The sequence below is a fragment of the Lissotriton vulgaris genome, chromosome 3_1 (genome assembly GCF_964263255.1).
Source record: "Lissotriton vulgaris chromosome 3_1, aLisVul1.2, whole genome shotgun sequence".
In the NCBI taxonomy this organism is placed as follows: Eukaryota; Metazoa; Chordata; class Amphibia; order Caudata; family Salamandridae; genus Lissotriton; species Lissotriton vulgaris.
Window position 1 is genome coordinate 1,299,872,193 of NC_141689.1, and position 144,179 is coordinate 1,300,016,371.

Consider the following 144,179-nt stretch of genomic DNA (forward strand, 5'->3'; position numbering starts at 1 on the left):
CTGGGTCTGAACTGGGATGGTGAAGTGAGCAAAAGAATGATGATGGATTCATCCCAGATCTCCATCATCTCCTTGTGTTTCTTTGCTTTAATTACTGGTTGGCCTTAAACCCGTGTTGTGTTTTATTATTTAAAAAATGTACTTACAGCTTTACTGTTAAGTAAACTATAAGCAGAGATTAATGTATGCTTTGTACACATAACAATAGAACATGTATAATATTTTGTGGGAGTGCAAATTGCTTACTTGTAACACAGAACAGTAGATGCTGAGTGAATATTGGCAGTGTATTGAAGTAATAGTGCACAAGGTAACTAAGTTCATGGGACACCTTGTTCAATAGCACTAGAGGTGGGTGAGCCTCTAAAAGCTCGAGCCAGATGCTTACCTCTGGCTCAGCTCGAGGTTCTCTTGGATCCACAAGCCCAAAATGAGCTGAGCTTTAATGTGGGTTCAGATGTCCACCCACGCTCAGACCAAATGCGCAGAGAATTGAAGAAAAAAACATGAACCTTTGTTGTAAAAGAAGAGAGGAGAAATAGGTACCCATCTAATGGCTAAGGATATATGATGGTACGGCGTGGGCTATTACCAAACGTACCGTTACAACGCGTGTTTTACAACGCAAATCGTAACCACGACTTGCACTGTAGGGTGCGGAGTTAGGAATAGTTTAATTTACTATTCCAACACCAGTCCCCGTGGATAGTAGGGAAGGTGTTGGAATAGTAAATTAACTATTCCTTGTCCTTGAGCACCCTCCAGCGCAAGTCGTGGTTACGACTTGCGTTGTAAGAGAGGCGTCATAATGGTAGCGCGGGGTAACATCCGCGTCGTAAAGGATTTTCCCCAATGGCTAAATGGTACAATGTGAAATCAGAAAATATTGGACATTTTCAGAATGCCCTGCTTGAGCAAACAGTTTGATCCTAGGCAACTATGTAATTTCTTTTCTTTTCAATGTAGCTAAGAAAGGTCCATTCAGAAATAAAACAACTAGTATAATGCAAATGCAATAATACAAAATCCGAAATTCATCGTAAATCCAATATAAAAATAAAAAAGACCGTAGAGTTCAAAGTACATACAAACTGATATATTTCAGTTATGCGGATAAGAAAAAAGAGGAAAGGCATAGGGCATGTTTTCCATTGAATACATACGGGATTAAAGGTGCCTAGGGAAGGGATAAAAAAAAATGACATATTTGCATTTCTGATTCCCAATCATAAAGTGCTTGAGGTAGGTTTTCCGTTTTTTCTTCTAGAAAAAAAGGGCAAAGGATAGGTTTCCCCTAAAGTGCATAAAAGGTTCAGAAAATATAAAGCCGAAATCGTAGAGCCTAAAGCATGCATGCATATCTAATTTTAAAGTGCTTAGGATAGAATTATCCTCTTTTTCTCCAATAGAGCAAACCTTCCCAAGACTTCGAGGGGTTCTTGTGTCTCATAAAGAACCACATTTTCATCAAACTTAAATAGTATCATCAATATAACGCCAAGTTCATAATAAACATGGATAATCAGATATTAGCAGTACAGACAGAGTTTATTGCAGGTAGTGAAATACCGGAGTTAAACCAGACCGATTCATACATACATTATCACATGCCAATTGCTAAAATAGTTCATTTACAATTCTGCCATATTCTGGTTAGTTTAGCAACAGAGCTCACCCTCTTTGCATAGATGGTTTCCCGCATAAAAACACTACATTTTAGTAAACCATTAGGAGATTGTCGGGATCACCTTGGATATCAATTGGCTAAAAGAAGTAGTCTTGCTATTAATGTTGCAATGAAAATGAATAGGCGTTGACCCAGAATTAACTCTTTGCCTAATCTGCTCTGCCAAAGAGAGAGGCTAAATAACTGGGGGAAAGTTTAATTGCCAATTATTGACCAATTTCTAAAAAGACTTCTTGAAAAAGTCCATTAAGTGGCTACAAACTCTATATGAGGCCAATCCCCGGTCGCAAGTCCATATCTAAAGCATCGAGGATCGACCCTGGGGAACATTTTGTGGAGTCTATCGGGGGATTAATTGATCATCCATTTACTGAGCCATGCCATCCTTTTTAAATTAGCAGCTCTTACTGTCCTGAGGCTCATTTTGCTGTAATTCTGCTGTTGCTGAAGATTAAAACTGCAGCCCGTAGCAGGTCCCACTCTCTCAATATGATCAGAAATCACCTGTTTATTCTCCACGGATTTCAATAATCGATCCCAATTGACCACCCCTTTAATTCCTAATCGAAAATGTGCCTTCCCAATAAGTGTGCCATCACTGTCTTCTGTGCTGATTAAACCCAAGCAAAACTTTTTAATCTGTGCATAGCTAAACACCAGGAGGCTGTTTATGTTACTCTTACAATTTAAAGCTATCTGCCAGGATAAAAAGTTCTCAGTTTTAATAGAAGTCTGTAATACATGAAACTCCAACTTTCACCACTGGCCGCAGTTCTGAGGAGACCGTTGGAGCCCCAGAGGAATACATTTCTCTGATTTCATCCGGAAATGGAGCCACAGGCTTTCATATACTTCCCAGATTTAAAAAAAAATGCTAAGTGATAATTCTAGGGATCATATAGCGCAACTTTTTGGGTACTTTAGGTATGCATAGAAAAGGAGCAAGGACAATCACGGATCCCTGGAGCATTAGGTTAGGACAGAAATTGGCATCAAGTATGTCCCCCATAATTATTATAATTTAACCAATTAATAAGCGAGGTTTGATAGTATAACCGTAAGTCCGGTAGGGCAAGGCCTCCATTTTTCACTTCAAATTGTGGCACTTGTAATCTTATTCTCGTTTATTTTGCTTGCCAAATAAATTGTCTAAAATCTGAATAGACGCAGTCGATTAAGAATTTGGGAACTGTAATCATTATATTAGAAAATAGAAATTAAAATAGCAGGAGAATATTCATTTTAATGAGAGCAACTCATCCCATAATTGTTATAAGAAAGTGTTATATTAATTGTGGGAATAATATTTTGCAAATATAAATCCTCGAGTTGAGTGGTCACAAAAATCCCCAGGTATCTTATCAACTTAGCTGTTGAATAGTGTACCTGAGTTGCGGGGGCAGAATATCTATAGAGCAATTAAAATGTAGCGCCTCAGATTTAGAATGATTTATTTCATACCCCCCCCCCCGATATCTGTAAAATCCATTATTTTGGAAAGAGCTTTCCCTATATTATCTCTATCTGCTGCTAAATAGAGAGCCATATCGTCTGCAAATAGTTTGAGTTTAGTGGACCCAGGAACAGGGGCAGCAATTGCGTGATCCTGCCTAACAGCACATACCAAAGGCTCATAAATAGGGAAAATAGCACAGGAGACAGGGGACAGCCTTGTGCGTCCCCCGGTTAATGGGAATTAGGCCGGCCATGTTCCCATTGATAATTATAGATGCCTTAGCATTGTGGTATTCGTTTTGCACCTGATGGCAGAATTCAACTGGGATTGCAAATTTGTTCAAAATTGCAAAAAGAATATTCCATTGCACTTTGTTGAATGCTTTTTCAGCGTCTAGCAATTAATATTGCTGCTTCTTTTATTAGTGTGAATATAGCTAAGCCAAAACCCTATCTTTGTAAAAACCATTTTGGCCATGAGGGATAAGAGAGGGAGCCACTTGCATGACCTGATCTTCGAGAATATTTGTAAAATCTTTATCGTCGGCATTGAATAGACTAATAGGTCTATATGAAATAAACTCATCCTCTGATTTCCCCTTTTTAACAAAACTAATCTCTGCAGCTTGGTTAAATGTTTTGGGAACATAATCCCCTTCTAGGATCCCATTGAATAATGACACCAAAAAAAGTGAAAATCTGTTAGACCTCATTAGGAACTCCATCAGGCCCTCCTATTCGGGCACATGCATCATTGTCAATTGCATTCGCAAACAATGCGAATCGCAATTTTCGGCCGTTTGCGAATGCAATTGACAAAATTTGGATTCATCATGTTTTTCGCAAATTTAGGAATCGCAATCACGTTGCGATTTCTAAAATTGCGATTGCATTTAGGAAATCGCAATTTGAGATTTCTTAAATGCAATGCATGAACATTTTAAATTTGCGAATTCGCAAATAGGGAGAGGTAAATTACCATGAAGTTGACCTTCACGATAATTTACGAAAACTTTCAAAAATGCACAAAAGTGCATTTTTGAAAGTTTCATTTTACACACAAACATGCCCTTGGGGCATGTGTGTCTGAAAAATGCACTTAAAGTTCAATTTCAGGGGTGCCGGGGGGGGGGGTCCTTTGGACCCCCCCCGCACCCTTGAAATTGCATTTTCAATTTGTGATTCGCAAATTGCTAATCGCAAATTGAAAATGACTTCCCATTCATTCCTATGGGCCTCTAGGCCCATAGGAATCAATAGAAAGGAATTCCTTAATTGCGATTCGCAAATTGTGAATTGCAATTAAGTACATTTAAGAAATCACAAAAAAAAAGTGATTTCTTGGTACATAGGCATTTGCGATTCCTTAATTTTCGCAATTAAGAAATCGCAAACGGCAACAATGATGCATGTGGCCGATTGTTCCTTATTGCATGCGAGAGCCTTTTGAAATATTGGAGTTCAACATGCGTGCTATATAAGCACTTCTCTTGTGTATATTTAAACAGATAAGAATGTTGCTCCAAATAAGAATGTAGACCACAAACAGTGCACAAGATAACTGGCTTGCTTCTTAATTCACGAATAGCAGGGGGATAGGTGGAAGTGAATATTTTTAGGTTCATGTTTAAAAACTGTCACTTTTAATTCATGCCTCTAAATGCAGTGATACAAATGATGTTCTAAGTTGAAACGCTTCTGCATGAAATACATGTTCTTGAATTTTAAATAATCTTTATTATATTTTTAGATGATGCTTGTTGCACAAATTGGTGGGAAAACATTTTCAAGACTCAACTGGTGCAGGGGCTATTAGAGCCCAGGCAGACCCTCAACTCATCTCTAGCTAGGCATTCCCTGTTAAATTATTGGCTTGCTCACCTCTGTACTGCACTTCCCTCTTTCTAGTCACAGTAGCATAAGCGATGGCATAAGTGATGGATCTGCGCAGTGGATGGAAAGTGGCCCCACTTCCGATTTTAGTGCCTAGATGCATCAATGGTTTTTGCATTCGCAAACGGTGCGAATCGCAAAATTCGGCCGTTTGCGAATGCAAATCCCGTTTTTGGGATGCATGAAGCATTTTGCCATTTTCGCAAATTAAGAAATCACAATTTTATTGCGATTTCTTAAATTGCGATTGCATTTAAGAAATCGCAATTTTGCGATTTCCTAAATGCAAAGCATGATTACTTTACAATTGCGAATTCGCAATTTGGAAGAGGTAAATTAGCATGAAGTTGAACTTCATGCTAATTTACAGAAAACTTTCAAACATGCACTAGTTGCATATTTGAAAGTTTTAATTTACACACACACATGTCCTTGGGTCATGTGTGTGTGTGTAAATTGCACTTACAGTTTAATTTCAGGGATGCAGGGAGGGGTTCTTTGAACCCCCCTGCACCCTTGAAATTGCATTCACATTTGCGAATCGCAAATTGAAATTCGCAAAATGTGAATGCCTTCCCATTGATTGCTATGGGCCTTTTGGCCCATAGGAATCAATGGGAAGGGTGTTCCTTAATTGTGATTCGCAAATTGTGAATTGCAATTAAGGAAAATTACCGAATCGCAAAAAAAATGTGCGATTTTTTGCTGCATAGCATTTTGCGATTTCTTAACTGCGATTCCTTAATTTTCGCAATTAAGAAATTGCAAAATGTTACAATGATGCATCTAGGGGTAAGTGTTGATTCTTTAAAAAGACAGATCTGGTATGTGAGCATATGTAGGGCCATATTTATGTTGGTTTTGCATCACGGGCGACTTAAAACCTATGTTGGATTAACCCCTTTGCTGTGGCCGCGATTTTACCGCTGTGCGGTAAACAAAAGAACAGGGCGGGGCCGTGACGAACCCCAGCCGTCATCCGCACACGTCCACCACGGGGCGTGACGGCTGGGGTTCGTCACCAGCATGGGAGGGGTTAATCAAGCCATGCAAGGCTACCTTGCATGGCCCTGAGTGGCTTGATATATCCAGTGTAATGCAACACTGTGCAGATCGCTGTGTTGGGTTACTCTGCCCCAGGGAGGCTTTCCATGGGTGGAGCGTGGATGCATTTCATGGGTGGAGCATGGCTGGAGTGTGGGTGTTCCTACCCATCCACCCATTGATTTCGCCGCATTCCTAGATTTACCATTATTGGGAAAACTGGGAATGTATCAAAATGCTACGCATCCTCAGAGGAGGCGTAACGAGGAGAAATATATTTATTTGTCCCTGTTTTCCTTCTTTCTACGTGTGCTACATTCTGCAGCACACAGAGAAAGAGGAAAAAGGCTCAGAGGATTGTTTTTACAGGAAAGAGCCAATTTCTGCACAAAAACAATGCTATCTGCAACACAGGCACTCATGCTGCATGGTGCAAGGGTGCCAGCATTAATGTTGGGCATCCAAAAGTGTACCAGCGCAAGAAAAGGGCAGAGATAAATCATATTATGTTAAATATGGCGCATTCCAGTCCTTTTTCTTCCACACAGCACAGCAAAGTGGCTTGCTGTGCTTTGTGAAAGTTTAATAAATCTGCCCCTTAATGTTTGCAGTGGGATACAGGACCTAAATATCCCTATCTGTTGCCCATTCTTGGGACCCATATGTGGTGTATATGCATTAAAAGTAAATTGGTAAACATAACCACATTGTTCCTGAACCTCTAGCTACTGCTCACTAATATTTTCGCATCTAAATCATGCCCTGGATAAAAAGCTAGCAAGTATAATGCAAGTATTGAAAATTCTAAAATACAGGTTAAAAGGTTCGATATCGTTAGATGAATGAACTTCAGATCAAGCAAAAGCATGAAAACACTAATTTTTGCTCTGAGCTTGAGCAACTGTTCATGATACAGCCCCAAATGGTGAACAGTGAAGTACAGAACTGGGTCTGTGGCAGAGCATGTCTGCTGGCTCAGAACACAGTTTTTGTAAGATGACAGCATATTGAATATATATTGAACTCGGAGTGTTGTTGCATCAGGAGACTGCAGACATCACTGCTCTGAAACAATTAACAGCTCGCAGCTGTAGTTTGTGGGACACGTTACCGGATTCAGCCTTCCTCTGGCACTGAGAGCCATCGAGCCTTGCAGAGGGGAAACTCTTGACATTTGGATATCTACGGATTGCACTCAGGGGTCGGGACTGCGAGAACCAGGGTCCCTTGCGTACGCCTAACACAGCGCACCTGGCGACTCTTCCCGCCCCTGCTCCTCCCTCTCTCATCGGTATTTACAGCTCACGGCCCCTCGCAGCTGTAGTTTGTGGGACACGTTACCGGATTCAGCCTTCCTCTGGCACTGAGAGCCATCGAGCCTTGCAGAGGGGAAACTCTTGACATTTGGATATCTACGGATTGCACTAAGGGGTCGGGACTGCGAGAACCAGGGTCTCTTGCGCACTCCTAACACAGCGCACCTGGTGACTCTTCCCAACCCCTGCTCCTCCCTCTCTCATCGGTATTTACAGCTCGCGGCCCCCGCTCTGCGGGGGCTGCTCGCAGCTGTAGTTTGTGGGACACGTTACCGGATTCAGCCTTCCTCTGGCACTGAGAGCCATCGAGCCTTGCAGAGGGGAAACTCTTGACATTTGGATATCTACGGATTGCACTAAGGGGTCGGGACTGCGAGAACCAGGGTCTCTTGCGCACGCCTAACACAGCGCACCTGGTGACTCTTCCCGCCCCTGCTCCTCCTACTTAGGTCCGCCCTCCCACGCACAGCGGGACGCGTGTGCGGGACGCCGGACGAAGCCCGGACAAAGGGCGGGCCGTCTGTGGCCGTCAGGGGCCGCAGGAGGCTGGGCTGGGCCTCTCCTCTAACGTCTACTTTTTGGTATTTATTCGCCTGATATTTGTATGTGGTGGGAGTTAGGGAGGTGGGATAACGGCGTTCCTATTTTTGTCTAGATTATACTAGAAATGTGGCTGTGGCGCTCTCTTACTGATTGAGAACACTCTCAATTGTTTTGAACGTACGGTTTAGGGGGTTGCCTTTTGCTTACTTTAAACGGAGATTATGGCCACAGAGGTACCTAATTCACTACCCGCCGCTGTTGGGGTTTCCATCTTGGGTCCCTTGGACAAGTATTTTGCAAGGGCAACCAAAGAAATAGATAAAGAAATGCTGTAAGCAGAGAAACGTAAGGAGCGCCGCTTCTCAAATGATTTACTTAAAAAGACACCAGTACTTTCTCCACTGAAGGCATCTACACAGTCACTATCTGACAATTTAAGCAACTCGAATGTTGATGCTGAGCTATTTAGCACCGATAACATTCCCCTCATTTTTCAAGAGCACAACTCCTCACCTATATCTATCGATATTACTAATGATGGTATTGTAAATGGCCCCTCGACTACTCCTAGTGGTTTGATAGATTTAAACTCCCCGGTAGTCATGGACCTTGTTTCTCACCCACAGTTAGCCTCCCCTAATCCACTACCTGATGCTGACATTCCGACAGAGACACTTCCATCAGTTACTGTCAGCAGCAGTAAAGTCAACTCCAAGAAACCCACGAGGGTACACTTCTCCCCACCAAGGAAAAGAAGGAGAAAGGGTGGGGCAAAAAAAGGAGAAATTAGTTCACGTGTCACTCCCTCTCCGGTTGACCCAACTGATAAACCATCTGGTCAACCAGAGAGGGAGGTTTCAGAGGGATCACAAATGCCACCAATCGTAGGGGACAAACTTTGTTGACCAAAGAGACTATGGAGATGTTTGAACACCTCCTAAAATCTCTTTTGCTTCCACTTACGGAAAGAGTTAAAAGGTTAGGGGGAAAAATGGATCGCATCTTGGCAGCCTCCAACCTTATCGTTAATCCCAATACCAGTAACCCTAAGGTACCTTCTACAGTAAATAATCAGCTAACCTCTAATAAGGCGAATTCAAAGATCCCCAGAAAGAAAATTCTGTATTAAAAAATAAAACAAACCCATCCACCCCCACTTTTGCACAGGCGATACATAAAGAGAAGGTTATGCCGGCGGCTAAGAAACCACTCCCTCCCACAAAGATTCCAAGTACGAAGCCTGTGACAACAATAAAGCAGAGAGCAAACTTATATACTAAAAACTCTAGGAATATGGTGGACTTGCCACCAGAGTCAGCCAACTTTGTGATAGTCCTTACTGGCGTCCCAACCGTTCCTAACGGCAACATTGAATACAACGGCAATCTCAAAAACAAAGTTATTTTCTGGCTGGGAAAAAATAGGCCCCTTCCCCCTCACCTAAGCGGAGACATAATCTCCGTTAGACGATGTAAGTGGGTGGGCCCCAGACCTAAAGACATCGAGGGGGATGTCGTGATAGTAAACTTTAGGGATCACAGAGTGGTCACGCACATTAGTGATTGGTTTCCAGGAAGAACGGAGGGAGGTGTTTCTACCCGTAATCTTAGTTATTTTTACCATGAAGCTTTGTTAATACCCCCTATTCAACCATCAAATCGCCAACACTGTAAAACCGTTAATGCAGTACACCGTGCTCCTTATCCCTTAAATTTGGGACATCATCTTCCACATCCTTCTTCTTTTTGTGCTAATTATACATCTAATTTCTCTCCTTTTCTTGGATGTCAATTTCCCCCTAGATATTTTCCTGCGAACGCCAATTTAGGCCGCCCTGTTAACCCTAATGAGTTTTGGAACATCCCCTTACAGAATCTGTATGACCCACTCTCTGGGCTTGACTCCAACAAATGACTGGACAAGCCAACTCTTTATACAGAGGATATCCGAGATTGTCTGAGTGTTTCTCCTATATCAGTTGATGCCAACAAAACCGACCTTTATATTGCCACTTCTCCATTAATAAGTAGTCCCGCAGAGTTAAATATTAATATTAATATGTGGGAGAAAACCTGTGTTCCTTTAGCACTGAAAAGCGGTGTTAGCAATGATGTCAATCTTTGTTTGCTGAATTTGCATGACATGGTGGTCACTCCCACTTCCAGTGTTACATAGGTTGAGCTGGGTGGGGCGGAGAGTTCATTGCACGATGCCTCACCAGTGTTGTTGAATTGTATGCATTTGGATAGGGGAAAGTGTCTGATTTTTCCTACTAATTCTGTGATAAGTGACATGGAGGGTATTGGTGGGAATGAAGAACTTGTTGACACTGTATCCCTTCCTGAAAAATGTATCCCTGGTGGTCAGATTAATGTAGAGGCCCCTTCTAATATCTGCACTCCTTCCCCTGCTTACATTGTATACCCTATACTTAGTTGGAATGTGGCTGGCCTTGTGTCTAAAACTGCATCACAATCATGGTTGGATATGGTGAACACCCACTCAATCCTCTGTTTTCAAGAAACTTGGGCACTATAGCCAGTGTATTTATTGGGGTACCAGACTTTGCACGCTCCGGCGTTGGCGACAAACCATGGCAGAAACAAGGGCGGTTTGGCAACATATCTTAAGATCACTAGTGGACTAACTGTGCTGACACACATCCCAAAAGATTCCTACCAGATAATAATGATTGGATGGGGTAACTCCCTTAATCTCATCATAATAAATTTCTATAATAATTTAGCTCTTGAAGCTTTAAACCAAGCCTTAAATGATTTAACTCAGGAAGTTGTCACTTTGAAAGAACGTACCAATAAGGAATGTATGATCGCCTGGATAGGTGATTTTAACTGTAATCCCTGCCAGTATGGGCCAAAGGAACTCTGTGGCCTAGATTGTATTATGGATGAAACCCCGAATCATTTTAGTCATTCAAAATTAGGGGATAGTTTAAATAGTTTTCTTTTCTTTTTTAACCTAGATTTTGTAAATGAATTATGCTCACCATCATTACCTTTTCAAACCACCTTTCACGGAAGAGAATCTAACTCCGTGATTGACTTCACCCTTTTTTCTAGATCACATGCCATTTTGCTCTCCTCATGGAAAACATTGGACGAGGTGTATGGAGACCATTACGCTCTAATGTTAACATAAGAAAACAAATAGAGAGGTCAAAAACGAATGCTAAGACTATTAACTACCAACCCCATATTTCCATGGGACGGACAAATGGCCATACTATTAAATGGGATAAAGTGATCCCTGAAACACTTTTTAGAAATTTAGTATCTGAGAGAAGCATGGAGATTAATATATGCCTATCTCCATTAGAAGACCCGCAAAAAATATTAGACTTGTTTAACAAGATTCAGCAGACCCTTAAATCCCTATTGACACGGCAACCTAAATCTGCAATTAATAACAGGAGAGGTTGGTTTGATAAACATTTTACTGCTGCCTTAAAAAATCTGAAAAAGGCGCTACATACCACCCCGCGATCTACAGAGGCTTTTAGACAGGCAAGACGTAATTATTGCAAGGCTATAAAGAATAGAGAAAAAGCCTTGAAACAAAAAGGCCTGGGAATCTCTAATTTTTGCCTCAAAAAGTAAAGATGCTACGGCATTCTGGAAGGCAGTAAACGCCCCCTTCTGGCGAGGCAACCAACCGGAAATGATAGATCTTGCCATCGATGGGGAGACTTGGGTCGCTCATTTTAAAAATCTGTACGATGTACAGGAGCCACAATTGACTGCTCCTGAGGGTGGCATTCTCCTTCCTCCTATCTCCGAATCCCCCGTGAAAAATCTTCCGGTTGACCTTGTTTTTTCATGTGAAGAGGTGAGTCTGGCTATTAGAGAAAGCCCGGCCAGTAAGGCACCGGGTCCAGACTGCATACCTGTAGATGTTTTTAAAGCTAATCTAGACTTTTGGGCCCCACTGTTAGCTGTAGTGATGAACTGTGCTAATACACATGGTCTAATACAAACCTGGTCAGAAGCTATAGTGGTCCCCATTTTTAAAAAAGGGGACAGGCACGATCCGTCCTGCTACTGTCCAATTTCATTGATCGATACCCAAATGAAAGTAGCGGGGCGAATTTCACGGATCTCTGAAAAAATATCGAGGGTCAAAATATCGACTTGCAAAAATATCGTGGACAAAATATCGACAGTCAAAATATCGAGTTTGTATCTACAAACAGGTAAGTACAAAAATATCGAGTACAAAATATCGTTTACAATAATATAGTTATAAAAAATATCGACTTTGTTAAAAACAGTGTTTAATTAAATAATATTAAAATTTAATTACTAAAATATACTTAAAAATACTTAAATTAAATTATAATAATTAAATAATAAATTAACTTAATAAAAATTATTTTTTACAATCATATTTGTAAAAACATATATATATAATAACATACTATAATTAAATAGGATACTATTATATTAGCGTACAATACCAGAAGTGTAAAAAATACTATTCCCACTCCAAAGTGTAACGACGGTCACATTATCGACTTGCAAAAATATCGTTTAAAAACTGAAAACTGACCCTGAACCCTAAAAATACCCCTTTACCCAAAAACCCAAAACTGACCCTGAACCCTAAAAATACCCATTTACCCAAAAACTGAAAACTGACCCTGAACCCTAAAAATGCCCTTTACCCAATAACTGAAAACTGACCCTGAACCCTAAAAATACCCCTTTACCCAAGAACTGAAAACTGACCCTGAACCCTAAAAATACCCCTTTACCCATGAACTGAAAACTGACCCTGAACCCTAAAAATACCCCTTTACCCATGAACTGAAAACTGACCCTGAACCCTAAAAATACCCCTTTACCCTAAAACTGAAAACTGACCCTGAACCCTAAAAATGCCCCTTTACCCAAAAACTGAAAACTGACCCTGAACCCTAAAAATACCCCTTTACCCTAAAACTGAAAACTGACCCTGAACCCTAAAAATGCTCCTTTACCCAAAATTTATCAATATTATTTAATTACCAATTAATTATTAATTAACAATAACAATAAAGTAAATATATTAGCACATTAGCTGTAATTATTTTAATAATTAATATTATTTTTTCCCAATTAATTACTTAAAAATAAAACAAAATTATATATATTAAAAATTTACTCTAATTAATGTAATTAACTAATTACAATTAATTAATTACTAATTAATTACTAATACAAAATATGTTCAAAATTATATTAAATAATTAACTAATTAATATTAATTAATTATCAATTAATTATTAATTAAAAATATTAACAAACATATATTAATTAATTAATTATTATTAAATTACTTCCCACTCTATTCCCCTATAAACCCACAACCCGCTACAGAATTACATTACGCAATTATTATAAAAACAAAATTCATTTAATAAAATATTTTATAACATTAATACACACTTTTCACACATATTATTACATAAAAATACACTATAAAATATTATATATTATTAAAAATTCGATATTTTTGCTATCTATATTTTATACAGTCGATATTACTTCACTTACCTGAAAAACTATATTTTTGTAGTCAATATTATGTCCAGTCGATATTTTGTCCAGTCTATATTTAAAACTCGATATTATGTCCAGTCGATATTTTGGAGTCGATATTTTGTCTGTACACCGAATTTCACTCTATATTGATGGAATTGGTGATCATCTCAACAGCTTTCCTTACGACTACCCTGTTGTGCAGGGCTCCCCTGTCCCCATCCTCTTATATGCGGATGATGCCGCAATTTTATCGCAGACTAGACTGGGACTTCAGAGGGCAGTCTCTAAGTTCAATCTCTTTATGAGGGAGAAGGGACTGAAGGTTAACATTAGTAAAACTTACTCTATGTCTTGTCGACGGGGAACAAAGAAAATACCCTGCCTTGTCTTCATAGATAACAAAAAAACAGAGATTACAGATCAATTCCCGTGCTTGGGGATTTGTTTCCATCGTAAATCTACTTGGAAACAAGCTATTCTAGTGAGAAACTTAGCTTTCTCCAAGGCCATTGGTGCCTTGCAGAATTTTGCAAGTATAATTGGTGGTAGACCTGTTAAAGAGTTAATTGTCATTTATAAAGCCAAATGTGTGCCTACGGCGATTTATGGCTCAGGGGTGTGGGGAATCGATTCAGCAGTTTGTATACAACAGACCGAGAATAGTTTTCTCCGGTACCTCTTAGGGGTACCAAAATCCACCCCAAATTATTTTATACACATAGAACTTGGCCTTGCATCTATATCGGACATTGTTATGACGGAACCCATCCTTCTATGGCATAAACTCTGGCTGACCACTGAAACTGTCTTTAATCGCAACATTATATCCGACTGCTTACAACTGGACGGCGTTAAGCGTGTTAAGTGGCTATCGACAGTTGAAAATATGATGAATGACATTGGTCATCCAGAGTTTTTCAAGAATCCCTTGACCATGGAATCAATATCAAGGAAAGGGCTATGCAAAATGGTTATGGACCATCTAGAGAATAAAAGATGGAAGACGGAGAAACTAAAAAAGTCTGTCCTAGCCTATCAAAATATAACTCGTGAGCGGGGCCCACAATTATATCTTAATAGTGATATAAATAGCTACGCTAGAATGCTTTAATCCAGATTTAGAATGGGTTCCTTTTTTCGACTGATCACATTTCCATCTTGTAATGATTGGTTGAGACAAATTTTGCCTTGTCCCTGCAATGATGTGGCCCTCCAATCAAATTTGCACTGCACTTTATTCTGTAAATTTTATCATGTCCCTAGAAAAATTCTGTTAAGACCAATCCTTAAAGAGTGGGGGATCTGTTCTTGTAGAGAGGCGTTCTTTAAACTACAAAGAATGGAAACGCCGAAAATGATTTTCACTCTAATTGAATTTTTGAAACTATTGGTGAAATTTAGAAATTCAATGAATTGACTGTATATATCTTTTTATATAAAAAATGTTTTAATTCATAGGGCTCTTTGACCTGTATAATCTTAAATAATCTTCTAAAATATTTATTGTATTATTTTTTGTATGAATATGACCATTATTTCCCCTTTTTCCATCAAAAATTGCAATGATACTGGCTTTCTTGTGATATATAGTGAAATCTGTATGGTGAATTTGACGTATTTTAAATGTATGCTTTTATGATATGAAATTTTATATCAAAATAAAGCTTTATTTGAATTTGAATTTGAATTAACAGCTCAGTGCAGAGAACTGTTAGAGACTGGAAAAAAGAAGGTTAGCCTCCCCTTCCGCCTGCCTGCTCAAAGCTTGGAATTCTGTGATGCACACTAGAGATCAGCTTCACGTATCCACAGACCATGCAGCATTTTATTGTTGCTGCAGTAAAGTTCCTCCTTTTTTATCCTAGCATGAAAAGGCAGCCTAACGTCTCACAAAAGGTATTCGACAGTGCCAATGCTAGGCAACCACCACATCGCTAACTGTTCAAATCGTATACACAGTTGTGACTGCCCCAATATGCAGTGGCGGGGTGGCAGAGCAGTAGCGGTGGGGAGGGGGGCTTGGGGGGGGGTAAATAAAAAAAACATTTTTAAGACGTACCTGGTCCTGCGACTGCCTCGGGCTTCGGTGCCCCTCCACTCTAGGGCTGCTCCTGGCTGTCCCTGGGACAGACTCCCCACCCAATCCAGACACTGCTTTCATACTATGAGAGCAGCACTGGGATTGGCCTGAGAAGGCTGGTTTGATGCTCAGCTCAGGGGTTAGAGAAACCTAAATGTCTGTTTGCCTGGCCTAAGATGGACTGTCAAACAGAAATGCGCACTTAGAAGTGCACATAGCACTCCATTCCTCTTCCCTCTCATAGCCCAGCCCTGCCACTCCCTGCACACACTGACTCAGCCAGCAGCTTAAAAAGAAAACAATAATAAAATATAATTCATTTTTTTTTGCTTCTGGCTCTGAGCCAGCGGAGCGACACTCCTTTGCCATTGTGGAGCAGCCACCGGTGCTTATATCGATCATTAAACTGGTATTTCAAGTCTATTCCTAAGTTGTTTTCAACCAGGAATATTTGGTTAAAAATACATTGTTCAAAGAAGATGCCACAATAGGGTGTAAATAGTTCTTTCCATACCTGTCCATTTGTGCTGGGCCTGTCAGCGTCCGACTCATCTCTAAATTAAATTTAAAAAGATACAAAATATCATTATAATGAGTTGTAGACACCTAAAGATGTGCACATGCTGTTAATTTCACAATAGGGCAGTAACTGACACAGGAATGTCACTTCTGGTATAGATGTATATATCACTCGAACGCTGAACTGCATAAACAGACAAACAAGCATTGGCAAAGCCAATGGGTCGCGCCTATGCAGGGTCTTTTTTTGAGCTTTGTCAATTAGATGTTTTAGACATGTTGCATGACAATGTGAACTGCTGTGTAACATGGCTTAAAGTCAATAAAGAAAAGTGCTGTGACGGCACCATAATTATTTTTTTAAGCAATGTTGCACAGCAGGACACTTTGCTGTGCAATATGAAAAATTAAAAACAGGGCAGGGGAAACAACACATGGGAGGTGTGGGAGAGGTTGGTGGGAGCAGCAACAAGGGGAGAGGAGAAAAGCAACAAAATGGAGGCTCGAGGAGGAGGGAGGGAGGGAACACCAGATGGGTGCAGCAAAACGAAAAAGGGATGGGTCTGATGGGAAAGAGGAAATAGTACCTCAATCACAGTGCGAGCAGAATACAGGCAGTAATTAAGTTATTTTAAACAGTGCTTTGTGCATGCTCCACAGGAAGGAATGGAAATGATGTTTGGCCTGTGATGGCCAATTTACAGGCAGCAAAGAAGTGGGACACTGAAGCCAAGCAAAGCTGAGCAATGTGCAGGTTTCAAACCCTCTACTGTAAACAAACCATCTTGCATGGGAGAGCACCTGCAATGCATGTTCGGTCGCAGGTTCGACTTAAAAACACTCACATGACATGATAATTGGCTTTCAATTATAAACACCCATGCTGTATTTCTCTTCTGACTCCTGCTCAGGGTTAGGGACAAATTAGCATGATTTGTAGAGTTCAGGAATGGAAACATGGTCCGTAATGACAGGGAGAAGATCCCCCTCCCCCTGATGCCGTGCCTGTGCCCACCACACACCTTCGTACAGAGAGGCTGGAGAGAGACTGGACGGGGGATTGATGCAGAAGGGCAAGCTCCTTGCTTTAGCTTTTGTCTAACCCCGACCTCTTGTTGCTTCAAAGCTGTAGCTGTGAGTGCGGACCGCGATACAACAGCACTGCCCCCCAGCGTTATTGCTGCTGTTTTTTGCTCCCACCATCCGTCACTGTACCCAGCTGGCTGGTACAGGCGGGTAGGCACGGGTGCATGGCAGTGCAGTTCTGGTGCTGAAAGGCGGCAGTAGCGTGGTGTTGGCATGTATTGCGGTGTGGTGCCCTGTACTCTTGGGCTCTCCACTGCTTCTTGTGTGGTTATCGGAGGGGGAGCCCTGTCTGCTGTGATGCTGGGGCATCAGCTGACAGCTGACTGTAGAGCTGAGTAGGCAGCCCTTAGCCCTCAGTTTCAGTCACCAGCCCCACCCTCCAACTCCAAGTCCCGGCTCCTGAGTCTGAGCCTGAGTGGAGGTTGGTCGGTTGGTTTGTTCAATAGCCCACTAACCTGGGTGCATGGTGGAAGTGGCGGCCAACAAGACCAGGTGAGAAGAGGTAAGTAGATTTTTCAGGATTCTTCACGATTGCTGTTTGCTGCCTGTTGCACTACATGGGCTATATAGCTTAATTCCTTCCCAGCTCAGAGATTGTTGTTACTGCTGCTGCTGCTGTGTGACTACCCTGGCTTTTTTTTTTATCTTGAAGCACCATCATATTAGGTCCTTTGTGCATCAGCATAGGACAGGACAGGTACTGGAGAGACTACCTTTCCCCCAACATACACCACTACCTGTACTTCTTGTGCGTCCTGTACTTCGTATACGTGGGATGGGGTACCAATGGGAGCTGTATTAAAATTGGAATTGGATTCTGATGCAGCCGATTCATGGTTTTATGGTCCTATAGCACTCTCTAATTTGCCTCTCTAATGTTCTATTGAAACAAGAGCAATGGGGAAAAAGAAGTTACAGGCTGGTGTTCCTGCACCCCATACCAACATGACTATGGACGCATTCCTGCAACATGCCATGGGTGTCATTAATAAAGAGATTGAACTGGCTGAATATTTATTTTCCCTATCCTCCATGTTGCCACATCTGGGGACATTTTACGGCGGGGGTTGAGGGGTGTGTTTCCCTCTTTAATTGCAGAGGACATGGAGGGACACTAATCGTTTCAATATTTTGCATCTATGGAGGAAACTCTCTCGCTACCCAGACCCCAGAAGGCACCCATCCCTCTAGAGCAGCGGTCTTCGATCTGTGGGGCGCGACCCCCAAGGGGGTCGTGGAGTCCTGGGAAGGGGTCGCAGATTCTGCAGAGTGCAGTTCCTGGCATTGGGCTGAGGGTGCTCACGGCGGAGGACTAATTCACACCGAGGTGTGAAAAACATCAACGCCTCATTAACAAGTAAAAACTCTTTTAAAGACCTGTCAAGTACTTGGGTGTGACTGTGTGTGTGTGTGTCCCTGAAGCTGTTTCAGCCGGGCTCACATACACAAGCTGGGGGGGAGCTGGGGGGGGGGGAGGCTGGGGGAGTGGCTGTAGTTTAGCCCTTTGAGTTCAATGGATGTTGCGCACCTGGAGCTGTGGGTCCCATGACACGTCCCCCGCCCCCAGCAGGGAGGCAGAGAGATGCCCTCCCATGAGCGGGAAAGAAGAAGGACGACGACGCAGAGAGATACTGATCCCCCCCCCCCATGAGAGAGGCACAGAAAAGGTGGGTGGATGAATGATGGGTGGATGGATGGATGAAAGGCTGAAGGATGGATGGATGTGTGAAAAGGTGGGTGGATGAATGATGAGTGGATGGATGAATGAAAGGGTGAATGGATGAATGATGGATGTATGGATGGGAGGATGAAAGGGTGGATGGATGTATGGATGGATAAAAGGTTGCATGGATGAATGATGCATGGATGGATGTGTAAAAAGATGGGCGGATGAATGATGGGTGAATGGATGGATGAAAGGGTGGGTGGATGGATGTATGGATGAAAGGGTGGATGGATGAAGGATGGATGTATGGATGGGAGGAAGAAAGGGTGGATGGATGAAGGATGGATGTATGGATGGGAGGATGAAAGGGTGGATGGATGAAGGATGGATGTATGGATCGGAGGATGGAAGGGTGGATGGATGTATGAATGGATACAAGGTTGCATGGATGAAGGATGGATGGATGTGTGTAAAGGTGGGTGGATGAATGATGGGTGGATGGAAGGAAGGATGGATGGGTAAAGGATGGGTGGATGGATGGATGAAAGGGTGGATGGATGAATGATGGATGTGTGGATGGATGGATGTGTGAGAAGGTGGGTGGATGAATGATGAGTGAATGGATGAATGAAAGGGTGGATGGATGAATGATGGATGTATGGATGGAAGGATGAAAGGGTGGATGGATGAATGATATATTGGTGAAGGATAGATGTATGGATGGAAGAATGAAAGGGTGGATGGATGAAGGATGGATGTATGGATGGAAGGATGAAAGGGTGGATGGATGGATGTGTGAAAGTGTGGGTGGATGAATGATGGAGGGATGTGATGAGGTCTAACAGGCGCATTTATGGTTGTCAAAAGTTGATGAAGAGGAGTACCAGTTTCTAGAAACTTTTGTCCGAAGGGGGTCCTTACACCTAAAAAGGTTTTACAAGAGGGTCTCGGCATCAAAAAGTTTGAAGACCTCTGCTCTAGAGCCTAATGGTATGGTGGGTACAATCAAGAGCCATGGGATAGCAAGAAAAAAGAAGAGACTCGAGATGGGCAGCAAAACTAAACCCAAAGGTGCCAAGGCAAAAACCAGGGCAAACACCTCCCAACTCACAGCTCCCACAACACACAGAAATTTCATGCCTAGGGGAAAGTACAGATTAGAGAGTTTAATGGACTCACTGTATGATAGATTTTTTAGGGTTTTGAATGCTAAATTGGAACACATTTGTCCTTGTTTTGCTGCAATAGAACTAGCCATGACAAGCCATAACAAACTGGCTCCACCACAGGCATACAAGGGTCAACGCTAACCCACTACCTACCCAAAACACTGATACCTCACATGTTATTTGCAATCAGTTAGAGAGGAGAGCCATTGAGATACGAAGTGAACACGTTAATAATCCAAATATTATACCCCACACCCAACAAGCCCCTAATGAGAGGGTCATACAAGACTCAGGAGCAACTCCAGCCCCGGGCATCTTAAACATGGTAGGTGTAAACAGTGTGTGAGGGGGGACCAGCCACCCATCGCCCGAAATGGTCGAGCCGAACTGGCCCAAATCATCATGCCAGTTAGATGGGTGGCAAGTTTTCACTCGTCAAACACCATCACACCTGACCTGCCACCAGATGCTACCCCTTATGTTATAGTGATGGAAAATGTCCATACTCTCAAGGCCAATTCTGCTGTAAGCTTTATCTAACTGAAGAAGGCTATGCATTGGTTAGATTCTAATTCTACGATAGGGGTTTATGTTGGAGGTTGGGTTAATATTGTACAAAGTGTAAACTAGATAGATAAAGAAGCCACATCCCTCGATGGAGACTGTGTCATTATACATGTGAATAGGCCAATGGTGGTGGGGAGAATCCTGCATTCACTTAGGCACCCAGATATTAACCAATCTCTCCACTCCATTCGAGCTCTACTGCTAGGCTTCTTTTCTAGAGCTCCTCTCATGGTACAGATCCCTCAACTAAGTCAGTGGCCGTTACCTAGGCACACAGCCCCGGGCAAAGCTAGCCATCCAGGTTCGAGGGATTTGGATCTCTTTAATAGGTATTCCCTTCTGACTTTCCTTGATAACTGTGACGGACTAGATGGCCGTGATTAATATGAAAGCAAAAGGGACATAAAGACCTTAAATGCACACTATCAGGAGGTGTCCCTTGAACCCCTCGAGAAAGAGCCTAAACATCCTGAAGTCCAGATGGACACTGTGGGATTTTGGCTGAGCCAACTGATGTGGTCGGACCCCCAAACCTGCATAGTGTAGGTACCAAAGTAGAAATGAGAACTTGAAATATTGATGGCATTAAAAACAAATTAGAAAACTAGTATTGGATAGACTTAATTAAGTTATTCCAATTAATTTGCATACCGGAAACCCGGCATTTTTTAGATTTCCATCAAAAGTCCCTAAAGCAAGCTCTCCAGACTCACACCAGAAATAGGGATGAGATTTTAACCCTGAGACTCGCTTATTCGTAAGTAATAAGGAAAAGAAGGGCAAGCCTACAGGAGGAAGTTAGTTTAGAAGAGGTAACTACCTTCTTTGAAACGTTCACTGCTGCTGATGGGGTCCCAATTAAGCTACTGATGGTGTCCCAATTGATACATTTAAATCATGCATTAATTTATGGGCTCCTGCAGTGAAACAGGTATTTAACGCATTGCCAGAGAATATCTGCCCACATCTTGGACAGAAAGTATTATAGACCCAATTTTTAGAAAATGGGACAGGGAGAATGTAAGGAGTTATCCCCTAATATCCCTCCTGGATTCCTCTGTTAAACTAATGGTTAGAGCCCTACTAGAAAAGGTTGGAATCGTGGGTGATGGATGATTAGATCTTAACAGATGCCCACTTTCCAGGCAAGACTGCACTCGCTACCATTCTCGCTGTAAGGGCAACAGCTTTGCTTAATTTTGCCCACCTGCTCACCTGCACAGCGCTGTGAGGGCAACGGCCGGACCGACACCGCAGCTCTCCCCACACAGCGAAGGACTTCAGTTCCTAGGAGCCCCAGGGACTAGCGGCGCACCCGAGACGTCACTGGCTGCGCCCTGAGACGCTATTAAACACCGGAGTGCCGAGCGCTTTGTGGGGGGCACTTTCAAGGCAAGACTACACTCGCTACCATTCTCGCTGTGAGGGCAACAGCTTTGCTTAATTTTGCCCACTTGCTCACCTGCACAGCGCCGTGAGGGCAACGGCCAGACCGACACCACAGCTCTCCCCACACAGCGAAGGACTTCAGTTCCCAGGTGCCCCAGGGACTAGCGGCGCACCCGGGACATCACTGGCTGCACCTAGAGGCGCTATTAAACACCGGAGCGCCGAGCGCTCTGTGGGGGGCACTTTCCAGGCAAGACTGCACTCGCTACCATTCTCGCCATGAGGGCAACGGCTTTGCTTAATTTTGCCCACCTGCTCACCTGCACAGTGCCGTGAGGGCAACGGCTGGACCGACACCGCAGCTCTCCCCACACAGCAAAGGACTTCAGTTCCCAGGTTCCCCAGGGACTAGCGGCGCACCCGGGACGTCACTGGCGGCGCCCGGAGGCGCTATTAAACACCGGAACGCCTCCCGTCCCGCGGGACGCACACGGGCATTGCCGGGCTTAGCCCGGGCAAAGGGCGGGCCGTCTACGGCCATCCAAGGCCAAGTGGGGTCAGGGCAGGCCACCCCACCAACGCTTCGATATGGGTAAGTGAAAACAACTGTCTAATATTGAGGAGGAGGGCATGATGGCTACGGTCGCAAGGAAGTTGGAATAAATTATATCATACTTGTCCTCTGCAGTGGGGGTTCTGACTAAAGAGATTGCCAACGCTGAACAGGAACTTGGCCTTGTCCCCCCTTCCCCACCACTGGATGTGAACAATAGTGGGATTGTCCCCAGCATACCTCTGGAGCCTGTGGTGGTTGTAAAGAACGCTTCCACCATGTCCAAGCCTGTTAATTCTACACCGGAGGGCGCCAAACATGAGGGGTCTACTGTTCATACCAATTCAGGGAATGCAAGGGCTGTAAAGAGAAAAAATGCTAAAGGGGCAAAAAAGCACGAGATTTCTGCGAACATTGATGGCCAAACATCTAACAAATTGGGGGACATCATGAAAGAGCTCTTCACCTCACGGATAGAACCGATACTGGTCGGCATTGCCAAAGACATTGTTGAGACTCTAAATGCTTGTGTGGCGGACCTCCTAATGTACCCACATTGATCTCTCAATTAAGGAGTTTAGTGTACAGCAAAATGAGGGCAGACAGGCCAAACAGTGTACCCAAGGACCAGTGGGGGAGCAAGGAGGTTTAGCTGTCTCTAAAAGCCATATAAGTCACTGGTCCAATGATAATGCCATGGGTAGAATAATGAGTGTGGAACCACCTTCTAATATTGACCAGAAACCACCTTGTAGATCCACCCTTGGTAGTGCTCCCCGGGTGGCCGGTGGTCATTCATTCCTTCCCCCTGTCACGAACATGATGCAGGCAAGGGGTTGTCAGGTTGTCCTCGATCTTCCACCAGAAGCCGCACCTTTGATGGCTATCTTTATAGGGGTTCCCCCTCTTAGCGGTGGTGAGGCAGAATCAACTGATAATCTTATCAGGGAGGCCAGACTTTGGTGCTCAGATTTTAGCAGCGGAGGTGGGGTCATTTCCTCCAACATCATTATGGCAAGAAGGGTGGGGTGGATTGGGAGACGTCCAAAGCGGACTGTGGGTGATTGTGTGATTGTGAATTTTAACAGCCCTGACTTAGCCGATAGACTGTTTTGGGATGGGACAGAAGTGGCCCAAACAGGAACCAGACCAGTCCCCCTGGGTTATTTTTATCCGCCCCAGGTTATACATTATTCTGGTATACGTAGTCTCCCAGAAAGTGTGGCACATAAAACTCCTTCACCACCACCCAGACTACTCCCTAAACCCCCCCAGTCCATCTTAGTGGGGACCCAGAGTCTTAGGGAGGAACTAGTGCCTGTTGAGCGACAGTTACCCACCAAGAGTCTCTTTACCCACACACCCAGTATGACCTTGATCAATCGATATAGCCCATTGATCGACCTGGAGGGCAAATGATTGACTGGCAGCTTCGGATCAGCCAATCCTTCTCAGTACCCCCAATACTGAAACAGAGGCTAGATGTAAAGTCATCAGCTGGAACGTTGCCGGCATTAGAGCAAAGAGGGCATATCGGATCTGGCTTGACTTTATATCCAAACATGATATAGTTGCCATGCAGGAAACGTGGGACTCCTCAACTAATTTTTGTATGGATTGCTATAACAGCTTTTCGGCACCGGCTGTCGAGGGTTTGGTGGGGCGCGCAAAAGGCGGCCTAATATTTCTCTTCTCATTACACCTAAAGGGTAATGTAAAAATGTTGGTGTCTGGCTCGCACAATTCCCTCATTGTCGAATGGTCTGTCTCTCACTCGCTGAAAATTTTACTGGTAAATTTCTATAATTCCAGAGACTGTGTTGATTTTAATCAACATCTAGTTGCTCTGCAAAATTTCATTTCAGAGTATAGTTTAAAACAAAACACTGGTTTCGAGATTATTGTCATGGGCGATTTTAATGTTCATCTTTGCGGTTCTGATTGTCACATTAGGGACCAAGAGGCACATGATGGGCCATAGTGTGCGGTGTTTTCCCATTTCGAGCACACTAAGCTCGGGGAGGCCCTAGAGGAATTCCTGGCTAAGACCAATATTTTTGAGTCTAGTCTCATCGAGGTGGAGGGGAGGGTTGCCACATATAAAGGCACTAATCCAGGGACAGTGATAGATTACATCTTTTTGTCTACGGGAGCCTTAAACAGGGCCCGCGCTTACGACGTGGTCTTGTCTACATTTAGCGATCATAATCCGGTGTATCTGGCGTTGGGTTTAGGTGAAGTCTTGGCCTCCAAGCCTCACACCTATCAGAGTGGATCTTCACTGATCCCGAAAGATCAGGGGAGGAGGCTTAAGTGGGCAAAGGTGGTCCCTGCAACTTTTTTAGAGGAACTATGGGTCAAAACCGATGGCCCCCTGGCCACTTGCCTCAATAACAATTCGCCTACAGCTGAGGTGGTCAGTGCATTTGAAGCAATCTCTTTCCAGATCTCCGAGGACCTGACCACCACTAACACCCCTAGATTTAGGCAGCATGTTGGATGGTTTGATGCTAGTTGTTCTAGGGCCCATCGGGCCTTGTGGCATGCACTAAAAATTAGACCCAGGGACAAGAATGTAATTGCCGAGCTAAGGGGGGATTATAAACATGCTATTGCCAGGCGGAAAAGTGAAATAAAAAGGGACGCCTGGGATAATCTCCTTTCAATTGATGTCCTTCGAGACAGTGGGTAGTTCTGGGCTACCATCAATCACCCTTTTTTCTGCCACGGATGGTACAGACCTGGATTGTGTCATCCGTGACGAACAGTGGTTTCTCCATTTTACTAACATCTATGGCTCGGTTGGATCTTGTCCTTTAACGAGTACACCTCCTGAGCTGCAGACCCTGCCCCACTTATTTTTTGACACTGAGGAGGTGGAGATAGCAATTAAAGAATCATCTAAAAATAAGGCCCCAGGTTCCAATGGGCTGCCAGCGGATTTATACAGCTCCTCTCCAAAACTTTGGGCTAGGATTCTGACAAACGTCTTTAATGCCTCTAGTGGTAATATGTTCCCTGCCTCATGGGCATCTTCAGTCATTATTCCAATTTTTAAAAAGGGTCAGCGGGGGGATCCCTCCTGTTAGAGACCCATTTCCCTGATTGACTCTGCAGTCAAGATCTTGGGCAGGGTGTTACTTCACAAACTTAGGGAAGCTTTAGATGGTTGTGGGGTCCTATCTAATCTGCAATGTGGGTTCAGACAGAAGAGGTTTACTCTCGACCAGTGCTTAAATCTTCAGCTTGTAATTAGTAAATATACGGTGGCAAAGGACGGTCTCTTTTTATGACCTTCATGGACCTGTCCTCGGTCTTTGATTTGGTCAACCGGGCTAAGCTTTGGTCGATCCTGTTGGAAATGGGTATTGACCCTCCCTTAGTAAGCTTTTTAGCGGCTTTACACAAGGACCTGACAGCGTCCGTGAGGGTCACCCAGGACGGGAGATGCACAAACCATTTTAGGTCAGAGAGGGTGGTGAGGCAAGGTTGTATCCTTGCCCCCCTCCTCTTTACGATTTACATTAATGGCCTGGAAAAGTTCTTGGGCAACCGCAGGGTGGACGTGCCGCGTGTAGGTGAATCTTCTATCCCAGTTCTCCTATATGCGGACAATGCCGTCCTTCTAGCTCGAATGGGCGTGGGGCTCCAGAGATTACTGGACTCCTTTGGAGTCTTTATGGAATCATTGGATCTGAAAGTGAACATCAAGAAATCACATTATATGGTGGTGGGGAAACATCGTAAAAAACTTAAATCTAAGTCATTCTTTTGTAACGGCGATGAGGTTTTGAGGGTAAATACCTTTTGTTATTTAGGGGTCCTCTTCAACGACAAAGGTACTTGGGGCCCACAAATCAAGCACAAAAGCAATTCTGTTGCGAGGTCTACCGCAGCGCTTATGAGCTTTTCGAAACGGCTGGGGGCTCGACCAATGGAGGCCCTGTTGAGAGTTTATACCTCGAAATGCTTGGCGATTGCTATGTACGGTTCCGCATTGTGGGGTTTTGTCGCCCAGGACATGATCCAAGTGGTTGAAAATAGGTTTCTGAGACATTTGCTCTTAGTTCCTCAGTTCACCCCCACATTTTCAATCCACTCGGAGGTTGGCCTGGGCTACGTAACAGACAAATTGTTGATGGCCCCACTGATTTGCTGGGCAAAAACATGGTTAAACCTGGAAATCACATTAAACCATCTGATTCTTAAGGATATCGTAGCTATGGACTATGCAAAAAGAATACCCTGGCTGGAATACGTCAGATTGACGTTCTCAGGTCTATGGCGTCCCGAGCTTTATTCATCGCCAACTCACATTACTAAGGAGGATGTAACTTGGATTAAGTATAATTTCCTAGATATTGTAAAATTGGATCGTGAGGAGAGGGAATTAACAAAACCCTTGGTTAGAGCGAACTTCATGCTACTAACCTCCCCCTCGCTGGATTCATACTTACGAATTGTTTCCAACCCATATCATAGATTTTTACTGATAAGATTCAGATTTAATTTGATCCAGTATTCTTTGGGTTTTTTTTCTCGTCCTGGGGCAAACCTGAATACAGTCGCCCGTGCAACCGTGAGAACTTTTCTTATCAGGACACACTGCTTTTCTTTATGTTCTGCGGGTTTTATCATGATATTCGGAAAAAATATCTGCTCCCAATTCTAAAAGATGCTGGTTTTACACAAGTTAGACCCGCCCTGATATATTTACAGATGTTAAGCAGCACTCATATTATGTTTAGTGTGGCTAGTTTTTGGTGGCAGTCATGCAGGGTAGATCAAAGATACTTCTTACCGCAAGAAATCCTGACTGATTTTATATTGATCGTTTTTATGAGCTGTGTTTTTTAAATTGTGTTCTTAATTGAAGTTGATGTACTGTATGATCATACGATTGTATAATGTAGCCATGAATTTTGTGCCTTTTATTTTTACTAATCAAATAAAGTGTTTTGACTGACTGATGCCCAATATGGTTTTAGAAGGGATGTGGGCCCTTTGGAACAATGTATCAATCTTCATCTGCTCATGAGCAAAAACACACTGGCAAAAGAGGGCCACATCCATTTATGCTTTGCTGATTTGAGAATTGTGTTTTATCTGATTAGTCACACCAAGCTGTGGTGGTCACTGGTTAAGATGGTGGACCCCACTGAGATTGTGAACTGTCACAGCTATATGCACAGTTAACATAAAGGGTATGCCATGAGTCAAGGGGAGAACTCCCACCATGAGGAATTCAGCACAGCTGTGTTCTTACCCCCTTCTATTTTGTTATATATTAATAGGGTAGATACGGTTTTACAAAAGATTAATGCAGATGCCCCAAAAGTCATCCAACATTTAACACTGGTACTCCTATAGGCAGATGACACCGTCTTGAATTCTTGAACTGGTATTGACCTCCAGCTCTTGATTGACAATCTCACTACATATATGGGGGGCAAGGATATGAAAAGTAATTTTAAAAAAAACCTTTCCCATGAGGTGCGGTAAAGGGAGACTGAAGAAGAAAACTCATCATATCAAGGGAGAAGCACTTGCTGCAACAGAAAATTTTACATATTTAGGTGTGAATCTTTCTAGCAAAGGACAATGAGGGACACATGTGAAAGTAGCCCAAAAAAAATAATTACATCCTGAAAAGCCCTTTTTTAGGTTTGCATCAAAAATTGGGAATAGGCCCATTGGAGAGCTGTTGACCATATACAGAAGTAAATGTAATCCTAGTGTCAATTACAGTGCCTCCCTGTTGGGTCTGATGAATTGTAAATTGTTGCAGACACAGGAAAATCATTTCCCATGCAGATTAGCTGTGCCTTGTTCAATCTTCTTTTATATTGCTCACTGGGAATTAGTACACTGGTACTCCTATAGGCAGATGACACCGTCTTGAATTCTTGAACTGGTATTGACCTCCAGCTCTTAATTGACAATCTCACTACATATATGGGGGGCAAGAATATGAAAAGTAATTTAAAAAAAAACCTTTCCCATGAGGTGCGGTAAAGGGAGACTGAAGAAGAAAACTCATCATATCAAGGGAGAAGCACTTGCTGCAACAGAAAATTTTACATATTTAGGTGTGAATTTTTCTAGCAAAGGACAATGAGGGACACATGTGAAAGTAACCCAAAAAAAAATAATTACATCCTGAAAAGCCCTTTTTTAGGTTTGCATCAAAAATTGGGAATAGGCCCATTGGAGAGCTGTTGACCATATACAGAAGTAAATGTAATCCTAGTGTCAATTACAGTGCCTCCCTGTTGGGTCTGATGAATTGTAAATTGTTGCAGACACAGGAAAATCATTTCCCATGCAGATTAGCTGTGCCTTGTTCAATCTTCTTTTATATTGCTCACTGGGAATTAGCGGACCCCTATTTAGACAGACAAGTTCCATCACACTCCGATATAATATATGGAGAAAATATGGCACTAAATTCACCAAAGAGATGATAGCAGACTGACTTACTTTGGAATATAGAGCAAGAATACCATGGTTGCATATGTAAACAGTTTGCTAAAGCATGTGGATTGGAAATTGAACACTGAGGATCTGGAAGGAGTGTTACAATTTAGTCTTGTTTGGGCAAAGGATGGCTGATAGGGAAAATAGAGAGTGCGTTAAACCGACTGTGCCATTCAGGCCCGACACAACCAAGGGCCCAGAGCTAACTCACCCTGGTATCAAAAATTCAACAGAGTTTTTATCTAACAAGACTGCGAATAGGCACACTGCACTTTTTGGTTGTTCTTCCAGAGATGGGTGTTTGTTCACAAAAGTTACCCGAATGCCTATGTGTTGGTAAGCCCAATCAGTCACATTGAATTTTGTACTCTTTAGGCACCTTAAAAGGGATCTGAGGAAACAAATGTTGTGGCCATGGAAAAATAATTTAGTTTAAATATGTTTTTCATTTTGTTCGTAACCCTAATATTGTGTACCTAGGCTGTCAATTTTCTGTCTACGCTTCTCAAGCCATCTAAAGAAGAAAAGAGCTGCTATACCTGAAAATTTTAAGATATTAAAGTGATTAGCTAAGGATATTAAACCATTAACAGTATTAATATTTGTAAAATAATTATCACCATTTGATGCTTCTGATAATGTTTTCAACCCATTGGCTATTGAGTTGATGCCTAGCTCGGTATCTGGTGTTCTGTGTTTGTTCATTTAATTTGATCAAGTTACTAGACCATTTTCTATGAATTTTACATATGAATGTTTCAACTAATTATTTGTACATTTTATCTGTGTGACTTGTTTATTGATTTTTTTAATCAGAATAAATATTTATTTGATTTGAGAATGAAAAAATATAATAAACCTAAAATAAATATGCATGTATGATGCATAATTTATGGTTTACTAGTACAATTTTGGCTTTCTAGAGATTCAGGTGGAATAATAAATTACATGATCAGACCAATTCAGGCCCTTAAGGAGCTGGAGTTAAATAGAGATAATGCTGAGCTATGTTGGGAAAGAAGTTCTACTTTTATGGAGCACACTTGTCTTCAACATTTTCTGAAGGAGAGCTCACCAGGGAAGACGGCAGCATATTGAGAACAAAGTGATGTGGCAGTGTTAAGAAGGTCTGACCAGCCAAGAAACTGGACCTAAACCTGTATACAGCAAGAGCCTTCCAAAAGAATTTTTAGCATAGCAAGTGAAGGACTGCAAACAAAGTAAATGCAAAACAAAACAGCTTAACCCCTTGCATGCTCATGATGAGCTCAGCTCGTCATGAGCTACAGTGCTCCGGTGCTCATGACGAGCTGAGCTCGTCATGGCCATTAGAACGCTTGCACGCTGGGATAATTCTCCTGCTGTGCTGAACGTTCTATTGAAACGGGTGTGGCCGTGACGAGCTCAGCTCGTCATGAGCACAGGAGCACTGTAGCTCATGACGAGCTGAGCTCGTCATGAGCACCGGGGTGCTGTGTGCGCCCCCCGCCCCCCAGCACAGCAGGAAAATTACCCCAGCAGCCAAGGGGTTAAAGAGGAACAAGTTAAACTGATGAGAACCACTCAATGCTCCTTCTCAGCGTTACCTGGATCTTGGCTTGTGGGACTTGTCTACACTGTAGCACACCGGCAGTTAGTGTAGTGCTGGTCTCAAATGGTGGTTGAGGAGCAGAACCTGGACTGAGCTTCGTCCAAAGGTAACAAGGTTGAGGCATAAGAGCCTAACAGACCCACCGGCATACAGCTGACTCTGAGTTCATGTACATTCACTTCTGTTGCTGCTGCAGTCAGCCAAGTTGGCAGCACATCAAATTCCCATGGATCACTCCATGAACAGCCATGGCTCAAGAGGGGACAATGACAGATTTCTTTAAGGGAGAAAAAACTGCCACTTCCAGCAAAGTTGGCAGCCACAAAACCAATAGGGATAGTTTGTTGTAGATGGGGTCAAACAATCACAGCACTGAACCATCTTGTCCTCTGACAGAATATCTTTATACCGCTGTTCAGAAGGACCCTAAGCAAAGGCAAAGGTGAGTGAACAAGTGATTGCAGCCATTCAGTATGGGTAAATATTTACACCTGATAATAGGAATTGTTAGTTCCTGCTGGTAACAGTGCATCATATAAACTAGTTAGGGGGATCTTGGTAATGGCTGCTAGTAACAAAAATGCTAAAAAAACTAAAGTTAATACCAGCAAGGTAACATTAGGCAGAAAGAGGGATCTGCTTTTGTTTCTCATTTGCACCCAGCCCCCTCATGCCTCTACTGCCAACGCTCCCAACATTATCAATAGAGAATTGTTAGAAAATAATGGAATTAAAATTATTGGTCAGACTGGTGTAAATGCTCCTATTCAAAATCAAGGTTATATAGTTGGCCTTATAACACTAGTTATTGTGTATTATCACTATCCAACTCCCTCAGCTTTTAAAGTCGCTGAAAAGACTGAACTACAAAAATAGCATTGGTTATAATGTCAAAAATTGGAAATTGCAGAGCCATATTAAGCCTTGTTTTCAATATCAAATGTATGTGATGCACTGGATCAATCCAATATATCCACGGCAGACTCTGAGTCTAAGGTAGACGATCTTTACAATTTTGTTATGCAAAGGTTAACGTGGGGCAAACCTTTTGAGAGAACAAAGGAGTGAGAGCTTAATAGAGATTATGTATTAACTCCCAATGACATAGGTGGAATCAAGTAAGAAGCTGATGATATTAATGATTTGGACTGGGCTCACATGGTGCATCAGTTTACACCCTCAGCCGAGCCAACCATTTTACAATCGGATTAGGGCCAAGACTCGACTCAATCTCAAAAGTGCCACTTACAGCACAGACCAAAGCCACAGCACAGCAACAATCTGACATACCTTCCTTAGCCTCAGTATATGACCTGTTGAACAAGTTACTTACCTTCAGTAACGATATCTGTAAAAAACAAAGATACGTTATGGATTCTTAACCTTTGAATTACCCCCAGGCGTCAGACTGGATCCTGAGAATTTTTCATCAGCATTACCCGTGCATGTCGAAAGTGGCGTCGGTCGGCTCCATGTTCGTAGTTGGCATTGTGGTTGCTGGGGTGATGTCGCTGTAGCCACCTACATGCCCTTGCGAGCTGACGTCAGTTCTTTTACATGAAATTCCACACCAGAAGCGCAGAGCCACGCAAGACACTGATCACTGGTGCACATAACTATGGCCCTGAAACGAAGTCCTTAAAACTAGAAATCAGTTCGCAGAACAGGGAGGATGGGTGGGGCGGTAAGGAATCTATGACTAATCTATGTCTCTTACAGATATATTGTTACCGAAAGTAAGTAACTTGTTCACCTGAAAGAGACAATTAGTTAGAGATTCTTTACCTTAGAAAACAAACCCCAGCAATACCAACCCCTGAGGTGGGTCTGCAAACCAAGTTCACACCAGAAAGTCCTGGAGAACAGAACGGCCAAAGAAGCCATCTCCCTGGATTTGGCTGTCCAGGTAGTAGTGTTTACTTGTGCCGCGATGCACACGTAGCTGCCTGAATTATGCCATTGAAGGGAACTCCCCATCCCTAAGCAGTGGTAGCTGCCATCTCCCTGGTGGAATGGGCATTCAGTCCCACTGGAGGCTCCTTCTTTGCTAAAGAATAGCAAGCTTTAATGCACAAAACAACCCACCTAGAGATGGTCCATTTGTGCACGGCCATACCTTTCTTGGTGCCCATGTAACAAACGAAGAGCTGGTCGCCCACCCGGAATTGTTTGGTGAAATCCAAATAAAAGGAAGCACACATTTTGGATCCAGATGGTAGAGCCTCCCTTCCTCCTTGGAAGGATGCAGAGGCAGAAGAAGGTGGGCATAGTTATGGTTTGACCAATGCATAAAGAAGTAACCACCTTGGGAAGAAAGGAAGGTCTGGTTCTGAGGACGACCCTGCCTGGATGAACAGCCAAACCCGGAGGCTTGGAAGAAAGTGCATGGAGCTCACTCACAATGCGAGATGAGGGGATGGCAACCAGAAAGGCAGTCTTTAAAGTAAGAATTCTAAGAGGACAGTTATGAAGCGGCTCAAAGGGAGCACACATAAGGTAGATAAGAACCAAGTTCAAGTCCCATTGAGGCATTACAAAGGGAAGAGGATAAGAGGAGGAAAAAGATGAATAATGCCCTAAGGAAGCGATTTACAACAGGGGACTTGAAAAGAAAAGGCTGATCAGGAAGCCTGAGAAAGGCTGAAATGGCTGAGAGATAGCCCTTAAGAATGCCCAGAGCAGAGCCCTGCTGGGCTAAAGAAAGAGGAACAATAGAACCTCAGAAAGAGGGGCAGAAAGTGGATCTACAGCCTTTGCTGTGCACCATGCCTCAAATTTGCTCCGTCTGCAGGCATATACCGTCTTAGAGGAGGGACGCCTGGCAGCCAAGATAACATCAAAGACTTCGGGAGGAAGGACAAAGGCTGTCAACTGTCACCACTCAATCTCCACGCAAGGAGGTGGAGGCTGGACAGGCTCAGGTGGAGGACGTTTCCCTGCTGCTGCAACAGAAAATCCTCCTGAAGAGGCAGTTGGATGGAAGGATCAATGGCCATTTGTAACAGCTCGGGATACCAGACTCTTCGTGTCCAATCCAGAACCACAAGGATGACTTGGGCCCAGTAGCACTTGATCTTCTTCAGCACTCTGGACAGAAGTGTTATAGGCAGAAAGGCATATAGAAGACTGCAACCCCACTCGCAACGAAAAGCATTGCCTAGCCAGTGCCGCCTTGTAAATTCCAAAGCGCAGAATTGCTGATATTGCGTGTTCTCTTCGGTGGCAAATAGATATAACCAAGGCTCTCCACACTGCTGAAAGAGACCTTGCGCCACCTATGAGTGAAGACCCCATTTTTGATCCATTATGCACTTGCAGCTGAGTTTGTGTGCCCTTGCGTTCAGAGAACCTGCCAGGTGTTGAATCACTAAGGGTATGCTCTGATGTTCTAGCCATGGGCAGAGACGGAGAGCCTCTTGACATAGGGTCCACAACCCCACCGCGCCCTTTTTGTTGCAGTACCACATAGCTGTGGTGTTGTCTGTGAACACATGCACGGTTCCGTCATAAGCACAGGCCACCTTATGTTCATGACGGAACCGTTCCGTCATGGTTCCATAGGTCCAATGGAACGTTCAGCCCCGGGGGAAAATCCGCGCAGCACAGAAGGGGTTAAAGAAAACCTCACTGGCATCCTTATGCTGTCAATATCAATGCTGAAGTCGGGAAAAGCCCACGGGATTCGGGTGCAGCGCTTAAAGCAAACACATGCACGAATGCAAAGTCAAAGGTGCGTAAAAGTTATTGAGTTACTGTTTTAAGAGTCTTCCAACTGACCTAGAAGGACAAAACTTTAGACATAGACACTAGAGGTGTATACCAGTACAGGAGCACCGGCGTTCATGAGTTACCTCACCCACAGGAAGCGGGTGCACAGGGCAAAGAAGTGTCGGCTTTCGTCGTGTAGATATATGGAGCCTGGAGATGAAGATGCTGCAGGCGGCCAGAAGTGTCTGGTGCGATCCAAGGGTGGATCGAAGATGTAGATGACCTGAAATCAGAGAAGACAGAGTCTGGGTCACTCAGCAGTGACCAGGGTGGAACCAGGAAGGAACCTGGCAATGTCGGGGGCAATCAGGTCGATGCTGTGAAGCTTGTCTCCGCTGCCACGTGGACTCTGGGGCACCGAGGATGTCCAGGAGTGGATCACGAGCTGTCCCACAAAGGTTCTCGCTGTCGTCGGTGTCGGCTTCTGGATTAGAGCAAACAAACCTTGGCAAGCGCAACCGGGCCAGATGGGAAGAGGACTAGAGGTAGGGCCTTCAGGGACAAAGAATGGGAAAGGGTGCTAAAATATCCCAAAACAGTGGCACAGAACCCTAAGTTCAAATATATACAATTAATGATAGTACACAGAACCTACCTTACCCCCCACATGATACACGTGATATTCCTGGATGTGACAAACAATTGCCCCAGATGCGGAAAGGAAGAAGCGGGCCAAATACATATGTTCTGGGACTGCTAGCGGTGGTACCTGCTAGGCCGTACTCATCCATAATGTATGGGGTTCTGGGTCTGGGTCATACCGAAAAGAAAAAGAGTGTGGGTACGAGATTCACAGATCTGGCTATGTTACTGGCGAAAAAAGCAATAGCAATGAAGTGGAAATCAGCCAGGGCACCCGATATAGAGAATTGGCGTGGAGAAGTACTGAGATGGGGGAAAGCAGAAGGAGCAGAATTACAGAGGGAAGAACGTAGGGGTCTGAGGAAAACACACATTTCCCTAGACTGGCACGCGATCCTAGGAGAATTCGAAACGCACTCCAAAACATTTGATGACTGAGACCAATATATCCCTTGAAACGTCGGCACAATGAAAGGTGAACATACTACAAAAGGTTGATATTCAGTAAATAGAGTCTATGATACCCCAATACCTTGCAAGGACCGAGATGCAGATCACTTCGATGTATTCCGCACATCAATGTATTATGTCTACTGGGAGGATGACGGAGAAACATTTTATTTACTATACAGCGAAAGAGACTTTGCCCGATGGGCACCAACTGCATTTGTTTAATATTCCATGTATCATGAGTGCCGGGGGGGAGGGGGGATGTAAATGCGTTTCAACTCGTTGGGAATAGTTCAACCTATATTAGAAAAGAAAACACAGTCTTTTTTTGCATAGATGTGTTTAATATGTATAGATATGCCATGATGATGCTCTGCTAAATGTGTTGCATTACGTTGCATAATGTGTGAATAAAAGAAATTAAAAAACAAAAACAAAAAAAAAAACCCACGCAGGATTCGAAGATCGCTTCTTACTCGGACCAGGAGGGTCAGAGAGGGTGCTCCTTTTCAGGGGAGCGAGGGCAAGTCTGGAGCAACTAGACTCACAAGATAGATTCAAAGGTTCATCGGTACTGGGGACGCTAGTCAATGGGCAAGCGACCGGACCAACGCGTTGAGCCAAAAGATGCAGAAGGGCCCCATGCAGCACTCGGTGAGTGTAGAGGGTGAGCTTCGGTGCAAGAGAGGCTCAGGGCTGGGGCTTCTCAATCCCCAATGCACAGCTTCAAGGGTGCCACGGGAGCTGCACGGTCAGCGCCTAGTGGTCTTTCCAAGATGGCCGGCCCCACGCTTCAGGTCGCCTCCACGGGTCTCAGCTCTGCAGGGACTGTGGATCGGGCTGTTAGAAGGCAGGCACGCTGGGTCTTGTCGATCTCTGTCGCTCGAGTTCCGGCGGGAACTGCAGCAAAGCAAACATCGAGGTGCTGGATGGTGCCTGTTTGCACAGGGTGGTCACTCCTTGACCACAAGGGAGATTCTTCAGTCTTCTAGGTCAAGTAGGATGTCGAAGGGTCCATAGTTTCGTTTCATACGTTTCAGTCAGGATAATCTAAGTGCATTGGCACTGCTCCCATTCTTATACCAATCTAGGGGGCTGGATTACCTGCTAGGTCCCTCCTATGGGTGGGACCCAGGAAGGGGGTGGTTACACCCCTTTCCCTTTGTCCAGGGTCGTGCTGGGACTGGGGCTGGTATGCCCCAGAACCGGTTTGACCGGATTATGCAAGGGGAAGCCTTGTGTGCCCCGGCACTGTCTAGTTTCTTTCAGCCCTCCCTGCCCCAATACACTATCTCCTGTCTGGGGTGGTGTAGCACCTCCACGCAACAGGAAACCCTTTGTCCAGGCCTCCTCTGCCAAGTTTCGGTCAGCAGCAGGAGGTCAGACTTGTGTCGGTGGCAGCAGCATCTATTTTGTGATGCTGAGGCTCTGGTTAGGATTGACTGCGTTTAAGTAAAGTAACATGTCTTCTCCCTCTAGAAGGGTAGAATGCTATCCCCGTCGACATGACTGTCGAGGGGATAGTATTCCAAATCGTATGACACCTTACACAACATGTTTTGATAAAGCCAAACCAAAGTTAGCACGTAACCGTGATGGATTATAATGCACCTAAGAGTATTTGGTATGACATTATCCCGGAACTGCTAAGGGAGTTGTTCCCGACATCTGAAGACAGGCTCAGTTCATGCTCGAGCACCATCTCACGTAAAACCAAGCACTCTGCCTCCTGGATTGATAAGGCCTGCCATAGGAGTGACTTATAGGTTTATATGTGTCCAGATGTAGGTTTAGATATAGGTATACTATATCTAAGCAAGGGGTGATTACACCACCTTGCCCCAGCTGAGTGATCAGCCTGTTGTGTCAATTTAAGAACCAGCCAGGGGTGGCAAAAGCTATGCTGCAGCCCCTGGTAGGCCTTGGATGCACCTATGCCCTTGGCACCTATAGTGCACTATATAGGGGCTGACAAGGTGTCCAGTACCAAATTGGTAATGCACCTAGGGTGCATGGAGTCCATTTTAAGGAGAGAGCAGATAGCATGGGGCCCTGATTAGCAGGGAACCAGGCCAACTAAGTCGAAAACCAGCTAAACACAAGGCAAAAAATCTGGGGTAACCATAGTCAGGTATTCACCTTCCTACACACCCCTCCCCCCCCCCAAACGAAAGGAGATGAGGCTATCCTTGACCAGGTAAGCCTATATTGCCTGAGTGGCCATATAAGGAAGTACCTCCACTAGCATGGTTCTCCCTGTCTTATGGTCCACTAAGCAATCCCTCACCCTTGGGGTATTGGAGGGTCTCCACCATAGGGAATCACTACCTTGGGTGTGTTTTTGCAAAGTAAAAGGCTGGTGTTGATATGGAGTACTGAAGTGAGGCTCCACTAATTTAGGGCTCAGCTTCCTCCAATTATCTTCCACCATGTGTACCTTTCTTTCATCAACTGAGTTGCACTGTGCTCTCAGGGTCAACCTCTGGCTACCTAAAGCTGGAGGCTGGGTCCCTTTTGTTGGCTTACTGGAGGGACAGTTCAGGTTTGGGCACTTTGGGTCCTAGGGTTGGCTGTGCCCAACAGAATCCATCTGTGAGAGGTCCCTAACTAATTTTAAGGGGGATCCCTCAGGAGTTTTTAAAGTTTTCACCTGGCTAGGGCTGCTAGCTTCGGTGCCCCTAATCTGCTGATGGGGGTGCTTTATTTGACAGGGGGCCCTTTGGGGCTCACTGTCCTTCTTGTCCTCTGCAGCCCTGGGCTGACTAAGACAAGGCAGAGAGGGGCAGGTTACCTGCTCCAGACTGGGTCCCACCTGAGAAGGGTCCACTGCCATCATGGGCTCTATCTGGCCAGGCCCAACAACCTCTGTGACAGTTCCTTCATCAGGGGTAAGATCAGTTCCCTGAGGAGGCTGATCCTGTCCTAATGTCTGGTGAGGGGGAGATTTCTCTTCCTTCTCAATGCTCTCTGTTTGTGTGGAGTGATCCATCATTTCAGGCTTCACAACACAGGAATCAGTTTGAGTGTGTGGGCTGTGGCCATCACAGCCCCACCAACCTTTTCAGGAGGAGACTCAGTTTGAGTATGGGCTGTTATCATAACAGCTCTGCTAACTTGTTCAAAAAGGCCTTCTGCTAAAGATGGGGCTGAGCTTTATACAGCCCTGCCAACCTTCTCAGGAAGGACATCTTGGATTGGGGCTGTGGCTAACACCGCCCCTCTAACCTTTCCATGGACATTTACCATTCTAGAATGGATTTCCTGTTCAACCTCAGCCCAGGATGAGATTTCCAAATCATTTCCTAGTAGACAGTCCACAGGCAAGTTTGGTGACACTGCCATTCTCTTTGGGCCAATGACACCTCCCCAGCTGAGACTTACTACTGCCATGGGATGATTGGTTTCTATTCCATCAATGTTTGTCACCTGGTATGTGGCACCAGGTAAAAGTTGCCTTGAGGGGACTAGACATTCAGCCACCATGGTGATGCTATCCCCTGTGTCTCTAAAGGCCTCAACTTTCAAACCATTGATGAGGGGCTCCTGTCTGTACTTGCTCAAAGTGTTTGGGCAAGCAGTGAAATTGGCAAACCCCATGCCATTTTCATAGACAAGAGTATTTGTGGTAGGGGACCTGGATAGGCCAGAGTCCTCCTGGGCTCCAAAATTAAACCCACCCAAATTCTTGGGGGTGCTCCCGCCACCTGGGGGACGACTGCTGACAGTGACAGGAGGTTTTGGAGCTTTACTTGGAGGTATATTTTCCTTATTACTATTCTTTGGACAACAGCTGTCTGTTTTCCAATGGCCAACCTGTTTAGAGGCATGGCAATAAGGCTTCTTCTGAGTAGATGAAGTGTCTTGGGACCCACCCCCATCCTTGGAGTTTTGGGGCCCTGGGGAAGTCTTCTCTTTGGATTTATCCCCACCCTTATCTTGAGGTTTGGTAGACTCCTTCTTCTGGTCATTTCCCTGATTCTTAGGCCTAATCCTGGTTCGGACCCATTTGTCTGCCCTCTTACCCAATTCTTGTGGAGAGGTCAGATCTGAGTCCACCAGGTACTGGTGTAAAAGCTGGTTCTGACAATTACTTAGGATCTGCTCCCTCATAATCAACTTATACAATCCTGTAAAGTCATGTACTTTGCTGCCATGTAGCCAACCTTCCAGAGCCTTAGTAGCACAATCTACAAAATCAGTCCAGTCCTGTGTCTGTGTCTTCTGGTTATCTCTGAACTTTAACCTGTATTGTTCAGTGGTTAGGCCAAACCCATCTATCAGAGCACTCTTCAGGACAGTGTAATTTTTAGCATTCTCATGTCTAACTGTGAGGAGCTTATCTCTCCCTTTCTCAGAAAAGGAGTACCATAAAATTGCAGCCCACTGATCTTGGGGAACCTGCTGTACCACGCAGGCTCTCTCCAGAGCAGTCATCCATTTGTGGATGTCATCCCCTTCCTTGTAGGTGGGCACAATCTTTGTCAGGTTTCTAGTATCATAGGGCCTGTCTTTTTCTCTAGGAATTATGTTGCTGCCACCAGTGGAATCTAATCCACTCAATTTTTGTTCCCTTGCTAAAGCAAGTTTTGCTTGGGCCAAGCTACCTCTTCCCTCTCTATCTGGAGTTGGACAGCCCTCATTCTGGCCTTATGCTGTCTTCTCTGGGAGGAAGTCATTACCCTTTGAGATTCTCTTGAGGCACTAGAAATGTGAGAATCCCTTGAGGGAGATCCAATCTTCTATTGCCTGGAACAATTCTAGTTTGTACTCTGGGGAGGTGCTGGCCCTCTCCATTTCCAAGTAGGTCCAAGTTGGTTTGGCTAAGCCTCCCAACATGCACCGGGATATCACCTTGATCATGATCTCAATCAATCAACCAGGAGTTTGTTAAAGCGCAACTACTCACCTGTAAGGGTCTCAAGGCGCTAGGGGTGGGGGGGGGGGGTGCAGGTTCCATTCCATCAAGGAGAGGGTCTTTCGAAGAGCCAGGATTTGAAGTTTCTTGCGAAGATGGGGAACGATGTTGTCTGTCTGAGGTGGAGCGGAAGGGCGTTCCATGCTTTGGCCGAGAGGAAGGAGAAGGAGCGACCTCCCGATCTGGTCTTTCTGGTGCAGGGGACCTCGGCGTAGGAGAGCTGGGCTGATCGTAGGGTCCTTTGGGGTGCGTGGAATTTGAGCCGGCTGTTCAGGTATGCTGGTCCGGTCCCGTGGAGGGCATGGGTGCGTGGGTGAGCATCTTAAAGGTGATTCTCACCTCGACGGGGAGCCAGTGGAATGTGTGCAGGTGCTGGGAGATGTGGCAGTGTTTTGGCAGGTTGAGGACCAGTCTTGCTGCGGCCTTCTGGATGTTCTGTAACTTGAGGATGAGGTTTTTGTTTATTCCGGCGTAGATTGCGTTGCCGTAGTCGAGTCTGCTGGTGACCAGGGTGTGAGTGACTGTCTTTCGGTGTTTGAGGGGGATCCATTTGAAGGTCTTACGAAGGAGGAGGAGGGTGTGGAAGCAGGAAGATGAGACAGAGTTGATCTGGCGGTCCATTTTGAGTTTGGAGTCCAGGATGATTTCCAGGTTGCGTGCGTGGTCTGTGGGGGTTGGCGGGTTTCCGAGGGTGGGGGCCACCAGGTGTCGCTCCAGGCGTCGGGGTTTGGGCCCATGTTGGTGTTCAGTTGTAGGCAGCTTTTTTTCATCTATTTGGCGATGGCTTCAATGCCTTCTTGAAAGTTGCGTCTGGCGGTGTTGGTCTCGTTGGATAGGGAGAGGATGAGCTGGGTGTCGTCTGCGTATGACATGATGTTGAGTCCGTAGGTTCTGACGATGGGGGCAAGTGGAGCCATGTAGACGTTGAAGAGCGTCGGGCTGAGGGAGGAGCCCTGGGGGACCCCGCAGGTGATAGGTGTGGGGTCTGAGTGGAAAGGAGGGAGTCTGACCCGTTGCGTCCTGCCGGAGAGGAAGGAGCAGATCCAGTTGAGGGCCTTGTCCTGGATTCCTGCGTCGTATAGTCTGCGTATTAGAGTGCGGTGGGAGACTGTCGAACGCCGCTGATAGGTCTAGGAGGATGAGGGCTACTGTTTCTCCTTTGTCCAGTAGGGTGCAGATGTCGTCTGTTGCGGCGAGGAGGGCGGTTTCCATACTGTGGTTTTTTCTGAAGCCGGATTGGGAGGAGGCGAGGATGTTGTGTTCTTCAATGAATGTGGCGAGTTGGCTGTTGATGGCTTTCTCGATGACTCGCTGGGAAAGGGAGCAGGGAAATGGGTCTGTAGTTTTTGAGGTTGGTGGGGTATGCTGAGGGTTTCTTCAGGAGGGGGTTGACCTTGGCGTGTTTCCAGTCGTGGGGGAACGAGGCGGTCGCCAGGGAGCGGTTGATGGTGTGGCAGAGCATGGGTGCGATGGTGTCAGCCACTCTGTTGAAGATGTGGTGGGGGCAGGGGTCCGTGGGGGCCCCTGAGTGGGTTGACTTCATTGTCTTCAGTGTGTCTTTGGTGGTGAGGGCTGTCCAGTCAGCAATCGCTGGTTTCCGGGTGTCGGGGGTGGTTGGTGAGGGTTCAGTGTGTTGGTTGTCTTCGTCGAAGTTGTCGTAGATGCTCTTGATTTTGTGGTGGAAAAAGGTGCTGAGTTTGTCGCAGAGGTCTTGTGAGGGAGAGATGTCGGTAGACTCGCTGGTGGTTTGGGCGAACTCCTTGATGATGCTGAAGAGTTCCTTGCTGTTGTGTGCGTGTGTGGAGATTCTGTCTTCAATCGCTTTTTTCCTCATTTCTCTGATGAGTTGATGGTGAGCGTTGGTGGCGGCTCTGAAGTTGTTGTGGGCTTCTGTGGATTTGGTGATTCTCCAGGCCTTTTCAAGGCGGCGGCATGTGCGCCTGGACTATCGAAGTTCGGTGGTAAACCATCTGGCTTTCTTGGCACGGTATTGTTGTTTTTCTTGAGGGGGGCTATGGGGTTGGTGCTGTCCGAGATCCATCTATGCAGGGTTCGGGCTGCGGTGTTGGGGTCGTCGTTTTCTGCGATGGTTAGGGTGGAGTTGTTGAGTGAGGAGATGAGCTGGTCCAGTTTCTTTGTGGAAGCAGGTGCTGGTGTCTGTGGATGGTGGGTGTTCTGAAGGTGAAGTGGACGTAACGATGATCTGACTCATCACCATCTGACTCTGGGTCCACCTCATTCTCTGGGGTGATATTCTCATTCTCTGGGGGATTCACTCCATCTCCTGACCCTAGGGAAGCTATACTAGCTTTCTCAAGGTCATCCTTCTCCAGAATGGCTATCAGGATGGGAATGGTAGGGTTGTGACCCTTTTTCAGCCCCCTTGAAGTGCACAAGGCACTCAAGTCTCTGTGGCTGAGGTTTTCATAGCTGGAGGGTGCCTTGGTAAGGTCAACCCTCACAGGTAGAGAGCTGGAAGCTTCACCTGTGCCAGACATGACTGCTAGTGAGGTGTAAGTGGTGCACTTACCTACACTAAGTGTTTTCCTACTGTACCTTGCTAGTGAGTTGTAGGCAGGGTGTGCTAAGCCCTTTGATCTACAACTACTAAGTTCAGTAGAACTTAAATATGCTAAGCTTTGTTTATATGTAACTAAGGTACTTGATGTGATCTTTCAATTTGATAAAAAGATTGCAATGGTAAAACAACATCAAGCTCAAATCTGCACCGCTGCGCACCAATGTGAGAAGTTGGCCGGATATATGATGTCTCCAATTCTGGGGGCACCTTGTATCAGTCCAAACAATCCCTTATGGTGTCTGGTTGTAATTCAACCTTATAGACAAGCTATCCTAAGGGTAGCATGGACGAAGCAGCCTTAAAGGCTTAACTCAAGAGGTCGTGTTAAGCAAGCTGTTTTACCAATCACAATTCTGTAATATCAAATAAAAGAACATCACACAAGTTATATATTATAATAATATATGTATTAATTACTAGAATAATCCTCTATACTCTTTATGGGTCTAGAAGCACAAGCGTTTAAACAAAAGCACAGTTAAACATATAAAAGTTGCACAATTATGGATGAGGCTCAGGGGCCACTCAAACATATGCTAAAATAGTGGTATAAGTATCACTAATCGAACAGTGGTCAGGCCTAGGGCCTGGGGAATCGCTGGGAGCAGTCTTGACTAGCAATGCTGAAGTCGGGAAAAGCCCGCGGGATTCGGGTGCAGCGCTTAAAGCACACACATGCACCAATGCAAAGTCAATGGTACGTAAAAGTTATCGAGTTACTGTTTTAAGAGTCTTCCGACTGACCTAGAAGGACAAAACTTTAGACATAGACACTAGAGGTGTATACCAGTACAGGAGCACCGGCGTTCATGAGTTACCTCACCCACAGGAAGCGGGTGTACAGGGCAAAGTAGTGTCGGCTTTCGTTGTGTAGATCTATGGAGCCTGGAGATGAAGATGCTGCAGGTGGCCAGAAGAGAAGTGTCCGATGTGATCCAAGGGTGGATCGAACATGTAGATGACCTGAAAGCAGAGGGGACAGAGTCTGGGTCACTCAGCAGTGACCAGGGTGGAACCAGGAAGGAACCAGGCAATGTCGGGCGCAATCAGGTCGATGTTGTGAAGCTTGTCTCCGCTGCCACGTAGATTCTGGGGCACTGAGGATGTCCAGGAGTGGATCATGAGCTGTCCCACAGAGGCTCTCGCTGTTGCCGGTGTTGGCTTCCGGATTGGAGCAAACAAACCTTGGCAAGCGGAACCCACGCAGGATTCAAAGATCGCTTCTTACTCGGACCAGGAGGGTCAGAGCGGGTGCTCCTTTTCAGGGGAGCGAGGGCAGGTCTGGAGCAACCAGACTCACAAGTTAGATTCAAAGGTTCGTTGGTACTGGGGCCGCTAGTCAACAGGCAAGCAACCGGACCAACGCGTTGAGCCAAAAGATGCAGAAGGGCCCCACGCAGCACTCGGTGAGTGTAGAGGGTGAGCTTCGGTGCAAGAGAGGCTCAGGGCTGGGGCTTCCAAACCCCAATGCACAGCTTCGAGGGGGCCTCAGGAGCTGCACGGTCAGCGCCTCCTGGTCTTTCCGAGATGGCCAGCCCCACGCTTCAGGTCGCCTCCACGGGTCTCAGCTCTGCAGGGACTGTGGATCGGGCTGTTAGAAGGCAGGCACGCTGGGCCTTGTTGATCTCTGTTGCTCGAGTTCTGGCAGGAACTGCAACAAAGCAAATGTCGAGGTGCTGGATGGTGCCTGTTTGCACAGGGTGGTTACTCCTTGACGACACGGGAGATTCTTCAGTCTTCTACGTCGAGTAGGATGTCGAAGGGTCCAGAGTTTCATTTCATAAGTTTCAGTCAGGATAATCTGAGTGCGTTGGCACTGCTCCCATTCTTTTACCAATCTAGGGGGCTGGATTACCTGCTAGGTCCCTCCTATGGGTGGGACACAGGAAGGGGGAGGTTACACTCCTTTCCCTTTGTCCAGGGTCGCGCTGGGACTGGGGCTGGTGTGCCCCAGAACCGGTTTGACCGGATTATGCAAGGGGAAGCCTTGTGCGCCCCAGGCACTGTCTAGTTTCTTTCAGCCCTCCCTGCCCCAATACACTATATCCTGTCTGGGGTGGTGTAGCACCTCCCCGCGACAGGAAACCCTTTGTCCAGGCCTCCTCTGCCAAGTTTCCGTCAGCAGCAGGAGGTCAGACTTGTGTCGGTGGCAGCAGCATCCATTTTGTGATGCTGAGGCTCTGGTTAGGATTAACCTTGTTTTAGTAAAGTAACATGTCTTCTCCCTCTAGAAGGGTGGAATGCTATCCCCGTCAACAGGAATGTTGAGGGGATAGTATTCCAAATCGAATGACACCTTACCCGACATGTTTTGATAAAGCCAAACCAAAGTTAGCACATAACCGTGATGGATTATAATGCACTTAAGAGTATATGGTATGACATTATCCCTTAACAGCTAAGGAAGTTGTTCCCAACAGCTGCAGACAGGCTCAGCTCATGCTCGAGCACCATCTCACGTAAAACCAAGCACTCTGCCTCCAGGATTGATAAGGCCTGCCATAGGAGTGACTTATAGGTTTATATGTGTCCAGATATAGGTTTGGATATAGGTATACTATATCTAAGCAAGGGGTGATTACACCACCTTGCCCCAGCTGAGTGATCAGCCAGTTGTGTCAATTTAAGAACCAGCCAGGGGTGGCAAAAGCTATGCTGCAGCCCCTGGTAGGCCTTGGATGCACCTATGCCCTTGGCACCTGTAGTGCACTATATAGGGGCTGACAAGGTGTCCAGTACCAAATTGGTTATGCACCTAGGGTGCATGGAGTCCATTTTAAGGAGAGAGCAGATAGCCTGGGGCCCTGATTAGCAGGAAACCAGGCCAACTAAGTCGAAAACCAGATAAACACAAGGCAAAAAATCTGGGGTAACCATAGTCAGGTATCCACCTTCCTACAGGTCCGCTCTTGCAACGACTTCGGATTCATGGTCAGTCAGTCAGAGCATGGTTGGAGTCATGGTCGCACTTCAGGCAAAATAGGCACACATGATGCAGATCCCTCCCCGACATCAGCCGGCTGAAGGAGCCGCAAGTCTTGAAAATGGACATCCCCGACATGCACCAGGAGTCAAAGACTCAAAATCAATTTAGACAAAAGTCGGCAAAAAGTCAGTCAAAAAGTGACTGGAGGTACTTCTCTCTCCGGATCTGCGCAGGCTAGCCCGGAAATAGAAAGAACTCTCATCATCAAGTTAGGGAGGTGTCTAAGTAGCTACCTCGATGTCATTCTGGCGATCACAATGCAACGATAATTGCAGAGCAGACTGAAGCCACCTGTGGATGCATAGGGGTACCACTGACGAAAAATTCTCTGGATCCTGTCTGACGCCTGGGAGTTATTCTAAGGTAAGAAATCTATAACTAATTGTCTCTTTCAGATAAGCATACATCACGATGAGTAGCAAAAAGGCACAGCTGTCCTACGAACAGTCAACTTAAAAACACAAATCTCAGTGCCTAAAATTTCCAAGCAGATTTCACACATCAGCACTCACATTGTTGAGATCAACGAACATAGTAGCATACCAAGTAAGAAGACTCAGCAACATTAGCGCAGAAGCATGTTTTGACACAAGTGAAGCAAATCAGTGAGATATTGATTAAAATATAAGACATGGAAAATCAAATGCACTGCAGCACTCTGCGAGTATTAGACATTGAAGAAGTCGTAGAAGGTGACAATCCATGAGACTTCATTGTTTGAATATTTCAGAAACCATTTGCGAATCTAAAAGAGTTAGCTGGCTAGTACAACAGGGATTTCCAGATATTAAAAAATGCAAAAATGACACATCCCCAACAGCAGTCTTGTTTTGGATAAGTAGCTTAATTTTTTGACAATTGCTTTACCAAGATGCTTACCATTATCACCCAGACAAGGATGGCACACATATCATCTTGATCCCCTTAGACGTTTGTCTATGGACAGTTGAACGCCACTGGCGGATTTAAAAATGTATTTCACAATTTCAGTGAGTAGGAGCCCAGATGTTTTTCCAGAAAACATCATTTCTGAAAATCGTAAGAGTCTTCCATACTTACACGTGCACCTCAATGGAACCGACCCGAACAGTGCTGGACTTATGGAACAAAAGTGGTTCGTAAATCAATTAATGAGTCTCTCACAAACTGACCTTAATAATACCAAGTATTCCTCATTATATACCTTTAAAGCTTTTAGCCCTTCTTGCCATTTTATTATCTTTCTCAGTAGGGTTCAGGTTCACATCATTGATTTACCACCCCCTTAAGGACTCCTTGATACACTGCCACAACCCATGTATATCAATACTAAGGAATGGGGGCTGTGGGGAGGGAGGTTTTATCTGATCTTTCGGAGTCCTCCTTGGTGTAGGGATTGAGGGCAATCTAATCCTCAGACTGGCAGGAGGGATTACAGGATGGGGAAGGTGAGTTGTGAGTTCTAGATGTTCGGGCCATGCATAAAAAACAGACACATTCCTACAGAGGTGATATAATTGACATTAAGATGCCATGGTAGACTCCATGAAAAACTAAGGTAAAAAGCCCTCTTTTAATTTTCTATGTTCTAGCAGTAAACTCTGTATGATGCAAAAAGATTCTAGGTATTTAGCACCTGATGCTTTGTGCCTTCAGGAGAAACATCCATCCGGACATGAGCAGGGAAAGCTGTACCAAGTGGGATTTAGTCTGGTAGCTGCTGCACAACAAGAAACCCTTGCTAAGGAGATTGTGCTATTGGTTAAGGGGTTTACCTGGCAAGCCCAGAAACCTATATATAATGTTAGGGGGAGTTGTCTAATTACCAAGTTGTTAAAAAACTTAATGTCGAATGCAATCTGTAAGATATCTGCATCACATGCCCCCATCATACAATGTTTAAGCAATTATTAAATCACATAGCTACCTGGAATGGTCCATTTATACTGTGTAGCCATATCAATCTCAGTACTGATCCAAGCAGGGGCTCCTCAAACTCGGGCTTTCACCTACGACTGTCTTGCACTGCTCTTTTACATATCAAGTCTTCACTAAGACTAATAGATGATTGGTGGCATTATCATGATACACGCTCTGGATTCACCGTCTACTTGGTACAACACAAATCGTGTTCTATTAGAGATGTTTTCTTAGTGTCACAGAACCTCGCTCCATATACACCCACCTGTGGTATCTGATCCTAACCCCTTAATGTTTCAAGTATCTGGAAGATGTACTCTGTTGACTCCAAACTATTGACATTGGACATTTGATGGAAACCTGTTAATGGGTTCCACGTATCAAGTTTACATAACAAAAGTAATCTCAGAGTAAAAATGGGCTCTAGCATGGTGGAAACTTAAGGGTGTAAGGCACTATTGGGAGGAAATGCACATTCTGAAAAGTGACACGAATGAGTCTTCAGTTTTTGCTTGTTGCTTGCTGTATATGGGGGGCTTAGACAATACATATGACAAGCTTAACATCTACGAACTTGCAACTATCATTGTTACTATGTAAATATAAGCGATGGTCTCTTGAATCACCATCAGCCAAAACTTCCCCCATTAATTGGTTGTAAGCTGATTTTATTGTAAGATATGTTTTATGTACTTTTTTCTCCTCTATATCATCATTGTTTTTATGCTTTTTATTATCATGATGTATTTGCAATTGCACTTTAATGGTCACTTGACCAAAATAAAGTATTTACTACTTATCTCAGGGTAGGTGCAAAAAAACAAAAACATTGTTGTAATAATGGAGACAACTTTGTCCTTTACAACCATTAAGGAAAAGAGGGGGTAAACAGACAAAATATCGACTACAAAATATCGAATGGACATAATATCGAGTACAAAATATAGGCTGGACAGAATATAGAATGGACAGAATATAGACATCAAAAATAACTTTTTGAAGGTAAGTAATGTAATATCGAATTTTAAAATATAGATAGTCAAAATATCGAAGTACATAATATAGGTTAAGAAAAATATCGAACTTTTAATAATATCGATTTTTTTATAGTGTATTTTATGTGCTAAAAGTGTTTATTTATGTTATAATGTAAATAAATTAATGAATTTAATGTTATTTAAATTTTGCGTAATTTAATTCTGTAGCGGGTTGTGGGTTTATAGGGGAATAGGGTGGGAAGAAATGTAATTATAATTAATTAAATATGTAAATGTATTTATTGGTATTTGTTTATAATTAATTGTTAATTAATTTTTATTTTGTAATCAATTACATTTCAATTGTCAATTAATTTTATTTAATTGATTAATTGATAATTATGTTAATTTATCTAATTTAATTTCTGTAGCGGGTTGTCCGTTTATAGGGGAGTAGGGTGGGAAGTAATTTAATTATAAATAATTAAATATGTTAATTTATGTAGTGTAATTTAATTATAATTAATTAAATATGTAATTTTATTCATTGGTACTTGTTTATAATTAATTGTTAAATTAGTTTTAATTGGTAATTAATTACATTTTATTTGCCAAATAATTTTATTTATTTGATTAATTGATAATTATGTTAATTTAAGTAATTTAATTTCTGTAGCGGGTTGTGGGTTCATAGGGGAATAGGGTGGGAAGTAATTTAATTTTAACTAATTACATATGTTAATTATTTTTGTGTATTTATTAGATTTTAATTGTTAAGTAACTGTTTAATTACTAATTAATTGATTGTTAATGTGTAATTAATTAGTGTTAATAGATAATTAATTGTAATTAATAAATTAAATTAGTATTTGTAATTAATTAATTATTATATTATATTAAAGTGGTAATTACTTTTAATTAATTTTTTTAGCGATATTAAGATATATATCTTTTTAAATAATATATGAAGTATCTACTTTCCCTACTGTTGCACTCACTGGAGTGGGAATAGACATTTTTACCCTTACGCTATCCAACGCTTTCCCTACTGTTGCACTCTCTGGAGTGGGAATAGTAATTTTTACCCCTACGCTATCCAACGCTTTCCCTACTGTTGCACTCTCTGGAGTGGGAATAGTAATTTTTACCCCTACGCTATCCAACGGTTTCCCTACTGTTGCACTCTCTGGAGTGGGAATAGTAATTTTTACCCCTACGCTATCCAACCCTTTCCCTACTGTTGCACTCTCTGGAGTGGGAATAGTAATTTTTACCCCTACGCTATCCAACGCTTTCCCTACTGTTGCACTCTCTGGAGTGGGAATAGTAAGTTTTACCCCTATGCTATCCAACCCGTTCCCTACTGTTGCACTCTCTGGAGTCGGAATAGTAATTTTTACCCCTACGCTATCCAACGCTTTCCCTACTGTTGCACTCTCTGGAGTGGGAATAGTAATTTTTACCTCTACGCTATCCAATGCCTTATCTACTGTTGCACTCTCTGGAGTGGGAATAGTAATTTTACACTTCCGCTATCCTACGGTAATAATATTGAATATTTTTTAATTATATTATGTTACTATATATATATGTTTTAACAAATATGATTGTAAAAAAAATGTCATGACTTTAATTAATTATTATAAGGTAATTTAAGTATTTTTAAGTATATTTTAGTAAATAATTTTTAATATTAATTTAATTTAACATTGTTTTTAATAAAGTCGATATTTTTACAAACTATATTTTTGTAAACAATATTTTTTACTCGATATTTTTGTACTTACCTGTTTGTAGATACAATGTCGATATTCTGTCTGTCGATATTTTGTCGCCGATATTTTTGGTAGTCGATAATATGTCCCTCGATATTATGTCAGTGATCCCAAGAGGGATAGGTGCACTCATGAATAGGCAATTACATCGCAAATAATAATAGAAAGTGAACTTGAGTGTGCTTATGTCCCTATAATGAAAAAGTAAACCTAGAACCTTTCATGAACCAGTTTACTATTACTAAAATGTTGCTAAAAGCAGCTATGGGATAAATCAGGGTGCGCGGTCTAACAAACTTTTGAAATATAGAGAATAATCACAGTGTCAACTGATTGGAAACACCCATTATTTCTTAAGAAATAGAAAGAACCACTCAACTGTGGCCCTACTGCCTTATATCACTGAATTTTTTATAAGATTCTTGCAGATAAGCTTACGCCATGGTTTGGGCAGTGGATGGACTCTATTCACAATGGCTCTGTAACTCAAAAAGACACATATATCATTCCAATCTGGCATGTCATTACCCAATGTTTTCACAATCCAGGGTGAAGCTAAAGGGATGGTTCTCCTTGGTACCCAAAAGGCATTTGATTGTATATCATCATCACTCCTCATACATTTGTTTGGGTCATTTTGGTTCAGACCTTCATTGCTGTCTATGAGGGCAACAAAGTCAAAATAAATAAAGGAGTACGATCAGGGTAATTGTCAGGCATAAGGAGATTGTGCTGATTTGATCAATTGTAAATTATGATGCTCAGTGATAATGGTTACCATATATTGAGGCCCCAGTAATTAATGTCTCCACTCTTCCAAATCCACCTTAATACCCAATAGTTCCCTATCTGCACTTGAATAAATACTCTCAGCAGGAGCCAACTTCCTTGAAAAAAACACCACTATATATAATTTTCCCATCTCTACATCACGGTGGGACATTACACCTCCTATTGTAACCTGAGATGCATCTTTCTCCACTACAAAAGGTTTACTAACATCTACGTACGATTGGTCCCCAGTGTCACTGGGCCCTTAACAGTGGTTGCAAACAAAACACAGACTCTCTTTAAGTTACTGTTGGCACATGGCTAACTTCTTTCAAACGCTTTTATTTCCCTTATGCCAGAACACAGGGATAAACTAAAACCCACACGTTTCTCACATGGGTGAGAAACTCTAAAGCCACACTGCGGTGTGCAGCAAGGTGGTACGGTACATTCCTCCCCAACTTTAATTAGGTTTGACAACCATTTTCTTAAACACAATATCACTCATTGAATTAATAATATTGCCACACCCTGGATCACAGTCATCTACGTGGACATATAGCTCTCAGTATCCAAAGGTCACTTGGCTAGGAAGTTCTTCAGGCAGAATGGATGGCACTGGTTTGACTCTCCAGTGTTATCTCTATTGGCCATTCTGACCGGAGGGCTACAGAGTAGCTGGGATACAGCTTTTGGAGCCTTCTGCTGGATCAGTACTTGACCATGCCTACTCCAGACCTCGGGAGACCTCTCCCTAGATTGTGGCAATGAAAGCAGCGCTTCACCCATCTCTCAATGAATCAGTGTTCCTGCAGAAATCAGATGTTTCTTGAGGAGTCTCTCTGACTTCTAAAAGAAGGAGATGCTGCAGGTAAGCTCTTCTTCACCCCTGCTGGCTCTTATAATTGTACCCTGCCGTCTCACCACAGACCAGGATTGGTGTTAAAGGGCAACCAGAATTCGCTGCAAGGGTATCTGTCCTTGACAAACAGAGAGTCTCCATGCTGGATGTAAGAAGGCTCAGCCTTACGCTTGTCACTGGTTGGTCACGACCCAGGTGGTAATGGATTGCATCAATGACGACATGCCCCATGTTGGCAGGCCCATGGCTGGTCTGGTGGTTGAATGCAGTGTCTGCCGATATTCACTAAAGAATTAATAAATTGCTCTCTCCTTGGGTTGCTGATCAACATGAGCCATGTGGATCACTTTGTTTAAAGTGCGCATGAACCGTTCTACTTCTCTACCGGCCTAAGGCCAACACGGTGTTATCTTGTAATGTTAAATGCCCCAGGACCAGAGGTAGTCTGCGAATTTCTGGGTCTGAAAAGGTGGTCCACTGTCTGTCCGCACTTCACTTATGAGGCAATGGGTGTCAATAATCTTTTCTATTTTCTGGATGACTTACGAGGCCAGTTGTGACTTGACGAGTACAACTATGCGGTACTTGGTATAGTCGTCTATTATGACTAGAGTGTGTCTTCCATCCAGTAGGTGACCACAACCCACACTCCCAAGGTGAGCGGCAGGGCTTCTGGGGACCCTGATGCATTGCACCACTGGAGTGACCATACTGCAGCCTCCAACATTTCATCCATGCTGGGAAACCAGACATTTGTGTGGAGCCTGTTTTGGTCTTGACTATCCCTTGGTGGCCATGGACGACAAGATGTATGGCCTGACTGGTAAGGCTAGCATGAATCACCAAGAATGGTCCCATGGGCAGGCACCCACTCGCATCTATCAAGAGTTTCTGGTGAACATTGCACAGCAATTGTAGGACTCTTTTCGCCTTCAGGGTACTCTGCAACAGGTGTGCTTTCAGTGTTCTCCACTCGCCATTTGGACTGCTGCTATGACCAGCTGTGGAATTCATCCTCCTGTGTGGCCTGCAGGAGAGTGGTAAGTGTTAACAGGAGTGGTCAGGACCTCTCTAAAATATATCTGATGTGTTCTTCTGTCTATTCTGCCTCCTCTGCTCCCTTAGGGGTTGCAGCAAGGGGATGATAAGAGAGGTAGTCTTCTGGAATGGTTGTGCCCCGTCGGTATTCCACTCTGCAATCATATTCTTGAAGTTGAACCATCCACTTCTCAATATGAGGTGGTAGCTTGGATGCCTACCCTTAGAATGGGGGTACCAGGGGCTTTTGATCATCATGACAATGAAGTGCTGCCTATACTCATATAAGTGGAAAAATCTGCAGGTCCAGTGTATGGCAATGGCCTTCTGCACAATTTGGGAATATCATTGTTCTGTCTCTGTAAGGGACATCCTGGCATAGGCAACGGGAGCTCAACCTCTGTGTTGCTGTTGTTTAGTGAGAAATGACCCAAGTCCTTTTGGGATGGCATCTACAGCAATGTTTGGTGCTTTCAGCGGATGAAAGTAGGACAGGTTGGATCCGCAGATAATGGATCTTTGGTCTTTGGTCTTTGGTCTTCTTCCTCTGCGTTCCAGGCCCATGGGGCATTTTTCTTGGTGAGTTTATTAAGAGGATAGGTGAGACCCATGTGGCCTGGGATGAATCCCCCACAACAATTCAGTATTCCAAGTATGCTTTGTACTTTGGAGATTTAGGTGGGTGCCTGGACTTCCTACACATCTCAAACCTTATCTGGGTCTGGTGCAACCCCTTCTGCTGAGAAGGTATACCCAAAGAAACTGATTTGCTGTTTGAGAAACTCACATTTTCCTTATGGAGCGTTAGTCCTGAGTCTTTGATCCTCTGGAGTGCTCTGATTTGGCATTAATCAAAACGCCATCGCTGAAGTTGATGACTCCTGGTAGGCCACTGAGCATTTTGTGCACCGTGTTCTAGAAGATGTCCGAGGCACAAAAATTCCAAAATTGAGTCCACTGTGGGTTGCAGGTGGCGTTCCCGCTTGATGGTGATGTTAGGAAACCGCATGTCCACACAGATGTGGACTTCCCCTGGCTGCTTTTGTTTTTTCGTAACTATGATTGACTAGACTCATGGGGTAGGGCCAGTTACATTTTCTATGATGCCTGCATGTTCCAGCTTCTCCAACTTTTGGTCGGAGCTGAAACACGATTCGCTAGTGTTGCAAGGCTACCAGCTGATGAACCTATCAATGTGCAGTTTTACCTCTTTCCCTGGGAGACAGCCAATGCCTTTGAATAGTTCCACAAATTAGTTGACAATAGTGGATAGCTCTTCCTCTCGCACTCAAGGGTGAAGTCCCAGTGCCACTGCTGTCTGACCAGTGACCAGCATGCCATGTCCTCTGTCCACAACATAGATGGTGATGGCAGAACTGAATTCTTTGTGGGACACCAGTGATTTGAAACACCCAAGCAAGGGTATGCAGTGTTTTTATCCATGCACAAATACCCTCACTCTTGCTTTCTCCAGTTCTGGGGGTTTCGCTAGGGCACGGTAGGTGTCTGCCGACATCAGCCCACATGGATATCCCTTTGTTGATGGTGGCTTTGATCTTGTAAGGCCCTTACCAAAGCTGGCATTGTGGGAGTGGGCGACGAGCGGATCGAGCTGCTCCAACTGCGAAAACTGTATGGACAGTATACTCCTCCATGTCATCATTCATGTCCTCTGATTTGTCAGGGCACTCACGACTCCTCGTGTGGTTTCTTTATTGGACTTGTTCTTTGAGGAGCAGCAGACATTAGCCAAATGGTTTTATTTCCTGCAGGCAGAGCATCTTTTTCCTTTGGTGGGCATTCATTCATCTTGTGGGGAGGACCGCAACAGTGTCCATTCTTTTTGCTTTTCTTGTGAACGTTTCTAAGTTACTTAAGTGGGCGGGGTTGGAGTATGTTGATGTTGATGGCTTTGTAGAGGGCGGCTTCCATGTGAGTAGCTCAGGGCTTCGATAGTTCTTGTGACTGCCCTGAGGTTAGAATGCATTGGAGTGATTTTCCAGAATCCTAGAGAATGATCTACTTTAGTTTTGCCAAAAAACACCCTTGTATCTCGTGGGTCCTTATATTGTTTGTTCACATGAAAGCCGCAAGTGCTGTCAAGCTGTTTAAGCTGTCCATGGAATGTATAGAGTGATTCCTCTGGTTCTTGTAGGGCTTGTCGAAATATGAATCTTTCTTAATCCCATTTGCCATCAGTTCAAAATGGGCATTGAGAGCCCTGAGTGCACTTCGTATAACTTGGGCATTGCTTCAACCAAAGTCTTGTACATTTTATGAATGTGCTTCCAATCGATATGGAACAAGAGGGCTCTGCACCTTTCCACAGCGATGCCAACACCTTCAAAGTAGAATTGGAGGTGTTCCACCCCGTCTCTCCATTTGAATGGTAGCGCAGCTGGCGTGCTGTCAACCACAAAGGGCTCTATTGCAGAAACTGATGACAATGTGCTATGGGGTGCAGCTGGGGCAAGCTAACGCCTAAAAGGCCTCTGGCAGGAGGCCAGGTCACCTTGTGGCATGAGCACTGACACCACATGAAGAGGGTGGAGCAGCCACCAGGCCAAGGGACGCAATCCAAACTGCTTCTGTGACACAGTGGAACAGGTTGTCGCATGAGGGAAGGTATGTGTCTCCGCAATCAACGTCTCTGTGGCAATAGAACATGTATGACTTGTGTGCACTGGATGTTTATGTTTATGGTGGCTGAGCTGCTTCTGATCCACTCCTTCCTGTGGCCCTTGCAACAGTTCTGCAAGTGCGTGTACCAGGGTGTGCAGCCTTTGGCGAATCTCCCTGCACTGGGCTGTGAGCTTGGGAACTGGCCACCCTACACAGCTCAGCTGGGAACTCAGTGGGCAGGGCGTATACAGCTCATTTCGAGCAGGATGCCGCTCGGGCAGGTGTAGAGGTGCCACGTGGTGGGAGCAGCTTGGACTTAGCACTGTGATTCAAGTCCGAGGGGAGGAAGGAAAGAGCCACCTTGCGCTGAGCTAGATTCTAGCACACCACGCGTCCTGTTGCACATCACCATAGCCCGTCTGCCTCAAATGCTGTGAGGCAGCGAGGACGACGCAGACGGAGTCTGGCAGGCTGAATCTGGCCCGTAGGCATCCGACAGGCCAGAGACAGGCTGCGCACCGCAATCACGGTGCAGATGGATGCTGGCTGCACAATGTTCGCTTGGTGACCTTAGGCTGTAATGGGTGCATCATAAAATGAATGACGAGGAGTGGGTGATTACCCACCTCATTGCCAGTGTACAATCGGGCTAAAGTGCAGCGAGTCCCTTAACTAGGGTCGCAGTCTAAAAACAGAGACACTCTTTAAGTCAATATTGGCATATGTCTAACTTCTCTGAGCCACGCTCCAGATGCTTTTGTTTCCCTTATGCCGGAGCGCTGTGTTAAACCTAAACCCACACGTACGTAAGCGACAAACTCTAAGACGCAGGGGCAGATTTACAAGCCCCTTGCGCCACTTTTGCGTCATTTTTAACATGGGAAAAGTGACAGAAAATTGGGGCAAGGGGCAGGTAAATCTGCCCCGCAGTGTGCAGTGAGAAGGTACAATACATTCTGGGCGATGTAGACTGAGTGCAGTAGCAAAACTCTGCTTTAATAATTGAAAAACTTTCCAACCTCCTCAGTTCAAACAAACTGTGCTACTTTCTTTAGCAATTTGGTTATGGGCGGAACAATTACAGAGAAATAATTAATGAATCACCTATAGAAGTTTACGACCCTAAGAAGTAATGGGCTTCCTTGACAGAACTAGGTGCCTTTCACTCTATTATTCCTTTACCTTTTCCATGGTCATCTGCAAGTCCATTTGGTGTGAGCACCTAGCCTAACAAGCAATTTGCAAATGTAATAGGTCTCCCATTTTTTAGAGTTAGAGCTAATGGTGTTGTACATGACAATGTGTGTTGCCTATGTATTTTAGTTTGGAGTGTAGTGGATGTTTGAACAGAGACACAGCTGCAGCACTGTGTAGAGGATAAACAAGCATTGGCATAGCCAATAGGTCTCGCTTTTGGGACCTTTTAAGTATTTTGCCATGCAGCACATTATCCTGGGTGCTACACCAAATACTGTTACTTCATGTGCCAAAAACTCCCTTCTTGACACTAGCATGAGTGTCTAGCAAACAAAAATAATTGAAAATGCACATATTAAAAATCACCAACTGAAACTCAAGGACATAAGACACCTTCAACCAGCTAAATTATGGTAGTGAAAACACATTGACTTTCCTTTTTCCAGTTCATTATGTGTCCAAACACCCATCTGGTAGCAAGTAGCAGGTATACCCCAACTGCCTGGTATTGGTAAAATATCAAAGGAATTGCTAGTGGGCTGGGCTGCCTACAATCAGGGTCACACTGGGATAGAGAATCTGCACAGGGACCAAAATTAAAAATACCCCCCTATTGGTGAATTAAATAGCTAAAAATGTGGTACATGTCTGCATCAGTAAGATAATTATAATGCACATTATTATGCAAAAGGAAAATAACAATAGACTACTGCCTAGAATATCTGTGCATTGCAGTCACAAAAAGTACATATATATGTATGCCAGATTCGGAGAGGACTATTTGAATTCTAGATCATGCATTACAATATTTGAGCCTTGCCCTGCCCAAGAAAAGTTATTGTGAAAATGTACTCCCCCAAGTTTCATTAAAACTCTCCACATTGTTGTACCAAAATACATGTATGCCTTCCTTATTTATGCACATGAGGGCATTCACTGCTCATGTGCATTCTTATATTATGTGAATCTTGGTTCATTACCCCTAGAGAGGAATAATAGACATACAATGCCCCTCTCTGTGACATTAGTGCACACTGCCTATGCTAATTTGCAAACACTGCCCCTCCAAAACCTCTGTTTTGGTTTGGGCTCATGCCCCCTGTACTCTGCTATTTAGTACTTGCGGTTTTGCTGTTTTCAGTATGTGTATGGACTTGAATATACAAACGCTCTGTTACAAGCCTTAAAATAGCGAACGTGCCACAAATTGTAGCTTAAGTCAGGACGGAAGGGCAAAAGACTGACTAGGGAAGTGGTGAATTAATACAGCAGCCTTGTTGCACTCACACTTCCTTGAACGCTTGTTCAGGGTCCAGCACAGTCTTTCACACTTTCCATTTCTGAAGGAAACCAACGGTGGCAGTGATCAGAGCTGACTCAACTTTTTGTGTATTAACAAGTAAGTAAGTAAGTAAAAAAAAACTTTATTCGGTTTCAATACATAGAAAACTATAAAAGTGCAAGTATATTAAAAAAATGTGTACATTCATCAAAGAAAATTAGTACATATTCGCTATGAAACATCAATTGGTTAAAATATGCAGCAGAATAATTTAAAAAATCTAATTACAGTTATAAGTTTTTTCTCTGTCTCATACAAAATTTAAAAAAACTTGCAATATGTAGGGCAGATAATTCAGACTCTAAAAGTTGAAGAATTAGAAGTGCAGGGCGGCATTGACGTAAGCCAAGACTTTTTACAATTGGGACAATAAATCACTTTCTAGGTTCTAAGTAATATTTACAGAAGAAGGTCAAATGTAATGGGGTTTGGGAGGAGATGCCATCGCAGGGGCATTGACAAAGGAACTGCGTCCAATTTTTTACCTTGATAAATGTAGTTAGCCTGAAGATGGTATCTAACCTAAAGCGAGTCAACAAAAATCTATCGTAACTGCTTAGGTTCCAGGTTAGATAGGGCTGAAACAGCATCGAAGTTTGGATAGTTAAAGCGTGCTGGACTGAAGATTTACGGGCTTCAACGGACAAGCGGAGCTCTGCTAGGTGGGAAAGGCATTTAATTTTCAACACTTTCCTACTGATAAGGCTGTTGGGAAGCTAATTTAATTTAGGAACGATATTCTCTACTCCAGTTCGTGGTTTGCGAGGAGCCGAGGAGCTGCTGAGGATTCACAGAGACACGGAGTGAGGAGCGTGGAGCGAGGTGTGAGGAAGGCTGCGGGAAGGTTCCAGGGAAGGCTCCAGCGGCCGTGTCGTGTGCAGAGGGCTAAACGGAGTTGCTTGCACGCATCAACGTATCGACATCCTTGTGATATCTACTCCGGTTCCACTCCGAGCCGCCGAGCCACCGAACCCGCCAAGCGCGCTGCCGCCCACTTTCCATCATCCACCGTCCGCTGTCCCTCTGAAGGTGAGCGGGGGAGAGGAGGTGAGCACGGGGGATTGGGCTGCTTGTGCTCAGTTGCTCCGTTGCTCCGTTGCTCCGTTGCTCCGTTGCTCCACTGCCCCGTAGTTTCCGTGCTCCTGGCCCAGTGTGGACGGCGTTGAATGGCTGTGAGCCCCCTGGACCAGTGCATGAGTGAGGGAGCTGATAGCCTGCTTTCCACACGTCCTCCTCCGCATCCTAACCGCAAGAGCAAGAGTGGCAGAGGGTGCAGGGCACAGGAGAGGAGGAGGGCGAGGGGCGTGAGGGGCTACGTTCAGCCAACTGCCATCTGCGAGCAATCTATGAAAAGCCTCCTCCACAAAGAAATAGCAATAGGTGGAGGAGGATCACGCTTTTGGCCCTGTATTGCCCCTCCACTAGATTCTACTGTGTTGGACTGTGCTGGACCACGCCTAGTCCACCATCAAGGGGTACAGGGGAATAAGGAGGTGCAAGGAAGATGCATAAGGAGGCAACAGCAGCTTATCACCAACACCAGCGGTGGAAAGAAACCGCAAAGAGACCCCACTGTCTTACAGAGGGAACCAGTACTGCCATCGCTCCACCCCCTGCATGAGTAAAGGTACAAAGAGGAATAGTACCGAGCTGCAGTACCGGGCACTGAATTGGAAGGTTAAGCCCACTTAAAAATATTACTACTATAAAAGCTAACATTATAACTCAACAAACAAAAAACTGTACCTGCAAGTACTGGGACACTCCTGAAAAGTCACCGATAAATAAATAAATAAAATTGCACTTACGGCCACTCGCCACTCATCGTCATTGCCATCGCCATCGCCACGGAATCTCTGTCACGTTTCCTTCCTGACGGCAGCTGCACCAGTCTCGATGTGTGTTGTATTCCTGTAGGGAGTGGTACTACACGGCAGAGGAGGAGGGAGAAGACAGGCTTGGGAGTGCGTACGGATTGTGAGGATTGTGCTACAGGTGGAGGAGGGTGAATTCTAGAGTTGTCTCAGATTGACTGTGACAGTTTGATACTCACAAACTAAAAACCAGTGATATAACAGTTAACAATATGAGATCAGGAAAGGAAAGGACTGTAAGTACAGCAACAAAACGTACAAAAAGAATGCAGCAATCTTCAGTTTCAAAAAAACTAAAAACCAATGCACCGGGGCTAACCCAATCTCTTATTTCCCCGATTGCGGGGATGTTTGAGAAGGTTGGCAAAATTCCAGACAAGTTTCAATTTGCGAAGGATCCAACAGGAGCTTTTTTGTCAATGAAATTGGAAGTAATAAAAGACAACCTACAGTCACCCATGAAACCTATGTGCAGTGAAACACATAACATGCTACAAACTAGTAACCAATTGGAACAATCAGAGCAAATTTGTGATAAAAACCACCTTGCAAACTTAGACACACTAATTGGAGTCCACTGCCAATGGACAACACAGCAAGAATCCTCAATAGAGGTACAAAGCTGCAATATAAAGTTAGAGTCTGAAAGAATGGGAAATGTAAATCTAAACAAAACTCAATTACAAGTGTTGGAAACTAACCAATACGGGTATGAAGATGGAACGGACCAGAAGGCCCAAAGTTGCCCGATTGAAGTTAATGTTAAAATCAACAAACGTTCGTATGTGCCCCCCAAACAAGGGGAAACACACCTAAGTCAAAAAAAGAATCCAAAACTTTGGGGGAATACTTTGAAGGACCGCAGGAAAACATTGATTTGGCCTCATTTACTACCCCAATTCCTACTGATAAAAAAATGACAGAACAAAACAAAACTAAGGATAATAAACAAACTAAGTCGAAAATGGCTCACACTCCAGAAATTGGAAAAAAACATCAAGAAGTGGCAATAACCTGGGATATCTTTTACAAAACATCGTCCCTTTCCCAAGAGGCACTCCAGTACCAATCAAACAAAATGGACATTCAAATTGATCTTCTAAAAATGATGGCAAATAATGTAGCGGGAATCAACAACAAACTTGCCCAACTAAATGACTTGATAATCAGAGCTCAAAAAGAAAATGAAAAAACGACCTCTGATTGTATCTATGTACCCCTTATGGACAAACTAGCAGTACTACCGGCAGTTTTAACCAGCATAATAGAAGATACTAAAAGAAACATCAAAGTCAAACAGGAGGAAGTTATGACGAATATTACCCCTACGAAGCAAGTGGAATTAAGTAAAACGGGGAATGGTTTTTGTAACCCTAAAGGGACAGAATCAAAAGAATCAGTAAAACCTCCAGATAAAATAATGAGTTTACCGGTCCACCAAATCATGGAGCTATCGGAGAACGAAGCTAAATCTGTAGTTAACCATGAGGACCAAAGCGATAACCATACTGATTCAGACGGATTCACGACCATGACAAAACAACAAAAGAAAAAACTTCGTAAAGCAAGGAAAAAAGATAAACTGAAATTAAATCCTACATTAAAGACAGACAACAATCCGATACCGCCAACCACTGAAGATACACTGAAAGGTAGAAATAGCTACTTCCCAATCTTTGAAAAAAAATCAACAAAGGACCCAATACATCCAATATGCCAGCTACTAAATGAAACTCAAATGCTTAAGAGAAAAGACAACAGAGTAATAGAAGGACAAATGGGTAATGATTCTCTAGATAACCCGTGTCAGACTATAAAACTGGATACAACTCTAAAAAAAGAAGAGAGAGTGCCAAGTAAATGTAATCCTGACAAAACAAACAGAAGCAGTCCAACAAATATAATCCAAATAATAACTCCTCACCAAATACATGGTACTGCTGCGGAAAAAAAAGAGAAAGATTGGGCCCTTACAGTGTTGAAGGCAGCAAATGGTCCCACAAATACATCTGAATGGGACCATTTACAAATTAAAAGTAGGGAAGGAAAAAAGTCAATTATCTATATACCCAAGCAATCTGAGAGAAAAAATGCCCCTACTGTAGAAAGCCCTATAAATAGTGAAAAAATTATATTCACACCTTAATTCCTAATCGAGAGGTAGGCAAGATATTCTTAACAGGGGGAATTTACTTTGACTATTTAAATCAATACCGGCACTGACCAATATCGATAGTGAGAATATCATCTCCGTCGAATTTTTGGAGGGAAAACATAATAACCAAACCTCAACGCTAATAACATTAATGTCGCCAATAATAGCTGACCAGATTATAAATGAGCAAATAACATTTAAATCCTGGGGCATATTACTTACCAAAAACTACCAGAGGTTTACCCCACTCCATTCATTGGAGAGGAAACAACACCAAAACACAAAAAGGTAGACATACAGACTATTTCAGTTCTATAAAATGCTCTTGGTAGGTCCCCGACAAAAAATATATGTACCATACCACAAAACACCATAAATAGAAACATAGAAAAAAATGAAAAATTGGTAACTATGGCACTCCACAGTAACCAGAAACAATGATATGGTACCTTATCACAAACAGGAGACAAAAATAATGACAGTGAAATAGTAAGAGTATGCTCATGGAATATAAATGGACTAAGAGCTAAGATATTAAATGCTCAGATAGACTCCATAGCGGGAAACTCCCATATTATAGTATTACAAGAAACCTAGGAAATTAACCCATTTATGCTACATGGATATGCTGGCTATTATGAGCACGCAAAAAAAGAGCGAAGGTTCGGATGAGCAAGTGGTGGACAGGCAATATTTATTTCAAATACACTACAAGTGATAGCAGACAGCAATAACATCTTGATAGTCAAACTAATCTATAAAAAACCTACCCAAAACCTTAAAACACTATATCTGATTACAGTATACATTTTGCCTACAAATCAGAGCAGGGAGGAAACCTGTAGAACCCTGAACAATGCCCTTATTAAGATAATGATAGAGTATCCCCTAGCAGATTTCATGATTACCGGTGACTTTAATCTAAATCTTATGTCATCCCACACAAGAGTCGACCTACTACAATCCCAAAACCACCAATGGCTAATTCCTGAGCAAGATCTAGGGATACACAATAATCCCGATGAGAATAGAAGGGGAAAGAAACTAGTAATGGACATGGATGCAATGGGACTCCGAATACTTAACGGTAAAATAAAAACAGACATTCCACCATTAAATAGTTACTTTGGGCATAACGGATGCTCAAGGATCGATTACACCACGACCTCGTTGCATATGTTCCACAATATTATCTTGTACCAACTAAAGAAAGTTAACGTAAGTGATCATGCCCAACAAAAAATTATAATGAACATCGGACTAAATAGAAATAAGGAGTACCAAACCACTAAAGGGCACATTGGCACAACAAACTACAAAAAACTGTTTTGGAATGTGGATAACAAAGAAATAATGAATGATGAAGTGGAAAGGATTTTGGAAGTATGCTTTAAGGACACGGTAGCAAAAACAGTAATAGAGCAATGGGAATTATTCACGGGGAAGCTGACCACATCACAAACTAAAATAAATACTAAGAAGAAACAAAAATATAGACAGCCACCCAGGGATAATGAAAACCACTTAAATCTGCCTTATACTATTGAAGAAAGAACGAAACAGGATTGTCAGGCAACTAAAGAAACCAGGGTTAAAAGTGGAAAATCTGGGAAAATTAAAGTCATTGAATCAAAATCTGAAGAAACTAATATGGGGTGAGAAAAATCAGGGACAACAAGCAACCTGGGCAAAAGTATTCCACGCTAGCAAGCAAAAGAACTCTAAAGACTTCTGGAAGATTATCAATAACCTTGCCAGACCTAACAAGCAGGTAATATCATCACCACTAACTGAGCAGGAATGAGAGATCTTTCTGAGGAGACACTTAAATCAGGACACTTCACAGTTAAGACCCTTAGAAAAGGGACATGGGTGCAAAAAAGATAAATCTCCTCTTAAGGATAAGGATTTCGATACGCCAATAGTTATAGAAATAGAAGAGATAATCAAACTTATAAAAAAGCAGAAAAACGGCACTCCTGGACCAAATAGGATACCGTTTGCTCTCTTTAAAGAAAACCCAGAAATATGGGTGACCATATTAGAGAAACTAATCACAGAAGTCATTAGAACTGGAACTATCCCTAAATCATGGCAAGGATCTCTAATAACTCCAATTTTTAAAAAGGGAGACTGGGCTCTTGCAGAAAAATACAGACTGATTACTCTCCAAGATACGGATACCAAGCTATTTGCAAGAATTTTGCTAACAAAACTATCTGAATGGGTGAGGGAAACAAAGAAATTGCCCTTAAACCAAACAGGCTTTATTCAAGGCCTAGGAACAACAACAAACATAATGGTTCTTGCACTACTAATGGATAAATCAATCAGACTCATAGGACCCGTACCCTCCAGATCTTCCCCCGCCGCCCAACTACCCTAGACATGCAAGATCCCCACATTTGAAATCACCAGGAGATTCAGGTGGGGTAAAAAGGCTATGTTTATTCACAACATTGTATAAACATGACAAGCAATAAAATGCATATCTTTATTTACAAGTTACATTCCTAACTACTTATATGAGCATACCATGCTCCAACACCTTCCCAACCCTAAGGGAGGAACACCATCTGGTTCGCATCTCGCAACTGGGTACCCTACGCCAGCCGTGCACCTCCCCTTAGAGTGGTGGGTCCCGCCCTTTGATCCTTGTCCGCCATTACCGGGGCCCACCTCTCGACCACCAGGCTGCCCAGGGTCACCCAGGAGGCTCGAAATCTGTCACCCTAGCCTCCCCAGCCGGTGGTCACTTCCTCCCAGTGGAGAGCTTGCCATATCCCCCCTCAGTGCTGGCCTATGGAGCCCGGTAGGCGGGCTCCTATCCATTTTGTTTAGCCACTAGTTACTGATCGCAGGTCTCTTCTCCGCCACAAGGGTGGCCAAGGCCCACAGGTCTGACACCCTCCCCTCCTGCGTTCAGGATAAATGACCAAAGTTCTCGGATAAAAGTATCAGTTCCAAAATCCGACAAATGTACCCCATCCTGGTGGTACATCATTGCTCCGGAAATCATCCGGTGCTGGAGGTAGCGCAAGCGTCCCTTCACTGAGCACAACCTTGCTAGTTCGCCATTCAATCGCCTCACCGAGACGTTCAAGATCTAGGACGCACTCCTGGGCCCCATGCCTTGCGTGATATCATGCCAGACCAGACTATTTTCGTTGATGGGAACTCATGTCCCAGCCATGCAAACTCTGCTAGTTGGGCCTCCTTGACGGCCAAGCGCCCTCTGTCGACCATGTCGTTGCCTCCCAAATGCAAGATAATCCAATCCAGCGATTTGTGCTCTCGTGCCCTGAGCTCCTCGACGATCCGCCTCAAATGTCGGATACGCATCCCTCCAACTCCATGCCATACGAATTCGGTCTCGCCTAATTCGGCCGGTTTCACCACCTCTCTTTGCTGCAAGTGCACCGCCGCGCGACGCACGAAAGAGTGCCCGAGTACCCATACCACGGATGCGGGCATACTAATCAGAAAGGAGAGAGATGAAGCCGTTAGACACTGCACACAAATGTTTTACAACAATTCAGGCCGTACATATCGCTTATAGCAGTCAGAGGTCCAGCGACCTACGCTTTTCACCATGTTGGGGGCGAGACCGGCCCCTGCTGCCAAAGTTGCGGCACCAATCCTAAAGGAATGAGAAGAATAGCCCACTGCTCCCAGGCCCAGGTTCCCCAGAGCCAACCCAAATACTGCCTTAAACTGATATTGGGACAGGCAATCCCCATTCTCATGGACGAAAAGAGCCGACCCCCCCTCCTGGGCGTCGGGCCAGGTACGCCTGCATGTGGGATACTGGGCAAGCAGCGATCCTCGGGGCTGGCAGCAGATGGATGGCGACCCCCTTTCCTGTTTGGTCTGTCTTGGACCATCCCAACCGCACTACTAGGCCCCCCGGAGAAATGGAGATATCCTTGAACTGCAATCCTCCCCCATGGTCTACCCTGGAGGCCCCAACTATCTCACCCAGGCGAAAGGCCCCGTAGAAGGCCAAGCAGAAGGCCGCCCCCAGCATGGATCCCTCGAATGGTGACTGGCAAATAACAGGCAGTACCCCCAAAATATCAATCAAGGTCGGGAGATCCAAAGGCCTACGACAGTCCCGCCGTGGCCCGTTTAATCGGGCCCATCCTGCCAAGGCCTTCCTGATCAAGAATGAAGCCCGGGGTCCCGTTCCCCCGCCAGTTTAGCAAAGAAGCCTATCGCTGCCAGGGAGGCCCTGGATAAGACACTGTTTTGCCCTGATCCCGCAGAACCTGTAAAAAGGCATACATTGTTTCCGTAGAAAAAATCCGCGCATTACCCATCTGCTCCACAAATGATCTATACACATTAAACAATGACTGATAGGCACGTTTGGTGCAATCACTCAGAGCGGCACCTACCAGCCCCGCTAAAGCGGGGCTCCAATTTTCCACAGTGACGTAGGGAACGTCGTCATGCGCTCCTCTGCCTGCGGGTGGAACCTCCGGAAGTCCTGCAACTTGGAACGAGTCAAAGCGTCAGCAGCATGGTTATCAACACCAGGTATATGCGCAGCTTTAAAGGTCAAATTCAATTTCAAGCATGCCAACACCAACAGCTTCAGCAACCTCAGCACATGCGGGCAAGTTGCCCCTTGCCGAATGATAACCTGAACCACCGCCATGTTATCCGACCAGAAGGTCACTGCCCTGTCCCAGAAGCGTTCCGCCCAGACCGTAACTGCCACCCAAATGGGAAAAAGCTCTAAGAAAGCTAAATTCTTTGTCAAGCCTGCTAAGTGCCACTCTGCTGGACAGACCGCCCCGCACCAGGAAGGGCCCAAGATCGCCACAAAACCAACGCTCCCGGCTGAGTCGGTGTATAGGCCTAGTTCAACACTGGACACCGGCGGCACGGGCCAAACTACCCGCCCGTTGAAATCTGTCAGGAAGTCTCGCCACACCTTGAGGTCCTCCTTAACCCCTGCCTTTAATCGAACCCGATGGTGCTTCTGGGTAAGACCAACCATTGCTCTGGCTATAGACCTCGAGAAAGGGCGCCCCATGGGAATGATGCGCAAAGCAAAATTTAGCTGACCCACCAAAACTTGCAACTGATGCAACGTCACCTTCGGACACGCCAAGGCTATCTCAATGGCTAGGGAAAAGGCTCTTACTTTATCCATTGGCAATCTACATTCTCCCGCTACCGTGTCAATTTCGATGCCCAAGAAGGACATGCACGTGTCAGGGCCGACCGTCTTGCTCGGTGCCAGCGGCACTCCAAATTCCTTCAACATAGCCACCAGCTGACCCAGGGCCAAAGCGCAGGCCTCTGAAGACGTGGGGCCCATCACCATGAAGTCGTCCAAGTAATGCACCACATCTGTACATCCTGACTTTTGCGAAAACACCCATTGCAGCATGGAGCTAAAGGTCTCGAAGTACTTGCAGGAGACCGCACAACCCATGGGCATACATTTGTCATAGTAAAACTGCTGTTGGACCTGAAAGCCTAGCAAATGGTAATCCTCTGGGTGCACTGGTAACAAGCGGAATGCTGACTCAATATCTGTTTTTGCAAGCAACGCACCCCGGCCAAGCTCCCTCACTTTCTGAACCGCGGCATCAAAGGACGAGTACGTCACTGAGCATACTGCCGGGTCGATGGCATCATTCACTGATGCACCCTTCGGTGCAGATAGGTTATGAATCATCCTGAATTGTCCCGGCTCCTTCTTGGGCACTACTCCCAGAGGATAGCACACATAGTTCTCCCAGGGAGGAGCCGGGAAAGGGCCTGCTACTCGGCCTAAGGCCCGCTCTTTTTCTACCTTTGTGGCCATTGCTGAGGAATGGATTCTCGCTGACACTTGATTCCTACACTGATTAATAGGGGGGAGATGAGACGCTGGGATCCGAAATCCCCTGAAAAAACCCGCGGACAACATCCTAGCAGCTGCCTTGTCTGGGTACCTGTTCAACCAAAAAACCATCTTCTCAATATCCACTGGAGTAGGCAATTTAGACTTGGGGAGGCTTGATATCCTTAGGGGCTGTACCCCCCCGTTCTTTGGTTTTCTTGTTGCACTTGGGTTCGGGATGGGACGGGTGACCACAGTAGGCGCATTCATGCTTAAACTTGCACTGCCCGGGGGGCCATGTGCACCCTTTGCCATTGAATGCCCAGCATGTACCTTTCTTCTCGCCCGGCCCTCCCTGGGAAGTCCGAAAAGGCTGCCTAGCTGGGTGTTCCCTATTGCTCACGCTCTCTAACCAGGCATTGACCTCAACCTGATCCCAACAAATGGAGGGGTTTTCTTCCTTCGCCCAGCGAAACTCCCTATCATAAGTCAGCCAAGCTGAACCCCCATGAGTGGAGTGAGCATTCACGATCTTATTGGTATAAAACACCAGCGGAATCGCCAACTCTGGCCTCTTTTCCAACAACACTGTCACATACACGTGAAAGCCGAACAACCAATTTGTTATTGTCTCCTCAATCCTAGGTCTCCGGTTTCAGAAGGAGTGCTCTTTCCCCTCCCTGTCCTTGTAATCCTCCTCTCTTCTCTTCGGCCTGATAAGGGAGAATATATCTACGTAGGCACCCTTCCAAATCTTCTCTCGCATTTCCATACTCACATGCGTAGCTAACATCCCTGACTGAGACAACACGTTCCCCTGACTATCCCCCACCTCGCTGCTCCTTGCTGTAGCGTCACCAGGCTTACCTCCTGTAGATGTTACAGCTATCACTGTCGCGGGGGAATGGGCTCCAATCGCTACACTGGGCAACGCCTTGCGCGACTCGACTAAGTGCGCCAACTGCCTCTAAATGTCCTGCAATGCGCCCTGTTCTGTGGCCCGCAGGGGCACCCATGGTGCCGCTGCTCCAGCGCTCACTCTCTCTGATACTTTTCCCGGAGCTGACAATTGGCCCACTAATGTGGAAACTGACGCCAGCAAGCTATCTAATGGATCACCCGCGGCTGCCACTGCGGCCACCGGCTGCGGTGGGAGTGGGGCCGGAGGGACCGTAACCATTGGTACCGCGCCTCCCGGGGCCAACGCCTTCAGCGCCTCCCTAATCTCAGATAAAACTGAACCCACTGGGTCTACTGGCGCGGGTACATTCGGGATGGGATCAGAAGGGTAAACCTGCTCTGCATCTAACGGAGGCGTGGGTACGGGACCTACTGATCCCTCGTCCTGCTTCCCCCTGGCAGGGCTAGGCCTACTCTTCTCCTGCCTGGCTCCCCCTTTCCTTTTAGGCTGAGCCTTGGCTTTCTTCTTTAATGGCAGACAAGCGGCCTTCGGTGGCCCCCCCCTGCGCGGCCGCTCTACTACCCCGGGCTGCGCTCCCCGGGAGGAATCGCTCTCATCCCCGCTATCAGGAGCCTCCTTGCTCAACTTCTTCAGCAGTAATTTCATAATCTGTGCCAATTCAGGCTCAGAATCTTTTCGCTTTTGTCCTCCCTTTTTTGGCGCCATGCTATCTGTATCGCGCTTCGCACTGTCTTGCTATAGCACCTAACGCGCCCCGAGTTCCCTGCTCCCGCACACCTAAGCACCGTTCACGCTGCCCGGCAGGAGCCCGTACCACGAGGATCCCCCGCACACAGCCGTAAGCCCCGTAAGGCAGCGACACTCCTATCCCCTCCCAGCACCCACCGTGACTCACGGCTGCCCACGAGGCCCCCCGAGGCACTCAACCCCTTACCTGGCAACACAAACGATGCTCGATCCTTCTGCTTCTAGAGTTTCGGAGAGCCAGCCGGGATCACGAGAATGGCCAGGTGCCGGCGTGAGCAGTCAGGTATCCAGGAGTGATAGCGGGAACAGAGACCCCAGTCACAGGGAGTTGACCCTAAATAGGCCCAGAGTCTCCACCCCCTGACCCCCAGGTCACGCGATATCGCCGGCCTGGAAATGGGTCGGCCGGACGCCGATTGGGCCGTCCGCCCGACCAACCACCAGAGACCAGGGGCGGGCGGGGTCCGAAGCGGCCGGGTCCTAAATGCGAGCGGTGTGATTCTCCGCGCTTGTCAAACAACCCCTGTATCTATGTTTTATAGACTTTAAATCAGCATTTGATTGTGTCAAAAGAGACCTTCTGTGGAATAAACTGAAAAAAAATGAATATTCCACGCCCCCTCCTAAAGCTGATTTGCCTTTTATATACAGAGACATGGGTAAGTGTGAGGATGGGGGATGGACGAACGCTATCAAAGGAGATTCCAGCAAAAGAAGACCTGAAACAAGGCTGTGTTTTAGCCCCCCTATTTTTTAATTTGTTTCTTGCGGACCTAACGGGAATATTGGACGACGAGAATGCGCATCCCCCGAAATTAGCTGATAAGCGCCTTACGAATTTGATGTATGCAGATGACGTCATACTATTGAGCCATACTAAAGTGGGACTGCAGCGTCTAATCAGGAGGACTCAAACATACTCGAAAGAGAACGGGAGGGTCATAAACGAGACTAAAACAAAGATTATGGTAGTGACCAAAAACAGCAAGAGAAGTTACAAAAGTAAATGGATTATGGATACAACGGAGCTGGAGCAAGTAGAGGTTTATAAATACCTGGGTGTGCTATTTGATGCGAAGGGTAGCTATCAACTGCAAAAAAATGAGATTCAAAGAAAAGCGAACTCACTAACTGCAGCATTTAGAATTGTCCAAAAGTCACTTCCCAGCCTAACATATGGTCCCTTGCTGAATGTAATTGCTGCAAAACTCCTAACGACCATAACATATGACAGTGAAGTGATAATGGGCAAGGATAGCAAAACCCTGAACAAGATCATAACCAGAGCCTACTGAGCAATATTCCATTTACCAGCAAATGTGTCCCCCGCCCAAGTAAGGCTGGAGTTTGGACTGACCAGCCAGCAATATGCAAGGCAAGGCCACTATATAAACGTATGGAACCAAATAAAAAATGACCATCAAAACGAAATATCGCAACTCTTATGGAGAGAAAAAACATAAGGACACAAATTCTACTGCGTGGATCTACCTAAGGGAAGCAATAAAGGAATTTGCGATCACGCCAATATGGGAAAACAATATAATCAAGTCATTGTTCAAGAAAGTAATTAATACAACTGCAAACCATCTATCCATCTTAAATGTTAAAGCTATCCTCACCAAAAGAAAACACGCATGGACGATAATTAATGGATATAAAAAGAAGGAAATCCAACAATACCTGGTAACTCCGTGGACAGAAAAAAAAAACAGGTCCTCCTTAAAGCCAGATTTGGAACAATGCCAGGCCTATGTCACCTTCCCCCGTGGGAGAGACCGAAAACTCAAAAGAAATGCAGACTGTGAAATAACGGTGAGGAAGATATGCTTCATCTTCTCTGTATCTGCCCTACGCTTTTACAGGAGAGGAAATTGTTACTAAAGTTTCCCTTCAAAGTCCGTGGCATAAGGACATGTAGACAGGCCTTGATCAATTGCATGAACTCGAACGACATTATTTTAAATGCTGTCTTTGTAAAGTTTTTAATGTTAGTCAAAAGCAAATTAGATGTAATGCCTATTGTAGATATTTAACTACTTACAAATGCCACTTTTTAGTGCTTTTATATGAGAAAACAGTTTTTTAGTCTTTGTCTGAGATGTGTAATATTGTAAGATTTCAAATAATCATCACAATAAACTAAACTTGAACTGATAAGGCTAATTTCTAGAGGACTAAGATAAAGTTGCTCTAGGCCCATGTCATACAGGAAGCCTGAACGTATCCCACACCCCAGCCTTGTAGACGGCAGTACTGATACATTTAGCCTGCTATACTCGAATCAGTTCCTCGGGCGCTCTTTTTCCTAGTCTCTGTGTGAACTTAGCCAGAGCCATAGTGGATTTTAAGAACTGTAGTTTTCTAGCCTTAATGGCTTTTTTCCAGGTGCCTTTGTGATCTATTAATACTCCCAGGTATGGGTATGTGGGTATACTCTACGCTAGAATCATTGATATAATTTGTCCTCACTTTACCTCGTTTATAACCACAGTTCATAATAAATGTTTTTTTATGTTAATTTTTAGATCAGGATTTGACATAAATAAGTTGTAACAGGAAAGAGTTCGCTGAAGTTCGATGGGAGTGCGGGCTATAATCAGTGCATCGTCCACATAGAGGAGAGCAGGGATCGGATGATGCTGAATTAAGGGTAGGTCCTTTGCCCCTTCCAGCATAGCTAAGTCTAAGCCATTGATGTACAAAATAAAAAGGAAGGGGGCCAGAACACAACCCTGTCTGACACCCCGCTCCACTCTAAACGATTCAGTCAGTTCTCCCCCGATGCCAAATCTCACTCTAGCTGTGGCATTTGAGTACATTTTCTGAAGGAATTTTACTAACAGTTCATCCACTCCCAGTGCAATTAGGATGGTCCAAAACTTTGAATGGCCCACGCAATCGAACGCTGCTGTAAGATCTACGTAGGCCAATTGAAGACTCCCACCTTTTGCATCCACATATTTACCCTTAATTAGGGACAGATTTAGTACCTGCTCAACTGTGCCCATGCCTTCCCTGAAACCGTACTGGATATCGGATATGATCTTTTTTTCTTTGGACCAAGACTGAAGTTGTTCTAAGATAATGCGGCCCACCATTTTTCCGAATGAATCCAGTAGGGAAATTGGACGGTAGCGAGTTGGATTAGAACGATCTCCCTTCTTGAATACCGGAATAAGGATGGATTTGGACCATGAGTCTAAAAGGCCAATTTTGCAGGTTGCATTTAATACCCTTAACAAAATTGGGGCCCAGAGATCTAGATTGAATTTATAGATATCCACTGGGACCCCATCAGGGCCCGGGGCCTTTCCTCCTTTGCTGGCTGTTAATGCATTCTCGACTTCATTTAAGGTGAAGTCCAGTGCAAGTGAAGTGAATAAGGGGGTAACTCTAGCCAAATTCGACCCTCGAAAGCGCTGATCTATATTAGGGTTTTCTACTGTCCCAAATATGTTTGAAAAGTGGGCGATCCGAGACGATTCGTCTATTGTGAACTCTATCTTGTTTATGTCTCTAGATTCTGACAGAAAAGGAGAACTTTTCACTTGCCAAAAAGCAGCACTGTCATTTAGGCGGCAGCTTTTGTGTAGCTCTGCCAATAATTCCTCTTTTAGTTCTAATTTTCTTACCCTTATGGCTTTATTATAGATTTTTCTAAGATGAGCAATCTCTTTTCTGTCCCTGACTGGAACGTTTAATGCTTTTTATCAAATTTGAATAGGCTTTAGTGCAGGTGGAATTAAACCAGTCTACCTGATTGTTTTTTACTCCTTTAATATTAGAGGTTGAAGCTTTTTGGATGGAATTGGTTACTAGTAAAAAGTAGTCAATAACTTCCATTGAAGAAGAATTGTCTACTAGACAGATGTTTTTTTTTGTCAGGGAGTCCTTGACAACCCTTTCTGTGATCTTTACTGGGTCTACTTTTGCCCACTTCAAGGTGTAACCATTTGACCTAACCATTCTCATAGCTTCCACCCTGTGAAGATCACTCTGTTTATTCCTTTCTCTTGTCATGGGAAGGGAAAGGGAGACTGAAAATGGAAAATGATCACTAAATACAGAGTTATGTGTTTGAAAATTTACAATAAGAGAGGAAGCGGTACTTGTTAGGAGTATGAAGTCAATACAAGTAGATGCACGATTTCCATGAAAAGTTGGTTTCAAAGGGACTGCAGGAGAGACCAGTTCATTTGCTAAAGTTATTTGAAGGCTCAGAATTGACTCATTTAAACAGGCCCCACATTGAGAGTGGGTAAAATGAGTAATATTTAAATCATTTTCGTCTATAAGTCCACAAATATTATTTTCATTGTCGGGGCAAAGAGTCAAATTAAAATCGCCTCCCCAGATAAATATAGGGTTTTTTCCTTGGTGTCTAGTATTAAAGTCTAGGAGGAAAATATGGATTTCCTTGAAAATAGCAATCAGCTGCAATTGAGGTAAATGATTATAAAAGTATATTATCAAGATGGGGTCCATAATATTTAGATCAATTTAAATTATGTGATAATTGGGCTCGGTTTTTAGGGCATTAAGTTTCTGAAATTGAATTAAGTTGGTAACATAGACCACTAGGCCTCCTTTTGCGCGGCCCATAGAGGATGGTATTGCAGGGGAAAAATAGGTTTTATATCCATTTAAGTGGGCAGACAAAACTGCCCATGTTTCTTGCAAGCAAATGAGGTCATAATCCTGGACAAAGGTAAACCACTCACCCAAATAGATCTTTGTAAGAAGGCCAGCAATATTCCAAAACATAACTCTAAACAGGGTACAACAGGTGAGGGCACTGCTAAAAGACTAAAATCTTCATTACCCTATATTGAATCAGACTGGGGGACCAAGATGGACATGGAACAAGTATTGTGGGGGGGAGTCTGAGATGTAAAATCAATAGGTGAATTAGATAGTAGGACAATATGGTTCCGTTCTAATGAAATCATTGTAGAGTCTGGTGACATAGGTAAATCCATTCGCACCCTGTCTACAGTCAAAAAGGAGTTTTGAGAAGGAATGGGAGAGTGGGCCCTGCTATATCCTTCCTTTGGGCCCAGTGTGGCCCCTTGGTCAAAAGTTAATGGTCAGTGTATTTCCTCAAGAGAGGATAACTGGTTAAACCTATTTAAGGTTATAATTGAACCATTTCTTTCTCCCCGGGGAATTTCTGTTGGTTTGTAAAAGAATCCCAGCGGGACGGCCATGATAGTTGGATCAAATGAGGAGATAAGCTCTTTGTTGTTTAAAAGGAAACGAACCATACGTGGGGACCTAAAATTTACAACGATACAGTCACCCTGTATTGTTTTCGGCGAAGAACCTAGCCAGCCCACCCTATGGACAATGAGAATTTCGCCGATACTGCGAGGATTAAAAAACTTATATTTTGTCAGCCAGTCTACTACTTTATTTCGGAGCGATGACCAGGATTCAATTTGGGCTTGTTTCAAGGTCGAAACCCCCGTGAGAATAAGAACATAAGGACATGACGCTGGTGGAAGATCCAGAATTTCTGGATTTGATTGTATAAGATGGGTAGATTGCTTGTCCCTATTTGATGGTTCTTGTCTGTTATTGTGCTCTACTCTGGGGGTGGTCGTTGAGATATTGGACACATAATCCTGAGTTTTCAGGGATTCTAAGTGTTGGTCCCTTATTCAATCTGTCCTAGCCTCCTGAAGGCTCTGCCTAGGGCCCTCGATTTGCGAGGGGACAGCCACCCTGCCATCCTGAACTGAAATTTGCGTTCATTGAGGATAATGTAAATGACACTAGGTCCTCTTTTAATTGGTCCAACTTACGCTGTATTAAGCTAAATCTTTTGTTGATACGGGTGCACACCAATGTCGTCATGGCCTTGGTGTGCACTTCTAAGAGACCCTTGATGAGCGTTTCAATGGCTAAATTGGAATCATTTGTGCATATGGCGGGGGCCCTGTTAGGAAAATTAGTAATTCTGAATGGATGCTATCAACGACCTCTGTTTGTGATTCTGCTGAGTGCATTTCTATACCGGTTGGATCTTAAGGAGCCTTTTTTCTCACATCATTTTGCCTCTTTGTTCCCTTAATCTTTGGACATGTTTTGGACCGTTTCTTTATTTTTAATTGATTCCGGGTTTTTGGACCTACCCGTTCAAATGTAGAAAGAAAAGTTTCTCTAGTGGGGGTCCTAGCGGGAAGAGGTTGAGGTGACGATTTGGGGGTGATGATTCTTGGGTGGATTATAACCCTTGGAGTTAAATATTTAGGGTTTTCTTCCCCCCTGGTTAGTGGAAAGAGGGTGGGGTCGAGGGAGAGCCTTTGTTCCGTTAGCTGAATCTCATGACTAAGAAGAGATTCAGCTCTAATCAAAAAAGTGTCAAGAGTACCTACTGTGCTCTTACGTTTATCCATCTTACTTTGCTCATTTTAACAGGGTACTCAGTGTAAACACCTGGAAGTTAGCAAATGATAAAGAATTTCCCTGTGCCCCAGACGATCTTCAGGAATAGAGACTAAAAATCAATCACTGTTCTTATCTAAGCAAATGTGAATGTTAGTGGCGTCCTCAAAGCCAATAAGAGTTCGTAGAAAAGAAAAAACCAAGGGGGGTGGCCCTGCCCTGGCCCTTCCTGGCCCTAACGGGCACAGACAGGCCCGCCCTTGGCCCGGGCTTCGCCTGGCGTGCACCCGCGCGCGTACCGCATAGCGGGGGCCGTGTGCCGCTATGTAGCACAGGGAGGCGGGGCTGCTGGATGCGCAGGTGAGTGTGATATCAGGGCACCTGGTTAATGTAGTCCTTCTCCCTCCTTTTGGAACAAGCAGAATATCCCTACGAACAGCCTGAGGCTACAAGCGGCTCCCGGGAAGCGGAGGCCGCGAGCCGCTATGTAGCACAGGGAGGCGGGGCTGCTGGATGAGCAGGTGAGCGTGATTTCAGGGCGCCTGGTCAATGTAGTCCTTCTCCCTCCTTTTGGAATAAGCAGAATATCCCCACAAACAGTCTGCGGCTGCAAGCGGCTCCCGCGAAGCGGTGGCTGCGAGCCACTATGTAGCACAGGGAGGCGGGGCTGCTGGATATGGAGATGAGTGTGATTTCAGGGCGCCTGGTCAATGTAGTCCTTCTCCCTCCTTTAGGAACAAGCAGAATATCCCCACGAACAGTCTGTGGCTATGAGCGGCTCCCGCGAAGCGAGGGCCGCGAGCCGCTATATAGCACTGGGAGACGGGGCTGCTGGATGCGCAGGTGAGCGTGATTTCAGGGCACATGGTCAATGTAGTCCTTCTCCCTCCTTGTTGAACAAGCAGAATATCCCCACGAACTTTGTGCGGCTACGAGCGGCTCCCGCGAAGCAGGGGCCGCCAGCCGCTATGTAGCACAGGGAGGCGGGGCTGCTGGATGCGCAGGTGAGCGTGATTTCAGGGCGCCTGGTCAATGTAGTCCTTCTCCCTCCTTTTGGAAAAAGCAGAATATCCCCACGAACAGTCTGCGGCTGCAAGCGGCTCCTGCGAAGCGGTGGCCGCGAGCCGCTATGTAGCACAGGGAGGCGGGGCTGCTGGATACGGAGATGAGCGTGATTTCAGGGCGCCTAGTCAATGTAGTCCTTCTCCCTCCTTTAGGAACAAGCAGAATATCCCCACGAACAGTCTGTGGCTATGAGCGGCTCCCACAAAGCGAGGGCCGCGAGCCGCTATGTAGCACTGGGAGACGGGGCTGCTGGATGCGCAGGTGAGCGTGATTTCAGGGTACACCCCACGAACTGTGTGCGGCTACGAGCGGCTCCCACGAAGCAGGGGCCGCGCGCCGCTATGTAGCACAGGGAGGCGGGGCTGCTGGATGCGCAGGTGGGCGTGATTTCAGGGCGCCTGGTCAATGTAGTCCTTCTCCCTCCTTTTGGAACAAACAGAATATCCCCACGAACAGTCTGCGGCTACGAGCGGCACTAACAAGTTTATGTGCAGGAGAGTGGTATAACGAAACTTGAGCCCCCGCCTCCCCCTGCAAAAATCATGGACCTCCTTCCCCCAGACTCAGTCAGAACCTCTGAGGCAATAATAAATTAAATTGAGGGTGTAATGTATACATATTATAACATCGAATTGCATATAGATTTGCCTCGTGAAAAAACTTGCAACGGTCCAAATTGATGTTGGTTTTAGTGTTGGGAATTAATTTGGTATTGTTTCATTGTTGTTTTTCACCATGATGAATTAATTTCTGTTTTTGTGAAGTAAGTATGCCAATCAGGGCCGGCCCTAGGCATGTGCAAAGTGTGCACCTGCACAAGGCCGCCAAACCCCAGGGGCCGCCACGACGAGGATCGGATCGGAAGTATCGTGGCACTGGCGGCCCCCTGGCAGGATTTGGCGGCCTCTGCCCCGGCTCCGACCCTGGTGCCTCCTCGCCGGCCTAACTCGTTTTTTTTCATTTTTATTGTTGCCATTTGCAGGCTCCGACGGTCCGTTGTTGGTCCCCCCCCCACACCCCCCAGCCTCGCAGTCCTGTCCAGCCAGGGCCGTCAATCAGTTGTAGCGTGCGCTAGCGCCACCAATGACGGCCCTGCAATGGACATTTGCATTTGGCCAGCCCACCCCTCGCATCGCGATAGGTGACGCATTACGCGCTCACCACTATGCTCTCGTCGTCAGTGAGTGGGTCCATGCAGCAAGGGGAAAAGCAGGTGTTGGGGCAGCAGAAACGGGCACAAATGCTGGCATGCCATAAAAGACAAACCGGCACAAAAACCAGGAACTTAAAAACAAATGAGCACAAGAGCCAACAAGCCAGACAAACGAGCACAGAAGACAGGCAAGCACAAAAGACAAACGGGCACTAAGCCAAAAGACACAATAAGCACAAAGAGCACAATAGCCAGAGAAAGCAAACCGGCTGAAAAGACAAAACAGGCACAGATGCCGAACACAGAAGAGGACAGAAGGCAGAGTGCAAATCAAGGGTGTGAAGGAGAGAATGAGAGCAGAGAGCAGAATGAAAGCAGGAGGAGAGAGAGATGGAGCGCAGTGACGGGGGTCTTGCAGCTAATGGCTGGGTCCGAAATGGTGTCTGACTGGTCAGAGGACCATTCCAAGGTAAGTGGCAGCTGGGGCAAGGGCACCTTTATATGTTGTGGATGTGTGCATATTAGTGAGAGAGGTGTACATGAGATTGCTTTTGTTGGATGTGGGGTTATGTTATGTGTAGAAAGGGTATCTGTGCATATACATGCGGTACATGGGTAGTATGGTAGAAGGCACATGATGGAAACCTGGATTTGTATCAGGCCTTGGCCCTCCAAGACTTGATAGTAACTGCTCCCCTATCTTCTTCCATGCGTTGCTTAGTACTCTTTAGTGAGGACACTGTTGGGGGTGCAAAGATTCCACTTCATACGACAATTCAGGAGCTTTCACCAAATGATGAAAATGGGTAGTTTCCTTATTTTCCCAGTCTTTAAGGATGTGAAGTTTAGATTTTCCCAAGCACCACTTCCCTGCAGCCTAATGTCCCACCCGAGATCCGCAGGATGTCAGAATAAAGAAAACTGAGCTCTCACCCCTACTACATAAGGCTTCTTTTGTGGCAGCATTTTGGTTAATTGCGTTCTGCAGGCTTCAAACGCACATTAACTCAGAATGACGCCCACAATGGGAAGCTTTCTTTGTGTCCAGCAGGGCGCCTAAGGCCTCCATGGGGTTTCCTCCTTTCTTGTGCAGGGTCGGTGCTTTGGCGTTTTCTGCTCATTGGTGCCATGTTGCGTCTGCTACATGGTCCTAATCCGATGATGCCCAAAACTTCCAACCATAATCTTATCCCAGCTAAAGATGGGGGTAAATGGTTCCTGGGGTTACCTTCTACTTCCAGATTAAGGGTGTGTATTTAAGCAGGGCTAGCTCAGGTGGTAGAGTGTTGCAATGCAGTAATTATTATTATTATTATTTGATAATGCGCACAAATCACCTCAACTGGGGCATCTTGTCGCGCAGATAGGCTGATGCACTGCACATTGTCATGAGATAGTACACGAGCGATGGCATGGTTTGGATTGAAAGACAGTGATTTAGGACATCAATGTGTTATGGTTGTTTCAAATAAAAAACTATAGATGCTTCTTTGTATTTTGGCTGGTGATCAAAAGTTTCATTAAGTACATCTAGTATTTATTTATTTCTTACATATTCGCTTTTCAGAGTTGTGTTTGAATATGCTTGACAGAGTGGAATGAAGTGTTTAAGGTCAGATCCAGGGGTTTCGCTTGTGCATGCGCAGGGGGCCGCCTCTCTTCGCTCGCATACTGCCGTGGGCTCACGAGTAGCACTAAAGGAACATTCTGGAATGTCTATGGTGTGTGCTTGTCAGCTTGTGTGTGAGGCAGCACGGGGTAAAACAACTATCTTTGCATTCATGAATGGCCTGTGTAAGGGGAACAGGGGGCAGGAAGCCGCCCTTTATGAGGATTACTCAAAGTAATGTGCGTTACCTGTGGGTAGTCAAGACATTACTGTTGCATCCATCTCACTCTTCGAGGATGCAGATAGTAATTGAAAGATGTCATCTACGCCTTGCATGGCATGGTGTGCCCAATGGGGGTGATGCTCTGAAGACTGATTTTGTGCACTTGATCCTCTTCAGATTAATGCAGTGGGCGTGTGTGGACAAATCTACCTGGCTGGGTGGGAATATAATGATGCTCTCCAGTTGACAAAAAGGGCACCTTGGCAGATCTTTCGAGTGAGTGTTGCCGTGGACTGCGTGGTAATGGCATTTTTTTTGCTTTGATACTTGCACAAGTGCCACCATTGCCTTTGCCTACGAACGTAACGTTTGTTCTTGTGCTCGAGTGTCTACCATATATTGCTGTATTATACCTCCTCTAATTATACTTTGTTTTCTCTCGAGCAGGCTTCACTTTAAAATAGTTTATTGCAGGGGATTAGACTGTAGACACCTAGATCTTTGTTTACCCAACAAATTCCAAAGCATTGTAGCTGTAAGATAACTTTGGTGGTGAATACACTTGCTGGCGACTGGCGAGATCGGTGTGCAGTCTAGTTACAGGCCGGCCTCAGTCACTCATACAAAGTATAAAGAGACAGAGTTAAATGTGATGTCCCAGCTGCAAAGTGAAGCATGCACCATACAGGTCACAGATGCGCCCAGTCCCTCATGTCGTGTCACAATGCCCTCCTCCTCTTAAATTGTATCGTTCTGAGACGATTTCGGAAGGGTAGTAGGAGCAGCCGCAGGAACTGGTCAATCATCTAACGACTTTTCTGGACGTATTATTAAAACACCTTCCTGAGCTCCACCCCGTCCGGACCCCCTCTTCCGGGGCCCCCACCTACGCTCCCTGCACAGGGCCACCATGAACCTAGAGCCGGCCCTGATGCCAATAAACATACTTCCTTAATTGTAACTCTAACATTTTGGTATAAGTAGTTTTAAGGCCTATTAGGTATCTATTAAGCTCTTTGTTTTATTAGATTTTTTTTAAATGTGTGCTCAATCATGTCAGAGGATGGTAATGAAGTTACCCCCGGAAACATTTCTGCGGACGCCCATGTGAACAGGGCTCGTAGTCATTGGGAGTGTGGGCGCCAAGAAATGAGCAGCCAGCTGTCTTTCCCTTTCCATCTTCCCTGGTCCTCACACGAACATCCTGCCTAGGGTCAAAAACAGGAAGAGGCTGAGGAGATGCTGTGACAAACGCTCTCCTAGCAGCACACAATGCAAGCACTTGTCCTAACCAACAATTTTCTAGGGCTGACTGTGGAGGCTTGCCTGAACGCTACCCTTCGAAGCGAATAGTATTTCAGGACCGCTGTCTCCAAGGACAAGAAATAAAGCGTTACATAATACATGAAAATAAACAACAATTATTGCCAAAAGGCCTATTGGCTCTACCAATGCCTGTTCCTACTTGTATTAGGGACAATGTCACTGGATAAGGTGGGTTCCCGATTGATCGATCGGCAGTGTGTCATACAGTAGCAGACACACAGACAACACCATCAAGACTGCATTGACAGACGTGCAGCTATCTATTGGCTACAAGGTCAGAAAATTGGAGGCTCAGTGAAAATAACATTGATAGATGTGCTAATTAGATGCGATCCTGATTTAAATGTGGGCCTAAAAACTCACCAAAGCAAGAGATTTGTTTTGCAGTCTTGCTTATCCTAGTGTATCCTAGCAGTATGTGCGCTATCGGTACTTTAAGAGATGATGTAAGGGCCGAAAGATGCACCAATACTGATTGTTGACATTATCTAGACACTAAGTGAGCACCTTTTGCATAAGCAGGGTTGTAGTGGATTCAGCTTGCAAAGATAATGCATGCGACTGCTGAATAAAAATAATGTGTAGTGGAGACGTTAGTGGCTCCTTGGCAGAGGTAGTTATCGCTTTTGTTGCATAGTTAGTCTCCGATTTTATTTGCGGATACCAAAATGTTAGCACTGTCCGTGTTTTTAGATGTCATTTCCAATTCTGAACGAGGTAAAAATAAATCATTCAAACGTGTGTCGCTAACACGTGTCTGCCACCTAGTGGAAGCTAATTAGATTTCACTTTGGTGTGTTGGTGTTAAAACGATATTTAGGATCAATGCTGACACGATTATAAAGAACATTAGAATGAGAATGATCGAAAAATGTTTTATTTTAATTTTTGTTGTTGTATATTTCGTGGAATTGTAAGTTTATTTGTGAAAATACCGGGCCTTTAATATTTAATCCAACGCTTGGGACTTCACTGAGGGCTCGCAAACCATGCTTTCTTATTGGAAACGGTTCGCGTTTTAGATTCTGTAAAGGCTCGTCAATGACAACTAAATGACGTTATGGAAAATTTAACCTAAGCCCAGAGCTGGGAGAACAGGGCCCCTTCGTCTTCAGAGGCCCTGCACTCACCGGGTCTACAGTTGCAGCAGATCAGAAGTAGGAAAACAAGCAAAGCAAACTGTGTGTGGAGGTGGCTTAAAAAACAACACTGCTGACTTTGGAGCAGCAAAACAGGGTTCGATCCTTGGCGTGAGCTGTATTATTTAATTATGAATATATTAAAAGTAAAAAAAATAAACAGGGTGGAGTAAGTGCAGGAAGCTGCTAGATGTGGAAATGCCAGCAGCTAAGAAAAAAGGTAGTCCCTAAATAAAAAGATAACAGCCAGCAGCGTAAGTTGACTGAAGTTGTTCCATGCTGCTTCCTCCACAAACTGGAGAAAAAGGAAGTGATGTATCAGACCACAAGCCAACAATGAGCAAGATAAGAACAGCAATGCCAGTTTCCACCAATGGCAAGAGACGAAACAAACACAAATGTGATGGGTGGAGTTTCAGTATTAATACTGATTACTTTATGCCTCGCAGAGGGCTATACGAGACCTAGAAAAGGAAGAAGTGCCATAGGGACCAGAGAAGCAGCTGCAGGACTGTTTAGAGGACTAGCAATGAGGGTTTACCAACGGGACTAAAAAAAGCATGAAGCAGCACTGCCAAGAGGACAGCACTGCCAAGAGGACTAAGAATGAATAATTACCACTGTGACCAGAGACAAAGCTGCAGTACTAGTTAGAGGACTTACAATGAGGAATTACCGACGGGATCAGAGTAGCAGCCAGCAGCACTGTCTAGAGACTTAGAATGAGGAATTACCACTGAGACCGGAGACATGCGTTGTAGAGCAGTGCTGTTAGGCATGACATAAAAATTCCCTCTTTTATTCATGTATTTAGCTGCGCACATAACTTTTATGTCTTTGTGCGCCACGCTTTATATTTAGTACAACGCCCTCTTTTATTTATTTATTTAGCTGTGTGCCACTGGGAAAGGCAAAGGGAGAAGCTGTTTTAAATTGCATACTCCCGACACTGTCAGTGTCTGGTTCACTGTGAGGGTATTTCCTGGTGATGGCATTAATGTTGGCAAACCCTTTGACTTCTTCCTGTAAACGAGGTTGTGAAACACAGAAAGGCTGGACTGGGCATCCATCAATTAACTGCAGATGTCCCCTTCCTTTCTTCCTTCCTCTGAATGAGTCCTTTACTCTCTTAGCACTACATGTGGTCATGGAGTTTATTCATTGCTCCTTTAATGATGGGTCAGAAGTGGTCAAAATTATGGAGGAAATGCATAAAGCTAATGTCATCCATAATGAGTCTTTGACAATGAGCTGGTTTTAAGCCGTTTGTTTATCTGTCCGAACTGTTAGTCACCATTTTTCTTTCCCATTAACCCTCTTTACTTCCCAGGCATTAATAGTGGCAAAGGAAGCCAAATGTATCTGTGATTTTCTTAGCTTCACTTGTGATCTTTACAATGGTTAATGTCGTTTTCACTTATGTTTGAAATTTTTAATCTGTATTCTTACATACATTGATTCGGAGCCTGCCCATGATTTGGCAGCCTCAGAATAAGCCTAAGGAAAATGAGCTAATAATGCACAGGAAAGATGGACCAAGTAAACCCAGTGTAACAGCTAAGTATAGTGCACTGGGCTATTTTCAGTTTAAAAAGGCTTTAGAGAAGAAAGGTGTGAAGTAGTGTGGCATTTCCATAGAGTCCATCAGTAGGCTGTACCACTAAAAGTGTGTGCTCTACTTTGGAAGGAGTAAGGAACGCGGTCAAAAAATACCAACGCAATGCCATAGAAAAACAAACTCATGGGCAAGGTTAAGGACATGCAAGTGTCTATGGTGTAGGCAAGGTTATTTTGTAGCTAAGGTGTTGGAAGAAATTAGGTACAAAAAAATAGCTGCAAATAGAAGTCAAAATATTGTATTTGTCAGACATCAATTTGGGAAAGTGGGAATTACAGTAAAAAAATGTGTTCATTTTGCATTTTGAACTAGGTAGCAATAAACAGTGTTTCTTCAGTGGCAAAAATCTCTGTGAGGTGAACATGACTTTTATGAATACATGTTTTCTGTTAATATAGTCAGGGGCAGAAAAGTGAAAATTCTGCTCCGTCTTTTTGAATATATCCATGAGTTTGTGCTAATGCTTCAAAAACAGTCAGTTCACAGCTTAGATAACATGCAAAGTGCCCACACGCAAATGTTTTAAACAAAGCAGAACCAGAAACGCATCACGGATATAAACGGGCACACCATTTTAGAATGAAATTTTACTCCAATATAACTCCCACACATGCACACAACAAAAGAAAATGCATACACAGATGTACACATATAGAACACGTCTGACCTGTTAGAAAAAACATACACACTGTGACAGCAAACCACCATAAATGCCTACTGCACTCAAAAACAGAACACACACAGTCTGATCAGAAATAACACACCTTCCCCATGTACAGAAAAGACCCATACACAACTTGGGCCCGATTCACAGAACTAACTTAAGATAAAATCCTAAACTTACTACCATTTAGGTATTCACAGAAGGGACTTACTCATTTTGGTATGCACCGAAGGCACTTACTCATTTTGGTTTTCACAAAAGTCACTTACTCATTGATGAGTAAGTGCCTTCTGTGCATACCAAAATGAGTAAGTGCACTTACTCATTTTGGTATTCACAGAAGGCACTTACTCATCAATGATTAAATGCCTTCTGTGAATACCAAAATGAGTAAGTTCCTTCTGTGAATACCAAAATGAATAAATGGTAGTACGTTTAGGATTTTGTCTTAAGTTAGTTCTGTAAATCAAGACCCCAAACATTCACACTAAAAGAAACACATGCACACACAGAACACACAGCACTAGCACAAGAACTTATTTCGGTCAGCTCTTCTTCAGCTGAGGCTGCTCGTTTTCCTTCAACACATGGGCTCGTGGGGATGGTAGAGGCCCTTCCCTAACAGCGTGCACCTTTACATGTGCCTTTCACTTCCCTCTGGCAGGAGATGGCAGTGGATAGCACAGCACAGGGTTAAGTTTCACTTGGAAACATTTTGGTTCCTGGAAAGACATGAAAGGGTGAAAGGCAAAAACAAATGTTGCGTGTCATTTTAAAAAGTGACATTAAAGACAATCTTTTTAAAATTTACTTTTTGTGTTGCCTATGTCTTGGTATGGTTCGTTGTGGTGGGAGGCCAGTGCCTCTGCGGTGTGCTGCCATGTTGAGAGTAGAGCAGGGCACAAGTCCTAAAAAAAGAAGTGGGGGGACTCTCCAAGGTAGGCGTGGTCACAGGAAGTGACATCATGGCAGGAAGTGACATCACGACGGGAAGTGACATCACGACGGGAAGTGACATCACGACAGGAAGTGACATCACGACAGGAAGTGACATCACGTGACATCACTCTGTTTTGATAATTAACACACAAATAAAATTCATTGTCATTTAAAAAGGTCTGCCTACTTGGGGCGGATTTGCTGAGGCAGACCACTCAGTGTCTGCCATGCCCGGCAGGAAAAAATAACACTGCCCACCATTTGTAGGGGAAAATCTCCCTGTGGGTAGGAGACATTTTTATTTTTCCGAAACAAACCCTTACTATGGTAAGATGGCTAGTGTACAAGACTGAAAGCCTTAAACAAAATGTGCTGTGGTCCCGGATGGCAGTGTAGCCTTAATTGAGCGAAGGTGACATGAACACATTTTCAAAATGCTACAGGAAAGTTTGACTGCAAGATTTTTTATACATTACAGGTTCCCAGAGAGGCTGCTTCCCACACTCGACAATGACTATTACACACAGTAGGGCTCCATATTCACGTTATTCTATCGATGAGTGTTATGTTATCTCCCCACCTATTGTAAACTAGCGACTCTGTATTAAATAGTTTTGTCCCAGCTGCCTCTCTCTAGCTGTGGCTAGATTTATTTATTTTATTTATAAAGTTTTATATAGCGCAAACTTGATTCCGAAGGATATCAGAGCGCTTTACAATTTGCAGCAAAGGTAACAAATCAGAACATAAATCTAACATTGGGAATCTTGGCTGAAGACAATGGAGCTGCCGGGCATTAACTTGGGTCAACAAGATACATCTTTCGCCAGGCAAAACCTAAAAAAGTTCTCGTTGTTAGTAGGACTGTTCTCTCCGTCCCGGGATGCTTTTTTCAAAGAAAGAAGTAGGGGAACGGGCTGAAATTATTTTTAGAAGTAGGGGCACGCCGTGCCCTTCCGTCCCCGCCCACTTCTACCGCTGCCTACCAGTCCTGGCTGTTTAGTGAACAGCAGGTTGCAATGTGGGACTTGTAGTTTAGATGGTTTGGTTTTTTGGTTAGTATTAACTCAGAGATCCACAATGCAAAGTGCTGTTACCAGGGCATTAAGTGGGATGAAAAAGGTGGAGGGTCTTTACAAGGCGTTTGGCCAATAGAAGAGGCGTGGCCTATGTAAACTAAAATCCTCTGAATCGCACAGCATGGTCTCTGTTTGGTGCCCGAGTGCCTCTCTGTCAAGGCCACCGGAATTATGCGATTATTTGGTGAGTTGAAGGTGGCTGGGATTTCAGACCATTTTAAGTGCTGCCTTCAAAAAAATCACTTTCCTGTTCTATGTTATGTTATGAATAAGCCCTCAGTGGCCTCAGACAAAGCAGCCCTGTGGAAAAACTCACCCGCTTGGATGCTTCTAAACAGCTATAAAGAGGGCCACTGGAAATATGCGGAAGGAGAGGGCAAAATTAGGCGGCAGGGAGGGCAACATTATGTGACAAGAATCGGCAAATTATGCAGTGTAACGCGGCACATTTTCTGATAGTATTTTTTCATTATTATGTCATTTTTACACTTGTTTACACTGTATGGGCATAGGCTGCACCTCATTAGTACCCAGTTTAACACCCAAACATAGCAATAGGCAACAGAAAGACGACCAGCCCAGCTTTGCAAAGGGCCTTTCACCGCGCAGCAACACGTGTCCCTTCATTTTAGTAACTTTTGAACTGTGTTAGCTAGATTTTTTTTCTTGTTAAAATCTACAGATTATGCAGCAGTTGCTGAATTATGTGGCAAATGCGGCAGATCCATACATATGCAAAAAACATCGTGGCCGCACAACCGCATAATTCCAGTGGCCCTCTCTTGAGACGGGTTACTCTCTGTGTAGGAATCAGAGGTTCGTGGGCTCTGCTTTCGACCTCACCCTGCCCCTGCACAGCTAGGGTGACCAACTGGCATGGGTGCAAATTCAGGACGGTAAGTGTAAAAATTCAGGACAAAGGGTCAAAATTCAGGACAAAAATTCAGGACACAAGGTCAAAACTCAGGACAAAACTTCAGGAAAAAAGGTACGTTTTACAGACACATCAGAGGAAGTTGCACAATAGTATAAAAGTGAGTAAATAGACAACCATTTAAGTACAAGTCAAAATAAGTTTAGATTAGATCGTGCACTTTATGGTTTTTCGGTATGCGTGCAGCTTTGAGCAACTGTGCCGTTTTTTGGTTGTACTTCATATGATAGTAAACTATTTATATGGTTACTGCACTGGGTTGTCCAGTCCGATATTTTGTTTACAACTCATGGTCCTCAGCAGGCATGTTTGGTGAGAGAAGTGGTCAGGAAGATCTGCCTGGATAGTCTCTGTTACTAGCATCTCATATCTAAGTGCCATTGTAAGATGTAATCCGGCACGCATAGGCCAACTAAAGGGAGGAATGCTGTGATGAACCCGCTATAGGGAACGCATGATGGGTGTTTCAGCAAGTTGAAATTAAAATATGGAATTTGACTTTGCTTATGTAGGCTTCCAGAGAGTTGCATTAGCTGACGAAGTCACAAAGGTGCTTTTCCCTGCAGCTTTCTTAAAGAAGGCACTGTTGATACACTATTACTTCGTTTATTTTTGACGCTTTGCCTTTTGCTACAAGCACAATATACATCTCAAGCACAGCTCATGGCACTATGAGGCTTTCCCTAAAACAAAACATGCAAACATTTACAATTATTAGTGTAACATTCAAGTAGCAGTTGGGTGTCACTCAAAATGTGACATGTATGATGTATAGATCCCACACATAAGCACAGAGCAAATACTGAATAGTAACATATAAGCAAGGGAGTAGCCAGAAAATTAAAATACCTCCCACTTTGAACTAAAGCTCCTATGGCACCAAGAAAGCAAATAAGTCATCACAGCCCTCGCCAGAAGAGCTCTCTTGTCCAAGGATCTAGCCATTCATCCTTCCATCTAACTCCTGATATCCACCATTTCAAATTTATATTCTGTCATCTATTAATTCTTTCATCCATAATTCAGTCTTTCACCATTCATTCTGTCCTTCCATCTGTGTGCCCATCCATATCCAAACATTTGCAAACTTATCCATCATCTATCCTTCCATCCATTATTTCACTCATCCATCCCTCCATCCACCCTTTCACTCATCCATCCACCATCCACCCTTTCACCCAATCTATCCTTTCACTCATCCATCCACTTTTACACCCATCCATCCACTCATCCATCCAGCCATTTACCCTTTCATCCAAGCCAACCTTTCACTCATCCTTCCACTCTTCCATCCATCCACTCACTCATCCATCCATCCACCCATTCGCCCTTTCAGCCATCCTTTCACTTACTTATCCATCAACCAGTCACTCATCCATATACCCATTCAACTTTACACTCATCCATCCATCCACCCTTTCTCCCAGTTCTCCACCCCCTTTCACTCATGTATGCATTCTTTCACACATACATCTTTACATTCTTCCTTTCACTCATCCAGACACCCATTCCCCCCATCCATTCTGCCAATCATTCATCCATGCTTTAACTCATCCGTCCATATATCCTACCTTTCTCGCTCCATTATGGTTTCACTCACTATGTATAAATTCATGTTTATGATAAACTTTTGAGAAAGCATGAGTTGGGCCAAACCTAAAACTAACGCATCATTTAACGCGCAAGAGACAGCCAAGTCCAACAAAGGTGTTTACCAACTACAGCGTCCCGCAGAAGCACCAACTTCACCCCAAAGCTTCCAATTGCCTTTTTAGACAATACACTTCAAGAAAGTTAGGGAGCATCCGTCATTAGGGTTTATTAACTACGAGCCATTAATAGATTAATTATTAAGCATCTGTGTATTGAAACTGGTGAGCACGGGGTTAACTGTTTACAGATCGAAAGTGTGGAACAGTTTGGAGGGGCAGGGAAGTATGAATTAACATCTCCTAAAAAATAACCATGAGACCACAGATCACATCAGGCTTAAGGTGGTTTCCGTTGATTAAAAAGTTATTAAAGCTAAAAACATGAGCGCATAATCTTCAAAGGAAAGAACTGCCGTTTTGGGATCGAGAAAGCGTGTTGGAGTCAAATCTGGACGTGGGTGACCTGGTGAATCTGCAGCAGGCACCAATTGTGCGGGAGCAGGGTTTGTCAAATTATTTGATCAGCGCTGCTCCTGCCGCCCTGGCAAGCATGGGTCAACTGGTGTGAAACACTGGGCATTTAACAGATTGCTCCAGGGCACTCTTCACAGCATGTGCCTAATGACCGTAATCACGACACTCACAGGAAGAAGACCAAGGCAGACCAATGGGGGCAAAAGGACAGCTAAAGAGAGCAGGGTGTAACAGCTTAGTTAAACTGGCCCATTGTCATTCTGTACGGGGCAATCAGCCGCAGACAGAATGACAATGGGCGGGGTGGGCTGCTCTTATCCTCGAGGAAGAGTTCGAGGCGCCCCATCAGGGGGCAGAGGCTTCTCACATTCTGCGTTATAACTTTTCAAGTTTCCAGCGCACTGGACTCGGTTTCCTCCCGGCCTTACTTTTAAACATAGGCGCAATGCTTTGTGCATTCGGATTCCAGTCTTTGCAGATCGCACGTAGCATCTTTGGCTAGAAACGGATTTAATGCTTTCGTGTGCCCCTGTCTCAGCATACCAAGCCGGTGGCTGACGCGGTTTTGATTTAGCAGGGTGGACGGCGTCCACCCTGAAAAACCCTCGGAAATAAGTGGGGGGATGCCGTCCACCCGCGTGGTACCCCGACTCGTGCCCTGGAGTAGAGTATGGGGATGCCACGGAAGATATGTAGTGGCAGGAAGTGCATTGGCCGTGCTGCTGCTGCCTTTTTAAGGTAGACAAATAAAGATCTGGCGCCAAGGAGCAGCTGCTGGATACACTGAATAGCTTATTACCCAAAACACAAAACCAGCGTGCATACTAAAAGTGGGTGCTGTGCTGAAAGAGAGAAGGGCGCTCGCACATAAAACAAATTTGCGTTGTTGTGACTGACGCGGGCGACATGGGAATCAATAAGTAGTTGGCGCCTGTGTGTAGAAAACCTATGTGCATTGTTTGTGCATGCCTGCGACTTAAGCGGGGGCCATGCTAAAAATGGAGTCCCCCTCAAACATGCATAAAGACCTAGAGTGTAAGCAAACCCATATTTGGCCGGTGCTCCTGCCCTAAAAACAGAAGTGATCTATCAGGAGCACCGACTAATAAGAAGACAGGAAATACGAGCGACACAGGAGTACACGAATGACAAGCAGCAGGCGGGATTACACTCGGTATGAGTGATGGCACCAGGTCTTGCAGACAGCACCTGCACGCCGATGCTCGACCTAGAAACTCCACTATGAATGCTTAAAAGACAAATGTTTCTAGTTTTTCATACCAATGGATGTTTCATAAACAATGCAGCATTGATCCAACGTGTTCAATATCTTCGTCCTCTGAATTAGAATAAATCAAAATATAATCTATGTAATCCACAGCAGAAACGTCTATGTATTTTCACAAGGCTTGATTCCTAATAAACTGGAGCAATGGTGGAGCTTCACAGAGCCTGAAAGGCATGACCAAATATTAAAAGAATCCAAACTTAGTTCTGAGAGCCATCATCCACTCATCAGGTAAACAGGACCATCGCAGATCCAACTTTGCATAAATTATTCCAAAATTAATGGTAATCAAAAGCGTTTTTTAATTCGATTGAGGGCTCTAACATCCATGAGTGTTTTTACTCTTCTGAGGAACAAAAAAGAGACAATGAGCCAGGAGAATCTGAATGATGAAGCAAACCTATTTCCCAAAGTGTTCAGAACATTGGGGCATATTATCAAGCCTGTGTGCTAAAATTATCGCCGCTTTATCGGCCGAAAACGGCCGATAAAGCAGCGATAATGGCTTGATAATATGCTCTATGGAATTCCAATCGAAGCACATGTTAGATGTGAAGACACTACATTACTGCACCTTGACTCCAGCTTGACTCCAGCTTCTCTAGCTCCGGTCTGGGGACAAACAAAATCAATCAATCAATCAAGATATTTGTAGAGCACGCTACTTACCCGTGAGGGTCTCAAGGCGCTATGAGGGGGAGGGGGGGGGGGGGGGGTAGTGCTACTTCTCGAAGAGCCAGGTCTTGAGGAGTCTTCTGAAGGCGTGTAAGTCTTCGGTCTGCCGTAGCTGGGTAGGTAGGGTGTTCCAGGTCTTGGCGGCGAGGTAGGAGAAGGATCTGCCGCCGGAGGTTGTTTGTTGGATGCGGGGGACGGTGGCGAGTGTGAGGCTGGTGGAGCAGAGCTGGCGGGTGGGGGTGTGGAAGCAGAGTCTGCTGTTCAGGTAGGCAGGCCCGATGTTGTGGAGTGCTTTGTGTGCGTGGGTGAGGAGTTTGAAGGTGATCCTCTTGTCGACGGGGAGCCAGTGTAGGTTTGTCAGGTGGGGGGTGATGTGGCTGCGGCGGGGGACGTTGGCGATCAGTCGGGCGGAGGCATTTTGGATGCGCTGTAGTCGTCGTAGGTGTTCGGCTAGTTTCCGGCATAGAGTGCGTTGCCATAGTCCAGCTTGCAGCTGACGAGGGCCTGTGTCACCGTTCTTCTTGTTTCGGTCAGGATCTACTTGTAGATACTGCGAAGCATGCGGAGGGTGTTGAAGCAGGAGGAGGAGTCGGCGTTGACCTGTTTGGACATGGAGAGGGAGGAGTCGAGGATGAATCCTAGATTGCGTGCCTGGTATGTGGGTGTCGGTGCTGTCCCGAGAGTGGTCGGCCACCAGGAGTCGTCTCGGGCCGAGGGGTTGGGTCCGAGGATAAGGAGCGCTGTCTTGTCCGAGTTCAGTTTCAGCCGGCTGCTCCTCATCCAGTCGGCGATGGCCTTCATTCCGTCATGGATGTTGGTTTTGCCTTATATTTAGCATTTCCTCATTATTATTCTATAAAGGGCAGGGTATTTCATTTAAAAGGTGCGCTGCTGTACCAGGTGGGTTGGTTTGGTGCACTCAGGTGCACACAGGGAGATGCACTGTGAAGGATGATGTGAGCCTGCATTTGTGCGCAACTTTTAGTTCCATAGCATCTTTTGCAGTCGTAGCTCCACTGCAAATATATACATATTGAGTAGGTGATGAGAGCCAGACATCTCCATTGGTAGAAGAAGAGGTGTGAAACATAGGTCTTTCATGTTCAACATCTCTGCGCTATGGCCAGGACATGTATGCACCACTTTGTCTATACAAAACGAGGTGAGAGGCATTAAGCAGGCTTCTTTAGCACCAGCAAAAATGCAGATAAGTGGGCCTGAGCCCCCAAGGGTGGGTGCTATCTAACTCTTATCTATGCTCCAAACCCCAAAGCTAATTCCCCCCAGACCCCACTTAATGTAGCAGGAGTAAAATGCTAATTCCCTGAAAAAAATCTGCTAGTCCAATTGAGCCTGAGTGAAGGTCACTCTCTCTAGCATGGTGGACAAATAGAGGGAAACCTCAAAATAGGCCAGAAGTTGGCCTAGCTGCAGACCTTAAAGAAAGATGCTTTTGTGTTGCAACAATAAAAGCGTTTGCTTGTGAAATATACTGTGCTACTCAAAAAAGTAACAATTGAAATGGCCTCAGTAATTGAAGAAACTATTACATCACATTATATTATGCAGAGAACACATCGCAGGTCAGCAGGAATACTAAAATGTAATGTGTTAGACCTGGTGCCATTGGCGTGAGTCTTCCTTCCATTTATTTGCTGATGTCTCCTCTGTTTTGTTTTTTTTTCCAATTTTTGGTAAACCTTTATTATCACATAAGGCAAAAACAACATAAGGCCAGGAAAAGCACAGCCGGCCATTTTCACAGAGACGATCAATGCGAATCAGTGTCTCCTCTGTTTTTGATATGTTTTGTTGGTTTAGATACTTTGGGCACTGTGCCACTGCTGTTCATTGCCACAGTGAAAGAGCTCCCTACTGTAAATTCTTGTAATGGGTTAGTGATTCAATGATTAGCTTATTTGATTTACTTGTCAGACCCTAGTACAGTACACCATGTGTGCCCAGGGCCTGTAAATCAAATGCTGCTGGTGGGCTTGCAGCACTGGTTGCACCACCCACAGAAGCAGTTTGTAAAGTGTGTCTCAGGCCTGCCATTGCAGAGCCTGTGTACAGTCCAGTACTGCCATGTTGACTTGGTAAATGATCCCACTTACCAGTACCTAAACCTTCCCTTTTCTACATGTTAGCCACCCCTAAGGTAGGCTTAAGGGCAGGGTGCATTGTATGTAAAAGGTAGAACATGCCCGATGTGTGTGGCATGTCCTGATAGTGAATTACAGCCAATTTCATTTTTCACTATTGCAAGGCTACCTGTCCCCATAGGCCAAAATGGGCAGTTTGATTATAACATCTTATAATCCTAACTGACCCATGGAGTAGAAAAAAACTTTAGTATGCCTGAACTCAGAATGATAAAATACATCTTTTAGTGAAGTTGGTTTTAACATTCTGTGTTTGAAAATTCTACTTTTCTGCCTAACGATCCAACCTGCCTCTGCTAGGTTATGTATTGCATGTCTGGTTTGTGAGTGACAGGAAGGCTTGGGCGCCAGCAGTCTGATGAGTCTGGGCTGGGCTGAATAGGACCTTGGCCGCATAGAGAGTACCGACGGAGATTTCCTTTCACTCCCCTGAGCCCTCATAAAATAGCGAGTAGGAAGATATTTACTTTCAGTTACCTGGGCCAGGTCTGCTGTTAACAATGCTGTCTCCACCTCCTGCCAGAAAGCTGCACAGAACTGATCCTGACTAGGTACAGGTACCCTCTGCCTCCAGAGGACAAAGGATTTACTAGTATGGATATTGGGGCCCAGACCCAAGACTTTAGATCACTTCTGTGAATCACAACGGACCTTTTGCCATGGAGAAGAACCAGAGAATCTGCAGGAGTTTGAACTGTGTAGGAGAGTAGGTTCTGCTCTTCTATGGTCACCCCAATTTTTGCTTTTTGCTTCACTGGTTTTCGACTTAATGTGGCTGTGGGCCTGCTAATCAGACCCACAGCCTGCTGTTCTCTCTCTAAATTCAGACATGTACTATAGGTACATAACCAATTTGGTACTGGGCACCTTGTCAGCCCCTATACAGTGCACTATAGGTGCCCAGGGCATAGGTGCATCCAAGGCCTACCAGGGGCTACAGCATATCTTTTGCCACCCCTGGCTGGTCCTTAAATTGACACAACTGGCTGATCACTCAGCTGGGGCAAGGTGGTGTAATCACCCCTTGCTTAGATATAGTATACCTATATCTAAACCTATATCTGGACACATATATACCTATAAGTCACTCCTATGGCAGGCCTTATCAATCCTGGAGGCAGAGTGCTTGGTTTTATGTGAGATGGTGCTCTAGCATGAGCTGAGCCTGTCTGCATCTGTCGGGACCAACTCCCTTAGCTGTTCCGGGATATTGCCATACCATATACTCTTAAGTGCATTATAATCCATCGCGGTTATGTGCTAACTTTGGTTTGGCTTTATCAAAACATGTCGTGTAAGGTGCCATACGATTTGGAATACTACCCCCTCGCCAGTCCTGGTGATGGGGGTAGTATTCCACCCTTCTAGAGGGAGAAGACATGTTACTTTACTAAAACGCGGTTAATCCTAACCAGAGCCTCAGCATCACAAAATGGATGCTGCTGCCACCGACACAAGTCTGACCTCCTGCTGCTGGCCGAAACTTGGCAGAGGATGCCGGAACAAAGGGTTTCCTGTTGCAGGGAGGTGCTACACCTCCCCAGACAGGAGATAGTGTATTGGGGCAGGGAGGGATGAAAGAAACTAGACACTGCCTGGGGAGCACAAGGCTTCCCCTTGCATAATCCGGTCAAACCGGTTCTGGGGAACTCCAGCCCCAGTCCCAGCGCGACCCTGGACAAAGGGAAAGGGGTGTAACCACCCCCTTCCTGGGTCCCACCCATAGGAGGCACCTAGCAGGTAATCCAGCCCACTAGTTTGGAATAAATGTGGGAACAATGCCAGCGCACATCAGACTATCCTGACTGAAAGAAAACTCTGGACCCTTCGACATCCTACTCGACGTAGAAGACTGAAGAATCTCCCTGGTGGTCAATGAGTGACCACCATGTGCAAACAGGCACCATCCAGCGCTTCACCATTTGCTTTGTTGCAGTTACCGCTGGAACTCGAGCGACAGAGCTCGACAAGACCCTGCTATCCTGCCTTCCAACAGTCTGATCCACAGTCCCAGCGAATCTGAGACCCGTGGAGGCAACCTGAAGCGTGGGGCCGGCCATCTTGGAAAAACCACGAAGTGCTGACCGTGCAGCTCCCTAGGCTCCCTCGACAATATGCATTGGGGATTTAGAACCCCCATCCCTGAGTATTTTTTGCACCAAAGCTACCTCCTCCACACTCTCCGAGTGCTGCGTGGGGCCCATCTGCATTTTGTTGCTCAACAGGTTGGTCTGGTCGCTTGCCCGTTGGCTAGCGGCCCCAGTACCGATGAACCTTTTAAATTTGCTCTGCCAGTCCAGTTGCTTTTGACTGGCCCTCGCTCCCCTGAAAAGGAGCACCCGCTCTGACCTTCCTGGTCCGAGTAAGAAGCGATTTTCGAATCCAGCGTGGGTTGCGCTTGCCAAGGTTTGTTTGCTCCAATCCAGAAGCTGACACCGCCGACAGCGAGAGACATTGTGGGACAGCTTGTGGTCCACTCCTGGACATCCTCGGTGTCCCAGAGTCCACATGGCAGCGGAGACAAGCTTCTCGACAACCACCTGATTGCGCCCGACATTGCCTGGTTCCTTCCTGGTTCCACCCTGGTCACTGCTGAGTGACCCAGACTCTGTCCCCTCTGCTTTCAGGTACCCTTCAGCTTCGATTCACCCTTGGATCGCACCGGACACTTCTCTTCTAGCCGCCTGCAGCATCATCATCTACAGGCTCCATAGATCTACACGACGAAAGCCGACACGACTTTGCACCTGCGCACCCGCTTCCTGTGGGTGAGCTAACTCTTGAACGCTGGTGCTCCTGTATTGGTATACACCTCTAGTGTCTAATTCTAAAGTTTTGTCCTTCTAGGTCAGTCGGAAGACTCTTAAAACAGTAACTCGATAACTTTTGCGCACCATTGACTTTGCATTGGTGCATGTGTGTGTTTTCAGCGCTGCACCCGATTCCCGCAGGCTTTTCCCGACTTCAGCATTGCTAGTCCCGATTGGTCCCAGCGATTCCCCAGGCCCTAGGCCTGACCACTGTTCGATTAGTGATACTTATACCATTATTTTAGTATATGGTTTGAGTGGCCCCTTGGGCCTCATCCATAATTATTTTTTTTTTTTTTGTTATCCTCATTTGCCTGACCCACTCTTATTTAGCCTCCAACTGCCAACCACTTAATCCAGGTGCAGAGTTTCCTCTGCATCTTATACTCTATTTGGTGGAACTCGGCAAGAGATGGCCCGAAGAGTATTGTGGGAAAAGACTCCAAACTTGAAGTTTTATTCAATTGAACTAGCCATTCTGAGCCAACTGGGGGGGGGCCTAGTTCTTGGAGTTTCAAAGCATAATCATAGGACAGGGGAAAAAAAAAAAAAAAACCCCGGTTATTGTCTCCAACGAACCAAAACGTCCCAAAAGATACGGCTACGCTCGCCACCTGCTCTTCTCAAATCTGTTTTAGAGGTTGCGTAGAGAGACGACAGCCAGTTTGCGTGGGTTGGTGCTGAATTTTCAATCCAAACCTTGCATATCTCTCTTCTTGCAAGCAGTATAGCAAGGAACAGAAATTTCCTTGCGTGGCCCTTTATATTATTGTCCCATCCAAATATAATCAAGGAAAGTGTGATGGAGATCGAAGTATTTTTTTTTTTTTTTTTTTAATATCTTTATTCGGCAATTTGTCACCATAAAAGAATACAAATACATAAACATTTCAATCCCAATAAAAGATTATAAAATACAGTAAAAGCATGGACACATCATTCATCAATTTACTGACAGTATAATCGTCCTCAGTTAGTGGGACCTCCAATTTGTAGTTTCAGTAACCGGGAACGTGTCATCCACGCACTTCCTAAAAACTTAGCCACCCCACAGATCATACTGGCAGATGAGGACTCTGTAGAAAGGACGCGTAGTGCCAGACTATGGCACCTCAGCCCCAATTCCCTGCAGACGGGTTTCAACCAAAATTTCCGTGCCCCTTTGTAAGCTGGGCAGGCAAAGAACATGTGAGCCACCGATTCCTTAGGGGCCGCACAGCCCGGGCAAACACGCGAGCAGGCATCTGCATCCAGCCATCTTACCGTAAACTCATTCACCGGGAGCGTCCCATATCGCAACTTGAGGTACAGCGCTCGGTCCAATGGTTTGGTTATTAAGTCTAGAAAGGGTTCCAATTTACGCACACACTTAATAGACAAAAACTGGTCAGTGAGTGAGCCCAAATTCGTAGACCTCATAGTGTTATTCTGTACCCAGTCCCAGTACAGTTTTTTTATAACATCTTTCGGTGGTGGTGACTGCGACTCCCATGCCTCTCTAAGACCCAAGCTGAAAACCAATTCTTTCAATTTATTTAACCATCTTATTTTTTTACAGGTGTCCAATAGTAGCAGTTCATCCAGCCCTTCTGCATACTTTGCGAGCTCCTCAGTTCTTCTTAGTCGGGACCAGAATAACAACGGGCGAAGCCTCACCAAATCCTTTACTGTTTTTCTGCCCAGATCTAATCTTAGAGGGATCATTGGGGTAGAAGTGGGGAGAGCTACCACTTTCCTAAAAAAGTTGTTTTCCGCTCTCATCAAGTCAGAAACCCCTTCAAACCCCCACAGTTCAGAGCCATAGAGTGCTGCGGGAAGGATCTGGCCCTCATAGATGGTCATAGCTGGGGAGACCGGTTTGCTGGTTGACTCCCGGATCTCCTTCAGCGTCACCCCGGATACTCTATGATGGTTTAATAGCATTTTAGACAAATGATCCTTCCAGGTCATGTGACTGTTAATTCGGACACCAAGATAGTCAAAAGACTCAACCAGCTCAAGGGGGGCGTTATTAAGCACAAAATTATTTCTAAATCTTCTTGAGGGTGCAAATGCCATCAATTTGGTTTTTGATGTGTTTTGATCGAAGTATTAAGAATAGAGTCCAGAGTTACTTTAACTTCGTTCCAAAACTGTGATATGTTGGGGCATTCCTTGAACATATGGATATCTGAGGCTGCGATATGGCCACATTTATTACATTTCTTCCCTGGGAGGAATTTAGATAGTTTTAGCGGTGTAAAATATGCACGGTGAATTGTAAAAAAATGATTACGTCTTAGCCATGCAGGTTTGACGCATTTATATAGTAGGGTACAGGAATTCTGCCAGGTTTCGATGCTCTGGGCCCCCAGATCTGAGCCCCATAGTTGTTCCGGTAGGGTGAAATCTCCGTCTGTCTCTTCTAGCAGGCACCAGTACCACTGCGAGACCTCTTTAGCCCCTGCAGGTTGCGCTATCAATTTCTCTTCAGTGGTGCTATGCTTCCCTAATGATACCCCGGACCTGTTTGTTGCCTTAACCCAAGTATCTAATTGTAGAAACTTAAACCTCGAGAGCTCAATCCCCCGCTGCTCCCGCAAATCCTCCCAGGGCCTCAGAGAGTCACCTGTCAACACTTCTCCCCATGTTAGTATCCCTCCTGCTCTCAACGGAGTAGTAAGCCTGTCATCCCAGCAGGAAGGGAGCCCTGGGGATTCCCAGATGGGCGCAAGATTAGAGTAGTATGACAAACCCAGGTTCCTCCTTATATGTGACCATAGCTTCGCTTGGGACATGAGAATTTTTAATTTAACTTTCTTGAAATATTTCTGTTCTCCAAACTTAAACATGTAGCCATTAGTTGGTAAGCCAGCTCCAATCAGCATTGCCATGAACATGAGCCCTATTGATGTATTGGATGGCACTTTTAAGAGCATTCTCGAATGGGATAGTTGGAATGCCCACGCATAGTATTGTAGATCGGGTAGGGATAGGCCCCCCTTTTCCCTCCTCCTCCTCAGCTTTTTCCAGGATATTCTTGCTGACTTATATCCCCACACGAAGGAGTTAAACTCTCTCTGGCATTTCTCTAGCACTGTTTTATCAAAGGCGAGGGGAATCGTGTTAAATAAGAAGGTAAACTTGGGGAGGATTGACATCTTTAGCAGACTTACTCTGCCTAGGATAGTTAGTGGGAGATTAGACCAAGATTTTAAAGATTTTTTAATTTCCTTAAGAATTCTCTCAAGGTTAACTTGGGCAATTTGGGCGATATCTTGCACTATCCGGATTCCCAAATATCTCATTGAGTTTGATGTATTTAATCGTAGGTCAGGTATGTTCCATGCCATAATGTCTGTTTTGGAGGCGTTTATCTCATAGCCCGAGATACGGCCAAAGTCTTCAGCTCTCTCGATGACTACTGGGAGTGCGGTCTCCGGGTCTGAGGTAAAGACCAAGATGTCATCTGCGTACAAGGCTACCCGCTTTTCCCAATCTCCGAACCTGAAAGATGGAATAGAATCTTCTCGTCTGAGAACTTCCGCAAACGGTTCTATGTATAGGTTGAAGAGGAGGGGGGAAAGCGGGCAGCCCTGTCTTGTACCTCTAAAGATCCTGAGCGATTCAGATAGTTTGCCATTTATTAGAAGCCGTGCTGTTGGCGATTTATATATAAGCTTTATTGTTCGGCAGAATTTCTCCCCTAAGTTGACCTTCTTTAAAACGTCGTTTAAATAGGGCCAATTTACCCTGTCGAAAGCTTTAGCCGCGTCTAAAGTGAGGGTTGCCAGTGGGATAGAGAAAGCTGAGGCGATGTCGATTGCCCCCACTAGATCATATGTTAGGTCAGAGAGCGGACGCCCTATAATAAATCCCTTCTGGTCTTGATGGATTATTTCCCCCATTACTGATCCCAATCTAGCTGCTAAAATGGAGACATATATCTTGTAATCATTGTTCAACAATGATATAGGGCGGTAAGACCCACATAGTGTTGGATCTTTTCCAGGTTTTAAGATCAAAACTATAGTTGCCTCGCTCCATGATTGAGGTGGGTCATTACCGTCCTTCAGGATACCGTTGAAAAGGGCCGTCAGGGTAGGGACGATTGTGTCGGCCAAGGCTCTATACAATTCTCCGGGAAGTCCATCAGGACCTGTAGCTTTACCATGTTTTAGTGCGGATACAGCCTTTTTAACTTCTGTCTCTGAGATGTCCATTTCCACTGCCTCGCTTTGCGCTTGCGATAAGTGTGGAAGAGATATCTTATCCAGCCATGACTTCCTTGCCTGCTGGTCATCTATAATGTCATCCCTGTATATTTCCGCAAAAAACTGCGTAAAGGCAGTACTAATTCCTACATCTGATGACCTGAGCTGATTTTCCCCCACAGCCATAATCCCTCTTATGTGGTTTTTTGCTTGGTCTGCTTTAACCCTCCAGGCTAAAATCTTGCCTGCGGTTTCTCCGAATTCAAAACTGGACAATTTACTCGCCTCCCATTTCTTTGAGACCCTTTCTTGTAGGATATCTTCTATCTGACTTCTGAGGTCTGACATATTTTTTTGATCTTGTAGTGAGCCAGTTGTGCCCCCAAGCCTTTGTTCAATTGTCTCCAGCTCCTGTTCTAGGTTTTGGGTGCCGCGGGTGGGGTTATTTTTGCATTCGGAGGGATCGGGGAAATCGCGCTTTGATAGAAGCAAGGGTGCCTCATTAGGGGAAGCAAGTAACCTCAACTGTTTAATTAAAAATCTAAAAGAAATCAAAAGGGTCAGCCAGTCGTCACTACAGCTACCAGAATCCCCTGGTTCAGAGACAGTGTCAGTGACACATACAGTGCCACATACAGCAGTAGCAATTGAGTCCTCTGCCCCCGCTCCTGCCCTGTCTCCTGCCCTGTCTCCCGTCCCTGCTGTAAGCAACTTTTCAAGCGAGCCTGTCCCTTTTAGTCTCCCAGCTTTACCAAAAGAGAAAGGGAAAAGGAAAACTAGTCAGAAACCCAAACCGACAGCTACAAGAACGAAAGCCAAAGGGAGGGGAGTTAAAAAATTCAGTAAAAACAGCCAAGAAGGGGTTAAGGCCCTAGTCTCAACCAACAGTGCTGTGAAAATCACCCCCTCTTTACGCTCCTTTTTTAAAGTCCTGCCTCAAGGTTTGGACCTAAGCCCAGTTAATAATCAGGAAGAGAGCCTTGACACCCCTCTGAGTACTGATATCCCTTCAGTGAATCCACCCCCACGAACAGAAATGGCAGACCCAACACTGTCTGCTCCACCACAGTTGGTGGGGGTAAACATCCTACACGATGATGAAGGAGAGGCCCGGAACATGACATCAACAGGCCCCTCAAAGGCTTTAGGGGAGAGAGATGAGGAAGAGGTGGCCAGTAACACAACTTACACTGCTACAGAGTCGGCATTGGCAGCTTTGGCGGCTTCAATTGCCTCAATGAGAGAAGAAATTCGTAGTGATTTTTTGGTTTCTAAATCAAACCAAAACGACATTCGCTCATCTTGTGAAGCTTTGGAAAAGAAAGTAGATGGCTTGGGTGAAAGAACGGAGGCACTAGAGAACACAGTGGGTGCAGTAAAAGCCAATCTTGAAGCAGCTGTGCTAAAAATTCACAACCTACGAAAGGAGGGGGATGCGATGAAAGAAAGAATGGAATCTTTAGAGAATTTCTCACGTAGAAACAACCTGCGTCTTCTCAAAATACCGGAGGGGAAAGAAGGCGGGGACATTAAGAGCTTCGTTATAAAGCTTCTGAAGGAAGCTTTGGATCTCGAGGAAACAGTTGAAGTGTTGGAGAAAGACATCCAGAGGATCCATCGGGACCCATTTCGTCTTAACGCAGGCAGGTCTAAACCTCGGAAAATCCTTGTCAACTTCCTGTCTTATGCCTTAAAGGAGAAAATACTTAACACTGCGCTCAAACTTAAAACTACAAAATGCTCTGAATTCCCTTTTGAGATCCGCTCTGATCTATCCAAGACTACACTTGATAGGCAGTGGGAGTTGGGACAGAAGATGGACAGTTTTAGAACGGCTGGTGCAACAGTCCAGATGAGATTCCCGGCCTACTTGCGCATCATGTATAATAATAAGATGCATAATGTCAGAACACCATTTGAGGCGGATGAGCTCCTGGAGTCCATTCAGAACCACTCTCAGGGCAAATGTTGAACGACCAGGACCCTCCCCTCAGTTTACTTGCCCTTACTCAATAGGCTGAATAACGAAAAATTTAAGTAGGCATCTTATGAGCTTTTGGGAACCCTCAAAAAAAAAAAAAAAAAAAAAGGATATGGTAGAGGGCTCACCAAGAAAAAAAAAAAAAAAAGGGGGAGAGGGAGGGGGGGGGGGGAGAATGAAGAATAGAGGAAACAAAAAAATAGGGAAGGGAAAAAAAAAATGCACTATCTCATAAATAAAGTTTTTGTGTAGATAAACAAGTAAATAACACCCACACTATCTGGAGAATGTAAATAATAAATCAATAGGGGGAAGATGATGGTGATGGCGATGGTGAACGCACAAGATAGAACAATGTTCTTCTTTCCAGATAATTTTAAGGAGTGCAACTCCATGTTGAGAGCAGAGCTCAGATCAGCGCGAACCGGCCCATCAACTGGCCGGAGTAAGTACGGAAGGGTTCTCCAAAGGGGTGGGGGGGGGGGGGACACAAAAGCATAAAAACTCAAAATTATCCTCAGAAGCTTGGCCCTTCAAAGCAGATTTTTCTTTTTAATAGTCCGACTGCCTTAGATAAAATAACTAAAAGCAACAAAGCAATAAATACTAAACTGTGTGGAATGGAAGTGAATAATGGGAAGGAAAAATGACATCGATACATTTTTTATCTTGGAACGTGAATGGTCTGCGCGTACAGGGGAGAAGAGATCGCATTTTACAATATTTGCGCGATTCCCCGGCGCAGATCATCATTATCCAAGAATCACATCTTTTAAAAACGAGGCAGATGCAATCTTAAAAAAACAAAAATGGATTGACGTATTCTTAAGCACCGACCACAATGCAAATATAAGAGGAATTCTCTTAATTTGCAAAAAATCAGCTAATGTGCGGATTCTTGAATTCAGAGAGGACAAATGTGGAAGATGGCTCATAGTTAACCTCTCTATACATGGGCAGAAGTACAATTTAGTTGGATATTACGGTCCTAATACTGATGACCCATCTTTTTTGGAAACAATAAGGAACGTTTTAACAATCACCTCTGGCCCCATAATTTGGACAGGGGACTTTAACGTTATTTTGAACCCGAAATTAGATAAAACCACCAACAGTAGTAGGTATAGCTGTCAACCCCCTTCAAAATCTGGACAGACTTTAAAAGGGATTATGGAGGACTTGGGCCTGGCAGATCTATGGAGAGAAAGAGCCGGCACTAAACCAGGGGTATCTTATAGGAATCTAAAATACAAACATACATCACGAATAGATTTTGCCCTGTTTAGCTACTGTCTCCAAAACTCCATAGCCAGTATTATATATATACCCTCTCACCTATCCGATCATTCAGCTCTGTCTTTCATCTTAATACTTCAAACTCAAAAAAACCATCCCTCCTGGTCATTCGATCGAACCATTTTATTGGTCCCGGAGGAAGTGACATACCTCAACTCCGAAGCTAGGATGTTTTTAGATAGTAATTTGCACTCAACCTCCCTTGCTTTAGTTTGGGAAACTCTTAAGGCATACCTGAGAGGTTGCATTACCAACAGAGCTTCCTTTATGAGGAAAAACTATCTATCAAAAACCCAAAACCTAGAACAGGGCCTCATCCATAATTGTGCAACTTTCATATGTTTACTGTGCTTTTGTTTAAACGCTTGTGCTTCTAGACTCATAAAGAGTATAGAGGATTATTCTAGTAATAAATACATATATTTTTATAATATATAACTTGTGTAGTGTCCTTTCATTTGATATTACAGGATTGTGATTGGTAAAACAGCTGGCTTCACATGCCCTCTTGAGTTAAGCCTTTAAGGCTGCTTAGTCCATGCTACCCTTAGGATAGCTTGTCTATAAGGTTGACTTACAACCAACACCATAAGGGATTGTTTGGACTGATACAAGGTGCTCCCAGAATTGGAGACATCATATATCAGGCCAACGTCTCACAAACTGTCCCCATGCCAGTCTGCTATTTTCTGGGGTTGGTCTGCTGTGTTTTCTTTATTGCCAAGGAAAGGAGAAGGAACTTTTATTGAACTTTCATCATCTTGAAGAAGAATCTCCAAGGCTTGAACTGTGCTAGCCTCCTGCTGAAGTCTCAGGGATACAAGACTTCACCTCCAGCTCCCTCCTGAATTCCCTTGCTGGGGATTCTGTCTACAGAAGCGTGTGTGTTCCTGGGAAGAAGCGTATCGCATCTGCAGCTGTTGCCGTCGCATTATCGGAAAAACGTGTTGTCACTGCAAGGTTCGCCGTTGCATCACCGGAGAAGCATATCTCCGTCGCAGCTGTTTGTCGTCGCATTCCCTTATTGAAAGCAAGCTAACTAACCCTAGGAAACTTGCTGAGAAGGCAGGCCACTGGGTCAGTACCCGGGTCCACAAGGTTCATGTGGGAGACTCCGCCAAGGGTGGGAATGGTCCCCCAGCAGAAGAGTGGGGGTGACAAGGGTAAACAGAGGAAGCTCCAGAAAGGGCCCTAAAGTAAGTCCCAAGGGAACCAAGGTAAGGGTTCCCAGCCTCCCCCGAGAAGAAGACAGAGCCCGTGACAGGTAACCCTGTTCACTGGGGCCCCCTAAATGCTTTCAGTGTAAGCAAGTGGGCCACCAATGGTATGATTCTGAGTGTCCCCAGAAGGATCGCAATGCATCACCCCATATCCCACCCCATCATATGGCAAGTGTAGCCCTGGGAGGGGAGGAGATGGGTACCCAAGGTGGGTGGGGTACTGCAGAAATGTCCCTTGTCTCTTCTGGAGATTGTGAGGTGGTCCCCAGGACCTAGCTGCCTGATAACACTAAAATAATACAGACAGTGGGTGATTATCAATGGCCATAGGGTGAAGGCCATGAGAGACACTGGGGCCAGTGTGGCAGCTCAAACTTGTTGGCTGGTGTCTCAGGAGCAGGTGATTCCCCATGCATTCTTCCCTGTGGTTGCTGCAGACAACTCAGAGAGCAGTGTGAGGTGGCTCAGGTTCCCTTTGAGTGTGGAGGGTCCCAGGTACCTAATAGCTGTGAGGCCAGACATGCCTGTGGATTGTATGTTGGGCAATGATTTAGAGAGCTCATCGTGGGCTAAGGTGGAGAGAAGGTCTCATTCAGAGATGTTGGGTCTGCCTGAGTGGGCGTGTGTGACCACTCGGTCTATGGCAGCCAGTAAGGGTGTTCACCAGGACCTGGAGCCTGAAAGCATGACCCAGGTAACTGCCTTAAAGAGAAGAAGTAGGGGGTGCAGGAAACCAGCCCCAATAGTTCCCCTGATCCAGGAGGAGGCAGACCTTCAGGGGGATGCCTTGGAACCTACAGGGGAGCAAGTGACCGAACTGGGGGACCTGCCTGAGTTGACCCATTGGCAGCAAGGAGGACGACCATCCAAGGAGGAATTCTGTGAAGAATAGAAGAAGTGCCCTTCTCTTGTGGGTTTGATGCAACAGACCACAAACCAGGCAGCAGGTGATCAGTCTGGATCACATTGGATCTACTGGGAGAATGGTCTCTTGTATAGCAAGCCTAAGGTTGCTGAGCCTGGGTCAGCCCATGTGTCGGTGGTTCCCCAGCGCTTCAGAGCCTTCCTACTGGGCTTAGCTCATGATGTGCCTTTAGCTGGACATCTGGGGCAAGACAGACCTTTGAAAGGCTTGTCACCCACTTTTATTGGCCCCAGATGTACAAGAGTGCAGATTCTCATTGCAGAACCTGCCAGATTTCCCAGGCAAGTGGGATGAGTGGGAGGAAGCACAAGGCTCCTCTCCATCCCTTCCCTGTGGTCAGCACCCCTTTGAAAGGGTGGGCACTGACATTGTGGGGCCTCTGGACCCCAAGGCAGCCCTGGGCAACAGGTTTATCCTGGTCTTGGTGGATCATGCTACCCGGTAGCCATCCCTCTCAGGACAGTGACGACCCTGTGGTGGGACGTACACTGATGGAGATTTTCTCCCGTGTGGAGTTCGCCAGAGAGGTGGTGTCAGACCGTGATGCAAACTTAATTTCCAAGTATATGAAGTCTCTGTTGCAGGAGTGTGGAGTAACTTATAGGTTCACCACTTCTTACCACCCCCACGGTAATGGGCATGATTATTGGTCTTGAGAAACCTATGAGGTGTAAGTGGGACGTCCTCTTGCCAGGTTTTCTGTTTGCTTACAGTGAGGTGCCACAGAAGTCCTTAGGGTTCAATCCCTTTGAACTGCTGTATGGCCACCCCATAAGAGGACCTCTGAGTCTGGTTAAGGAAGGCTGAGAGCAAGTTCCCAGGAAACATTCCCAAGATGTATAGAGCTACATGCTGGCCTTCAGGAACGAGACTAGGCAATTCAGATAACTTGCTCAGGCTGATCTGAAATCCAGTCAGGAAGAGATGAAGCAGTGGTATGATCAGAATGCCACTCTGATTGAGCTTCAGCCTGGTACGAAAGTTTGGGTCATGGCCCCAGTGGATCCCTGTGTGTTCCAGGATAAGTGGACCTGACCATTTGAGGTGGTGGAGCGCAAGCGTAATGTCACCTACTTGGTGGACTTGCAATCTCCCAGGAACCCTTTGTGGGTCCTTCATGTCAACTGCCTAAAATGCCACTTAGAAAGGTCCAAAGTGGGCATGCTCCTAGTGACAGATGCTGGAATGGAGGGGGACTGAGCCTCTTCCTGACCTCCTGTCTGCAACAGATCAAGATGGGTCTGTAAACCTCTCTATCGCCCTGACCCCTGAACAGCAGAATGATTGTCACCAACTGTTGGGACAATTCTCTGAATTGTTCTCCCTGGTGTCACTGAGTGGTGCATCCATGATGTATACACTGGGGACAGTCCTCCTGTTAAGCACAAGGCTTACAGAGTGACTGACAGGGTCAGAGCTTACATCAAGGAAGAGGTCTACAAGATATTTGCCTTAGGGGTGATTGAGTCCTCTAACAGCCCTTGGGCCAGCCCAGATGTCTTGGTCCCAAAGGCTGCTGCGTCTGGTGCCACACCCAAACTCAGGAGTCTGTGAGGACTACCGAGGACTCAATTCAGTCACCAAGACTGATGCGCACCCCATCTATAGAGCTGATGAGCTCATTGATCGGCTAGGGGCTGCACGGTACCTCAGTACTTTTGATTTGACGTCTGGGTACTGGCAGATCACCGTGACTGATGGGGCCAAAGAGAGGTCAGAATTCTCCACACCAGATGGGCACTACCAAGTGTGGGTTATGCCCTTTGGGATGAGGAATGCCCCTGCCACCTTTCAGAGGTTGGTCAACCAGGTGTTGGCTGGACTGGAAGATTTCAATGCCGCCATCCTGGATGATATTGCAGTGTTCAGTGCCAGATGGCAAGAACATCTGCGCTACCTCTGGGAAGTGTTGATGGCGCTGCGAAGAGCAGGCCTCACGAGTGCCAGATCGGGCAGGGTTCCATGGTGTACATGGGGCACCAGGTAGGAAGCGGCCAGGTAGCATCCCTACAACCCAAGATTGATACCATCCTGGCATGGGAACCCCACAAAACCCAGACACAGGTGAGAGTCTTTTTAGGACTCACAGGGTACTATATTAGGTCGTCAAGGGGTATGGCAACATTGTTGCACCCTTGACTGAGATGACTTCCAGGAAGCATCCCAAGAAAGTGACCTGGACTGAAACCTGTCAGAAAGCTTTTGATGCCCTGAAGACTGCATGCGCACAGCACCCGTGCTTCAGGCACCCAACTTCTCAAGGAAATTCATTGTTCAAACAGATGCTTCAGAGCATGGTGTGGGGGCTGTTCTTTCACAGATAAATGAGGAAGGCCTAGAGCAACCTGTAGCCTTCATCAGTAGGAGGTTACTTCCTCAGTAACAGAGGTGGAGTGCAATTGACCGTGAAGCATTTGCTGTGGTCTGGGCACTTAAGAAGTTGAGGCCATACTTGTTTGGGACTCAATTCCGCGTTCAGACTGACCACAGGCCGCTCATATGATTGATGCAGATGAGGGGTGAGAATCCAAACTTGTTGAGGCAATCCATTTCCCTACAGGGGATGACTTTACCGTGGAACACCGCCCTGGTACAGAACACGCCAATGCTGATGGTCTGTCCAGATTTTTCCGCTTTAGTGAAGAAAATCCCAAGAGGATGGGTAGTTCTCACCACATTTCAGCTCGAGGGGACACATGTTAGACCTGGTACCATTGACGTGAGGCTCCCTTCTGTTTTTTGCTGATGTCTCTGATGTTTTGCTGGTTTAGATGCTGTGAGCACTGTGCCACTGGTATTCGGTGCCACAGTGCAAGTGCTCCCCACTGTAAATTGTTGTAATTGATTAGTGACTCCATGATTGGCTTATTTGCTTGACTTGTCAGACCCTAGTACAGTGCACCTTGTGTGCCCAGAGCCTGTAAATCAAATGCTGCTGCTAGGCGTGCAGCACTGGTTGTGCCACCCACAGAAGGAGCTTGTAAAGGGTGTCTCAGGCCTGCCATTGCAGAGCCTGTGTGCATTCCAGTACTGCCATGATGACTTGGTAAGTGCACCCACTTATCAGTGCCTAAACCATCCATTTTCTACATGTTAGCCACCCCTAATGTAGGCCTAAGGACAGGGTGCATTGTATGTAAAAGGTAGGACATGCCCTGATGCATGTAGCATGTCCTGATAGTGAATTGCAGCCAATTTCGTTTTTCACTATTGCAAGGCTATATGTCCCCATAGGCCAGAATGGGCAGTTTGTGATAACATCTTATAATCCTAACTGACCCAGGGAACATGGTAGAAAAAAGAATTTACTATGCCTGAACTCAGAATGATAAAATACACCTTTTAGTGAAAATAGTTTGTTTTAACATTCTGTGTTTGAAAATACCACTTTTAGAAAGTAGATATTTTCTTACCTAAACATCCAGCCAGCCTCTGCTGGGTTGTGTATTGCATGTCTGGTTCGTGAGTGACAAGAGTGCTTGGGCTACAGCTGTCTGCTTAGTCAGGGCTGGGCTGAATAGGACCTTGGCTGCATAGAGAGTGGGGGGAGGAGATTTCCTTTCAGCTACCTAGGCCAAGTCTGCTTTCAACAATGCTGTCTCCACCTCCTGCCAGGAAGCTGCACCGAACTGGCTCTGGCTAGGTACAGGCTCCCTCTGCATTCAGAGGACAAAGGATTTACTAGTATAAATATTGGGGCCCAGACCCTAAAACTTTAGATCACTTCTGGGAATCAAGACGGACCTTTTGTCAAGGAGAAGAACCAGGGAATCTGCAGGAATTTGACTTCCCCTATGCCAGGGTACTAGTTTCTGGGGTTGGTCTGCAGTGGTGTATTTATTACCAAAGAAAGGAGAAGGAACGTTTATTGAAGTCCAAGGGCTTGAACTGTGCTTGCCTCCTGATGAAGCCTCAGAGGTACAAATCTTCACCACCAGCTCCCCCCTGAATTCCCTTGCTAGGGATTCTGTCTGCTGACGCATCATCGGAGTAGTGTGTCGGCACCGCAAGGGTCGCTGTCGCATCACCAGAGAAGAGTGTCTCAGTTGCAGCTGTTTGTCATTGCATCCCTTGAGAAGCCTGTCACCACTGCAAGGGTCACCGTTGCATCACCGGAAATGCGTGTCGCAGGGCCTGTCGTGGCTCCAAAGTTACAGAGGTTGCGGCACGGCCCTCGGGCGTGCACGCATCGTCTTCACGTCATCGCATCAAAGACACCATTTTGTCGCATTGCACTGTGTCATTGCATCGAGGCGCCATCTGCTCGCATTGCAACCGGAACGCGTCACGAGATCGTCGCATCACCTCCTCTCCGGTAAGGAACAGATGCATAGCCTACTTTGTGTAAGCACTGAGGAACAGATGTATCGTCTCCCCCGAAGCAGGGAACCGACACCTCATTCTCCCTGCGAACCTTTTGTTTATCTTGAGTGACGCACACAAGGTACTTTGTGAGAAAATTTACCATAATCTTTGAACTAAGCTATTTCTACCATCTAAAAGTCATTTTCCTAATACTGTATTGTGTTTTTTGTTGTTTGGGTCTTATGTTAATTCTATATAAAGAATACATATTTTTATAGAACCTGTGTGGGGTCCATCTGTAGTGTTTTCACTCTATTACTGTATGTGTTCACAAATACCTTACACACTGCCTCTAAGATAAGCAGGGGTTATTTAGGAGTGTAGCCCCCTTACCCTGCCTATAAGCAAGGGTCCCTATTTGGACAAAGGTACAACCCATTGCCAACTGGAGAACCCCAGGTAGAACATAACACAATATGTTAAAGCATACCAAAGTGTTCAGAAAAACAGAAGACATTTTATTTTTCTACCTTGTGAATATTTGATCTATGTGAAATGTTTCAAATCCCTTTCTTTCTGTTGTGTTTTACCTTGACAATTTAAACAAATGCTCCTCGTTCAGTGTTCACAGGGTACCAAGTTCAAAGCACTCCATTTACATTGCTTTGGTCTACTAAACATGTGGCTGATAACTCACAGCAGTGGCCATTACATGGTGTGTCTGTGTGTGATCTTTATATAGCTGTTGGGTGAGCTGCTGCACAACAATATATCAGTGAAAGAGAGGCAGGGACTGTTATGAAAAAAAAAACACATTCATTCTTCTTTTATAAATGCTGAAAAGCGGTAAATGTGCTTGCCCGCAATTGCTTAAATTCATGGTCACAATCAAAATGCAGCTTACGGGTGGGTGGAACTCTGCAGAATTTCAAGGAGTTTTTCTGCTCCTCAGCGGAATACCGTGGAGTACAGCTCCACAATTTTCCACTCATCCCTAAATTTTCACAAACAGAGGTGTGGCTCAAGGCCCCAACCTTTCGGGATCCTCTGATAAATCTAGCTCGGTTCTGTAGATATTCTTTTCCTGATGACCTTGAATAATTCTTAAAGAGATTGTTTGAAATATCATTCTCTTTTAATTATTTTTAGTGTAAGTGATTTATGGGAGTCTATTATTGACATTTTGCAGAGAAATGGTCGTTTTTCGAAACCATGCAAAATGTATGAAAATGCTTGTTTTAGATCAAAACAGGACCTCACATATGAGAAATGGAAGGTGGTCACAAAGATAATTTGCAATATTAGTGAGCTGTTTTACACACCACTATCCCTGAATATTATATGTACACAGATTTATAATTTGACCCGTGTGCCTGTGTTGTGGGCAAAGAGGACATGAAACTGGATCATAAATTCAAAGGTGGTTCAAACACGGGCCCCCAAAATACATTTGACCCAGGGCCCCCAAAATCCTTAAGATGCATTAACTTTAAAACTAGCTGTAGTGCTGAATTAATTTCTTTTTGGAATTTCTAATGTGATTTGTAATGTTTCTGGAAGTATGCTTTTGCCAAGCTGTCCACTTTCAAAATGTTGATCAGGGGTTGCTCTAACGTTTGACTGACAAAAGTTATTTACATCTCTCATCTTAATAGAGGGAACTGGATACTCACAAAATAAATGGGTGCTGAGCCTTTTGTTATACAGACTTAACTGATTCCATTCTCTGACGGGCCAAATACGATGCGTTTAGGACGGCCCCTGATTCACATCATAATCAGCTGCTCAGATTCATTTACGCGTGCCTCATTATGATGTCGGCGGTTGTAGATGAATTTGAACGGTCATTCCGGCTGGCTTCCGATGAGCTCAGAGAGCTTGTTCGTAATCTCAAGGGTGGGCCTTTCCACCCTTGAGATTATGATGACGGTATCCAACATGGTTTCCATGCCAGTCTGTCTGACATGGAAACTGTGCCAGAAAGCGTATTTGGGGACTCCCAGCAGAGTCCCCTTTGGTGCACGGCCTTCAGGTGGAAGCCGAAGGGGCACCACTGCAAACATTCTTTTTGTAAACCCTTTCTTCAGCATTGTTGGGGTTCTGGAAGCTTGTTTCAATTTACCTTTGAATCGTATATCAGGCCAATTTCTAAGCATTTTGAAATTCACTATGACTTCCAAGTAAAATTTCCTCAGACCGAATGTATATATAACACATAATTCTTAATTTTTTTATTTTTTGGTAATTTAAACATTTTCCCTACTTGGTTAATGGATGCAGGAGTATAGTAAATTACTGGAAAGCATATTTCAGGCCTTCTGGGACGTGTATTATTCCATTCATTTTTCTAAGATGCCTTTAGGAACATAACGCCTGCCTTCAGCCTCGGCATCTTTCTGGTATAGTACCAGTAGTTTAATGTCCCTCTCTGTTCTGTGTGGGTCTCCAAGGTGGCCTTTATAGTATTTTCCCAATTGGAAAAGCCATCCACCTTCTGAAGTGGTCTGTAATTCTGAGGAGGTACTTGTGATTCGGTCTTAACTTTTGGCAAAACTGAATTCATTTCTGAATTCCCCAAAATCATTTTAACTCTCATCTGACATGTTTAGGTGTGGTACAGCTCTAAATCCTCCTCTGTTCCAAATGTAGTTTGCTGCGGGGCATTCATCAGTATTACCTTCACTACCTCATTTTCCATTGTCTGCATTTTTCTACCTGATTCCTGATGATCCTTATTCCACATAGGAACACCTCTAGGGCTCCCTACATTCTGACAGTATGGGATCCAGTTCCTCTTTTTTCTTAGAAGACACATTCTAAGCTTAGCCTCTGTTTGTTTTTTGCCCTCCACACTCTGCTTCCATGTCCTTGGGGCATCAATGCCAGTATGCACCATTTCATGCTCTCTCTATGTTTGCCTGGTCCTGCTGTTTTATTTCCAGCCATACCAGTCCCTACAGCTCCTTGACCCCGCCAGTTCATAAGGACCGTCGCCCCTTCGGTTACACCGCTATCTTCACTGTTTCCCAGCACAATACACAATCTATGGGGGGGAGTGAGTTCAATCCAAGAGAATTCGCATCCTCGGACATTTAAACTTAAGCTTTTGGGGAGGTTGCTGACCTGGTTTGAATTTGGAGGGCAGAAAGAGTTTTACATCTCAAAAGGCTGGTTTAAACCTAATTTCAAAAGATGTGAGGAGCTTCCTTCTTAAATGTACAGCAATTATCACCTTCTATTCATTCGTGTAGTCCAAATACCCTGAGATTGATTGTACCATCTGTTAAGGCCCTTAAAGTCATAAAGAGTTCTCTTAAGGGATGGAAGAGACGAACCATTGTTTTCTTGTTTGAAAATTCTTCACTGTTGGGTTTACATGTAATTTTTTAGTCAGAGACCTTCATTGAAAGATGAGCAATTTTTTATGATGAGGGGACTGGGCTCACCTTTAAAGAAGCACACACCTTTCAGAGTAGAAGTAGTTTGGGCCAAGCTCACTCCGCAGATAGAGTCAAGACAGACTATAACTTCCAACGTGCCATGAGGCTTGCAATGGTGATGGGCTGCTATCTTGGATTCATGTGCTATACATTCTCTGGGTTGCTTAGTTTTGTTTGGCAGGAAATCAAACTAGGTAGTTGCTTCAGTCAGGCCCATGCTGCCTAAGTTTGGAATTCTATGCTCCATGCTTGAAAGTATTCAAACAGTTACTGAATTTATAAAAACATTCTAGATATTACACAAGATCAGGGATTTACTTTTGATTTTTATAAATTTTCAATGGAGTCATCTTTCCAATGATTGTGGAATCTAACTGCACTTACTATTTTCTGAAAGAAACAAGAACAATTCTCTCCTGACTTGATGTTAAGGTATTGACTGTGGTAGGGAAGTTAACGTCTGTTGTCAAGAGAAAAGGTAAAATAATAATGTGTACTTACTATGTTGCAGATGATGATCCTAATACTGAAACAGTTTATGAATCAGTGAAGGTAGTTATGAATATAGAAATAAGTATTGTAGTGCACGTATTTCCTTGCATACATTATGGAGACTTCATTTGCATTTCAGTCCTAGGAAGTCCCAGAGTTTCAACCAGCTAGGTAGGATCAGAAATACAGAGACTGTCACAATATATATCATCTGTCACATTAGGAATAGTGAACCGGAAATATAGTTATTTCTTATTTTAGATATCAATGCTTTTGTGATACAGTTTGATCCAAACTATAAGAACGGACAAAGTGAAGATATCTAGTGTCTGTTTCTGTTTACCTACCTTTATATTTTGTCTACATTTTTTGGAGTATTAAATAACTTTACACTGATAACAATGTCATATCGATAATACAGAACTTTGAAGTTATCTGCAAGAGTGTGGCTAATAACTTGTGTTAGAACTGGGGGTCTCTAGTTGGCAGAGGTAGGTACCACTGTCCAAATAGGGTCCCTTGCTTCTAGTCAGGGTAAGGAGGAAACCCTCTGAGATAACCCTTGCTCACTCTCTAGGTAGCTTGGCAGGAGCAGTCAAGGCAAATCAGAAGGCAATGTGTAAAGTATTTGTACCAACACTCACAGTAACATAGTGAAAACACCACAAACTGACTCCACAACAGTTTAGAAAAATAAAGGTATTTAATTTAAACTACACAAGACCAAAACGACAAAAATCCAACATACACAGTTCAAGAATATGGTTGCGATAAAGTTCTTTAGGTTGCGTTGAAATAATCCACAGTTGCGTGAAAAGTTCACAGTTGCGTCACGCTTAACTCACAGTACCTTTAGTTGCGACAAAGTTCCAAAAGCAGAAGCTGGTGCAGTGGAAAACAAGCGATGCGTTGCTCCTGAGACCTTGGGGAGGCGATGCCACAACCACGTTGCGGCAGCGGGAGTGTTGCAACGAATCCGGTCTGTATGGGGAGGAAGGCCACTTGTATGGTTTCCCGGGCATAGGTTCCGTAGGAAGTTTGTTCTCGCAAAGGCACAATGCAACAATCTCGTAGGGGCTGCCACGATCTCCGGGGCGACGATGCGCGATCCAGCGACGATCTCTCTCTCGCAGCTCCTCGATGCGATGGCTCAGAGACGATGTTCGCAGTAATGTGATGCGGTCTGCAAGCAAGCGGTGCAGCGATCTCACCCAGCGATGACAGGCTCTGCGACAACACTTGCAGCGATGTTAGTCTTCCTGCACCGATCTGGTGAGTCCCGCAAATGAAGAATGCGATGGCTCTGGCAGCGGCAACAGGCGCTGCAACGATCTCGGCCTTCGTAGCGGCGGGAATTTCCTCGCACTGTCGGGGATGTGCTCCGCAGCGAGCGATGCAATACCTTTTCTGTAGCAAAGTCTTTAAATCTTGGTTTCCAGCTTCCCAGCACAGGTAAAACTTCCAGAGGCACCACACATGGGCCACACACTCCAGGAAGGACATAACTCTCTCAGTAGAGCTCAGGGGAAGCTGTGGGTGAAGTCCTTTTGTTCCTGGGACTTCAAAGCAGGGAGCCAAATCTTCTCAGGCCCTTGGATATTCCTTCAAGCAAGGGGACACAGCACAAAGCAAAGTCCTTCCCCTCTCCTTGGCAGCAAAGCAACAGCAGGGCAATCCAGCAGAGCAACAGTTGGACAATCTTCCTTCTTCTGTTTCAGCTTTCTCCTTGGCAGAGGTTCCTTCTTGATTCCAGGATGATCTAATTTACTGTTGTCAGGGGTCCTGTACTTATACCCCTAAAAGTCTTTGTTCTCTTTGTGCCAGTGGGCCCTGAACCCAATCTGAACCAGTTCTGGGTGTTCCTTGAGCACTTTGTTTTTCTGGCTTCTCCTTTCCTTTCAGAGTGATGGGCAGGGTTGTCAGCCGCCCAGCAGGAGGTGGAGCCAGCATTGTGGAAGGCAGGCAGAGCCCTATTCAGGCCCAGGTGCTATCTTCTCCCACTACTCAAGTTGCAAATGCAGTCATTCAGCCTAGGGCTGACTCAGCCAACCTCCTAGGGAATCCCCAGCCCCTGTCACTCTCAAACCAGACAGCCAATACACAAACAGGCCAAGGCACACAGAAAGGTCAGACAAGAGAACAGCAACTTTCTAAAAGTGCTGTTCTCAAACACAGGACTTAAAAACAACCTTTCCTAAAAGATGTGTTATTAAATTCTGAATTCAGGGATACCAGACTTGTATGTCCTATCTTGTTCCTATGGGAAGATGTGCTGGTAGCCACTGTAGCCAGCATCCCCATGTTAGCCTATGGAGCAAGATGGCCTTACAATAGTGAAAAAAGAAAATGGCTGTAATTCACTACCAGAGCATGTCACCTGCACCAGTACATGCTCTACCTTTCACATACACTGCACCCTGCCCGGGGGGGGGGGGGGGGGGTACCCTGGGCCTTCCATAGGGGTGACCAATATGCACAAAAAGGGAAGGGTTAAGCCTGGTCAGTGGGGACACTAACCAGGAGGACATGGCAGTTTACAGACTGCACACAGGCACTGCAGTGGCAGGCCTGAGACACCATTTTGGGGCTACTCATTTGGGTGGCACAATCAGTGCTGCAGGCCAACTCTTGAAATAGAAGTATTTGCCTATGCCTCCATACTGCTTCAAGTATTTACTGATTTATGTACAAGTAAACCACAACCTGTTAGTTTACAAAAAACAGTTTATGTTTCCAATTTTATACTTAGTTTACAGAAAAAAATTCGCAAAAAACAGAACTAAGACCACTATCGACCTCATGTCTTAGCCATGTGCAATTTCAAAACACTTACTATAAATGTGCAATAAACCAAACATGTGATAAACAAATAGAGCTACAGTGATTTTTGACATTAAAAAAACATTAAACATGAATACATGGACCATACAATCTTGTGCATTTATGAAAAAAGTACTTTCACTAACAATTAGGAACACAGGGAGAAGATAAACCACAACTTTTTCAACAGTTACACTCCCATGACCTGAACATGAGCTAAACAATTAATTATCAGGAGTATTGCCAATGTCAGCAACAAATAACAATGGCCAACTAGCCAGACAATATTGGCCATTGTTATTTGTTGCTGACATTGGCAGTACTCCTGATAATTAATTGTTTAGCTCATGTTCAGGTCATGGGAGTGTAACTGTTGAAAAAGTTGTGGTTTATCTTCTCCCTGTGTTCCTAATTGTTAGTGAAAGTACTTTTTTCATAAATGCACAAGATTGTATGGTCCATGTATTCATGTTTAATGTTTTTTTAATGTCAAAAATCACTGTAGCTCTATTTGTTTATCACATGTTTGGTTTATTGCACATTTATAGTAAGTGTTTTGAAATTGCACATGGCTAAGACATGAGGTCGATAGTGGTCTTAGTTCTGTTTTTTGCGAATTTTTTTCTGTAAACTAAGTATAAAATTGGAAACATAAACTGTTTTTTGTAAACTAACAGGTTGTGGTTTACTTGTACATAAATCAGTGCGTACTTGAAGCAGTATGGAGGCATAGGCAAATACTTCTATTTCATATTGTGTGGCCCTGCCTACCCTCCTTCCCCTTGGGCCCAGCCACCCTTCTTTTTTGATTATGCAGGCCAACTCTTGGCATTTGTCATCACCAGCCCTGGCACACCCAGTGCCCTTTACTAGGGACTTCTTGGTGACACAAATATGCCAATCATGTATATCCAATCATCCTAACAATTTACACAGGGAGCATATGCACTTTAGCACTGATCAGCAGTGGTAAAGTGCCCACAGTCCTATTGCCAACAGCCACAGGTCAGGAAAAATAAGGGAGGAAGAAGCAAGAAGTTTGGGGATGACCCTGCAAGAAGGGCCAGTTCCAACAACTTGCTTAAACCAGTTGGGAAGGGTAGTTTCCCTGATATAAAATGGTTTAATGCTGAGTGTTCTGGAGCTCAAACAACTTTGAAAAAGGCACGACATGCACTCCCACTGGATAAAGCAATGGTAAAGAAAGCTAGGTAAATCTATAAAAATGTCATTGAAGAAAGTAAAGTAGAATTGAGAAAACAGGCTTGGGATTACCTTGAGAAAGCAAGTGCCCTGAGAGAGAGCAGGATATTTTGGGAGGTTATAAATCGCCCCCTTTTTAGCAATGAAAATAGGACGATGGCCACGCCTATATAACTGGGATGGTCTGGGCGGCTCATTATTCTGTGATATTTAATCCAAATGGTATCTTATTAAATGAGTGTGAGGACGATGTACTTTTTAATATCCAGACCACCCAACAGCTTAGCTCATCACTTCTATTGAGCGAAGTGGAAGAGGCACTGAGAAAGGTATCCCCCCTTAAGGCACCAGGGCCTGATGGTGTACCTTTGGATTTATTTAAAAATAATCCTCAAGTTTAGGCACCCCTTCTGCTAAATGTTTTTAAGGCTTCAATTGTGGGACGTATCCCATCTTCATGGAAAGAGGCGGTAGTGGTGCCTATTTTTAAAAAAGGAAACAGAAGCGATCCCAGATGTTATAGGCCAATCTCTCGAATAGATGCTTCATGTAAACTATTGGGGAGGGAAATCCTTGCACGTCTGGAGAAATGGGCTAATGCTTCTGGTTTCATCATTGATACCCAATATGGCTTCAGGAGAGGCAGGGGGACCACGGAACAGTGCCTAAATTTGGCCATGATCATGGGCAAGTACATGAAGGCCAAAGTTGCCTCAATTCACCTGGCCTTTATGGACTTGACCAGTGCGTTTGATACAGTATTCCCGGGGAATTGTGGTCACTAATGGAGACTATGTGATTTGAGCAGCCGCTCGTCACCTTGTTGTGCAGATTGCATGCTGCAACATCTGTAGCCATCCGATATTGTCCAGGTGGTGAAAAAATAGGACCCATTGCTTCAACTGAAGGCGTCAGTCAGGGCTGCATTTTGGCCCCTTTTTTGTTTTTAGTATACACAAATGAATTGGAACATACCTTTAGTGTGTTACACGGACGATACTGTGTTGTTGACCTTAACAGCAAATAGTTTGCAAAAATGTTTGAATGCATTTATCGACTTCATGTTGCGGTTGGATCTTAAGGTTAATTTTACTAAATCGTTCACAAAGGTTTGGGGCTCAAATAAAAATAAAACATGTAAATATATTGTTAATAATACGGTCTTTGAGAAAGTCCCAAATTTTACCTATTTAGGAAATCTTTTTAACAAAACATTGAATTGGGACCATCTGCTAACAACACGGCTGCAACAAACAAATAGTTCAATAGAGGGTCTTTTCCGCTAGTAAACTGGGCCAAAAACCGATAGCGGACCTTAAGACCTTGTATGAATCAAAATGCTTGCCACTAGCAACCTATGGGGCATGGGTATGGGGATACCACAAAAGTGTGCAAATACAAATTATGGAGAACAAATTTTTAAAATGTCTTTTATCTATTCCAAGTAGGTCTCCAAATACATTCTGTCATTCCGAGGTGGGCCTAGAATTCGTGAGTGATAGAATTCATGTTTACCCCCTACTCCTATGGGGGATAATATGGACCTCAGAAGATTTGTTGTTCTCAAAAGAAATTTGAAAAGATTGTATTATTCTTAATAAGGCCTTGATGATACCATGGCTACACTATGTGAAGGAAACTTTTTATAAGATCGGTTTGGAACATTTTTATGATAATCCTGATTCTATTGAACCCAACATGAAGACAGTTATTAAGAACGCATATTATACTGTCTTAGGTTTGTCCAGACAAGATAAACACACACCAGAGCAAGTAGTTATACAACAACAACAGTTTTACTCGTCTTTTACAACACAGACACAATGGCGTTTTTACTTGACGAGATTCCGATTGAAAGCACTGCACTTTTTAGTGGCCTTCCCTAAACAAGGGGGTTGGTATGAGAGGCTATCCCCTTGTTCATGTAATATTGTAGCTCAAAAGAGCACAATGCACTTGGTGCTCTTTTGTTCACTTACAAAGCCCCAAGAGCTCTATGCTCAGTTTTATTAGATCCGCTGTTTTAATTAGGAATCGTTATGAATTATGAAAAAGCTTTATTGTTTTTATGTATCTTGACATGATATATTGTGTTTTATCTGTAATTCTTTGAATATGAATTACCATTTGTGTTTTCCATGTATGAACTTTTTTAAATTTGTGCACTTTTATGATGTTTTTAATCAAATAAAGTTATTTGATGATGACAAACACATCTTTTTTAAAAGTTTATATTGTTTTAAAAATAATATATATTTCTTTGCATATACATTTTCGCTCACTTTTGCAAGTAATTTTACACGTGTTATTTTTTTGTTTTAATCTATTTTTCAGTATTGTTTCAATAAATATTTCCAATTATATGTTAGTCATTTTAATATATTGTTTTACTATTTCTAAGCATTTTTACAGTGACATAAGGTATACTTAATACTTACATCTATTTACTCCATTGCAATCTGAGGTCTAAATGTCTCCTTCTCTAGTCAATTATTCTAACATCTTATTTGAAGCTTGCTTTTTTTTTGTCTATTTTCATTGTTTTTGGATGCTGTGGCATTGCCAAATTGGCGGTACCTTATAACTGTTCTCTGGTAACGGTAAGTGTAATTTTATAAGTATGTTCCAAGTTTAGTATGTCTGGAGGGAACTGGGCGATTGTTAGTAAGATTAGTGTTTGAATGTTTAAGTAATTTGTAGTCTTTACTTAATGTAGGGCCTTTTTGTAGCAGCTGTTCTAGAAGTGTGCAGTATGGCCAACTCTGTTTTATTGTATATGTTGTTTTATTGTATTGAAACAGTTTGTATTTCCAATTTGTTTTTAGAAATTGTGACTTGTTACTATTTATATGAGGTATGTTGATTTTGTGTGCTTTCTTTTACAGGTTTCCAAACAAGTAAAACCTCCATTTTAGGATGGTGGGTGTATTCACATTAGTTTGAAGGGAAACATATCTGGGATTTTTGTTTTTACTAACCATTAACCAGATTCACAAAGGTAAAGTTAGACAAAAGTCTAACTTTACAACTTTCTGTAATCATAAAGGGCATGTACTGCTGGTAAATGCCCTTTGTGAACATCGAAAGTCGAACTTTACAACTTTCAGTATTCAAAAAGGGCATTTACTACTCGTAAATGCCCTTAGTGAATACCAAAAATCGATCTTTAAGACTGTCAGTATTCACAAAGGGAATTTACGGGTAGTAAATGCCCTTTGTGAACACTGAAAGTGGCAAACTTAGACTTTTGTCTAAGTTTACCTTCATGAATCCTCCCCTATGTATTTTATTTTAGCTCCTTTTCAGCATTCTTTGTGAAGTGTGTTTTGAATTTGTATTTGTACGAATTTTAGATAGCTTCCCTGGATTTTATAGTGTCAAAAGGAATGAAGTAAAATTTATCTATATTTTTGCATTTTTTTGGACATGTTTTGAACACATTTTTGATGGATTGTAGATGTCACATAGTGTATGAAGGACTTCAGCTACAAATCACAAGTACATTGTTTTATATTATTTATTTGTGGTGTTCATCCATGTTTAATTAATATTTGTTTAACATATTTACAATTAATATCTATAAATAATATCTATAAATAAATGAATTTATATTTTTGTATTGAAATTAACCCCTTAGCTGCTAGGCCTTTTCCCCTCCTGTGCTAAGCCTTTTTTTGGCGATTTGGGGTAGTGCGGGCTTAGGCCCCTGTAACTTTTTGACCACATAAGGTATCCATGCCAAATTTGCGTCCTTTTCTTCCAACATCATGTGGATTCTAAAGATGCCCAGGGTTTGTGGATTCCCTTGGAGGGGTTCCAGAAATTAAGCAAAATATAGTGAAATATTAGTTTTTTTCAGAAAAATAGGAAAAACGGACTGCAAATGAAAGCTTCTGGGGTTTTCCCTGCAAATGTTATCAAAAAAGGGTTTGTGGGGCTGAAATATCAATTTCCTCAGCTTTTAGGGAATGACAGTCTTTTGTCAGAGAACCAACATTTTTCACACAGTTTTGGCATTTTTCTGGGACACAGCCTATGTTTGGTATTTTTAGAGCTTTCAACCTCCTTCCAGTTAATGGTAGAAATGAGTTTGAAAGCAATAATGGATCCTGGAAAGTTATACATTTTTGAAAAGTTGACAAAATTTTGAATTCAGAAAGGGGTCATTTGTCTAAATCCATGAAGGGTTCTTTATAGAAACTAACAGTTAAATATTGGAATAATTGAACATTTGTTGAAAAAGACAGCCTTTTGTCTCAACATTCTCACCTATAACTTCTTGAAATTTTGACAGCTCTTGGAAAGCAATATACTGTTACATCCGTTTGACCTTCCTGGTTGTGGGGATATATAGGACTTGTAGTTTCACCAAGAACCAGACGAACCCAGAGCCAAAAACTGAGCAGCAACTTGCAATGGTATTTTATTATTTACATGGTATAGAGCACTTATTCTTGGAAAATGTATACATGGAAAATTCGGTATGAAAGACACCTATGTATTTCTGAATTGGGTACAAATTATAGAGTATAGAAACAGTATATATTTGCACATTTTCAAAATTGGGAATACTCATACTAGCATGAGAATTATTGGTCATTTATCAGAAAGATTTTTTTTTTACACTATGTCTTTCATTGGGAAGGGAGAAATGCATTAAAACTCAATAGGTAATAACAGTTGATTTACAAATCTGATTTACCCTAATTCTCCCGATAAAATCGGTACCTCACTTGTGTGGGTCGGCCTTGTGCCTGCGACAGGAAACGGCGCAAAATGCAACCTGGTCACACCTCAATTTTGCAGTTAAAAATTGACCCTTTTATGGCAAAGTGCCTAGCTGTAGTTTTTGCACCCTAGCTCTGCCGGCATCTAGGGAAACCTAGCAAACCTATACATTTTTTAAAACTACACACCCAGGGAATTTCAGGATGGGGTGACTCGACTGCCTCCCACCAGGTTCTGTTACCCAGAATCCCTTGCAAAGCTTAGAAATTGACACGAAAAAACGCATTTTCCTCTTATTTCTGTGGTAGAAAGTTCTGGAATCTGCATGGATCAACACATTTCTACCCACCCAGCGTTCCCCCAGGTCTCTCAAAAAAAAATGGTACCTCACTTGCCTGGGTCTGCCTAGTGCCTGTGACAGGAAACTGCGCAAAACGCGACGTGGTTGCACCTCAATTTCGCAGTGAAAACGTGCCCTTTTTTGGCAACGAGCCTACCTTTTGTTTTTGAACCCTAGCTCTGCCGGCACCTAGGGAAACCTAGCAAACCTATACATTTTTGAAAAGTACACACCCAGGGAAATTGAGGATGGGGTGACTCGACTGCCTCCCACCAGGTTCTGTTACCCAGAATCCTTTGCAAAGCTAAAAAATTGACAAAAAAAAGCATTTTCCTCACATTTCTCTGGTGGAAAGTTCTGGAATCTGCGTGGATCAACACATTTCTACCCACCCAGTGTTTCCCAAGGTCTTCCAAAAAAAATGGTACCTCACTTGCCTGGGTCTGCCTAGTGCCTGCGACAGGAAACAGCACAAAACGCAACATGATCGCACCACAATTTCGCAGTGAAAATGTACCCTTTTTTGGCAAAGAGACTAGCTTTCGTTTTTTGAACCCTAGCTCTGCCGGCACCCAGGGAAACCTAGCAAACCTATAAATGTTTGAAAACTAGACACCCAGGGAAATTCAGGATTGGGTGACTCGACTGCCTACCACCAGGTTCTGTTACCCAGAATCCCTTGCAAAGCTAAGAAATTGACCAAAAAAAAACGAATTTTCCTGTTATTTCTGTGGTGGAAAGTTCTGGAATCTGCGTGGATCAACAAATTTCTACGCACCCAGCGTTCCCCCAGGTCTCCCGAAAAAAATGGTACCTCACTTGCCTGGGTCTGCCTAGTGCCTGCAACAGGAAACAGCACAAAACGCAACATGGTCACACCTCAATTTCGCAGTGAAATCGTGCCCTTTTTTGGCAAAGAACCTACCTCTTGTTTTTGAACCCTAGCTCTGCCGGCACCTAGGGAAACCTAGCAAACGTATACATTTTTGAAAACTAGACACCCAGGGGAATTCAGGATGGGGTGACTCGACTGCCTCTCACTAGGTTCTGTTACCCATAATCCTTTGCAAAGCTAAAGAATTGACAAAAAAGCATTTTCCTCATATTTATGTGGTGGAAAGTTCTGGAATCTGCGTGGATCAACAAATTTCCACCCACCCAGAGTTTCCCCAGGTCTCCCGAAAAAAATGATACCACACTTGCCTGATTCTGCCTAGTGCCTGCGACAGGAACCAGCGCAATACGCAACGTGGTCGCACCTCAATTTTGCAGTGAAAACGTGCCGTTTTTTGGCAAAGAGCCGACCTTTTGTTTTTGAACCCTAGCTCTGCCGGCACCTAGGGAACCCTAGCAAACCTATACATTTTTTAAAACAACTAGACACCCAGGGGAATTTAGGATGGGGTGACTCGACTGCCTCCCACCAGGTTCTGTTACCCAGAATCCCTTGCAAACCTAAACATTGACAAAAAAAAGCATTTTCCTCATATTTCTGTGGTGGAAAGTTCTGGAATCTTGCGTGGGTCGCTGAAGGACCCGCAACAGGCAAGGGCCCCAAACATAATGAGGCAACATCAAAATAACCTATCACTAACCAACCTGGTTTTGCAAGTGGGTTAAAAAGGGGGTGGTGATGGACGGAGCATCTGAATCAATCAAACACTCACACCCAGTCAAAAGATCTGGGTTTAATCCATCACCGTTCTTTAGCCCACTCTGCCACCCTAGTTCAGACATGGCTATATGCAAATCAGTCTGACCATGTGCCTCATGGGAACAGTCCAGCCCGAACTGCCAAGCCATGTCTTCCCTGGACCGGAAACAAGCTTCCGAGGACCGGTTTCTGGCATTCCAGCCGTCTTCAGCCCGTCTTGCTTGTTATCCAGTGGCAAAGTGAGCAAGGGACTCACGTCTGAGCATACCCTGCCACACTTATGGTAGCCAAAAGCAGTATAAAAGGGGTGGTGATGGACGGAGCATCTGAATCAATCAAACACTCACACCCAGTAAAAAGATCTGGGTTTAATCTATCACCGTTCTTTAGCCCACTCTGCCACCCCAGTTCAGACATGGCTATATGCAAATCAGTCTGACCCTGTGCCTCATGGGAACAGTCCAGCCCGAACTGCCAAGCCATGTCTTCCCTGGACCAGAAACAAGCTTCCCAGGACCAGTTTCTGGCATTCCAGCCGTCTTCAGCCCAGCTTGCTTGGATCCAGTGCAAAGTGAGCATAAGAATCACGTCTGTGGTTTTCACATAGGCAATGCCTATCTGAAAACCACCAGCTTTTGCAAGGGGGGTTACCGGGGTGTTTGGCCCCGTGCTAGACGGCCATCTAGGTAAACCTACCAAACCGACACATTTCTGAAAATCAGACACCCGGGGGCTTCCAAGGAGGTATGGCTTGCGTGGATCCTCCAACGTTCCTTTACCCAGAATCCCTTGCAAACCTCAATTTTAGATGAAAAAATCATTTTTCTCACACTTTTTTGTGTGGGAAAGAGTGGCATCACTGGGCTCACAAAAATTTCCTCCCACCCAGCGTTCCCTGGTCTCCCGATAAAAATGGTACCTCACTTGCGTGGGTAGGCATAGTGGCTGCAACAGGAAAAGGTCCGATTCCTACGGTGGAGACTTAAAAATTACCTTAAACATAACTACCTTATTTTTTGGGGGGATTACCTGAGCTTTTGGCCCGGGGCTCGGCAAGCATCTTTGGAAACTAATAAACCCAAACAGTTCTGAAAACTAGACACCTGGGGGAGTCCAGGGAGGTATGGCATGCGTGGGTCCCCCAATGTTTTCCTACCCAGAATTTCCTGCAAACCTTAAATTAGGTAAAAAAAACACTTTTCCATACATTTTTGCGTGGGATCTCTGTGCCGGCACAAATGTCCTACCACCCAGTGTTCCCCTTGATCTCCCGAGTAAAATGATACCTCACTTGTGTGGGTGGGCCAAAGGCCTGTGACTAGGATGACCCCAAAACAGTAGAATTCTCTGCGCTTAATTTGTCAATCCTGAATGCTACAATTCCTTAAAAATACATTTTTGGCCTGTTCTGCTTTGGCCCACCCACACAAGTGAGGTATCATTTTACTCGGGAGAACAAGGGAAATGCGGGGTGGTAAGTCATTTGTGCCGGCACGGGGATCCCACGCAAAAAAGTTTGGAAAAGTGATTATTTTACCAAAAACATTGGGGGACACACGCATGCCATACCTCCCTGGACTCCCCCGGGTGTCTAGTTTTCAGAACTGTTTGGGTTTGGTAGTTTTACAAGTTTTCTGCCGAGCCCCGGGCCAAAAACTCAGGTGCCCCCCCAAAAAAAGAAGGTAGTTTTGCTATAGGTTATTTTAAATTCTCCACCATACGATTTGGGCCTTTTCCTGTTGCAGCCACTATGCCTACCCACGCAAGTGAGGTACCATTTTTTCCAGGAGACCTGGGGGAACACGGGGTGGGTGGAAATTGGTTGATCCACAAAGATTCCAGAACTTTCCACCACAGAAATGTGAGGAAAATGCATTTTTTTGTCACTTTTTAAGGTTTGCAAGGGATTCTGGGTAACAGAACTTGGTGGGAGGCAGTCGTGTCACCCTATCCTGAATTCCCCTGGGTGTCTAGTTTTCAAAAATTTACAGGTTTGCTAGGTTTCCCTATGTGGCAGCTGCGCTAGGGCCCAAAATCCACAGGTAGGCATATTGCTAAAAACAAATCCGTGCCTAGTCGGGTTTCTGCTGCCCTGGGGGGAAGATTTCGGGGCCGGGGTTGCCCCGATATGCCCCCAAGGGGGGCAAAAACATTGTGGCTATATTTTTTGGGGGTGGGGGCATTGGTATGCCCATTCTGGGCAGCCCCCACCCCCACACAAAAAAAAGCCAGGGTAATCTTTGGCATCAAGTGGGCTTTTTGCCCCCCCGGGGGGGCAGATTCAGGGCTACTGCCCCCATCCTCCCTCCAGGGGGGCTAGAAAGGCTTTCATTGTTGCGGGTGGGGGGTGAGGGCATTGGAATGCCTGTTTTCGGCAGCCCCCAACTTAAGAAAAATGTGCCCAAAATCCTATGTGTCTGGTGGGTTTTTTGCCCCCCCAGGGGGGGGCAGATGGGGCTACTGCCCCATCTTTCCCCGGGAGGGGCAGGAAGGCTGTAATTTTAGCGGGGGAGGGGGTGGGGCATGGGCATGCCAATTTTGGGCAGCCCCACCCTATTTCAAATTTGCCCCCCTAAAAATCCCTGGTGTCTAGTGGGCTTTTTGCGCCCCAGCAGGGCAGATTGAAGGGTAATGCCCCCATCTACCCCCAGGGGGGTCAGAAAGTCCACTAGACGCCAGGGAGATTTTGGGGCAAATTTTGATTAACCTAATAAAAATTTGCCTAACAAAATCCCTGGTGTCTAGTGGGCTTTTTGCCCCCCACGGCGGGCAGATTGGGGGTAATGCCCCCATATGACCCCCAGGGGGGTCAGAAAGTCCACTAGATGCCAGGGAGTTTTTTGGGCAGATTTTAATTAGGATGGAGTCTGCCCAAAACGGGCATGCCAATGACCGCAACTTAATAAAAATTCGCCCCAAAAAATCCCTGGTGTCTAGTGGGCTTTTTGCCCCTCTGGGAGGGCAGATTGGGGGCTACTGCCCCATTGTCCCCCCAGGGGGGCAGGAAGGCTGCAATTGTTGCGGGGAGGGGTTGGGGGAATGGGCATGCCTGTTTTGGGCAGCCACACACTATTTAATATTTGTCCCCTCAAAAAATCACTGGCCACTAGTGGGCTTTTTGCCCCCCAGGGTGGGCAGAAAGTCCACTAGACGCCAGGGAGTATTTTGGGCAAATTTTAATTAGGGTGGGGGCTGCCCAAAATGGGCATGATAATGCCCCCACCCTAATTAACTTTTGCCCAAAAAATCCCTGACCTCTACTGGCCTTTTTGCCCCCCCCCTGTGGGCAGATTGTGTGCTAATGCCCCCATCTGCCCCCTCGGGGGGCAAAAAGGCTATAATTTTTGTGGGGAAGGGGTAGGGGCATTGGCACGCCCATTTTGGGCAGCCCCCACCCTAATTCAGATTTGTCCCAAAATATCCCTTGCGTCTAGTGGGCTTTTTGCCCCTCCGAGGGTGCAGATTGGGGGCTACTGCCCCCATCTGCCCCCCGGGGAGGCAGAAAGTCTGTAATGGTGTTGGGGGGTGGGGGCATTGGCTTGCCCATTTCGGGCAGGCACCACCCTAAAAAAAAGTGCACAAAAAAAGTCCCTGGTGCATAGTGGCCTTTCTGCCCCCGGGGGGGGGGGGCAAATTGGGGGATACTGCCCCCGTCTGTCCCCCAGGGGCGGGCAAAAAGTCTGTAATGGTGGCGGGTGTTGGGGGCATTGCCCTGCCCGTATCGGGCAGCCCCCAACCTAAAAAAAATTGCACACAAAAAAATCCCTGGTGCATAGTGGGCTTTCTGCCCCCCCCGGGGGGGCAAATTGGGGGCTACTGCCCCCATCTGTCCCCCAGGGGGGGCAGAAAGTCTGTAATGGTGGCGGGGTGGGGGCATTGGCTTGCCCATTTCGGGCAGGCACCACCCTAAAAAAAAGTGCACAAAAAAAGTCCCTGGTACATAGTGGGCTTTCTGCCCCCCGCGGGGGGGCAAATTGGGGGCTACTGCCCCCATCTGTCCCCCAGGGGCGGGCAGAAAGTCTGTAATGGTGGCGGGTGTTGGGGGAATTGCCTTGCCCGTATCGGGCAGCCCCCACCCTAAAAAAATTGCACACAAAAAAATCCCTGGTGCATAGTGGGCTTTCTGCCCCCCCCGGGGGGGCAAATTGGGGGCTACTGCCCCCATCTGTCCCCCAGGGGGGGCAGAAAGTCTGTAATGGTGGCGGGGTGGGGGCATTGGCTTGCCCATTTCGGGCAGGCACCACCCTAAAAAAAAGTGCACAAAAAAAGTCCCTGGTACATAGTGGGCTTTCTGCCCCCCCGGGGGGGGCAAATTGGGGGCTACTGCCCCCATCTGTCCCCCAGGGGGGGCAGAAAGTCTGTAATGGTGGCGGGGGTGGGGGCATTGGTGTGCCCGTTTCGAGCAGCCCCCACCCTAAAAAACAAGTGCACACAAAATAATCCTTGGTGCATAGTGGGCTTTCTGCCCCCCCGAAGGGGGCAGAATGGGGGCTGCTGTCCCCATCTGTCCCCCAGGAGGGGCAGAAAGTGTGTAATGGTGGTGGGGGTTAGGGGCATTGGCGTGCCAGTTTCAGGCAGCCCCCACCCTGAAAAAAAGTGTACAAAAAAAATCCCTGGTGCATAGTGGGCTTTCTGCCCCCCCGGGGGGCAAATTGGGGGCTACTGCTCCCATTTGCCCCCCAGGGGGGGCAGAAAGGCTGTAATGGTGCCAGGGGGGGGGGCATTGGCGCACCCTTTTCGGGCAGGCACCACCCTAAAAAAAAGTGCACAAAAAAAGTTCCTGGTGCATAGTGGGCTTTCTGCCCCCCCCCGGGGGGGGAAATTGGGGGCTACTGCCCCCATCTGTCCCCCAGGGGCGGGCAGAAAGTCTGTAATGGTGGCGGGTGTTGGGGGCATTGCCTTGCCCGTATCGGGCAGCCCCCACCCTAAAAAAAATTGCACACAAAAAAATCCCTGGTGCATAGTGGGCTTTCTGCCCCCCGGGGGGGGGGCAAATTGGGGGCTACTGCCCCCATCTGTCCCCCAGGGGGGGCAGAAAGTCTGTAATGGTGGCAGGGGTGGGGGCATTGGCGTGCCCGTTTCGAGCAGCCCCCACCCTAAAAAACAAGTGCACACAAAAAATCCTTGGTGCATAGTAGGCTTTCTGCCCCCCCGGAGGGGGCAGAATGGGGGCTGCTGTCCCCATCTGTCCCCCAGGGGGGGCAGAAAGTCTGTAATGGTGATGGGGGTTAGGGGCATTGGCGTGCCAGTTTCAGGCAGCCCCCACCCTAAAAAAAGTGTACAAAAAAAATCCCTGGTGCATAGTGGGCTTTCTGCCCCCCCCCGGGAGGCAAATTGGGGGCTACTACTCCTATTTGCACCCCAGGGGGGCCAGAAAGGCTGTAATGTGCCAGGGGGGTGGGGGCATTGGCGCACCCTTTTCGGGCAGCCCCACCCTAAAAAAAGTGCCCTAAAAAAATTCCCTGGTGTATAGTGGGCTTTCTGCCCCCACAGGCGGGCAAATTGGGGGCTACTGCCCCCATCTGTCCCCCAGGGGCGGGCAGAAAGTCTGTAATGGTGGCGGGTGTTGTGGGCATTGCCTTGCCCGTATCGGGCAGCCCCCACCCTAAAAAAATATTGCACACAAAAAAATCCCTGGTGCATAGTGGGCTTTCTGCCCCCCGGGGGGAGCAAATTGGGGGCTACTGCCCCCATCTGTCCCCCAAGGGGGGCAGAAAGTCTGTAATGGTGGCGGGGTGGGGGCATTGGCGTGCCCGTTTCGAGCAGCCCCCACCCTAAAAAACAAAGTGCACACAAAAAAATCCTTGGTGCATAGTGGGCTTACTGCCCCCCCCGGAGGGGGCAAATTGGGGGCTACTGCTCCCATTTGCCCCCCAGGGGGGGCAGAAAGGCTGTAATGGTGCCAGGGAGGTGGGGGCATTGGCGCACCCTTTTCGGGCAGCCCCACCCTAAAAAAAGTGCCCCAAAAATTCCCTGGTGTATAGTGGGCTTTCTACCCTCCCCGGGGGGGCAGATTGGGGGGCTATTGCCCTATCTGCCCCCCAGGGGGGGCAGAAAGACTAAATACTATAAATTTATTAATGGGGGGAGTGAAGGCCCTTGCCCAAGGGGCCGTTCCCTCCTCCCTGGTGTCTAGTGGGTGGATCCCTGCTTGGGGATCGCCCTCCTGGGGCGATCCCCAAGCAGGGATCCACTCAGGAGGAGTACCATTGGAAAGGGAAGATGCATTCTCCCCTTTTCAATGATACCTCTCCCGTCTTTCTACGTGCTCAGGGGGCTGAGATAGCCCACTGAGCATGTAGAAAGCGAAACTGAAATGAGCATAAAGGCTCATTTTAGTTTCGGTTTGTGTTCAATGACGACAGCGCGACGTGCGCGCTGATTGTCATTGAACAGAAACCAGGGAGGGGGCCTCGGGAGCTGGGGAAGCTCTTACCCAGCTCCCAAGGTCAGAGGGGTGAAAAGGAAATCCCTCTGCTGTCTGCAGCAGAGGGATTTTGTGCCCCTGGCCTCATGACGGAATGGTTCCGTCATCAGCACAGGAGCACCGATGCTCATGATGGAACCATTCCGTCGTGAGCATGGAAGGGGTTAAGTGATATTGTGTTTTAACATATTTTAACTTTGTTGGGAGGATCATGTTTTTTGTGTTGTTGATCTATTGTATTTCATTGTTTTTGACATTTAGCTCTTTTTTGTATGTTTTTTAGAATAATATTTTTGTTGTCAATATTTTTTTGGGTTTATTTATTGGATGTTGATATTTGGGTTTTCAATATTTTTAAGTATATTTTTGTTTTGTCCCATTCCTCTTTTCTAAAGGTCACTGCTGATTAGGCTAAAATCTTTTCCATGGTTGTCATTGGATTCAGGCAAGTTAAAAGATTGGTATCACTCCTGTTGGATCCAGATTGCCAGGTTTGTTCGACGATATGCCATGTCATTCTTTATCTGATCAGTGCAGTCTCCCTAATTACTCTAATGTGAGCCAAGAATATTTTGCAGTGTTTGTGTCTTACGTGGTCAGTGGTGGGGTGCTGGCGAGGGCAGAGGTGAGCTGGTCTTGGGTGGTAGGCGGTGGGCGTGCTTGTGTACAGTAGGTTTTCTGAAGGAGAGGTGGATGAGTGGTGATTTGTTCAGAGTAGTTTTGTGGTGTGGCTGTAGGAGACACTGTTTCCTCCAGTGAAGACAGGGTAGAGTGTGTATCCTGCTGTGTGCATGGGGGTGGTGACTGGTTGTTTCATTTCTATGTTGGTGAGGTTCTCTAGGAGAGAGGTGGTGTTTGAGTTGTGGTGGTTAGTCAGGTGGAAGTTTAGGTCTTTGAGTAGGATGTAGTCTGTGGATGGGAGGGCATGAGGTGAGATGACATTGGTGATGGCATTGGTAAAGGAATCACAGGGGTCGGGTGGCCGGTAGATGTGGGCTCCATGAAGAGTTGTTTTGAGGTTGGTCTGGATCTGGAAGTGGAGGTGGTCCATGAGGGTCATTCCGTCATTCAGGAAGGTCGTTATGTGGGGGTACTGTTGTGAACAACAGTGATTTTTCCTCCTGGAGGGACGGGGCAGTCCTTGCACAAGATCTTGTATCCGTCAGGAATGGCGGTGGCGATGTCGGGTGCAGGATTTGCCTTGGTCCAGGTTTCTGTGAATAAGGCAACGTTGGGTAAGTAGATGTTGAGGAAGTACCAAATTTCTATGGCCTGCTTGTGTAGGGAGCATACATTGAGGAGGATGCAGTTGACTGGTTTATGAGGGTTGATGAGAGGGCTCTGGTTGTGGTTTGGTGTTGAGAGAGGATAGTTGTTTATTGCATCCAGGTTGAGATCATGAAGGGTGCTGGGGTTGTAGTGGTGGCGGATCAGAGGAGCAGGGTCCCTGGCACTGGTCTTGGATGGTCACGGACAGACTTGCCTGTGGCTTGCCTTTGGTGTGCCAGGGTGTGCCTGCTGCACACAGCCATGCAGCAGCAACCATAATGTAGGGCTCAGGAGGAGGGAAGATCAGTTGGGAGGCAGGTTGAACCCACTGGAGGGTGGAGGAGCTGCACCAGCGGGGGAAAATGAATGAAAGAGTGAGAATAGTGAGGAGAGTGAGTAGTGAAAAAGTGAAAAGTGACAGAAGGGAAAAACAAAGGAAAGAAAAAGAGGGGACATGAGGAAAGATGCAAAGAGAGACAGAGGCAGAACAGCTGAAGAGCAGAGTGCGCTCCCACTGGACCATCCGGGACCACCAGGGATGAGGCACAGGCAGGAGCCTGCGGGTGTAGGAGGGTCTCGAACACCCTGCAACAGAGAGGTCAGGGGGCAGCACTTACTGGTGGAACTGCGTGGGGAGAGCAGTTACACTGACCAGGTCAGTTGGCTTACAAATGGGGCTTTAACAGAGCATACAGTAATGACCCATGCCACAAAGAGTCAAGAATTGGTTCACTTGATATAAGGAAAAGCTGAAAGTCGCCAGGAGCCAAGATAAGGCGAATTCACCCTCAGGGGTTAAGGATTGATTGTTTTTGTCCCAGATTATTATGGAAGTGTGGCAGAGTGGGGAAAAATGGTATCAAGCTGCCATCTTCAGACGGGATCAAGTTGGCTCCTCACTCTTATTCTATAACAAAAATATATCATTGCTTTTAAAAGAGACAGTTCTTTGGTACATAAATGGTGAATGGATGTTTTAATCCATATGTGTATAATTGCCCCATTGTACATAGCTTCATACTGTTGACTAAATTTGTTAAACCTTTCATTATGTTCCCTTCCAACAAGTAGTGCTTGACAAGATCCAATTGTGTTATACATTTAGAGGGCTATTTAGAGTTTGGTGGGAAATCCAGCAAAAACCAGCAGATGTCATGGCCACCCTATTTAGAGAATATAGGTCTAGATGTATGAAGGTCAGGAATAACAATTTCCTAATTGCAATATTTTGCAAATAGCAATTAGGAAATCACTATTCCCCATGTTTTTAACTCTTTTTCGTGTAATGAGAGAGTTGTAGTGGGCCACAAATAGACCTACCTCATGAATATCAATGAGGTTGGATGCAATTGACTGCCATCACAGGGCTAGTGGCCTGCTGGGGTCAGCAGACCACCATGTTTGTGATTGCTTTTACATAAAGCAATAATTTCTTCAACACAGCTCAATTTCCTAAAAAATAAACAGGTTGTGTCTCGGACCACTACCTGCTCTTAAACAATTTTTTTCTATCATTTTTGAAGGGGAAATGGTACTTTGGGGACCCATTCCTATTAGCAAATGGTTTACCACTAACTCAATTGGCAGTAAAAAGCAGATGTTTTGTGACCACATTTTGGTTGCAAAACATGTTTTAGGTATTAGTAAGGGACACCCTAACTACGCCCCTGCCAAATACGAAATCACAAAACCCAAATTTGCATTTCAATAAGTAGTTACTGAATTGAAAATTGGGTTTTGTAAATCACAATATTGGTAGTCGCAAATGGCCTGATTCAAAGAAATCGGTATGTTTGCAAAAGAAAAAATGTTTCGTACATGTAGCCCACAGCTATGAATTCAATTGATCAAATCTTGGTGAATGTGGTGTATCTAATTCTAAAAGATCCCTAAGTTTGGATGACTGTAGATCCGGCACTTAACCCTTTGTGTAGCAGACAATTTGTCAGACAAGTCTTCCTTATGTGCATCTAAGTGGATACCCTGTCATCAAGATACAAATCCAAAGAAAAAATAATAACAATTTATGACAAAGCGATTACTTACATCTCTTCACATTCCTCTTCGTTAGAACCTAATGACTCTTCCACAACAGGTGGCATTTCTGGAAAATCAGCCTTAAAGAGATACAAAATACAATGAGTTTAGTTGTAACAGGTAACTTGCACAAGGAGAAACCAAATATTCAAACCAGACGTGTCGTAAATTTGTACTGCTCTAGCAGAAAATTGGAACCGTAAACCTGTTTCCTTAATTGACAAAGAATTAGCTGTTTCAGGCAGTAGCACTAGCTGACATCAGCTTTAATTTGCGATGTATTACTTTTTTATTAGAGTTTGGAAACCTGCCTCCTGTTTGTTAAAGTATGCCAACACTTCTATTAGGGGGTCATCGAAGCATCCATGGTGTGTATGATTCGCACAGAGGATCCGTGTTAAAAGCCCATACCTCCAGTAGGATAATAATGGCTTTGAGAGTAGTTGGACTACATTTTCTCGACTCATTTATTTCGACAATCCACTTGTGGAAGTTCTTGCCATTTAGAATAATTTTGATTAACTAACCAATGGACCATTCTCCTTAACCACATCGCTGCTAGACATATTTTCCTCCTGTGCTGAGAACCAATACTACTGGGTGTGGTCATGACGAGCTCAGCTCGTCATGAGCACACAAGCACTGTGCCTCATGACGAGCTGAGCTTGTTAGGGGTATTGGCCTATTTAATGTAGCCAACAAAATCCCATCAAATAAACACAATCAGCACACCCAACTCACTGAAGTATAAATACAAAAATACTGGCCATACTGGTCCTGCTCGACTTGTCTGCTGCCTTCGACACCATCTCGCATAACATTCTCTTGGAGAGGCTTGCAGAGATTGGTGTCGAAGGCTCAGCGTTACTTTGGATTAAAAGTTATCTGTCCAAAAGGCGCTCAAAGATTCAAAACGGAATGTACTCCTCCAGCCATCAGGAAAATGATAAAGGTGTTCCCCAGGGCTCGATATTGAGCCCAACGCTTTTTAATCTATGTGTCACCCCCTTGGCGAAGGTGATCAGAGCCCACGGCTTTGACACCGTATCTTATGCTGATGATACTCAGCTGCGGACCACCATTGGCCCTGATCCAGCGGAAACCAAATTAAGATTCAAAAATTGTATGGTTGCAATTGACAGCTGGATGACCAACAATCTTTAAAAACTAAATACCAGCGAAACAGAGATTGTGCTTTTTGGAATAGCAGACAAGTTCTGCACTGACGATTGGTGGCCAATCACACTCAGACCATGTCCTCCCCCAGGTCCTCGATCAGGAATCTGAGGGTTATTGTCGACAATAGGCTATCTATGACTGAACATGTCAATAAGGTAGTGCAGACTAGCTTTGGCCTGATGCGCAGTCTGAAATTTTCAAGCGGCTCCCCCTCTCGTCTCATATGCCCCTAGTCCAAGGCCGTATCATAAGTTACATTGATTATGGGAATGCCCTATTAACTTCCATAAATGAAAACCTTCTGGCAAAACTGCAGGTATTGCAGAATACTTCTGCCAGATTGGTACTTGACCATCCTCTCCGTACCCCATCAGATCCTTCCCTTAGGACTTTGCACTGGCTTCCCATGTAAGTACTGAAAGACAAGTCAGAATCAAAATAGAAACCTTGATTCTAAGGAAGGATGGCAAGGGTGGTAAGAGGGCCTAGGCCGGCAGGCAACCAATTTATTGATAAGAAGGAGAGATGACTGCCAAAAAAGAGATTTTGTGTTTTGTACAGTGGTGGCTGTTACGGACGGGGAAGGATAATTTTCTATTTTGAGAAACGCTTAACTGATTATGGCCACCACTTCTGACTGGCCTGACCAAGAAACCTGGCCAAATTGTCATGCGCTCTTATGGTGGGCAAACCAGTCGTCGTCGTCACCCTAACATAGCTCCATAGCCGGTACGAAACATAAAGTATATTATCGCTGTTATTATAATTTTATTTTCCTTTTTTCACTGCTCTGAGATCAGTGGGGTGACGCTCCTCATCTAGGCATAGGAGGTGCAGCTGGTTTTGTAGCAGTTTAATTTTAACAGCTAGTGCTTATCCAGACAGCCACAGCTGACATGAAAGTTGAGAACTGTTCCTTTGTATCAGTGTAATTATGTGAAAAGAAAATTATGTTGTAGGTTTTGTTGGTGTAGTATATGATATTATTTCTAAAGTTCCGAAATTACAGAAGCCAATGAAGTGACATTGACATTAAAAAGTGTTGGACTGAAAGAGGATCCCAGAGAGACAATAGACTGAGGTGGAAGGAGATTGAAAAGGGGATAAAAATATGGGATGGGATTAGTCAATGAGAAAAAAGCTAGTTATTTTAGAATATATGACGTTCCAACGAATTCCGTTGCAACGCATGCCTTTACCACGCATGCGTTACAACGGAATTCGTTTACCACGCATAACATTTACCACAATTACTAGCGTGGTGACGTCATACGTCGTTAAGAGAAAGCGGAAGTTTATTTTCCGTTTTCTCTTAAACGACGCTGATACCCGACGTGACTTCAGGTGAGTTTCTTTTTTGGGGGGGAGACCCCCCCCAAGCCCCCCTTTTTTTACCTTTTACCTTTACCACATATACCTTTACTACAAACCTCGTAGTAAAGGTATGCGTGGTAAAGGCTTTCGTGTTAACCACGCATGCGTTGTACTGCATGCGTGGTTAACGATTTCGTTGCAAAGGCTTCGTTGTAATGGCCGTTTCCCGCTATTTTAATGCTGAATGACAGATGTCGCATTCATATAGGCAATGGGTAAAAATGGAATGGGAGACCATATCAGACACACTAAGGAAAGGTCAAGGAGGCCCAGCGCTGCTGAGCCTCCTTCATCCTGGATGGTTTTGATACCATTAAAAACAGCAATTTTGGTGCTGAAGTGCAGGCAGAAATCAGATTGATTATTTTGAGGGACATGCTCGGAGGTGTATAGTGTTGAATTTCCGTGGCAAATATACTTGCACATAAATGAGAGAAATCTGGTGAAACATATTGATTTGGTTAGCTATTGAGGACCCCTTCAGGTGAACTCGTAGCTGTGAATTCTAACCGAAACTATGTGGCTGATGCAATAAAATATATAATTACCTTGCAGCCGGCAGAGTTCCTATGTAAAGGTATCCCAGATACATAGGGGCATATTCAAAGGGCATTGCACCACCCGAACATCACTTTTTCTGATGTTACAGTGGCGCAAAGCCCTGCTCCATATTTACAAAGCTGTGTTAAACCATTTTGTCTGGTTTAATGAGGCTTTGTTACAAATGCCCCCTTTCACGCAAGTATCTGCGTGAAAGGGGCGTGCAATGGGTGTGCTGTGGGCATTCCACATCAACACCTATTGCTTTTTGACGCTGCCCCAGGTCTGTAGATCTGAGGTAGCGCCAGAAACGAATGCACTGAATAGCATGTGTTAGATTGGTGCATCGAGTAGAAATACTTTTATTTCTCCTCATTTTGTATCTGTTTGTGCTGCATTCTGCATTAGACATAGAAACATCAAATTGGTTTTAAATAATGCTTATGTGCAGGAAGGTGTCCCTTCCTGCACATAAATAAATATTCCCTGCAACGCAGACAGCACAGAGCAGCCTCTGTGGTAATCCTCGCCTGCTTGGGGGTGGGGGGGGGGAGCGAAGGGAGAATGGGGTTGGGACAAGAGTTAATGTTTATTGTTAGAAAGCTGGCAGGGCATTTTTGTTTTCGGGGCTAAGACTTAGGGGCATATTATCAAGCCTGTGCGCTAAAATTATCGCCGCTTTAGGCGATAATGGGCTTGATAATATGCTCTGTGGAATTCCCATCGAAGCCCATGTTAGATGTCTTCACATCTAACATGTGCTTCGATTGGAATTCCATAGAGCATATTATCAAGCCCATTATCGCCGCTTTATCGGCCGTTTTCGGCCGATAAAGCGGCGATAATTTTAGCGCACAGGCTTGATAATATGCCCCTAAGGTTTTACATGTGAGGTCTCCTTGCTTCCGATTAAAAGTGACTTTTTTCACTCAGAAAATCGACTTGGCTGTCTTTTCCCCACCGAAGAAAAGAATGCAAGAGACAAACTTTGGAAAGGAATCTTCCTTACAGAAAGCCGCACTTAGTAGTACAGATATACTTACATAAAATAGACTATAATTGTGCCTAGTGAGGTCGTTCTGTGAGTTAGTAAACGTTCTAAACGACTGTAACCATGCCCCAAAGGCACACACTGTTCTTAGTCTAAAAAAATAGAACGTAACCAAAGATCATCGAATATCAAGTCATATAGTCACATTTTGAAAGTATAATAATCCGAGCAGATTCGCAAATATTTTGCTATAACCTACTTTTGTATTACACCACATTCCGCACTGAATTAGTTAACTCTTCAAATCAGATGTGAGCCAAGCATACTATAGAGGAACTGCACTTACTCATGGTAACATTTTTGCAATTTGGGCCCACAATGCCTATCTAGCGTTGTCTCATAGTAAATTACTTTGTACTGAAATTTAAATAACACATTTTTAAATAAACATCTTTGAAATAAAATATAACTAACCAGTGTTTGCAACGTTCTTGTGTTATCCAAAGCTCCGTGTTGCAACCTTCTGAGTCTTTCCACGTGACTGATTTGATTTTTAAGGAACGAAAAAAGAAAATATCAATCAATAATTAAGCCCTGAAAACAAACGATACATGCAAATGAAGAAATACATTTTCAGTATAACCACTGCTTGTGATCACTAATTGTTTAAATATTTTACACAAGAAAGTCTAAGCACATGTAACTAGATGGTTTATTCATCTTACACACTGCTCAATAACAGTGTTACACATTGTAAATGTCCATGTCAAATGACAGATTATATGGCTTTATGGCGGAGCTATCGACTTTGGAGCTGTGGAACCAGGTTCCGGTCTTGAAGTCAGCTTACCATCCTTCGATTCTGGGGAAAATCTTGTGGGGTCTATATTTGGCATTGTTTCGCTCAACGAAATGTAGCAAGACGCATTGCTGTGCTGCGAGAAAGGGACAAGCAGGAATGCCCCGGTTACTTACCGGTAATCTTCATTACTCCGAGTATAGTCTTCCTTGCCACCTGACTAACAAAGTGAGCTTCAGCTCCACACCAGAACCCTCCAAAGCAAAACGTCAGCCTCCCATGCCTCCCATCCCTTCCCAATATGTCCCGCCAATTACACCCTGACCTCTAAAAGGGGAGGTCCGGCCTAACCCTTCAGCTTGAAAATACCATGCAGAAACATGAAGCCGATAGCCAGACAGGGAGGGAGGGATGGGAACTAATATGGTGAGGAAGACTATACTCGGAGTAATGAAGATTACCGGTAAGCAACCCGGGGCATTACCTCCTTGTTAGTCTTCCTCGCCTCATGACTAATAAAGTGAGCACATACCAAAGCCAAGTGACTTCATGGAAACTAACAAGAAATCATTGGACCCGGATGAGGCCCCCACGGAAGAGGGCAAAATCCAACAGGCCAGTGAGTGGAAGAACCACCCTAGAGAGAGGCAACCACGAGCAGGAAGACCAGCCCAGGACAGAAAAACACCAGAAGGGCCGAAAACCATACTCCAAAGACACGAAGTGCCCACAGAAAACATGCCCAAACCAAAGAACAAAGGAGGACAGAGAAGGCACGGCCACTGACCACACGGAGCCAAAAAGCAACCGCAAACAGGCCCTCAAACAGAAAGCAGCAAGCAGGACCAAACACGCCAAAACTGCCCAAAGGACAGCCCAAAGCGAGAGGGGAGCAAAAACCCAAACAGACCATGAGCCACCGGGGTACCATAGGAACAGAAGAAACAGAGGGCAACCCCACCACAGCAACCCTACAAAAAAGCCACAGCAGCAAGAGACACAGACCGACCGAAGCCTAACCACACGCACAGCGGACTACCAACAGCGAGAGTCTCAAACCACCCCTAAACCAAAGACCGGAGGGGAGAAGAAAACAAAAACCACCAGATCTGGTGGCAATCAGGGGCAGAAGCAAAAGGAACCAGAGGGAACCCAGATCGGCAGGAGCCGTAAGAACGGACGAAGATGCAGAAAGGAAACCAGCACCCCACCCGAACAACGAAAACAAAGGGCACCCAAGCCCCACCCGCAAGGAGAGGCAGGCGGGACACAGATCACAGCTGCCCAAAAGATCCCAGGAATGGTGTTAGACAGCAATGAGAGAGCCAGGGCAGGAGCAAGGCAAAACAGACATCAGGGGCCGCAGGAAACGACAGCAAAGCGACACCGACAGCAAGGGCACTCAAGAGGACCAGGACCAATGCCAAGCCCCAAAACAGGAAGGCTAACACCCACGAGGGGAACCACGCACAAGAAAGCATAATGAACCCGGAAGGAAGGGGAATGAAGAACGAACGAGCGAGACGGCCCAGCACAGGGGACAAGGAAACTGCCCAGCAACATTCCACACACAACAAAAGAGCCGCAGAGGCGAGCACCCAGGAGGCAAAAACCAACAAGCCTCGGGACACAAACCCATGGGAAGAGCCTGCTAACATAAACACCAGGCCACAGTGATTCAAACCCACACCTAGGACCGACCCAGCCCAAAAACGGAGATCCGACAGGAACCGGAGGGAACACGGGGGGAAGGCCTCAGGCAGCAACCCACGAAAGTCAAGAAAGACAGAATAGCCAGACGGAACAAGCCCTGAGCAAGCCAACACCCCTAGGGAGAAAACCCGAGCAGGAAGGACCCAGAGCACCCACCAGGGAAAAAGAAGAACAGGACCCAATCCGCACAAGGAGCGTCGGGCCCTGACCAGGAAAGAGACCCGGGAAAACCAACAGCACTGGAAAAACACAAGCATAGCTTGAACCAAGAGCCCCAAGGGGTAAGAAAACACCATGTCAGGACATGAAAACCCCAGAACCTGCTGGAGCAGAATCAGGAAGCACCCAGGCTTGCCTACCAACATGATAAACATCCCGGCCAGGTCCAAAAGCCCAGGCGCGAAGCAGGGAGCCCGGACGAGAAAGCATGAAAAACCAGCAACACAAACTGGAAAAGAGTGACTAAGGCAAGCCCGCGAACGCCACAGGGAACGAGGCAGAGCACAAACCACCCAGGAGAGAAACAAGAGGCCCCTGCAAGGCAGGGGCAAAAACAAGCCCGGAAATGGCCAACAGAAGGCAAACGAGAAACTGATAACAAACGCACCAACAGACCCAGCACAGACCCAAGCACTCTCCAGAGGCGTAGAGGTCGCCAACCCCTGGGAAGGGGAGCCACAGAGCACCGGGACCAACCAGACGAGGAGGACCCCCAATGGACAGATCAGGCAAGCACCGCCAGTCACCCAGGCACAAGGAGCCCAAAACCCACCCAATGGAAGGACATCGCCAGGGAGGATAACCCAGCCAGGGGGCCACACAAACCCAGACAAAGGGGGACAGCCCCAATGCAGGAGACCAACCACAAGAAGGGAGGAGACCAATGGAATGACCCCAGCTCGCCCAATGCGGCCAGCCGAGACAAAGGCATACCAAGAAAACCACCATGAAGGTGAGGAATACCGGATCCACCGACAGAAGAGGCACAAACGGAGGACCCAGCAGAGCCCGCAGGACCAAGGGAAGATCCCAAGGAGGAGCCAGGCACACAGCCCGAGGCCGTCACAGAGAACAGCACCGCAGTAAGGGACCAGACCCATGCCACCAGGAATGCTGAAAACCAGTGGCAAGGAGAGCACAGAAGATGGACAGAAATCAGAACAACAGCATGCATACACTCCAGTACAAGAGAACTGGATCTAAATCCACCATACACATATGCACACCATGCCATTCCAGCGAGGAACAGCAAAACACCCCCAGGTCACACCAGCCACAACATGTGCACGGGAGCGTGTGGGAAAAACAACATTGCACACCCATCACTGGCAAACTGGCATCCCCAGAGGCCTCAGGAGGAAGCAGAAGTGAACACACACCAGGTGCACCCGCTGAGACCCTTGAACCACACAACGAGGAAGAGGGTGCAAGGGACGCCCGCTAAGCTATGGAGCAGGAGGAGGAGGGGAAACCACCGCCACGGTCCATGGAAGAAAAACCAGACTGCAACAGGAGCAGAATCCAAAAGCCAACCCGGAGACCATGCAAGCAGCCCAAGAAGGAAGAACAGGGGCAAACAGAGGACCGCCCCCATCAGACATGCAGGCGCCCACATCCCCGGAAACCCCTAAGACCACACCAACCAGAACTGACCAGGAACCATCGTGGAGAGTAGGCGGCAACAGGAGAACACAGGAAGGAAGGACCGCCGGACCAAAACCCGGTAGTGAAGCCTGGGAAAAGGAAACACACTTCCCACCGGGCCCAAGGCCCAAGAATGCACGAACAACCAGCACATACATGGCAAAAAAAACAGCTCAAAAAGAGGAACTGAGAACCACCATGTCGACAGCATCAGGGAAACCCAGGCGGAGTCCCATCCAGGAACCAACCAGCCCTGACCATGCCTAACGTCTGAGAACAGACGAGAATAGGTGCATACAGGGTGGCAAAGCCGAAGGGCCAGGGCGGAAGACAGACCACCCGGAATGGCCCAACACTGTGTCAAGGAGTGCACGTAACACAGCATCAAACCCAGGAAAACAGAAGACCACATCAACCCAAAGGACCACAATCAACACAGTATTGGCGGGATATGAACCCTGGCCTGTGAGGGCAGGACAGACCAAAGAAACGCTGAGTGGCAAGAGAAGAGCCCGAGATCCAAGAACACAGG

The 144,179-nt window shown here is 45.1% G+C and overlaps 1 protein-coding gene across 1 annotated transcript; it reads right to left on the bottom strand.

The window, feature by feature from the left end:
• Positions 1–64,199: 64,199 nt before the first annotated feature.
• LOC147727801 (uncharacterized) lies at positions 64,200–101,456 on the bottom strand. The gene is made up of 4 exons (XM_086963689.1): positions 101,123–101,456; positions 98,341–98,417; positions 67,309–68,229; positions 64,200–64,223 (listed from the first exon to the last, which is right to left on the bottom strand). Exons 1-4 carry the CDS (start codon positions 101,454–101,456, stop codon positions 64,200–64,202), a joined length of 1,356 nt encoding a protein of 451 aa, XP_086819815.1.
• Positions 101,457–144,179: the final 42,723 nt, after the last annotated feature.

What these genes read in the sequence shown, in the direction of transcription:
- LOC147727801 (XM_086963689.1), bottom strand. Translation starts at nt 101,456, where the DNA reads ATGGCTGTGGGGGAAAATCAGCTCAGGTCATCAGATGTAGGAATTAGT. An exon ending in TCCCGGTGAATGAGTTTACG is followed by an intron (nt 68,230 to 98,340) that starts GTAAGATGGCTG and finishes CCTATTAATCAG; the next exon opens with TGTAGGAATCAAGTGTCAGC. An exon ending in GGGTTAAGGAGGACCTCAAG is followed by an intron (nt 64,224 to 67,308) that starts GTGTGGCGAGAC and finishes CCCTTTTCTAAG; the next exon opens with GGTCTTAACTGTGAAGTGTC.